Raw genomic sequence first — 144179 nt, forward strand, 5'->3', positions numbered from 1 at the left:
AGAGATGTGGCAGGCAGCTCTCTAAAGGTGAGGTGGTCTGAAGGGTCTTGCTGGTGGGCCTTCATGCACAAGAGACTGCTCTGGAGGAGGGTGCCTCTTGGCTCTTTCTGAAGTGGGAAGGGCTCTGGGTAGAGGTGTGGGCAATGAAGTTGTAAAGACAAGCAAGATTTCCTATTCTGTCACCTGATTCTTATTCCAGAAGCTGACCATGGGCTCAGAAGTGTTTCAGACCTAAGGCCTCGGTGGTAAGGCCAAGGAGCCACTCTTCCTCCCTGCCCATCCCAAGCTCAGACCATTACTTGCAGCTCATGTTTAAACCTAGCCTTACTTTTAGCTTCCAGCTAGCTTTCCAGCTTTGCCAACATCCCCTTCATGAAGAAGAGACACATTTCTCTTTGTGGTGGGGATGCACCTGCAAGCAAGAGGCAGCATGTCAACAGGAAGAAGCATTAGAGAGATGAGGGCGAGATTGAAGCCATTGCCAAGTCCTCAAACTCAACGCCATGTTCAGTCAAGAATATCTCACTAGGTGATGGTAGCACACACGCCTTTAATACCAGAACTAGGGAGGGTAGAGGCAGGCGGATCTCTGAGTTTGAGGCCAGCCTAGTCTACAGAGTGAGTTCCAGGACAGCCAGGGATACACACACACACACACACACACACACACAGAGAGAGAGAGAGAGAGAGAGAGAGAGAGAGAGAGAGAGAGAGAGAGAGAGAGAGAATTCCTATATTGAACAAACACTAACAAAAAAATCTCACCTCTCCCAATTAGGGTTCCAATTAAGCAGTCATATCACCCATCCTAAGATCTGACATGAGGAGAACAGCCACAAAACTCTTCAAATGTGCAGGTGCTCCTCCTTCCATTTTGTGTCTTATTAGTGAAGGGCATGTCTTCTGGGCATGCCCATTATGAAGGATTAGGTTTTATACAGTGAATCCACTCCAGCATTGCAATTTCCCTTTGTCAGCACTAAGCCAAGGGAAATCTGGCATCTCCAGCTCCTTCTCAGTAGAGCATCTTTTGACAAATTTGTCATCCAACCAATCAAATGCTTGGCACCATTTTAACTATACGAGCTTTAATATCAAACCTGGAATCTCTGCTCAATGGGCCGTATCAACAAGTTTAGACTGATTTAGTTTTATGTTCCTTCCAAAATTATCCCACACCCTTAAAATCCATTCCCACACAAATTCCTTAGACGTATGCTTGAATGAGTCAAAAATTAGAAAAAAAGTGTAGGTACGTAGCATGCCTTAGAGTTTTGTGTCTTAACCTGGTGACACAGATCTGGCCTAGTCCCTGCCCATACTTTGGTTCTGTGCTGCTATGGGCCTGGTAGTCTTTAGAACACCTAAGGGCATCCAGCCTTACGGTCCACACCCCTCCCAACTAGCAGGCACTGCTTCACTCCAGTTGTAGACTTACTAGATATTCAGACACTGTAAAGTACAGACACTTGATTTTGTGCATCTAAACAGCAGCAAATATTTAGTATGCCTTAAAATTTAAAATATCAGCTGGTGACCCTCTCTGTGGGGGCTACTTTCCTCTGCTTTGTCTGGCAAGAGATTTAAAAACCTTAAGAAATATTCATGTTTGATATTCAATAATGGAAGATTATGCCTAAAGTTCCAATTTCTAAGTCCATTTGGAGAAAAATAAAGAGTACCTGGCTACCCTGAGCCAGTCAGTGGGTGTTGAGTGGTGGCAGATTTCTTTTGTTTAGATGGGCTTTCTAACCTTCCAAGCCCCACCCTTCTCAGTTTCACATAGACTTTATCACCTGCTCTGTGACAACAGTAGAGTCCAGTAACACCCACTCTTACATCTGATCTTCATCCCTTGGGTGGTAGCAGTATTACTAGGAAGCGTGGAACCTTTAGGAGTAGAACATACTTTGGTTATTTGGGGTGAGGGCTATGACTTTGTTCATGAAGTAAACAGCCAATGTTAGCTGGTATGCCCACCAGTCTCAAAGCAATGGGTCCATCTGATCGTGGATTGGGACCCTTCTAAACCGTGAACCAAAGTGAACCTTTTTTTCTCTTTATAAGTTGATTATCACAGGTATTTCATTATACTAATGGAAAACTAACTGACACAATCTCTGAAAGTTCCCATCACCTATGCCCCTCCTCAAAGACTCTTCTTTCAGTTTAGGAGATATAGCTCAAGCTGATCTCATCCCTTCTAGGCCTCTGTCTCTAGGTCTGGCTTTTGAGGTCTTGAAAAGGCATGAGGAGCTCAGGGTCCTTCCTCCTCCCTCCATGCTGGTATCTCCCCCTGGATCCTAGGGGTGCTTTTCTACCTGTTTATTAGGTGTCTGCATCATGTCAGAGTTGGACACAGAATCCCTTACAACCTTCTGGCCACACACACTAGAAATGCTTCAGTTTCCATTCGCTAATACCTAAGGCCCAATCTTGCTTTAGAAAGATTATATGATATCATGATCTGGCACATACCAGGAGCCAGTCAAGGAGAGGAGAAAAAGCAGCAGAGAGCAGTGGGTGGGTGGATGAATGGATGGACGGATGGATGGATGGATGGAAGGAAAAGAAGACATGTTGATTGATGTTTGTTACTCTGTAGAATACCTTCAAAGCCTCTTTCTTTAGACCCCTTGTCTCCTTGCTCCAGGATCTTTTCTGATTCCCTGACCCTAGCGACTTCTTTTTTTTTTTTTTTTTATAAACATTTTTTTTTATTATTCGATATAATTTATTTACATTTCAAATGATTTCCCCTCTTCTAGCCCCCCCACTCCCCGAAAGTCCCGCAAGCCCCCTTCTCCCTAGCGACTTCTTATTCCTGTACAGTGCACAGGCTAGTGCAGATCAATAAATGTAGTTAAGATAATAAGGAGGGTATCCCTTAAAAGTATCTCACTGAGTACACCCACAGACCCTGTTAGTCCTATGAGAACAGTGATGTATCTGATCACCCATTCCTGTAGGTCTCTACCACCACAGCTCCATCATTCCTGACTGGGTCAATCCACACAAGCATTGCTCCGCTCTCAAAAACAATGTTGTTTATGGTCTTAAAAATATTTTTTTAAAAAAGGAGGAGCCTTCCCTGAGGTGTTTATTATGGTTCTGGATCCTTTTCTCTTATATCATGTTTAGGGAGGCCAGATTCCTCCAACAAACTGGTTCTCAGTTTTAGCAGTAGCTCTTTTATAGGTTAAAATGTGTTACCCGAAAGCATCTGTTGAGGCCCTGGCTTTCAGGACATCCAAGTGTGACTTACTTGGTCACAGAAGATGTAATTCCTTAAGATGAGGTCGCACTGGGGTAGGTGGGCCCTTAATCTAACATGATTGGTGTTATTAGATGAGAAGAGGCCTAGATATGTGGACATGAGGGGAGCGGGCTCTCGGACAGAAGCAGCAGTGGACAGCTGTAGTTGCAGGTCCAGGAACCACAAAGGTTGGCAGCCACCACCAGAAGTTAGCAAGAGGCAAGGAGATACTCACCGGAGTTTCAAGAAGAGAGTGGCTCGGCTGATACCTTGACTTGAGGCTTCTGACCTCCAGAAATGGGAGAGAAGGCTTCTGTTGTTTTCAGGCATTGTGTTTGTCACAGCCGCCTGATTCAGCTTTGTCTTTGGATCTGCAGGGGGGATAAAAGTCTTTCAAATGGCACCAAATAAACCAAATAATTGATTTCAACTGGGCAAGTTTGAGGAGAGCCTTAGAAGCAAATGCGTACTCTTGGAAGAGTAGAGAAAAGGCCTGATTTCTTCTAAGTTATCTTTTTCTTATCTAAATCTAAACCAGTACTACTGAGGTCTAAGGGTGAAGGGGAGGGAGGGAGAAATGGTATGGGCTGTGGGCAGACACGTCATGCGCCCCGGGCCCAGCGCATGATCAGCCCTACAGTCTCTCACAAGACTCCAGAGGAAGAGGACCCTCAGCAGATGGTTCACAGAGAGAAAACACATCAGGGGTGCAGTGGGGTGAGGGACGAACCAAGGAAGAGAAGTTGGCCTTTGAGTCTGTGAGACACTGTTCCACTGAGGGACACAGAGAGGGGCAGACACTGGACCCCAACCAGGCAGGAGGGAGGAAAATCTTCAACCTCTTGTCTTCTTGTGCCAGGGCCTCCCATTGGCTGAACTGGCAGGGAGCCCAGAGGACACAGTAGCCTGCAACAAAGAGAGGGCGAAGGGCAGGGAGGGGATCCAGGGAAGCAAATGGAGAATTTCCAGGGCAGCCAGGAATTCTTTCTGAGCTTAGCACTCTCATCCCCACTCTGCCAAAATTGGCAACCTGAAAGAGGACAGGGGGGAAGGAGGGACACTCGGTTGGTAAGGAGTCGTCAGACCCAGAGGTAACTCCTTACAAATACCGAGCAAATCGACAGCGGACGACTGAACCAGCTCTCAGAAGGCGTGCACGTTATTTTGTTTTCTCCCATGATAGGCTTGGATGAATCATGCTTCAGCTCCATGTCATAAAAGGCACGAAGGGAATTGCACAGCATATTAGAAATAATTAACTTCAAGCCAAATCAGGGCTGCCAGAATTCAGGAAGGATTCGAGTCAATCTTATCCTAAATGGGCACTGAGGCCCACGTACAGGAAAGAAAATAGAAGGCAGTTGATTCAACACATTCAGTACCTCACAGCCGCAGGAGGTTTGGATGCAGGCATTAGTGCCTGTGACTAAAATAGCAGGTTCATCTGGCAGCATGTGACAGGAGGAGGAGAATTTCCTTGGCCACTGTGCAGTGGCCCAAAGTGGTGTCCGTTATCTCGGGATGGTTAAAGTGGAGGCAGGAGGATGGAGCTTCCTTAGCGCAAGGTTCTGAAGGGGAGATGACACTTTCAACATCTCTGGGGAGCTATGTCTCAGCTCTCCTCTATCCACAAGGACGGAGCGATGGCACGTCTGCCACGATGGGCTGGCTGGGTCAGAGGCCACTGTGCTCTGCTGCATTGGATTCTCGGCAAGCAGCAGAGGCAGGAGAGGAAACAGTACTCAGGAGCTTTGTCTGTGTGCTGCCATAACTAGGAGCCAGAGAGGAATTCAGACTTAGATTGTTCACAGCGCCCCACCATATGACTCAAGCACATCAGCCAGGCTCCTGGGGCATGGTCTCGATGAGCCTTAGAGAAACGGTGTTGCTGTACTATCGACAAAGATGAGGATCTCCTGTGGGTGCTCGGGGCTGGGCTGCTGAGGTGAGGGATGCTGGAGAAACCCACGCCTTCAGAAAAGGCACCAGAGCCGCCGTTCTGTTACTTTCACACGGGTCTCTGTGTCCATGGGTACCACCAAGGGGCGTCGTGCTGCTGGAATCTAAAGGGCAGTGGCACAGAGGACCCCTGAACCTTGATGGCAGACCTGAGCAGGGTTGTGTCCTCCCACTGCCCACCTTCTCAGAGCAGCGCTTCCAGCCAGTAAGATGAAAGATGCCTTCTTAAGGAAGCCATCTCAAGCTTGGCGTTTCTGCATCTTTCAGTGTGTGTGTGTGTGTGTGTGTGTGTGTGTGTGTGTGTGTGTGTGCTGTGGGGATGGGGAGATGTTCTAGCTGTGTGACACTGTTTCTACGCGTGACTCCCACTGCTCCTATGGCATCTGTCAGGTCCTGGTCAAAAATTACTCCTCCCTGTTAACCGTGTACCCCATGTCTCACTCTATCACACTCTGTCTGCTTTCTGCAGAGGCCCTGGGTCTCATCAGTGTCTCTTCTTTGGAAAGAGCAACCCCTCCCCTTAATGGGCCTGGGGTCAGGGGTCTGTCTGTCTTCTCTCCACAACTCTGGGACTTAGCACAGTACCTAGCATATAGTAGGTACTAAATAAGTCATTTCAGAGCCATAGGCTGACAGCTGGGGTTCTAACCCAAGCTAGATGCCTTTCAGATCTCTTTCCCTGCCTCTTGGGAGTCAGGTTCCTTGGCTCTCCAGCAGCAGTCTGTTTCTGTAGCTCATGGATGCAACTTCCCTGGCACGGGCCGCCAACCATAAGCACACTTTCTCTGCACAGGAACTCCTAAGAAATAGACAAGCAGCACTTCCACCTGGGCCGCAGCTCATTTCTTGGCTTAGGTTTGGAGACTGCATTCTCTAGGCCAAGATCTTGGACACTGACCTGGAAGAGCCTTATCATCTTCATTGCCACCTCCCCTCCCCCCACCAATGCCTCCACCCGATCTGATCCTAGGGGAGTAAGCTGGGGTAGCAATGACATCATGGAGCCCAAGAAATATCCAGAAAATGGAAACCGAGGCTCAGATGGAAAAGTGAGCTTGCTGTAAGCAGTAAGTGGATGATGGAAGAGAAACTGAGTTAGTTTCCTTTTTATCCATATTCCAAGCTCTTTCCAGTAACCTGTGCGGTGGGGACAGAGAAGACTTCACCAGTTTTCATTATCTCTAGGGTGACCCAGAGTCCATCAGGATAATTCTGCTGTTTCAGCTTTGCCATCAGCAGATTGGAATGCTCAGCCAGTTTGTGTGTGTGTGTGTGTGTGTGTGTGTGTGTGTGTGTGTGTGTATGCGTGCACGCGGGAGCGTGCGTGCATGCATGTGTATACAGGTTCACACTCCTTAGAAGGCTGTGTGGAGGTCGACATGAGGGTAATAAAAGCACCAAAGTAGCTTTCCCTTGACATCTAGGTTCAAAGGTCAAACTGGGAGTTTTGAGATTTGATCACTATAAATACACAGACGTGTCCATCACCTGCTGCCTGGTGTGAAGCACCCACTGTCTGTTGGCTTCTCTACTTGGTCATCTATCTGTCCCCAGCTCCAGGACATCTGGTGCCTGTGGATGATCCATTAGCAGTCTTGCCTGCCCCAGAGCAGAGCAATCCAGGACACCATGAAATATTTAAGCAGTCTTGACAGCAGATAGCTTCCTTTAACTGGATTCTGTTAGGATCATGGGTTGGGTTACAGATGAGGCCTGACCAACTAAGACTGAGAAGCTGAAGGCCTAGTGCAGGATTAACCACACCCAGCAAATGGACAAAGAAATGAACAACAGCTTATGGTTCCCTTTTGAAAGATACATGGAGCTGGAGAGCACAAATGTTGGTCTTGCAGACCCCTAATGAAGGGACCAAGGACTTACAAATCCATCCCAGAGTCTGGAAAAATCGCAGTCCTGAGTCAAATCTGGGTTCCAACCCAGCCTGGCTATTTCTAGCTCCTGTGGTGCATTACTACTGTATGCCAAGACTCAGTTTCTTAGTGTGTGAGTTGGTGGGGTGGGAGAACCCAGCTTACCTTCCAGGAATGCCATGACATTTAACTGCTTCAAGGTGTTTGGAGGTGTGTGGCAGTCACTCATGTTATGTCATGCTATGTTATGTCATGTTATGTGTTCTCTCCGTCAATGTATTCAGTGGCTTCTTACCTGGTTCTGTATTAGAAGGTACAGCTAGGCAGTGGAATATGATTGTGGAATATGATTGTGTTCAAGGTGACTGCATTGGAACTTAATCCACTGGGCATCAGAGCATAGTACTAAGTGGATTTTATGAACAACAAGTCTGAGGAACAGTTAATGTTCAGAGATGTGGATTGGGTACTGTGTTAAGTTCTTTGTCCACCATGCTAAAGGATAAAACATCATACAGCACACTGGCAAAAGCCTGTTCGCTAAGCACTGATGGCCCTCACTGGCTTTATAGGCAGACCAACCCTGACTTCAAGTTCATGGCTATAAAATAAATTGTTTCAATGGGACCGAGGAAAGCTGGTTGGGGAATATATGAGAATGCTTTAGAGTCACAATAACGAAAATGATTTTTCCTGTAGAAATGCCAACACTGAAAGTGTTTTTATAGCCGCATGCTCATAGCCATAAAATCCAAATTCTCCCGGCTCCCCTAATGTTACATCATGTTGGGCCTTCCCTTTCACCGCCAGCTCCGGCACTGCGAAGCCTGCTAGACACCTTCTTATCCTCCTTGCCATCTTTCCCAGCATGCGATGACGAAGCCTCTCCAACAAGGCATGTGTATGTTCACAGCTGCAGTCTTTCAATTTGTTGCTCTTGTGGTTTGGTGAGAGGAAGAGGGACCCTATAAAGCCAATTGTGTGTTATTTTTAAGACAGACACTCAGTGCTGAAGAGAAGCTTATAGTTAAGTGGCCATGGTCTCTCTGAGCAACCCGGCAGCCACAACCCTAAAGGAAACTTAAGTCGGAGCAGTCACTTCTGCTGAGAGAAGCAGATCCTCACTGGTCCCGTTTGTGCAAAGCAGGGTGCAGTCTAACAACACTTTTGACTTGGTGGTAACGCCCATGGCTGCACATGGGGTCTGTCAGCCTCTGGAGGCCCCTCCACACAAGGGTGCCAGATCCAACTAGATGCAAGGACTTTATTTCATGGAATCTGGATGACTCCCGTCTCCACTTCACAGCCCAGAAGGAGGTGAGAGCCTTCCCAAGCTCACATGGCAGGAAGCAGTGGGGTTGAGATCTCCTCCAGAGAATTACGTCATCTTCATTCAGGGCAGGATTCGACCCCAGCTCACACCCATCTCTACCACACAACCTGCTTGCTCCCACCACACGCCAGGGATGATTGGAGATATTAGAATATGGCGGTGAGCATGAGGGGCAGACCTGTGCCCCCAAGGGGTTCCCTTTGAGAGAAAGAGCAAGCAAGCAGGTTCTGCTTAAGATGAGTCTTGAAGTAAAAATATTCAGGTCTACAACAGGCAGAAAAGATAAAAGCACAAAGTCACGGTAGTAAGGGAAAGTTCCTGAGAAGGTGCTATTTATGACCCGGAAGCTGTGTGGCGAGTAGGAGGAGTCAGTCATGGCAAGAACAGCAAGGGTAAAGGTCCAAAGGTTGGAATTAACTCACCCTGGGACAGATATGGAAGCAGGCAGCACAGCCAGAAGTGATGAATGAACTCCAGAAGGGCGTAGGATGATGGTGGACAGAGGCTGACCACAGGTCCTGGGGACAGAGTAGTGAGACAGAACATTAAGTTGAGTTCAGCACAGTCCTGTAAGGTCCTGGGGGGAGGGGGTCAAATCAACCTTGTATTTAGAAGATCCTTTTGGTGTTGGTGTGTCTTTGTCTGCATGCACATGCAAATGTGTGTGGATGTGCATGCTTACGTGTGCTGAGGTGGACCACGTGGGGAGACTGCATAGAGATCAGGGAAGCAAAGCGACACTGTTCTAAGCCAAGGCCAGCGGGAGTGAGCTCTGTGGTCCCGAGATGGGGGAAGATATGGGATCCATTTGAAAACAAAGCCATCTGGACTTGGAAGGCTTGGATATGAGCGGCAAGCGGGGAGAGGGCACTGAGCAACGACTCCGGTCTTGTGCCTTGAGCACAGCAGGTTAGGTACAGGGCTGTCTGTCTGGGGCTGGTGTAGCACAGTGTGGGAGCACCGAAGAGCCTGTTTTGAGACAGGCATGCCCATGCCCCGCCTCTGCCCACATAGCAGGCAAGACACACTCAAGATAACACCCCTCTCTGCCCAGCGTCTTCCCGGAACACCAGCCAGCCAGGCCCTGCGGCAGCCAGGGTGCTGCACTCTGTAGATTGGGTTCCTGGAAAAACTGTTCCATTATTGATAAGGAGCCCTCCTGACATCACGGCAAGATGAAGAGGCGTTTCCTTGCTGCCCTGCAGATCTGGGTTCTCTGGCTCAGCAGCAGGAATGTGGGGGAGGCTGGGGAAGGGACGGTGCAACCATGGAACACAGCCCTCTGAAAATGCCAGAGAAACACGGCATTGTAATAACTCATATTTGCTGGACACTTGCGCTGCATCAGCCATCTCCTTCCAAAGAATCATGGTCCTAAGAACTCTAAGACAAAGGTCCAAGTCCTCCCCACCTCACGGACTAGAAAACTGAGGCAAGAGGAAGTCAGGCAAGTTGCTTCAGGTTACCCAGCCTGCAATGGAAAGGGCCAGGATTAAGCTCTGTCCATCTGCTCCAGTTCGCAGCACCCCACTCTGCTGAATAGTCCCAGGTGCTCCACAGCCTGTGTGGGAGGTAGGTCAGAAGCAGAAGGTGCTCTCTGCCTTTCCTAACTTAACAGGAGTGAGTTAGAGCTGCAGTGTTGTTCAGTGGAGGAGCATTAACCTAGTGTGTGCACAGCCCAGGGCTCCATTCCAACACCACATAAGCATGAATGGGCGAGATGAGACACCATGGGGGACACTGAGAGAAGGCCATCAGCATCAGTATTAAGTGCTCGCCTGCCTGTTTCACTCCCCAGAGTAAGGAATCAGGCCCCAAACCTGGGCAGCTAGGACTCAGACGTGCTGGGATCAGAACAGGAGTAATATAACCCGAGGGCAGAGACTCCCCAACTCCACTGTACACATTCATGTGTGCACACTGTCTACAAACATCCAAGTTCACTGCACAGAATATTAGTGTCTCAGCGAAGAGTACACACTGCTTCTGCCCCCTCACAAAGCCCAGTGGGAGAGTCACTCTGGGGTAAGGATCCGGCTGCCCAGCTACTCCTTAAGTGTCTCATCCTCTGACATGGAGTGAGTGACTTTCTTCTTGTAACCTCAGAAGAGAGCCTGCATCCCTTCCTCTAACCTGCCGGTGTGCCAGTGTGCTGCTTGGGACTGCTTGCTTATTTCTTTCTGGTTTGCTGGATCCCACACTTTTCCTCTCTGCTTCCTCTCATCCCCTCCCCCTCCTGCCTACTGACTTTGGCTGGGCACAGGCAGACTAGTGTGAGGCTGGAGAGAGATCAAAAGAAGGAGAAGCAGGCTGATTCGCAAGGCCAGTCCCTCCCTTTGCTACCACTTTGGCCTGTTCTTTGACCCCTCTCCTCTACCTACCTTGTACACCATCTAAACTATCCCAAAAGCAAGGCAGGCACAGCTCTGGCATACATGATATGCTGTGTCACAGCTCTGACATACATGATATGCTGTGTCACAGCTCTGACATACATGATGCGCTGTGTCACAGCTCTGACATACATGATGCGCTGTCTCCTACTCCCATGTTCTAGCTCAGTAAATGTGTGGTGGACTGAGAGTTTGGGCCTGGAAGGGGACAAAGAGGGACTAGATGCAGACCTGCTTTGAACTAGCTTCCTGCTTAGAAAGGAAGATAGGGAGAGGCCTGAGTCAAGGGTGGCCCCAAAGGGGTGGAGAAGGAGCCCTAAGTCGTGCAAAGCCTTAGGTTTTAGAAGGCAGCCTGGGAAGAAGTCTCTCCTTGCCTGCCTCCCTCTCCCAACCCCACACCACCTACCAAGGTCAGGAAAATGTTTTTCTACATCAGATCCAAATCTTCTTTGAATCCTTAGTAAAATAAAGCAGAAAATGATGAGCCTAGGTCTGGTCCCACCTAAGGACAAGAGCCAGAGGCAGATATGCCCTGTGGACAACTTCCTCATCACCACAAAGCCTCTGTTCCATTGTCTCCAAAAGACAACTAACATATACGGGGCATGGGCATATATGGGCTCTCAAAGTCTGCCACACGTCTACTGAGCTTGCTGCCCATCATGTACGTTAGAGCTGTGTGTGCTTCCTTTTTGTCAGTGCAGATGGAGAACACAGTAGGTGAGAGGAGAGAGGTGAATGAGGATTGTGATCAACAGGGAACAGCTTTCAGTATCCTTTCTTCATAGTTTTAAACTTGTTTATTAGTGGTGGGAGGCAACGCAGGCGTGTGGATCACTGCTCCTCTATGGAGGTCAAAAGACAAAGGTCAATTGTTGGCTTCCACTAGGGAGCCAACTCAGGTCCTCAGGCTTACACACTTAACCCACTGCTCAGACATCTTACCTGGCCCCATTCTCTCTGTCTCTGTCTGTCTCTGTCTGTCTGTCTGTCTGTGGTGTGTGATTCTTCTAAGACAGGTAGATGTCACTGGCAAACATTTTGGCAGCTCCATTTCAGATCGCCAAGAGGGGATGCACTTGACAATTTCATTTCAATCATTCCTCAGAAGGAACTGCCAGCAATGTGTGTGTTCTGAATTAATGGAGAAAACTAAGTGTGACCGTGCCAGGCTCCCTGCCTCTAATGTAGAACCAAGGTCAGCGCCAGCATCCAGCTTCCTGCATCATCACAAGCTCGTGTGCACAATGGGTTCTAGTTAGGCGGACACTATGAATGCTCTTGTTGGCAGTGTGCGCAGAGGAGATGAGCAGTTTGGGCATCAAAGGCATTTAGACAGAAGGAATAAGTGCTTGTGTTCCCAAGCACAGGGGAGGACTGCACCTCACAACGATTCATTGTCTAGTTTATGAATAAGTAGTGGAGAGCAGCTCAAAGGCCCCAAACAAAATAATGAGAGAAAGGGAAATAGAAACTCCTCGGTCAGTTCACATGGTGTACATGTAACGCCACAGCCCATAATCATGTACAACTATGTTAACTGAAATTATTTTAACTGACTCTTAAAAAATAGGACTATGACTGCCAGCAGGCTAGCACACTCAGTGGTAGGCTCAGAGACACACAAAGCACACTCCAGACTGGGGGCGGGGGGACTCATTCATGCCGTCAGCCCATGCATATGCATGAAGTTTGTTCAGTGACCAATCCAGAGACTGCTTCTGAGCAGAAGAAGATGGAACATTCAATCAGGAAGGCAACCAGAAACCTTATTAAAACCCACATTCTGTCTCTTTCAAGTTTTTCTGAGCCTTGGTTCCCGTGTTTATAAAAGTGAGGGTAAGATAACGGGAGTGGTTATGAATATTAAATTAGAAATCTGAGGTGAGAATGGCCAGAGACAGCTCTTGAACAGTAGTGAGAGCTTAATAAATGCCACTCAATGGGAATCCAGGGCCACAGAGATAGACACATGGAGCAAATGCCTGTTGGTCTTCTATGACATGTCAGCCTTGTGCCAGGTTCTGGGCATATGGAAACAAATAAAACATGCCATTGTGTTGCAGAGGCAGCCCATATTTTAACTGGATACACTCAAACCTTTCTACCTATGGCTCCTGCGTCCATGGATTCAACCCAATGTTAAGAATAAATGAAGAACAGCAATATTATTGCCAAACACATATAGACTCTTTCCCATTTTTACTTCCTAAATAATACAGTACAATCACCATGTATGTAGTGTTTACATTACATGAGGTGCTTAGATAATCTAGACATGTACATGGGAAGATATATGTGGTTATATGTAGGTACTGCATTATTTTATGTAAGAGACTGGAGCATGTACAGATCTTGGTATTGGGGGGTGGGGCTCTCCTAAAGATACTGAGGAATATCACATGCTTTATTTGTGCATATGAAATGAACACAAACAAACCAGTGAGGACAAGCTGGTTTGAGGGACGTGAAGGACTGGCAATCCTCTTAGGCTATCTCTTGCATTCAAGAGCATGGCCATCTTCAGACCCAATTCACTTTGATTCGTTTAAGAGATTCTCATATCACATGTAAGGGACAGAAGGCAATGCCAGGCATCAGTTGGTCAATACACACACACACACACATATATATGCATATATATATATATATATATGCATCCTTGGTTACTTTTCTTTACAAGAATCAGACTATTATATCTGGGATCCCAAACTTATGCTTTGCCTGGAAATTTTCAGTTTCAAAGTAACAATAGCTTTCCTGGGTACCAATATTCCTGAGACTTCCTCTTGCTTGTGCAGACCCTTGCAGCCTGCACTCTCTGTCTTCCTGTGCCCTGGGAGGCTGTAGGCCCTGGTGAGGAAACAGGATTGGGGAGTCTGATGAAATGAGGTCGGCGGGGATATTTACACCCCATCTTCTCACTTACAAGGCCACAATGTGTTGTGTGAGTCCCTCTGCCAAAAGCCCTACTTCCTGCCAGGTGTCTGCCTCCAGGGTGTCTTCTATCCCTGTACTCAAAGGCCCAGGGGAGGTGACAACTCAGGGCTATGACCAGCCCCAGGGAATTGTACCCTGTCTCATGGGTCCCCCTCACCTTTGCAAATATCTTCTTTATTAAACTCTTCTCACATATTGCTTAATTTGAATGGTGCCATCTGTCTCCTCCAGGCCACTGACTGACACCTCTAGGTCCCCAGCCTGGAGGCTGCTCTGTTTTGTGCATATAGTTTTGCTGGACCAGTGGAAAATAAGGCCGAAATTTGGCCATACCAATGTTGTCCTTTCAAAGCTTCACATGTCCTGTGTGCTGGTCAGCTGGGGCTGACAATTAGAGTTGGTTTTCTTCCCAACTCTTAGGAAAAGCTCTCAGGTCTGTTCTCAGACCAAGAACTTCAGAGGCGTGTGGGGATGGAGTTCACACAGACCACGGGAACTGTGCACCTGTCACACATGTGGGCGGGGTCAGAGTTCACACGAACCATGGCCTGTCACTTATGGCGTTTTTCAGGACTCCATAGTATCATTCCTGCTAAGCTCCCAGTGGAACACCCAGCACTCAGTAAGGAGTTTGGACCCTTTCTGCTTTAGTTGTCTGGCTTTATTTCCCAAGGACTCCATGGATACTGCTCTAAATAGCTGTTCTGCTCTGTAGCCTCCTTTTCGTTTATACTTCAGCAATGTGTAGAAATGTCATTCACATTTTTTAAATCTCCTACTAGTTCCAAGCACCTCAAACCATAGAGAAGACAGTGGCTACTGGCCTGGTAAGGAGTCTAATTATCCACTTACTAATTTTGAGTTGAGCCAGCTTCTTAACCTACCTGTTAATGCCTCCATTTCCTTGTGTGTAAAATGCATATATTACCGTATATCCTTAGACTTGTCAAGATGAACCAATGTGTAAGGTTGGCAAGGCCCCTATGCACATGTGTGATTACACCCAATGTCCTAGTTCATCCCTATGACAGTCCTGGAAACATGAGACTGTCACAGCTTCGCAACTTGCTGAATCCGAAGCTTGGTTTCTACAGACTGTTAACTGAGGATATGTTGTGTGACAAAATTCAAGCACCAGAATGTAAAATATATATTAGCAATGGCTGCTAGACATTAGGTCCATGTACCAGGAGCCATGATAAGCACTTCATATGCAGTATCCTGATTTCAGGTCAACATGATTCCACAGAGAGCCTGGGAACCCAAGGGTTAAGTTGCGTGCATAGAAAGGGCCTGCAGTGGGACTGAAGTCCTCTTGACTCAGGCTCGCATGCTCTTAACTACCAGGAAAAGACAGAGCCCACCAGGTCCCTCTGCTTCAGGGATCCTTGGAAGTCATCTCTGTAGTATAAACTACAGAAACCAGGCTGGCTTTCTGCTGCGACAGTGAGAAGCACAGCCTAGTGCTGAGGCTGGCAAACGCAGCATCTGATGTAATCTGCTCTGGGATGGAATGTGCAATGGCTCACATTCAAACAAAAGATGGAGAAATAGCAGGAACGCAGGGATGTCTAGAGTTTGACCAGCTGAAAAGTGGCAGTTGTCACCAGCAAAGCTGATCACAGCAGCCATCAAATGGAGGCGCGACAGAGCCCTAACTATCCAGGCCATCGTTCCCAGCCTGCAGAACAAGGAAGGAGAGTGCTCTGACAAGGGCCAAGGCTCCCATGGCTAGGCCCGGCTGCACAAAGCCGCATCCCTGCCTCAGAGGAGCCCATCCAGGGAACCGCAGTTGTAATATGGTCACCCTTTCGGTGTTCTGTTATTCCTGGCTCTGTCCGAGCTTGTAGCAGGCAGCAGAACAGGGGGAGAGTCCCCATTTCCCCTTTAAGAAGGTTCAGTCACTATCCTAGCTTTCTTCCTGTTGCTGTGACAAGCCACAGTGATGAAAAGCAACTCAGCAGGAAGAAGGATTTATTTGGCTTCCATTTCTAGGTCACAGTCCATCACTGCAGGCAGACAGGGCAGGGACCTGAGGCAGAAACTATGGAAGAATATTGCTTGCTGGCTCATTCATCAGTTCATGCTTAGCTAGACTTCTAAGACAGCTCAGGATCACTCTCCTGGGGGGATTGGCATCTTACACACTGACCTGGGTCGGCTTACAACCATTACCTATTAAAACAATCTTTCGCAGACAAACCCAAAGAGCGACTAGATCAAGAAAACTGCTTGCCTGAAAGTCCTCTCTCAGGTGATTCTAGGCTGTCAAGTTGACACTGAGTGCTAACCAGGACACTCGGATGGAGAGGGCGAAAAGTGTTCAGGAAAGATGTGACTTAATCAGTTATAACATGGCTGACTATGGAACGACTGTGGGTCAAACTTAATACGAAAGAGAGGGAGATGAAGATAAAAACATAGGGGACCCGGGACAGAACACCGACAGGACCTTGAAGAAAGCAGTTACCATGATGGCAGGCCTGAAGCTTTGTGAAAACTAGCTCAACTGTGTAGCCTTTTGGTCCAAGGGACTTCCAGGAGAGGCTGCACTCCTCACCTGGCTCCTCCCCAGGAACTGGCCTCTAGCCAGGGTCATGTGACCCTTCCCCTGGGAATGACAGTTGGATTAGGACTAGAGATCAGCTGACCACTCATAATCTCACTGGAGGTGATACCTCTCACAGAACTGGGACTTCTCTTCTTCCTCTTTCTTCCCCTTTAAAATTTACACTAGTATAGCCCACGTGCCCCAAATAAAGCTTAACACTAGCTGGTACTCTTTCCGTATGTTTTGGGCCAAAGTTTGGCCAATTAGTCTCCCTAAAGAGAGAGCTGATGTTCCTTTAACCCAGGAGTCCATGGAAGCCCATGCTGTGTAAAATGGATAGAAACTGTCTGAGGGACGAGAAGAAGGAGAAGGAGGAGAGAGATGGAGGTCACGACAGGCTTCCAAAACACCTTTCAATATTCTTGTCTCCTTAAACTAGCTTGCAGGGACCTTGATATTTAAAACCACATCACTGCAATCACAATAGCAATGCCTCCCTGAACACCTTTCTTCAAAGGAACCGAAGAGAATCCTGTGAGCTCTAAGTATTTTTAGCTGAGTGCACTTGGAGGCCCTAGGGACAACTTCAGTGTTTCCCCAGATACCTTGTCTGACCTGCCTCCCGAGACAGGCACAGGAAGGTAGCAGGACCCAACAGCCTGCTTCCAGTCCTGGTTCACCTCAGACACCCTGAAGCTAGAGACAGCTAATGAAACTGTGTTGAGTTTCAAAACCTTCCTAACAAATGGAGGAGGGTGGAGCTGCACCCCCTCTGTGAGTGATCTTAGAAAAAGAGAAACCCCGTGGACCGCTGGTACCGAATAATGTAATAACTACGAAGACACCGAACAAGCAGGGCTTCTCTCTCCCAGCTTCCTTTGAAGGTGCTCACAGAGAATCATGAGTCTCTTGCTCCTCAATGATTTTACAGACAGAGCCATGCACTCTCTGATCTCTGCTTGGTAATGACAATAATAAGAGGCCCGTGGCCTCTCTAAGTCAGAGACGCTGCCTCAGTTCATTGTGTAATTCCTCCTTCTCCTTCTTCCTGCTTGGGCTGCTGCCAGCGAGAACCTGCGGAGCTGGCATTTCTGCTCTTCCGCCAGCTTGGGGACTTCGCTTCTGATCCCTCCAGGAATCATGTGGGGGTAAGGAAGGAAGTAAAGGGGGTGGGAGAAGTCTTAATTGGTTGGTACTGTCAAAGGTTGGCTTTGTCCTCTCAGAGGCTGGCAGGTGCTTCGGCTGACACTCTCCATCCTGGATGAGCTGTACAGTTTCTGGAGGCAGCCTTCCCTGGGCACCTGTGATGCCAGCTCTGTTTTTGTGGGCTGGTGTCTCATTTGGCTAGTCCTTCTCATTTCCCAAGATGGCCTCTCCATTCAGGTACTTCCTCCCAGACAAGGTGACTTCCACCTAGATCCAAGGCTGGCATTGCTACTGCCGCTCTAAATATGACATTCCTTCTTCCCCTGCCCCCTCCTTTACTTCCTGTAGACTACACGATGGGTCACGCCCCTACTCCTTCCACTGCAGCTTCCACAAGCAGGGACAAAACTCAACCCCATCTCAAACTCCAGCTGCAAGCCACAGAGCTCTCCAAGGCCCTCTCTGGAGCTGAACAAAAGAACATATCGCTTCAGTAGAAGTCTTCACAGAGTCGTCCCTTGTCACCAACACTCCAAGACGAGCTTTGAGACATGACTCACTATACTACACTTTTACACTATACTTTTAAAACTTCTGTACTTGCTTGGCATTCCTCAGCTAGCTGTAAGGTGTAGCTGCCATGTGTCCCTAGGCCTCCAATGGGCCCAGGGGTGCTACTGATTCTGAGGCTATCCCAAGAGGCCTGCCTGAAGAGGCAACAGCAAGTGAGACGCAGAGGAGAACTTCCCTGAAGTGTGTGAAGTCAGCTTGATCAGAGAACGGGCCAAGAAAGGCCTTTCTTCCGTTTTCACACATTCCCTTCTCAGCCACCCACAATGGTGGACTCCCAGACCAGAGCTGCAAAGTCTCAGTAATGAAACCGACCTGGGAAAGAACAAGAGCTTTGCCACACCCCCTTTTCTGAACTCCAACCCAACTAAACACAGAATATTTATAGGCAATACTCATATACTTTTAGCATTTTCATAGAGAAGGTTGAGATTACTTGTACCACATTTTGAGGGCAGAAGGTGTGTACAAGGATACTTGATAGCTTATGAGCACTTCCTTCATGGGTAAAAAGATGCAGCTTCTTCCTCCTCCCTGGCATGTTTTCAGTGCCTGCTAGCATCCATCTCTGATGGTACTATGAGATATAGTACCATGACATAATCAACTCCCTTCCCACTTTCTAGCAAGACAAGCTAACATAGAAATCCAAGACAGCAGAGTAAGGATTGGTATGGTCTACAGCCACATGGTGACATCACAGTCATCCAAGGAAGCACATACTTAACCATGATCCCACAAGGATAATAGAGCACTTGAAAAAAATCCTTGTTGGTTCAAATGTAGTATACCTACTGTGCGTCTGTAATGCTGTAGGCATAACACCAGTGGGTAGTGCATTTGGTTATAAACAGTACATAATTCTTGATCGCATACCACCACTGGTCATATATTTATTATTCATTGTCATTATTTTAGAGTCTGCTCTGGTACTTATAAAATAAAAATTTATCCTAAATGTGTGCTGTTACCTCAGTAGCAACCATACACTTCATATTTGTCTCACTGCATCAAAAAGATCACACCAAGAACTTGCCCTGAACCTACAGGTCCATTTCCCAGATATCCTGCATCCCTGCTGTGGGCACACAGAGTGAGGAGGGATCCGGTGAGCTCTGAGGTGATCTTCCAGTGTTTCATGACTGGTACTGATTGACCAGGCTGAAGACTGCCTGCCCATCAGAATGGATTGCAGCTCATTGCTGACAGAAGCAATTTCACAGAGGACTGAAGCTCATGCCCAGTCATGACTGTGCGCTCCCTCTGCAGACCTACTTTGAATAGGATCTGCGCTTGCTAGAGAACCTGCAAAGGCAGAGGACACTAGGCCTGTTAGGGGAATGCTCGGGACCTCTTCCTTGTTGATCCAGTACGGTTGAATGCAGCCAGGAGATGTCAGTTGAACTTACAGAAGAATGACAAGTGAATGAAAGAAGAGGAGAGATTGTCCTAGAGAGCCCCAGTGCAGGAGGCTGAAGAGCAGCAGTAAAAAGGCAACAATGCAGCTTCGGTTCACAGGGTGTGTGCTGTGTCCCACGCTGGATGATTCCATCGTGCCACGGCAAGAACAGTGGCCAGGATCACAGGTGTGAGGCCATTTTGGATGCCTACACTAGTCCCTCCCATATACATATATCCTTACATAGGGATTTGCCTTATGCAGAGAGATTATCACTTTGTGCAGACAGGCCTATGTGACCCAAATCTCTCCTCTTAGCCCATATTCACAGAGTGTAGTAGGGCAACTCAGCTTAGGTGAATTGGGCACAGAAAAAAATGAAGTATTTTAGTTTGTGTGTATGATTTGCATACAGCATCCAAGATGCAAATCCCCTACGTTACTTGGGTTTCAAAGAAACTACAATGAATTTGAGCCAGCTGTGGGAACCAAAGGAGCTTTCCTATGCCATGCACACCAACCTAATATGAAAGAGAGGATCCTTTGAGAGGTGATTTTGGTAATATGCAAGGCAGTCGAAGCTGTCTTTAGAAGATAACAGACTCAGTAATTGCAACTGTGTTGTCTGTAGCCTCCTAGTTGAGGGGTGGCCAGTTGGTCTGTGGGTCAAAGGATCTTGGCAGCAATCTTGATGTGTTGGTGCCCTGTGATCTTCTGATTCTCAGTGGCCAAAACATCCAACTTTTATCTAAAATCTAGTATTTTTTTTCTAGCTCTGAGAACATAATCACATTTAATAAATGGCTCCCTGGTTTCGATGCTATTCCCAGGCTCTCCACAATTCTGGCATTTCTGTAATTAGCCTTCAGATCCCAGAAAAGGCTCTGTAACAGTCCAGGAGCTTGGAGCGTGGGACCTTCACCCTGACAACCTGTGCATCCCAGCTCAGCCACAGAGAACAGCCACTGCTGGGTGCATCTCTCTGAAGCACACCAGCCCCACAAGGCACCAAAATTTTACCTTGTACAGTTAACAGAAGAGGAAAGCAAACCAAGCTGATAGCTATTCCACGTGTTTCTCTTGAACACAACTGATTAATATTTTCCTTCAAATGATGGATGCGTTGACGTGTAGAAAAGCAGATTTGTGTGCATTCATTACCTTTAAAGCATAGTCTGGTACTAATTATTTTTAACTAACTAATCAGCACATTTCATTCATAAATCAGGATTTATCAGTACAGTTCATGAAAGGAGAGAACACATTATTATTATTTTAATTAGGTTAATATGCAGAAGTGCACTGTAAATGGAATGACCTGCTTTTGCTAAGTAGCAGCAGCTGGAACCAACAGTGGCTGTGACTGAGCACACTGGCCTCCAGTCCCAGAGGCTCAGAGCTGGACACACAGTTTGCAACCGGACCTTTTGATGTACACGCACTTCCCCCAAAGCTTCAGTCTCCGGTTACTTCTGCATCTAAAACCGCTTTGGTGGTGGGAAGTGTGCGGAGTGGTGGCAGTGAGAGAAGGTCTCCCTCCCCCACCTGCTTGCTCATTTCCCTCCCTTCTTTCTCTCTCCCTCTCCTTCCCATCTCTTGCCTCCAGATACTGACAAGAAGAAGGCCCAAGGGGACGTAGCTCGATGGCAGAGCACATATTTATCATGCATGCTATTCCTTGCACCAAAAATTAGAAAGGGAGTGGGGGAGGGGCTGGAGAGCTGACTTAAAAGCACAGTTTACTCTTGCAGAGGACACTAGTTGCGTTCCCAGCACCCACATCTGGTGGCCACTGTCATGTGAGACCCCAGGTACAGGGGTATATGAAACCTCTCTGCCTTTGTGGGCACTACATGGAGGGGGGAGGGGAAGGGAAGGGAAGGGAAGGGAAGGGAAGGGAAGGGAAGGGAAGGGAAGGGAAGGGAAGAGAAGAGAAGAGAAGAGAAGAGAAGAGAAGAGAAGAGAAGAGAAGAGAAGAGAAAATAAATTTTGAACTAGGCTTGAGCCTTTAATCGCAGCACTTGGGAGGCAGAGGCAGGCAGATCTGATTTTGAGGTCAGCCTGGTCTACAGAACAAGTTCCAAGACAGTTGTGGCTACTCGGAGAAACCCTGTAACAACAACAACAAATGACCTTAAAATAAATAAAGATATTTTTAGGAATTAATGAGTACAGCTCACTTACATACTAAGGGCTTCTACACTATCTACTCACTCTCCCCACGCTGTGCCTGGTCATCACAGCCCACCTGCACTGCAGCAAAGTCCCCTGTCCTTGTGTCCTCCCATGGCATTTCCTTCATGGGTGCCTCCACTCATAGCCTCATTTGAAGACCAATCCGACCCCAGGGTTACGCAGCCTGTAAGGAGTCTGGGTTACCTCCCCAGGCTGTTTACCTCAGAACTGGAGTCTGTGTGGCTTCCTCACCAAGACAAGAGAACTGCGTTGGCCTCACCTAGCAAAGAAGAGTGGCAGCTAGCAGGGATCACGATGGCCTTTCTGTGACACACTGAAGCTAGGTCCAGTCACGTTCTTTCTACCCAGCCCTGGAACCAGAATCCTGAGGTCTCCAGCCTGGGGACATCCTGATGAGGCACATTCTTGAGCTAGGCCTTGTTTTTGTGTTTTTGAAAGAGGACAACTCCTCTTCTTTTTTCTGGGTGGTTTAAAACTCTTCACTAAGAAGCTCTTTTTTAAATTGTGGAATGAATGTTCACTGAAGAAGATTCAGAAGGACAGAAACCTATCCTCTTAAAGTCTGAAAAAAAGATAAGGCTGAAAATGGTGGTGTATACCTTTAACCCTTGCTCTGAGGAGGCAGAGGCAGACAGATCCTTCTGAGTCCAAGGCTAGCCTGGTCTGTAGAGTTTCAGGACAGCAATATGTAAAGAGACCCTGTCTTAAAAATAGATGGATAGATGGATAGATAGATAGATAGATAGATAGATAGATAGATAGATAGATAGAAGATAGATAGATAGATAGATAGATAGATAGATAGATAGATAGATACATTAGTCTGTAATCCCACTACCAGGAACTAGTCGGCATGAACATCCACCTTCAGAGTAGCTGCTTCCTGCCCACAGTGCAGTGGCAGAACTCAGCAGGAGGAGAAGGCTGGACTTCTCCCATCTCTGAAGCTAAGAGGGTTTTGGTGTGTATGTACTATAATAAGAGTCTCATGAAAACCTGCATGATTATGCGTGGGATTATGTGTGATAGAATTCAGAATATCATTCTGCACTGTACAGCTGCACATAAGAAGCCATGTCAAAGTCTAAATAAAGACTGAGTCTGATCAAATGGCTCTTCTGGTGTCTATCGTCCCTGTATCTGTACTGCCATGTTTATCTCATATCTGAGAGCACACTATCTTCATATTTTATATTGTTTTAATGTTATTTCGTGAACCAATACACAAGTCAGTAAAGATTCTTCTACAGCAAGGGTTTAACATTTATCCAGCATTCTACCATATAAACTTACCATTAAAACTCTCGCCCATTATTAGACAACTTAGATAAATCTGTTCCCTTGGTCATTGTAAATAATAACCACATTGAACATCTTCCTGTGAAAATCACTATTAATAAATAGGACTATCTTGTTTGGACAGATTCCTAAAAGGAAAATTACTGGGCCATGGAGTGAAAATGTTTTCTGAATGTCATATTTCATGTTGTTCAATTTGTTTCCAAAGAGATGGTTACCATGGAAATTGGGGCATTTTCATTATTTTCACTAGTCTTTAGTTACACAAGTGATTCATACAATACAATCTCCTTGCAAAAAATATTTTTAAAGAGTCATGTCTCTCTCAGTGGCCTCTTCCAATGTCTTAAGCTTTTGGGACTTACCAGTTTTCAGTTACAAAAGACCTCTAGCGATGTACTGGCTTCATTATCTGAGTCTCCTACAAACTGTGCCTGTGAACTAACTGAGCATCTACCCCTATAACTACATATATGCAGCATTTCCATACAGGGACAGCCTCTCCAAGGGCAGCCTTCACATGGGTGACCTCCACGAGGGTGGCATGTGTCTGGGGTCATGCTTCCAGTGTGGGCCTTGGAGGTTTCTGCAGCAATATGGCTATGTCCATACTTTTCCATGGAGCAGACATCAATCTCCTTAGTCATTCCCTACACAAAGAGATTTGGAGCATCCTAATCTAGTTTTCCCAAATGCTGCTGCCAATACTACTCTTTTACAGGAACTGTTCTGTTGTTATTTGCTTTCTCTGCTTAAAACTAAGCAGTAGAATTTCCTAGTCACTCATGGGATATTCACACTTTCAGTTTTAATAGATTCTGTCAAATTGTACAGGGCATTTAGAACTACTTGTATCTACAACTTATCAAGGTTGTAACTGAAGTGTTCTGTTACATAGGTTGCAACTTAAAGGTCTTGTCACATTTTATCCATCAGCTCTTCAGGCCACTGTGATCCCTGAGCTGTGGTCCCTGAGCTGTGGATAAATGTGGGTTAGGTGCTCTCCATCCTCTCAGGGCCCCACTGGACACCTGAATCCTTTCAGCATCTGCCAAGCCCCGGCTCATCTCTCCAGACAGCGCTCAAGTGTCCATTCTTGGAAGCGTTCCTTGGAGATGAGGCAGAGCGAGGCGGGCAAGCTCCCCTGTCCCCATGGCACCCTTATGCACGGGCTCCTCTCGCTTACTTCACCTGGTGCTCAACTCTAGACAGAGTTGTCTGGATATTCCGTCCTTTAACGGTGCATCACTGTTGGGGGTCACCTTAACCATGTTTGTGGATCACTGAGAAGGGTGTGTTGAAAGGAACCAACCAAGCACACGCAGCCATCTTCATAGACAACACAAAGAGAATATAAAAATTAAATAGGCAATAGTTGACTCTCGATGGCGCTCACAAGTTCAATAAAAACATGACAAGAAATTGGACAGTAAGGCCAGGCAGGATCTCCTGAGTGCATGTAAAAACTGAGCCACATCTCTCTGAAAAGTATTTATAACACTCTTAATTCACCAGATCTTCATGAAATCTAGAAGATTTTCACCTGGTTTAACTTTAGAATACATGGAGAATGAGAGAGACCTTTGTAAGTAGCTGGGATATGAAGAGCTCACTGTCCTAATGTTCCAGTGAAGGTGTCAGCTCTGAAGAGAAGTGGATGAGGAAAGGGGGCTGGGGGCAAACAGAACAACTGTCCAAGGGGCTGCTACTGGGGAGCTGGGCGGCGGGGCAGCCGCTTGTGTTTGCATTTCTGGGCATCCAGCTAATTTTGCCATGTGCTTACTTTTAAACCAGAGAAACAGAAATGACCAAAACACTTAAAAAAAAAAGACATTAATCCAGTTTCTCAGAAGAAAAAGTCAGATACAGTTACATGTATATGTGTGTAACAGGAGAAAACAATTCCAGCAGAACTCACTCCCCAACTCCCTCTCTCGGATTAGATAGTCATTTACTGAGTATGGGGCAGAGAGGATGGCAGCAAACCAGTCAGGTACAGTTCCTCCTCTCACAAAGCCTCCAGTCTAGTGAGAGCCAGCAGCTCAAATACTGGACAGGGTGGAGAGCAAGGGGAAGGGGGGCCCCGGCCAACAGGCATCGCAGTGCTAACATCTCAACACTTGGGAAGAGAAGTTAATGGAAGCTTGTCTCTCACTTGTTTAAACATAGCTACCCCAATATGCAAAAATACTACTTCCAAGAACCCTCCAAATATTAAAATCCATGGGTGTTCAAGCTCTTTATGTAAAATGACATGGTATTTGCATGTAACCTACACAATCCTTTATGACGTGTTCCATCACTTCTCAAGTACTAACACAATACATTTTGTGTAAAAAAGTCTGACAAAAACACAGTCTAAAGGATAATGCACGAAAATCTCTTTATTCAGTAAAGATACAGCTTTTCCCAAATAGTTTTGACTAGTACTAACTGAACCCACAGATAAGAAAGGCAGCCAGCTTTTGTGTGACATCTAGGAGATCTCGGCAGAAGGAAGTTAAGAATTGTATTTATACGCTGCTTGACTACTGACTAGTGCTGACAATGATATTCTTCAGTCCTTTAATATCATGTGGGTCTGCGGATGGCAGCAGGGCTCCATGTCTGAACTCATGCTCAAACCTCACGCATCCTTTGCTCCCCAGGAGGAATCATGTATTTGGAATCTGATGTGTCCTCTAGCTAGCAAAGAGGCCTGGTGTATGAATCTGCACGTTTTCCTCACTGATGAGGACGTGGACCATGTTTTCCTCTGGCCTGCCGCCGTAACCTAGGTGCATGGATCTCATTGCATCACACATACACTGCGGACATTATCTCTGGCATGCAGCTGTCACTTCAAAAATTATCAGCATGTCTCCAGGACCTACAGAAGAGCCTGTCAGATGTAGACACCTGGTAGATTTTGTTTGTTCCGAGGCATGTTCATTGGTGTTTGGCACTCTCAAATGACACATATGTCTCCAGCCAAAAAGTTAACAGTAACCACAACTGGTACCCGGCTAGAGCCTACAAGCTACCCTAAGAGCGAGGCATGTCTCATTTCATTTAACCCTCTAGAAAACTGCCTGGACATCTCTGTCATTGTTTTCCAGGCAGAGAAACTGAGAGTCAGAGAGACAAAAAGCCACAGAAGCCACCCAGCTGGTGACAGAGAAGGGACTTGAACCATTACCTAATTAAACATCTGTTTTTTTACCCAGTGACCTAGTGTTTCTTGAAATGCCCCGTCAGACAGTACACAGAGCAAGTCTCTTCGATTACAACATTTGTTGGAATCAGTGTGCATTTATTTCAGCATGTATTAGAAAATGGTTAATGATGGCACAATATACACACCATGCCACACTGATCAGTTACACACGTGTTCTTTTAGCTTATTTACTCAAGTTCTAAAAATTATGTCCAATAACAGGCAGGAGAACAGTGAATACAAATTATGGATCTGTGTATCTTAAAGGAGATCTGGAAATAAACTGCCTCAAAACGACCATATGTGGATTTAAAAGAAACACACATACACATGCATCCAAACACACACACACACACACACACACACACACACACACACACCAGAAAACAAAATTGTAAATCCTCACCATGCACTTATAGGGTTATATAATGCTGCTTATGATTTAAACTGTATCTCAGATGTCAAGTGACACTCCACATGCTCCCTAAATTTCTGCATTTGAAGCATAGTTATTTCTTTTTTCTTTTTCTTTTTGGAGCTTAAAGAGCTGAATAGATTAAAAATTGCCTTTAAATAAAAAATGAGCTAGGGGCCCTGAGCACTCTCCTCTGCCTCGTTTCAACTCTGAGCAAACGTGAATTACGGCACCTCGGGATGTGGTGGTTTCTAACTACCAAGCTGTCAGCAGCGCATAGTGTGGTCATAATGCTACCTATTTTCCTTGCTAAAATATTTATGCATTTATTAGACTTTACACAGGCTGCTGGGTGTGAAGGTGCTCCAGTTGGGGTTGAGTTGTTTCAAGAAGCCCATTACTGAGCCTCACCTCAACTACATTAGAGACTGGAGCATCCACTTATCTGTGATATTGCTCATTAATATTAGACAGTTTCTGTCTCTGCACTTGTTCTGAGGTGCTGATAGCATTATGGATAAGCATGCATGTGTGTAGACACGCATTGGCTGATGGCTTCTGAGCAAGCCACTTCATTAAGAAGCAGTTTAACTTGGAGGGTGTATCAATACAGACCAGCTTAATGCAACTGCAGCAGCACTGTACCTAAGATAATTCAGCCAAGGGAAGCAAGTATTACGTATAAAGTGTTTTACACAAGGTTGAAATGGCTTACTATTTATAAAAGAACTCTCCGGGACTTATAATGACTGACTTGCTGTGATATCCACGGTATATTCTATGTCAATAGGAATGTCACATATGCTGGTAGGACTCTGCTGGAGCCCCTCTCCTGGCAAAACAAACAAACAAACAAACAAACAAAATGACTGAAAAATAAAACGAGGAGTGCTGTTTGTAAAATGATCAAAGTTTTTTTTTTTTTAACCTAATGTGTATTACTTTGGATTTACTTGTGTTTTGTATAGAAGTAAAAGAAAAACGTAATTTCAAAAATGCTCGCTAAAGGCCCCACAGGTTGGTACAAAACAGGAGGGAAGAGCCCTGAGCCTGAAGGCTGGCCAGTCAGCGGAAGTCAGCTGAGAATGCAATGGAGACTACATGATGAATGTGGATGCCCGCCTTGGAAAAGAGGCCACCTCTGCTGGTGGCCAGAGAAGGGACTCTGGACAAACAAAGCAGGCGCTCTTGGCAAATGGGCACGAATGGGCACAAATGGGCACAAACACGAAGCTGTGCAGTGGTGGTGGCCAGTGTGGGCACGCCTGCGCTCTCGGGACCTCCCCTCTTCTTGTCTAGAGGCACTGACTGTTTTAGCTTGACACTGGGTCCTCTAGCTTAAGAGGAAGTAGGTCCAGCTGCCACCCAAAAGTCCTAACAGTGGGTTGTATGGGTGTGGCAGGCCTCTGGAAAAGATCCTCAGGCGCAGGAAGGAATTAGGCTCTGCGACCCTATTCCTTATTTCTGAAAGGCACTATATAACAACTGGGCTTGGGGACTGGGATTGACATTTTATGATCTCAAAGAAAGCCAAGAACCCTGACATCACTAGCCGGCCAGCAGCAGCAAACACACACAGTCTTTTTTAGGTGTGACAGAAATCTCTTCAATTGGCATTGAGCGCTGTGGCTCATGTGTTTTGTTGCTTATAGCAGAGAGCACTCATGGCTCAAAGTTCAGTTCATGGAGACAAGTCTTGCTGGGCAGTGTCTCAGGACAGCAGCAAGAGAGGTTTTGAGAAAAGTCTTGTAGGGCAGTGTCCCAGGACAGCAGTAAGAGAGATTCTGAGACAAGTCTTGCAGGGTGCTGGCAATGACCCAGGAGAGGGCAAGAGAGGTCAGGTGGCAAGTACCAGGTGATGAGCCCTTTCACCACATTCTAAGAGTTGGGCATTGGCTTTCAAACAATGAAAGACTTTCTACAGGGTAAATGAGGTGACTGTGGTGCACAGACAAAGGACATTGAATCACGCAATGAGAAACTTCACTATTCCTTTCCAGCACGTCTTCCCATTACAGAAAGAGGATTCCTCACAGTTTAGACCAGGACCTCTTTCAAACCCTCTCCCACCTTATTACTCTTTGCTTCAAAACAGAAGATCTTAAAGCCAGGGCCTTTGACATGCGCACAGAGTCTAGGCAAAAGTCAACACCATCCTTTGTTCCCATTGGCATGATTCTGAGATTCACGTTTTGGTGATATTAAGTGATACTAGGCTTTTAAATCTTTATGTTTCCTTGAACATATATTTACATTTTTAAAAAAATAAGCTAAGTAACAGAAAAATATCAAGTAAGACAAATGGTGATTTCAGAATGAAAACCATCAAGGTTTGATCGGAGTTGAGTACACATGACAGACACTGAAAACATTTCAATCATACAGTAATATAATTAGAATCCTCCCCCATTAAGATTGTGTGAGCAAAACCAGGCATTAAGTCTGAAGATCACATTGGCAGAAGAACGAACAAACGAGAGAAAGAAACAAAGACACAAGGAGAGACACGATCAGACTTGAACCAAAGGAAGAGAGAAGAAAATAAATGGTAAGGAAAGGGAAAACACACCCCCAAACCTCAAGGGCGGATCAGGAGAAGGTTGGGATGACATCTAAGGTTGGTTTAGGTGACTAAAGGGTGAGCCATACCACTAAGTGAGCTAGAGAGAACGGGAGGGGCTGGGAGTGAAGGAGGGCGATGCAGACGGTGGGCCGCATGAACCCATTGCCCCGCAAAACCCAGATGAGAGCCGAACCCTACAGTCCAGTTCTCAAAGTGTTTTCACCAAATCAGCAATGTCAGCATCACCTGGACACCCGAGGGTCACAGGGCCAGGCAGGGAGCACCTAGCAAAGATTCCTGTGCAAAACCAACTGTAGGATTCCACATAAGGCCTCCTGTCGGGCCTCAGTTTCCTCAACTTCATAGTGAGGAAATGGCTCATGAACAGCTGCTAGGCCAAGAGCAAGTCACTAAACCTTGCTGCTCCTGAGAGCCCAACCCTCAAACACCCATCACCTTGCTTTAATGACAGAGCCCGACCTCCCTCCCTCCTCACACACACTGCATTCTTTATTGATACCTGATTCTATAGACACAAGGGAACACAATGGCTAGACTCAGGCCCATCTACTATGCAGTTCCCAGAGGCTTTTAGAGAGGGCAGAGACTACTGGAGTCCTTAACATGCAGGATGCCGATCAGAGGCTGGGAGCCCTGAAGACCAGGGCCTCCCAGTCAGGAGGTCTACAGATTGGCCTTGGAGGTGGTCTGTCCACAACCTCATTCATCTGTAAGTGGAGGGAAGAGGATGAGATGCTCAAGGCCAGGCTAAGCTACAATGCATCATTAGGGGGGAAAAGGGATTAAAAAAGCCCCATCCCTTTGTTCTTCATTGTTTTCTTCTGGTAGAGCCCGACATTCAACAGAGAACTGGGGAAGACCTACATGAACATTGTGTTTTGACGACTCCTTTCATGGAGTTGTGGTCATGTGGTCTGTTGTGGCCAATGGGAGAATGGAAGCGATGCCTACACCGTCTGAAAAGCCTCCTCACAGAGAAGACACATGTCACTCTTCGTCTCCCCTTCTGTCCTCCTGTCTGGAACACAGACAGCATGTCTTGGCTGGGAAGGGGAAGGCACTTTGAGAAGAGTCATCGAAGGGGGAAGTCTGGAGCTCATGAGTCCTGAAAACCACTCACTGCATCAACTCTCTTTTAGTCCCCAAAACTACTCTACATACAAAGGGACATAATTATTTTACCAATTCTTAATTTGGCTTCTCTGTGTTCTTACGTTATCAGGAAGAAGCCTGTTCTACGTTGTAAAGTTAGAAGAAGATGCTGTGAGAAAAAAGCAAAGATGAAGCCAGCCTTTAATCCCATCGCTCAGGAGGCACAGTTAGGAAGGTCTCTGTGAGTCTGAGGCCAGCTTGGTCTACTTCCAGAGTTCCAGGACAGCTGGGGCTACACAGAGAGACCCTGACTCAACAAACAAAAAGTTCTGTAACTTGGGGCCCAGCCTGGGACTCTGCATTTGATGAGTTCCCATGGGCTAATGTTTGCTAGAAACATATGTTCACAGGAGAGCAGAGGAAGAAATTTGGACACAAAAGAAAAGAGTTATTTTCAGTCACCCTCTCCCATAGATAGATTGCACTTTTTTATTATATAGAAAACAAAATTCAGAACTGACATTCTCTTTGCTATATGAATTCCAGACACAACCAAATCATAAGACCAGCTAGACCAGTATTTGTGAGTTTATGACTATATTGGGATGAGTTGTGATGCCTGACTCACAATTCTCTGTTCTCTGGACCTTATCAGCATGGCAACATGATCATGATTTTGATGCAAGACAAGGCGAATCTACTCAAAGCAGCAAGAAGTGATACAGATGAGCATACTGCCCACAGAGGGGGCAGGAGTCCCGAGAGAGTCCAAGTTATTCTGTGTGACACCCCGCACAGTTTGCAAGGGGCAACTCTGCTCTTGCTCAGCTGTGTCTTTGCAGGATGAGGTACTTCACGGGAAACGCGTCTACAGGCCGGGCCTCACCTTTTCAGACCAGTTGTTTGGTAAGGATGCACTGAAGGAGATGGCTGTTCCTGCCCAAACAGCTTGCTAATTAGCGCCCTGTGCTAGCACTCTGTGGGAAGGTGGGCGGGAAACTCAGGGGCTTGCACGCATTGCAGAACATCGAGCAAGAAAAGAAGAAAAACAACTGAGCAATTAGTCATTAAAAATGGTGTGTTCTAAGTAAATATGTACCATTTTCCAACACTAGGTCTCAGTGAAGAGCAGAAGTGGAATTTGAGAAAAGAACCATTCTCGGGGTTGGTTCCACTTCTGTCTAGCTCACTTTATGATAGCAAGTTGCAGGCACTCCTGGAAATGAGTTGATTTGGATGTGTACCATCCTTTCTTTGCCTTTACAGGAGTTGCCTTTAGCCCTTGAGAGTTTTATATTCATTAAAATGTGTGTTGTGGCATTTTTATTAGGAAGCTCACTAATGTTGCTAACCAAGTAGTTATTGAGTATTAATTTCCTGTGCAGTCAGACTTTATACCTGTCAGGACTTACCTTTTTACCAAATCCAATGCTAAAGATACTAAGTTCTTTAATTCAGTTAAAAAGCTCCTGGGTTGCTGACTCTAAAAAGATAAATTGCTTTAAATATTTCTGCATTGCATACATATGAGCTTATATCATTTGTGTTAGTGTCTGGTAGCTTCTTCTGGAGGGGGGCCATATTTTATAATGTGTCCCTGGGTTTTATAGAAAGGAAAGGTACCAGCGCCCATGTTCTGTATCACTCCTGTGGTTCTCATTCACATACTAGTCTATGGTACCTTATGGAACTGCACTGTACACTATATAAGCAGCCTGGGGTGGAGGCTATGACTGCTGAAGTCATTAGAGAGGCTTCTAGGTAGCTTGGGTGTGGGCTATTTGGAAATGGCTGGCAATATCTGCTTCAAAAGCAGCAGTGAGAACATTAGAGCTCTAGGGGGTCAGAGTTCACCCTGTGTGATTATGGGATGAGAATTATGTCATCTGCCAAACCTTAGAAGAAGAGGCTGGTGAAGACATTAACATTACTTCCTGAAAGGCTCTGAGTTTGAGGTATGGTTGGCTTCAAGACCTAGAGGGAGGCTGGGCAGCACCTAACAGGGTATAGATATTCCCTAGTCTATAGCTTCTCTAAGGGTCTGAAGGGTCTGTATACTAGACAGGAAGGGACCGGAATGGCTCGGCAAAGGATGCTTTCCCTGCAGCCTGCCAGCTTCCTGTTGAGCATACTTCATGGATTGGACTCCTGCTGCCAGCAGAGTGCTCCATCCAGCTCTTATCTGCAACAGCAGATCCCTTGAAAGATCCCAAAGAGAGTTGCTGAACTGTTGTCATGGTTACCACCGGAAGAGTTGCTGACACCACAATGGTTTCAAGAAGGGTAGTCTTGGGTTGACTAGCCTGAGTAGGCAGCAGACTTACGGGAATGGCTCCTCCCGCCCTCCTCTCCTCCTCCCAGTGCCTAGCCATGAGCCTGACCCTTGATGGCTCAGATGTCCAAGTGAGCATCCTAGTCTCAGCCCAGACCAAACCTTAAGCAAGCGGACTGATCTAGGGAGGAAGCACTGGCTGATCCTGGCAGGTCTTCTCCCACTAGCCAAGAGAGGTTCCTGAACATTGGTCCATGCAACTGCTTCTAGGCAGGCGATGCAGCTGAGGCAACTCTCTGGACTCAGTGCGTTAATAAGGAACACATACCCTGAGCCCTGCATATGGGCACTGCACTTACACAGACCTCATGTAATGCACGATCCTAGGAAGGGGCCTGCGGGGTACCGTCCACATGGATCTATGAGGAAGAAAGGAATTGGAGTGGTGATGCCGAAGGCTGCACTCAAAGGAAGCAGCAGAGCTGGGTTCAACATCAGGGCTGTTTGGGTCTCAGGACAGACCAGTTTCCTCTAAGCCACAGTTGCCATTTCAGATACTGAAAAGAACTGATAGCTCCCAGAGACCCCTAACCATCTACTAGACACAGAACACCCATCCTAGTCATTAAGTAAACATGTACTGACTCTGTTCTGAGCCAGATCCTCTACTGGTCACTGGCGACATAAAGACAAATCACACCTGGTCTTTGCCCTTAAGAAACTAACCTACTGACACCCAGTAGTAATTTAAAAAAGAGGAATCTACAAGACTCTAGTAAGGGGAAGTTAGGGAAATCATTCTGGAAGAAATAGTACCTGGCTGAGCCAGCTCAGTCTCAAGGTGTGCATGTGTGTGTTGGGAGGAGCAGCAGAAAAGGGGAACGGCGGGGTAACCCAGCCTTACCTATGCTCAGAGAACTCACACAACTGCAGAGATCATTACAACACATACACAGGAAAGGAGAATAACATCTCCAAATAAGATCTGCAGAGGCAAGCCATATAGAAGTATTGGAGAATTGAGACACCTGATACAGAAGGAAGGGTCAGGTGACGGTGATGATGAGCCTTTGAGAAAGGTTATAGCCCTGGCTAGCATGGAACTTACTCAATGTGTAGCCCAGATGACTTGGAACTCAGGGATTAAAGGTATGTGTCACCATACTGGTTTTATATATATATATATATCACATACACACACATACATACATATATTAGAATTACTTCAGGCTCTATCCTAGTTTTATTTCTCTTCTGTTTCCATTTACCAATGAAAGGAAACATTTATTCAACACACAACTAAAGCTTATGCTGAGGGCAACATATTACTTCAGGCCCCAGTGGAGCGAACGATAATAGGCCTATACCAAGGTAAAGACATGGAGTCCTTGAGGAGACAGCAAACAACCAAAATGTAAGCTCCAAACCAAATGACACAAGGAACTAAATGATTAATTCAGATCTGACAGACCTTTCAGAAAATATTTCATTTATTGCTACTCTTTCCACGTATGTCTCCATTCAAAATTCACTCCCCGGTGCTTCCCATCATCGTCAGTGTCAATTCTTTAGAGCAGTGGCTCTCAACCTTCCTAACACTGCGACCCTTTCATATAGTTCTTCGTGTTGTAGTGACCCTCCCCACCATAAAATTATTTTTGTTACTACTTCATAATTGCAATTTTGCTACTGTTATGAATTGTAATGTAAATATCTGTGTTTTCTGAGGGTCTTAGGCAACCCCTGTGAAGGGGTCGTTGGATCCCTCCCTGAAGGCATCAAGACCCTCTAGTTGAGAACTACTGTTTTAGATCATGCAGTGGTTTAGAGACAGAAGCCACCAATGTAATATAATGCCATATACAAGCATGAGCCCTATCCAGGGTCACGTATGCCTGTAAAAAGAGAATTCAGAAGGCAGAGTAGGTAGTTTGGAGACTTGCTCCTCAAACCAAATACGAGTTTGTCAAGAGGAGACGAGACGACAAAGGCATGGAAAAAGGCACAGACAGTACTGCCTACAGGACAATAAGGCTTGAACTATGGAGTTTGGTCTTTATTCTCCAGGTAACGGACTGCCATTTTAAAAAAAGGTATGAGCACAATAGGACCATGACTGGATTTTCGTTTTTAGAAGCATCCTTCCGTTCTGCTTGGAAGGTGGAGTAGAAAGCAATAGTTGCTGCCTCAGCCGTGGACGCCTACAGCATCTGCATTTCAAAGGGAGGATGGGAGAGTAGGCGGTTCGGGTGGAGGAATGGTGACCGAAGGGAATCCCTCCGGAGCTGTGCATTCTGGATTAGGACTATGCAGTTCTAGGCACTGCACAGACGCCGGGAAAACCCGCCTCCCCTTCCAACCCTCGGGGGCGGAGCTCGGGCCAGAGCACGTGATGCCCAGGGCACCCACCTTTACTCAGGGCAGGCCTCTCGTTTATTCTCCGTTTCATGGGTTGCCACTTTTACCCCCAACACTTTAGCTCAGCATTTGAATGTGCAAGATGCCCATTCTCTTCCGAACGTCTTTCTACCGGGTTCCTAAGAAGCCTGCTTTGGGAACATAAATCGCGAAGGAATCTTTGCCCACAAAAAAGATGGCGGTGCACCGCTTGCACTGGGTACGCGGACCCAACGCCGGCCCTGCAGGGCGAGGCGCAGGCGGAAGAGGCGGCTCTGAGATGACCGGAGACCTTCCTGGGAGGGGCTCTGAGGCTGGGAGGCGTGGCCTAGCCAGAATTGTAGTGTCGGATTGGTCTTCCGGCTGCTAGGCGTGGCCTGCGCAGCACCCCGCCCCTCCCTCATCGAACCGGAAGTGTCTCTCGGTCTTTCCAGCTGGTTGTCATTTCACTCGGCTCGGTCCTGAGGAGAAGGACTCAGCCGCGGCTGCGGGACCTGGGCACCAGAGGCAGTGGCGGTGGCGGCGGAGGCGGCGGCGGCAGCGGCGACAGCAGAGGAAGAGGAGGAGGAAGAAGGAAGAAAAAGAAGAGCCAGGCGGAGTCCGCAACGACGACAGCTGGGACTGCGGGACCGGGGAAGAGCGGCGGCGGCGGCGGCCCAGCAACCGTGAGGAGAAACAAAAGCCTTCTAAATTATAGTTTCCAATCAGTCTAGGGGAAAAGAGAGCGCGAGCCCAGGGGGGAGCCTTTTCTCCTTTAGAGTAACTACGGTAGCGGGGTTTTCCTTTTTGTCCATCCCCCTTCCCCCTCCCCCCGGCGGAGAATCGAACTGAGAGAACTGAACAAACCGCCCCTGGGTCCCATGAGGGAAAAAAATCCCGGAGCCGCAGAGAGGGGAAGAGGCAGAAACCGCAGGACCTTCCAGGTCGCCCCCTTGCTCCCCGCACCCCCGGGCCGCCAGCTCGCCCTTGTCCAGTCTCGCTAATCCCTCCTGATCGCGACACCCCCCAGAGGGAGAAACGGGTGTTTCCAACCCCTTTCATGGGGGAAAGGAGGCCGAGGGGAGCCCAAGAACAGCAAACGCAGCAAGATCTGCACCCGGAGCCCCAGGAACAGCCCCAGAGGCCCACACTGTACCCTACAAAAGAACAGAAACAGGACCAGGAACAGCAGAAATCTCCCTGCAATCATCTTTCCTTTAGTCAAGGCTGATTTCCTCTTTGGCAACCAGAAATTCACCTCCCGCCCCAGATAACCTAATATAATCTATCTATATATAAATATATAATATATAATGTTCTTAAATTATTCCTGATTTTTTTAACCAAGCTGCCAAGAAAAGAACGTATTCTCCCCTTAATCCTATTCTAATTTTTATGTGAATCTAAACTGCTGAGGAAGACCATATGTGATTGTTAAATTTTATATATATATATTTTTACTCCGCACAATGCTTATTCTTCTATATCCATAGATGCTTGAGAAGCTGTGTTTTTGTCATTCATGAACATTTTCCTTTGGAAAAAGAAAGCGCCTATTTTACTAACCAAAGACTTGATTTTTACCTTTTTCCTTTTTTATTCCCTCCTAGAAATAAGCCCAATTGGATTCATATCAATATTTTAAGAGTTTTTTTTTTTTTAGGTTCTTTTCAATTCAGAGAGACCAGAATTCCAAATCAGAGATACGTAGAGTGATAAGCTGTGATCTTTGAGTTAGCTATAAATAAGATACTTCAAGCAAACAAATTTGAGATACAGGGGAGGAAAGACGTGAGACATTAGATTGTCTTTTTTTATTGTGAGATTCTGATCCTAAAAATAATAAATGGGGGATTACGGGTTTGGAGTGCTAGTGCAAAGCAATACTGGGAATAAATCTGCTTTTCCAGTCCGATTCCATCCGCATCTGCAGCCTCCACACCATCACCAAAATGCCACCCCCAACCCAGCTGCTTTTATAAATAATAACACAGCTGCCAATGGCAGCAGCGCTGGGTCAGCTTGGCTCTTTCCTGCCCCGGCTACCCATAACATTCAGGATGAGATCTTAGGGTCAGAAAAAGCAAAAAGCCAACAGCAAGAACAACAAGACCCTTTAGAAAAGCAGCAGCTCTCCCCCAGTCCAGGTCAGGAAGCTGGAATACTGCCTGAAACTGAAAAGGCAAAAACTGAAGAAAATCCAGGGGACAGTTCTTCAGAAAACAGCAACGGAAAAGAAAAACTACGCATTGAATCACCAGTGTTGACAGGGTTTGATTACCAAGAAGCCACAGGCCTTGGGACTTCTACCCAACCCTTGACATCCAGTGCATCTTCCCTTACTGGTTTCAGTAACTGGTCAGCAGCGATAGCACCTTCTTCCTCCACGATAATCAATGAAGATGCAAGTTTCTTTCACCAGGGAGGAGTCCCTGGCGCTTCAGCTAATAATGGTGCTCTCTTATTTCAAAATTTTCCCCATCATGTCAGCCCTGGCTTTGGTGGTAGCTTCTCCCCTCAGATCGGGCCTCTCTCCCAGCACCATCCTCATCACCCCCATTTCCAGCACCATCACAGCCAGCATCAGCAGCAGAGGAGGTCTCCTGCCAGTCCCCACCCCCCACCTTTCACACATAGAAATGCTGCTTTTAACCAGCTGCCTCATTTGGCGAATAATCTTAACAAACCTCCTTCTCCATGGAGCAGCTACCAGAGTCCCTCTCCAACCCCCTCTTCTTCCTGGAGCCCAGGAGGTGGCGGCTATGGTGGCTGGGGAGCTTCTCAAGGCCGGGATCACCGTAGAGGGCTGAACGGTGGAATAACACCCCTGAACTCCATCTCACCTTTGAAGAAAAATTTCGCAAGCAGTCATATTCAGCTCCAGAAGTATGCTCGCCCTAGCTCAGCCTTTGCTCCAAAATCCTGGATGGAAGATAGCTTGAACAGGGCTGACAACATTTTTCCTTTTCCGGTAAGATGTTGTTCCATTAATAGATTAAGATGAATAAGGAAGTAGTGTGGTGGAGTATCTGTGGAATGAAAGAATCAGAATTGTCTGTGCTCACATTAGAGATCTTAAGAAATGAATCAGTTACCAGCCTTTATTTTAGCTAACAAGTGTAATTGGAAGAAAATAGTTAACTGTTTCTTGGGCCCTAAATTTTCCATTTATAATTACAGAGACTGGATAGTGATGTCCTAATTAATTATAATACCTTTTTTTGCTTAATGAGAATTTTCTTCACTTGCTTGAGGAAGCATGGTAAAACAGTAATGTGTAGCAGAAATGTATGTATTTTATTATGGAAACTAATGAATGTTTTCTACCTATCTGAAGGAACTAAAAATGACCTTTTTTGACATTGTAAGGTATGGAGTCCCTGAAAGCAACTCAGAGTTCCAGATTTCCTCCTGGTTATATTTAGACATGGACCTTGCAGTCTGAGCAGTCGGAACTGATCAATTCAGCAGTTCCTCTTAGACCTCTCTGCAAATTCTGACCTTTCTTGTGTCAGTAAGGACTACTAGTTAGGGAGAGATGGTACAGATGGTTTCTTCGTCATGCTTAAAATTTATTTATCTATCTATCTATCTATCTATCTATCTGTCTATCTATCTTGCAGTGCTGGGTATACCTATGTCTTTTTGAATACCATGAATATGTTGATCTCAGAATGCCTGTTTTGTTTTGGGGAATTATTGTTTATTTTGTTTTTTGGTACTGTGATGCCTTTCACCTACTTGTTTATTTTCCAGTGTTAACACTAGAAGTGTAGATAATTAAAGCATTCCTAAAAATAGGTCCAGGCAAAGATCACTTGTCTCTGTTGTAGTAGTATATCCCTTTTCTGATAGGAATCACATTGTTTGGTTTTGAACTAATGAGCAGCCAGTTTATCTTGCATAAACAAAGTACAGGGAATTTAGTGTCTTAGCTCAACATCACTTGCCACACTCAATTTATATACTGTAGAGTGATTGTTTCTATGTCCTTAGAAAATGTATAGAAAGTAGTAAGGTCCATTGAGTCTGACCTCGTATCAACTGTGAAAGGTAAGTTCTACCATTATCCCACTTACAGATGAGGGAAGTAAACATGGGCTTAAAGCCATGTATACATGAATGTGTCATGCACATGTGTTAGAGCAAAAGGGTTTTCTTAGTTACACTTCTGCAGGGACTGAAGCATATTACAAGACAATCATAATGTTCCTATTTAAAGGAAGTAAAAGTTTGCTAGAGAGAGCCTCATGTCAGTCCAAGGAGTTAAATAAATATCTCTTCATTCCTTAAGGTTACAGGTGTAAGACGTCAAAATATTTGCTCAAATTTGGTTTTAAATTTTCTTAAAAAGACTTATTTTTGTCTATCAGAAGTTGTTGGCATTTTGCTTTTAGAAAACATTATTTTTTGCTCACTCAAGTGCAGTTATCATGTAGTGACAGATAAATAACTGTTCAGAATATGACAATGGCCTTAAAAAGTTGTTATTAATATTCCTTATAACATAAATATTAAATACAAAGGTGACTTATGAACTATTATCTATTGCTAATTATAAAAAACATACCTTTTAACTAGATTATGATTAGAGTGGGAATTGTATACTCTTTTCTTTCTTGCTGTTTCTTATGCTATCAGTAAATTTATGTGATGTTACGATCATTTTCTCATTCTAAGATAGATTTGTTTGGGGCAAATGAGAAGTGCAAGAAATATCTATATATGTGTGTCATGTTTTCTCCCTGTGGATAAACATACTGATAGTGTGTGGGGGACATGTGGAATCCTCTTGATCCAAAAGATCAAGAAAGTTTTGCTGGTGATTAAACTGATTTATTAAATAACAGACTAAGATTGATACTAAAAGCAGTTGTTAGAAACTAGCTCTTTCAGAGAGTTGGGGATGTCACTCAGGAATAATAGAGCATTTGTCTAGCTTGTAGAAGGCTTTGAATTTGATATCCAGCACTGAAAAACAATTACTTTCCTCTTGTCTTTTCTTATCTCTTAAGCTGAGAATGGAAAAAGGGTGGTCAGTAAACCCAGTTCAAATACAGAAAAGCTGGGTATGATAGTGCATGCCTTTAATCCTAGCACTTGGGAGGCAGCTGGATCTCTGTGAGTTCAAGGCCGGCCTGGTCTACATAGCAAGTGTTAGGCTAGTCAGGCTACATAGGGATACCCTGTCTAAATATATATATATATATATATATATTATTCTTCAAATATAAAAAGATTAGAAAGTAGATTTTTTCTTCTCCCCATTTTTATCATTTTTGTTAATGGGTTTAGTATGAGGTTATAATATTCATATATACTCGGGATAGTTTGAAATTGTTGTTTACTAAAAATCTAATATTGGGCAACAGTTACTTAGTTTGAAATGAACCAGAATGCTTTTTACATTCAATTATTATAGGTATGTTTATGTTCTGACTATATGTAGGGTTTTAAAATTAATATTTAAAAATTAAAATTATTTTATTTATGTTTGTGTGTGTGCACATGTGTACATGTGTGAGTCAAAAGATAATTACAGAGGCCAGTTTTGTTCCATCACCAAGTTGATCCAGGAATCAAACTCAGATGGTGCTTTTACCCAATGTGCCATTTTGCTTGACCCCACCCTCTCATCCCCCACTTTTTTTTTTGTTCATTTTCAGCTTTCTGTTTTGTCCACATTTATGAAACCTAATTAGACATTCCAGGAGCCTCCTAACTGATTCACCAAGGTGGTATATTTTGAGAAAAAAATTTTGATTAAAAGTTGATTTTGATGTTTTACTTAGCCTAAAGCTTCAAGGTATGAATTCAGAAGGCAAGACTTAAATCCTGTTTTCAGATAAAGTTAATAGGCATTTAATAATATATAAGATGCTTTTATATTCTAAATGTTTTATATGTGTTAATTTACTCAATCCTGTGAGGTGGAAATTATTATTTACATGCAAGATTTGGCACTTAACCATTAGTTACACTGTGGTGCTCTTCACAAAATCATAATCTAGATGTGGGTGAGAGGAACTTCTCCCAGAGCAAGTAAGAGGAAAGGAAAACAGTTCATCTATGTATGACCATAAGCTGAGTGTAAGTCACATGCAGTTTCTGCTGCCCTGGAGGCTGGGGCAGGTTGGAGAATCTAGAAGTTGTGGGCACCCTCAGTAACATAGTAAGACTTTCCTTTAATCAACAAAAGTTGGTTCATGGAGTTTTAAAAAAAAAAATAGACCATATTTGTTTATCAATTCTAAATCTTAAACTTCATAAAGTTAAGGTTAATACTTAAAATTTTCATTACATTTATTTATTTATTACATATATTTAGATATATAGTATTACAATAATACTTAAATTTATTCCTTTTATTTATTTGTATTTATGTATGCATGCCAGTGCCACAGCGTATGCATGGAGGTCAGAGGACAGCTTGCAGAAGTTGGTTCTCTTCTTCCATCATATAGATCCCAGGGATTGAACTCAGGTCATCTAGGTTAGCAGCAAGATTTACCTAATCTCACTGACCCAAAATCCTTTTGCTTTTAATTCTGAGTAGTTACATCAGTCAGGAATGGATGAGGTGCCTTCAGATAGACTCTATCACTTCCTCAACCCCATAATATTTGTTGTATTGTTCTATCTTTAAAATAAAGAAGCACGGCCTACATTCATGTAACTAAGTAAGGGTATGGTATGACCCTTATGTTAAAAAAAAACAAAATGTCCTATCTGTCCTGCCAAACACATCCTGAAGCTTCAATTTCCAAATCAAATAATAGATTGGGATGCCTGCCAGTAATTTTATTTGAATATAGCATCTTTTTGGAATGATGCCTAGATCTGTCTTTCCAGAAAAAGTAAAGCAGAAACCCTCAGTCTATCTACTGTTATCTAAAGCTCCATTTATGTTCCCATCTGCATTAGCTAAAAACCAGGAAAGTGGCCACAAAGATTGTCCTCCATCTTGATTGGCAGAGAGAGAATTCAGTTCTTTACTTACCTTACCTTACTTACTTTGCTCTTTTGCTTTTACTTACTTACTTTGCTCTTACCTTAGACACATTGTCTCGTTAAGTTTTCTAAATTACACAAGTAATTCTTGTCACTATAGTAACTTACCTGGTGTTGTCAGCTTAGTATTCTTAAAATTATATCTTACACTGTGTGCTTAGAAACAAAGTCACTGCAGTGCTTCAGATTGACAAGTCTTGGTGAATTATTGAAAAATTATAACATATAACCTCATTCCATTTTTATGTTTTTCTTAATGTGATTCAAAGAGAGGTTTATTTTTTGCCTAGGAAATCTCGTTTGACCAATTTTGTAATTGTGAAATATGTGCTGGCTCGTTCTAGCTATGGCAGAATTGAAATACTGGAAAACATTCTGGGAAAATCCTATGAGGTACAACATATTCCTCTTTGTAGAGAGCTTCTAACTAGGTCCATTATTTCTCAATGGAGTAGAAAGTAACTGGTTTTTGTTTTGTTTTTTTAACCCTTTCCCTTCTATGTTTTCCTCATTTTTAAAAAAAAATTTATTAGTTTTTATTTTTTGTGGTCTGGGTGATTTGCCTGTATATATGTCTATGTATCTCATGAGGCCCAGTGCCTGCAAACCTGAAGAGGGCATTAGACCCCAAGAACTGGAGTTATAGATGGTTGTGAGCTGCCATGTAGGTGCTGGGAACTGAGTCTAAGTCCTCTGCGAGAACTCTTAACTACCAAGTTTTCTCTCTAGCCACCAGGGTAGAATTATTAGCTGTATTTTATGTGTGCCTGTATGTTCAAGGAAGCCATGAAATATGATCAAAAAATTGTTCTAAAATCTATCAGGAAAAGTTTACTTATTGCAAGCCTAGTGAATGTAGTTGTTGCTAATTAAAACTAGGAAGGTAATATTTAGTTCCCCAGGGTAAGCTTGTGAGAATAATCCTTGGTGGTTCTCCTGAGAAAGAAACAGTTGTAAGTACTCTTAAAATTAACTTAGGCTTATGTTTGAATTTTACAATCTAAATTCATTTTTCCTTTAACTTTTCTATCCTAGTAGAGTGAACATAATCTTGAAAGCTCATGCTGTCACTTTGTTCCCAACAATGTGGGATATGTACCTGGGCTTTTGTTCTTGTCACAGATAAGATAGTGTGAACTACAGTCTTCGCTTTAAGGTCACAAGCCCACACCCAAGATGACTATTCTTCTCTTTTAGCTTTTTGTGACAAATATTCATTTTATTTCATTTGAACTATTCAAAGATGTGTTGTAGAAAGAAAGTTTTGGCCTGATGTATTTAGGGCAGGATTCATATTTTACAGTTTAATTTTAGTGTACTTTCATCACATTTTATTTTATTGAAAAGAGTTTGAGGCACATTTTCTAATTTTAGAATATAACTGGTAGATAGATGAGATTGTATATATTATTATTAAGTCAGCTTTTGAATGTGAAATATGAATAACTACTGAGGAAGGCTTTTAATGTGAGGCTGAACTATAGTTGGGCTGAGACATACTTAAGTTTGATTTTGAACCCAAACTGAATGGCTTGGAGTGAGTCCTTAAATTGATACCTTATTAAGGTAATAATGGTGAAGGATTATTGTAAGGTACCTTAAATATGTGGTCATTCTAAAATTGAAAATGTGTCTCTCAAATGTTGAGTAAAATTGTGAAGTGAAGATAATTACAAACGTAGCTAGGGTTTCTCTCAGCAAGTCTGAGCTCTCTCAGTATTGTGTAGCTTATTGTTCGCGCTTTGTTTCTCAGAATCAGCCATAGATGCAACCTGAGAGAGAGAAATCATTTAACATAATTACATTTTTTAAAGATTTTCATATATATATATATATATATATATATGGTTTTATATATATATGGTTATATATGTATATGGTTTTATATATATATATGGTTTTATCTAAGGTTTGAGTTTAGGTTTGCCTTTAGTGATCCCATTTGGTCACAGAGTATAAATAAGTAATATTTATAGGCATACAAAGTCACGTATTTAAGAATTTATTCCCAAATTTCCAAATATTTTTGGAAATTTTGGAAATTTCTATTTTAGTAATAGTAGCATTTACATGTCACTTCTGTTATTCCTAAACTTGAATCTTTTAGTTTGCCTTAACATTTAATCAATTAGCTCCTGGATTAAAATGAAATTAAACTACTAGGTTAGTTTATGATTTCCTTATAATGTTAAAAAATGCATGCTGAATAGTACTCTAACATTAGAAAATGTTAGATTATAAATATATTATCAATTCATTTTTGTGAGAGTTCTGTACCTAATTCATAACAGTTTCTCAATAAATTTATGCTAAAAGTTAAAGTATAAAATAAGATAAAGTTATAATAAAATAATATAAACATGTAATATTTTAATTTTATACATAAATATGATATTAAAAAGTCACACAATATCCAGTTTACATCTATGATACTATTTTGAACTTCTTATGAAAAGTCACACATTTTCTATTAAATATATTTTTTAGATATAAATTTAATGTATTTATCCTTTACTATATACATTGTAGTATTTAAAGCAACACATAATAAAGTTCATTTTCATATTTTAGACAGGATATCACTGTATAGTCCAGAAAGACCTGGCACTTGTTATGTAGCCCAGGCTGGCCTTAAATCTGTGATCACCTGTATCTGCCTCCCAATTTCTTAGATTACAAGCATTTACCACCATACCTGGTGCCTTAAACTTTTAATAAATCCAACTCCATGCAAACCTTTGAAAACAGAATTCTTCTGGTCCTGTTTCATGTCAAAGAAAACCCGATCAACTATTTAAACTTTGGTGAACATTAATCAGCCTGTATCATTCAGTATTTTGAAAGATTTTTGCATAGAACTGTTTTATTAAAGATTTTAGGTACCAGGTATGGTGATAAATGCCTGTCTCGTGTTTATGGTCCTAATTATTAAACTCTAAAGCTATATATAAGCTATGTAAGTACTTCCCATATTGTACTGTACTAAGACTGGACAAATTTGAATTTGCTGAGTATTTTTTTATATACCCAATCATCTTATATACCTACAGTAAGGTATAGTTAATCTTTTGGTATTATGTATTTCAAAGCCATATTTGTCTTTAAAATGTCATGTAATATTTTAAATAATAGTTCTTTTAGGAATCCTAGAAGGGTGTTATCTACTTTTTAGGTTCATGGTGCTAGCTAGGGAAACATATGCTATCATTTTGTTGTCTATGACCTCAAGAACATTTCTACCCCTAAAATAATCTTAATTATAATAAGTCAGATCTGGCTTTACTACTTAGCTGGTCATACAATCTAGCTACTTTCCTGATTTTTCCTTTGTTCATTTCTTTTCTCTGGCCCTTTTGAGAATAAAATGAGATTATGTCTAATATTTATCTTCCAGAAGATTCTATTATTAAAAAAAAAAAAAGAAAACCAAGATTTTCAGTTGTAGTCAGGGCCAGCAAGTTGGCTCAGCAGGCAAGAGGACCTATAACCAAGACTGATGATGAGAGTTAGATTCCTGAAATCTGTGAGGTAGAAGGAGTTAGCCAACTCCTAAAAGTTGTCCTCTGATCTTCACACATGCACCCTACCAGACAGCATCTGTGCATGCATGCACAGCACACACACACACACACACACACACACATAGTAAATCTTTTAAAAATGTACTCATATAAAGTTTTGTGAATAGCAGTTTCTTTAGATGTCAAAAAACAGCTGGTGAGGTGGCTTAGTGGGTACATGCACCAGCCACCAAACCTGGTGACCTGTGTTTGATCCAGAGAACCTTCATGGGAGAAGTAGAAAACTGACTCCTTTAATTTTATCTTCTGATCTCTATGAGGGGTCCATGGTACACACAAGTACCTGTATGCATATGTGTGCACACCCACACACACACTAAATAAATAAATATCATTTAAATGTGAAAATTATTGTGTTACTGGTACATGATGATTAAACTTAAAGAAAGTTTTTATAAATGAAGTATAATTTTAAACAAAATTGTTGCACATAAATAATAGTGGAACACAGGCTGCATAATAATCATTATTTTTCTGAACTCAAATAAATACGGTGTCTAACTGGTAACTTTATCCCCCTTTTTTGGTAAGGTTTTTCTCCCCCATGTGATTTTTTAATATTATGGAAAATTTTAAACATAGACAAAATAGTGTTCAGAACTCCCATGTATGCATATTACATGGCTTCAGCTGTCACTAGCTTCTGGAAAATCCTTTCACCTACACTCAAAACTCTTCTCTGCCATATATCTTAAAGCAGTTTCTAGACATGGTAGAATTTCATTGTGAAAGAACACACTTCTTAAAGATACAAAGTCTTTAGAGGATATGTACAGAGTATCTTCCAAGGGTCTTTTAAAGATACTGATGGCTCACATATCTGTCATGCCTGCTCAGCCTATTTTTCTTACTTAGCCTAGTGTTACTCCCACAAACACCAGTGGCCTCATCTCTTTCTGAGACATCAAAAAAAGTAAATAAAATAACCTCAGCTAATGCAACAAATCAGCTACTGGTGACTATAAAATCTAAATTGAATGTAATATTCTTTTAATTTTGGCCTTCTAATTCTAGGCTTCTGTGGAATTGTAGGTATGATATCTGAGACAAATTCAAAAGAACAGGACAGGGCTGTGCTTTGGGGATTATTTTTCTGCTTGTTTATAAAAGGAATTCAGGGATTTGAAGTCTTTTGGAGGCCTGTGGAGTTCTTCAAACCACCTCTCCTTCAATATACAGGTAATCAGTTTTAATGGGTTGTAGTAGAAATATTTGTCTTTGCTCAAAGAAGGCCTTCTCATGAAGAGTACAGTCTTGGAACTTCCTATTTTGTCCTTGTGAGTTGAGTGTGTTCTACCTAGGAGACTATGAGTATGGGGTGGCTTTTAGAAGCTGAGCATTGGGTGCCTTTTGTCATCATTGACAAGGGTCACAAAAAAGAAGAGATGCCAAGGGTTGCAAAATGTAAGTCTCAAATTAGGCATAAAGACCATACATTTTGATTTATAAGCCCTCTGCTAACTGGGCCCTGAGCTGGCCAGACAAGCTGGAGAAGAGGAACTCTCACAGATATTTAGGGTCTTTTATGTGTCTTTATGACCCGACTTAGTCTCTCAGCATTTTAGTTTTGTTTACTTTCAATAAAGCAATGGCCTCTTGTGGTGAGTAGCTTGGAGAACATTGCCTGTGATATTTTTGGATGCAGAAGTTTAGGATTATATGATAATCTGTATGAAACTGGCCATAGTAAAGCAAGGAACAACTGGATTATTCAGATATGCCAGAAGCCTGTTTTCAAAATGTGACTTGTGCACTCTTTTCTTATCTACCACAGAGAGAAGGCATGCAGGGATGTATACTGAGTGTGTCTGCTAGCTGGCGGCCATCGGGCTCACTTTCACATGCTATGTCTCTCTTATTTCTCACCAGTTTCCTATTTGTGTGCGTGCATGCATATGAGTGTGCAGGTGCAGATGCCCGTGTGCACACATGTGTAGACCAGAGGAGTATATTGGGGAGAAAAGACCTCTCACTGTACAAGAAGCCTCACCATTTTGACCAGGCAGGCTGGTCAAACTTCTGGGATCTGACTACCTCACAGTGCTGAAGTTACAGGCACATGAAATTGTGCCTAGGTTTTTTTTTTTTTAATTGTATTTATAGATCCTGGGTTTTTTTTTCATTTTTTTTATTGAAAAAATATCCTTTTCTAATACAATATGTCCTGATATAGTTTTCTCTCCCAGTTCTTCCTTCCTTCTGAATCTACTCCTTTTTTTTTCCTTTTTTCCTTTTTTTTTTTTTTTTTTTTTTGTCTCTCATTAGAAAAGAACAGGTAACCTCTAGACATAACAAAATAAGATATAAGAAGATAAAGGAAAAAATCATATCAAAATTGAGCAAGGCAACCCAACAGATGGAAAAGAGACATAAAAGCAGTGCGCCTAGCTTTGCATGTGGGTGCTTTGGGCTCAGATCCCCTGCCTGCAGAGCATGGCTTCCCCAGCCATCCTTTTAGCCCCTCATCACAGTTTTACAGAGATTGTGTGTGTGAAAAAGGTCAAGATACCTTACCCAGTAAGTAGAGATTTAAAATCAAGTCTTATAATGGACTATTTGTTTTTCTCCCAAGCAAGGTTAGAATGACTGAATAGCCAATAAGAAGTAAGTCCATTGAACTAATGGAATCTAAATTACTAGTTTTGTTTTTTAATTCAAATACATGGCAACAATTTTTTAAAAAATCACTTTAAGGATTTTTATAATATTCAAAAATATATAAATATATGTTGCATTTAGTGAAGGGAAAATAAAAGACAGTTTCCTCAAAGGTTTTCTGAAGAGATCTTCTGATTTATCAGTTCATGTGGGAACCAAGTAGTTTTTGAGCAGAGCAGACTGATTCAGCTATAGTTTAGAATTCTGGGAGGGAATATTTAATAACCTAAGCAAGCTTCTTTACCTTTGTTGAAGGTGTTAAGATGAGAACATACAGACTCAGAAGAGAAGTGGTAGAGAAATATGAGGTCTTTACTTTGCTCCTCTTCACATTACATAATTACCTCTTTTATGTCAATTCCTGACACCTGCATCCAGACCATGCTGACCCAACAAAGAATCATGTACCCTGTGGATGTCAGTAATGGGCTTTCTAGGCCATGGCATGACTTATTTAAATAGATTATTTTTTAACCTAAGTCTTTTGAAGCTAGACTTCATACCACTTACAGTGTGACTTTACTTAATGTTCCTAACATGGGATAACAACAGCTAGTGACTCCACACGGTACTTGTAAGAAACTAATGCAGATAAATGATACATAGTTTGTGAGAGAAATGCAGCTCAGAGCCAGGGGGAACAAGGCAGCCTCTTGCTTTATTGATGGTAGTAGATGTTTAGCAAACTGTACCTGTGCTGTGGGAAGATTGTAGTCCTACCCAGGGAGATAAGCAGGAGCCTGTCTGGCAGATGCAGCCTGACAGTGTTGAGGGAGTCTAGGAAAAGAAGTGTACTCTGTGTTGGGGTGAGAGGCCTTTTGGAAACAGAGTCCTGAAGGCTAACTGTACAGTCACCTCTTTGTGATTTGTGGACATAAATAGCATTTCATCCAAGACGAATATTTATATTTTGGAAAATCTTGGATTAAAACTCCCATAGTTAGCTTTGATTAACTATGAGCTCTCCCAGGGCTTTTCAAGCTTCCTATTTGTTTTGGCAGCTGACACACTGGCATAGACTTTCCTTTTGAACCAAAATATTTTCCTTTCCCTTCTTCACCAGGGAAAATTTAAGCCAGAAAGAGAAACTTCCACAGCCTGATATGGATTAAGAGCAGGCTGAAAGTGATCATAGGAAAGGAAGAAAGTAGGGAGTTGAATTTTGGTTTGGACCTTACTAATCTGGTTACATTCAAGTAATTATATTTTGTGTATCATATCAGTCTGGTAGCACCCAAATACAGGGATGCTGGTTTATAAAAAGAGCCAAATAAAGAGTTTATGGTAGGGCTTAGAATGGGATGTATTTAAATGAGATTTAGTCTGAAAACAGAATCTCTGAACACAAAACAACATCCAGTACAAACTGTATAATATGATGGTCTGTTGTTCTTACCTAGTGAACATGGATAGCCTCTTAAATAAGAGTGAAACATGAGAAAAATATGCCTTGAGTGTCTTTAATCCTAGGAAATTGACAGAGGTAATAATTTTCCTCTATAACTGATTTTCAAGGAAATCCATAATGTTCAACAAATGGTAGATACTGATGATATTTTACACAAAGATTCATACTTGGTGTATAACGAGATCACATTTGGTAAACAGTGCTACACAGCTCCTTAATGGTAGGCCGTGAATTTTAAAGAGGAATTTAATGAAAAGGAATCTGAGAATCTTAACTAAAAGGGGTGAGCATGTGCGTCACCTGCCTTTTTAAATGGAGATGGCTCATAGGGCATTTGATCAATAGTTTTGAGAGGAGACACATTAATTAATGTCTGAAGGCAGGTATGCTATGTTGTTAAGTGAAAACAGAATGATATGCCTAAAATAACAGATTATAGATGCCAAAGTTAATAGTGACAGTCTAGGTGTCAGATTTGTATTTTGTTTGCTGTTAATGATGAACTACCTGCTTACTTCAAGAACAGCTCCACATTTGTTGAAATTGAACTTGATTTGTATCTCTGGAGGTATGTGCTATAGAGTTTGGGATTTTTCAGTTTGGAGAACAAAGCCCTTCTCTTTGTAAGGAAACTTAAAATGTATCTTGTAGCTTATTTAAGATGGACTATATACAGTTAATCAGGATAATAAGATGCAAGCCACATCCCCAAATAGCTAAAGAAAATAATCTGTTGATAGGATTGTTTAATTAGTAGTTTTTAATGTTTTGTCCCTAGTCTCATATGGAGACTTGTCAGAAGTGTGATTCTTAGGCTCTAGTTGGGGTGACTCAGGAGTCTGTTCTTAAACAAGACTCCCAGATGATGCTGAGGCATGGTGGTGTGCACTGTTAATCCTAGCACTCAGGGCAGAGACAGAGGGAGCTCTATGAGTTCAAAGCCAGCCTTCTCTACATAGAGAGTGCTAGGCAAGAAGGTTGCATAATGAGACCAGTTACTTGCATGCAACTTAATGTTAAGTGTAACAAAGTGTAACAAGTGAGGTCTAGTGGTACTGTGCCTGAAATCCCAGCACTTGATAAGCTGAGGCAGGAGGGTTAAGAGTTGGAGGCCATCATGGTCAGACAAACCATTCAGTAGGCAATGGCACCTCTGCCAAGCCTGATGAATTACCTGAGTGGAAGGAGAGAACTGACTCCTGCAAGTTATCTCTGATCTCAACATGTGCATCATGGCACACGTTCACCCTATTCCAACATGCACACAAAGGAAATAAACGAAAATATAATCCAAAAAGGAAAGCAAGAGGTCAGCCAGCGCTACACAAGAAGAGTCTACCTTTAAAATAAACCTATCAGACTACAAAATAAAATGAAGTTAGAACATTGCAATAAAGGTGTTTGTGGAACCTTGATATTATTGGTGTTCTTTCATATTTATGGATATTTATTAAGTTCATAGGTTTTAGAGCTACAGGCCTGGACTCAAATTCTGTTGCAACTACATACTTGACATGATAAAGTCATTCTGTCACTGTAAGGTTGTTTTGTCATCTGTTAAAGGAGATAATTGAACATACTGGATTATGTAAAGCTTTTGTGAGGGATAAGTGAGAGTATGCATCTAATAATTTAAATTAGCTGCCAGCATTATTACTATTAGAACCAGTTCTGCTAATTTGGTTTGCAGTTGATAACCTGCCAGTGTGTTTGTCATGGTAGTAATGTGTACTCCTTGCCTAACTGTCACCCTAGTGGGGAGACAGGACAGGGCTTTGTGTTCTCATGTGCTTCTCAGATTTCTGTTGCATTCCTGTCACCATTAAACATTTGTTCTTTTTGTTGTTGCTGTTGAGCACTATCTAAGTACTTACTGTTTTCCAGACATTTACCATATGGGTACCCTCAGAGTCCTTTAAACAGGCCCCTGCCACACTCTGTAAATAAGTTTTTGTGGTCCTGTGATGTCCAAGGTAGTGTCACTGGCTTTGGAATGAGGCTTGAATCATAGCTGTGCTGCTGAACTCATCAGGAACTTGCCTATTCAGTACATTGTATACATTTTCCTTAGTCTTAGCTTTTATTATTAAATGGGAATAACAGATTCTAACTTAAGAAGTCTGAGGCTTATAATTAAGTCATTGCTGATGCAGTGCACAAACTGACTGTGGGCACTTACTTGGTGCTCAGTTCAGAGAAGTTCAACTCTTCTCCCAAGGGATCCTGGAGGAGGTAGTGTGAGACAAATATATTTGTTGGTTGTGGGGAGGGTGTTGTTTAATTTTTACAATATATTTTATCTTCTCCTCAACAAATCGAATAAGCAAAATTTTTTTTAAAAAGCTTGTTATTTTGCTTTATGTTTGCATAATGGGTTGCTTATCCTTGTTAAAGAGGGCTGGGGCAATAGTTCTGTGGTAATTTTTTTTTCGTTTTCTTTTTAACCCCACAGAAGGCCTCAGGTTCAATCTCTAGTATCTAAGAAAGAAAACAATTTCTTACTTTCAATGACCTCTACCTTTTGTAGACTAAAAGTGAACTTTGAGTAATAAACTTTGGTTTTTGACATAGATGTCAAAATTGAGAAAATATGCATCCTTCAAGAGCTCAGACAGTTACAATATTGGCAAACCAAAAGAAGTAAATTGGCTGAAGATATAGCTCCTTACCAGAACTCCTGCCTAGCATATGGAAATCCCTGAATTCTATTGCCAGATCTGCAAATAAAAACAATTGAAAAGCATTTTGTACTAGAAAAAGATAGTAGACATTTCATGAAATTCTTTCCTTTTCTGGACCAGGAAAGTCTTCCGCAGGACAGCAGCATCCTGCAAAACTTGAGGCTTCCTAGTATCTAATACACTGATTTAGTATTCATGTTTCAGTCATTGGCTCAAGGACAATTAAGAACTCTCACTTGATAAATTTTCTATTTTACAGACACTTTCTGGGAAATAGATCCTAGAAACAAATCGGCAATTATATGTGGTCCATTTTTATAGTTAAAAGAGGCAAAAGGGAAAAAAATTGGAAATCAAACCCTCCTTGATAAACTCAACTTTGAATAGTAAAACTGGCATTGTTTGTTCTGTTCCTATGTGCTGGCCTAGTAATGTATCTCTACCATTTTTAGCTACTTCCTGTTAGCATAAGATAGAACTGTTAAAAAGTTAAATATTAAAAATAGAAAAAATCACCAAAGGAGAAAATTAAGAATGATAAACTTTGAATCCCCATTAATAAAAAGCTAACTTGACAAAATATATGCCTTTTGTCCCCTTGAATTACCAGAGCACTGACAAAACAAATGTTCTATAAATGTAGCTTACAGTAAATCTAATTGCTAATATTAACAATTGTGGGCAAAAATACCCATTTCAGGTGAGGCTGGAGACATGGTGGTGTGCCACTGAGCTCGTAGACTGCAATTGGTTATCAGCGATCTCTTGAGGCTCTTTCCTCCTAAAAGTATAGAATCTGGGAATCTGCCTAAGTCCTGCACCTAAGTGTCAGGACTAATTGATCCAGGTTTATGTATTGGCATTTACTTGTGAGACTATAATTAAATCACAATGAATTGAAAGAAAAATAGTGTGGATATAAAAAGAATTGAGGTAGGATTTTAATTCAAAAATTACTGAAATTTACATTTTTCATTTACGATTCTAGTTTGACATTCTTTTTCAGTTAAAGTGAGTGGTTATTAAATTTAGTAGAAGGCAGTATACATGGGGCCCAGGTAGCCATAGAGTTGTTTACTAAGTTTTTTGGTTAGTAAAGTTTTTAGTAAGTTTACTAAGTCATTTACTAGTGTCCCATTAACAAACAGAAGCTTTCTTGACTTACTAGAAGTAACTTTTATAAAAGAAGCCACACAAAACCACCGTTATATTTTGTATCTGCTGCTTCTCTTCATTTTTTGATTGGCAAAATGCAAATTCTGGAAATTCACAAGGCTAGTACTACTGCTTTAGTTCCATGGAAAAGAGTAATTGAGTAAGTTGTTTGCCCTGTTGTTCATTTTGCATATGGAAATGCACACCTGTAATGGGCAATGTATAAACAAACCTTAAGACAGGGAAATAGAGAATAAATATTTTACATGCTTAAAGCTCCCTTGAAGGCATTCATCCACATGTGGTTTTAGCAATTTTTTTGAGCTCCTGCATCCAGTAGATGTGCTTAACACGTAGTGATACAGAAGGACTGTCAGTGCTTTTTAACCTAGTTCACAGCATGGATACAAAGAAAATATTTCAACAAAGACATCACCATCGAGTTTCTGCCATCTCAGGCTCTTCTGGGTAGTCCTTATGGCAAAGTGGTAGGACTGACTTGGCTCACCATCACCCATTTGAGGTCAGTGCTGTTGTGGGACATATGATGTAGATGTCCTACTGGAAGCATTTGATGTAAAACAGATCCTGCCTGTAGGACCTTGACAGAGGATATAGCAGGTGAATGCTTTGTACTGACTGTGGTTTTGGTAGATGACCCAGGTATAGGCATAGTTCACAGTCTGCTGGAAAGAAGAAAAATCCAGCTACTACGGATTGAGGTAGTGTGAGTTGGTGTTGACTTCCAAACCTTGCCTTATGCCTCAGATCCATTTCACTTCCAAAAGAAGTTGCGGTAAGGGGTTTGGTGTTGTGTTGCACTTAAAGCCTTAAAAATAGAGCAGTCTCCCTTTTTACACATTATATACCCTAGAAAGTCTAATTCTGGCTGTATGTCGTACTTTTGTGGAATCTAATTGATAAAGAAAGCTAAGGAATGAAAAATCAGAAAGAAAAAAGGTAGACAAATCAGTTCTGGAGTGAGTGGCACTCCTAGAGCAAAATCAAATATTAAAGCAACCCACCCCAACTCTTATTCCCACTCTCATCCCAGTCTCCCTAGAGGCAACCCTGCAACATCCTCTCTTCTAATTTGGATTAGTTCCAGATGTAACTGTACTCCCTACACTGCAGAGTGTCAGAAACCCATTTATTCAGTGAACATTGCTGAGTATCTATATCTGGTGGGGACAAGATAGGAGGATTGTTTCTGTTTCCCCGGAAGTTAGTACAAAGTGTCACAGGAGAAGAGGGAAGAAATACCAGGTTAATCGGAAAATCATCTTGAGTGGAAGATATGTTCTGTTAGCCTAGAAGTTAGATATCAAAGTAAAAAAAAAAAAAAGATTTAGGGAGGGGGGTATGTTGGTTGATTTTGTTTTGTTTTGTTTTGTTTTTTTTAAACAAGCTGAAACTCTGAGTTAATAAGTAACTCAGAGCTATGTGGATTCTTAGCATTCATAAGGCCTGAGTTTACCACCAAGAAGAAGATGCAGAGACTAAGTGAAACGTCTGAGTAACTGCAGAGAGGTTCAGAGCTTGTTAGGCTCTGGGAGAAGTCCTCCCAAGACTCAGTGGTCTTTGCCTCAGGGTGAAGGCTCAGATGTCTGCATTATCACCTCCTCTCTGAGTTAAAACCTTTCTACACACTTTAACTTCTCAAGCTGAGCTTCACTTTTAGACATTGCTACATAATTCTCTTCATCTGAGGAATACTAGCACAGTAAAGTGCTTGTAACTTTTCTTGTTTCCTACTCCAGAAGTAGACTTGATTAAGGTGGGGCAAGCTCCACAGTCTTTCTATTTAACTTCAGTGGCAGCAAAGTCTAGCCCAGCTTGGCAGGTAAATAGGCACTGAGGGGGATTTGGGGTTTCTCATGCAGGTATCCAGTCTGATCATTGTCCTTTGTCCTCCATCTGAAATAACGCTAGGTTTTTAAAGAGTGGATGCCTTTTTATGTTGGAGAGAATAAGTGGGCAAACTTCATTCTTAAAGCAAGCTCTGCCAAAGTGAGGAAAGCAGTGTCTAGTGTCATTTTCTATCATAGTTCATGGAGAACAGAGATCCTATCAAAATCACTATTTATTATATGTACATGTATTTGTGATGTAATACATGCTCTGGTTATGGTAGAAGTGTGTGTATATATCTGTGTGTCTCCATCAGGTGTCTTCCCCATCTCTCTCCTGGTTTGTTTTTTAGACAAGGTCTCTCACTGAATATGAGAGTCACTTGACTGACTGAATCTGAGACTTATTCAGTTGGTTGTGCATTGTGTTTCAGGGATCTGTCAAATTGATAGAGAGCTACTGGAACTGTTTGGAAAAGTTTACCCTATTAATATAGGCTTAAGTGGTGGAGAAGATTAGCTTTCTTTTACATTTATTACTTTTCTTAAGGCAAAGGCTCATTTTAATGATTTAGGCTTTATTAATAAAAGTGATGCTTTTGTTGAATTCTTGTCAGAAATACAATCAGTCCCTAAAGAGCTCTGTGCATTTTTATGGGCCTTGATGTTTTGGAAGTGCTAGAATATGTCTTGCTAAATGCAACTTATTTTCCTCCTATGTAGGTAAATGTAGGGGAGGGGATTACTTGGAACTGAACCTCAACACATACTAGTGCTCTACTACTGTGCTATCTCCAAAGCTTAAAATAATATTTTAAAGTGGTCTGTGACTGTTTGTGTTCACAGGATCGCCCCAGGACATTTGACATGCACTCACTGGAGAGCTCACTCATTGATATAATGAGAGCTGAAAATGATTCCATTAAAGGTAAGTTAAGAAATAGAACTACTCTATTTTAGTAATAGTTAAAAGTATATTATCTACTTATTCTGGTAAGCAATATTATTACTATGAAGTCATTGTATCTGGTAAGTTGTATCAATTCTACACATAAACTTTTCATTAAAAAGTCAGTTTATTTGATGAACATCTGCAGTAAAACCCATTATGATACTAAGAGTACAGAATGAGTCCTTATTGCTAAGAGTGGGCAGTTAACTCAGACCATACACATCACTGGTGTGTGACAGACAAAAACCTCCTCAGAACCCTAGAGGTTCTAAAATGTGACAGGTAACTACATAACCAGGGAGAATTCACATGTTAGTGACTTTGGGCTTAGTTTTACAACTTAAAAAATGTCCTACAATTTCAGAATTAAAACTTTTATAGTTATTTTTTTCTATATATGATAATTTTAAAATACTATTCCTGCTAGTCTCAAGTTAGTGACTAGCTATGTTACAGATTTTAACAAGTCTCACTAGGCCTTTTTTCTTCTTGCTAAGAGACTCACAGTCACTCTGAGCCTTAAAAGCAAAATACACAAGCATTGACCCCCCACCTCATACATGGAATATGGATTTATCATGTTCTCTTTTACTGTCTCAGATCATGCTACCATGTAGCCAGCTTGATAATTGTCAGAGCAGGCGTTCTCTAGACTCCTTATGAAAACTACACAAAAGGAAACCTTTTTCCTGTAAGAATCTCAGTTTACTAGGAAGTGCTGGAAGTAGAACTTTGCATGGAGGCAGGGTAGCCCGTTGCAGTGCTGACTAACCCAGCCCATTTCCCCAGAGGTTAGTTAGCATGTCATATCACTAATACAGTAAAATGTTTAAGAATAAGCTTATTTTTCTTTGAGAACTATTTGGGGTTTTAATTTTTTTAAAAATTTTGAAATATGGTCATACCACTACTACCCCCACATACACACATACAAATTTACCTTTTCTTTTTTTTTAAAAAAAAAAGATTTATTTATTCTTATATGTAAGTACACTGTAGCTGTCTTTAGACACACTAGAAGAGGGCTTCAGATTTCATTACCGGTGGTTATGAGCCACCATGTGGTTGCTGGGAATTGAACTCACAACTTCAGGAGAGCAGTCGGTGCTCTTAACCACTGAGCCATCTCACCAGCCCCAAATTTGCCTTTTCAACTGCTTCCATATCCCCCATAAGGAATTTCTTTGTTTTCTGAAGATATGAGAAGTAATGTGTATATTCATCCATCTCATGAGGTCACTTAGAAATAAGGACATTTAGAAGTTGTTTAGGAATAGTTTTGAAGGTCCTTACTAAATGCCTTTTGGGATTCTGGGTGCATGTTCCAATGTGAAGAGAGATGCTCTTTCAGAGTTTGCTGGGTTTAGTATGACTGTCACTTAGCCTTTTCCACTTTCTCTTTTATCATTAAAATGAGAGTCTAAGGCCATTATTAACACCAGAAAATTGTATTTTTTCAAAGTAGCTCAAAGAGAAACACGCTGATTTCCTGCTTTTGTGCTCTATAAGAGATTACCAGTTTAGGGACATAGAATAAAGGGTATATGAGGGTTTCTCTGTAGTACCTTTTGTTACTTGTGAGTCTATAATTAATGTAAAAATTATTTACAGGAAATGTTTATAAAGGACATTTTTTAAAATTGCTTACTAGAGTCTCACAGCAGGTTCTTGAGAATCTCCCTTGTACTAGATGCTGGGGAGAGTAGGTAGGTCAGCAATAGGCATAGTTTGTTACATTCTGGGACGCAAGTCTCTAACTAGGACTTAAATATAAAGACATTTGTACCATTGTATAATTAACTGAGAGATTTCTTTGGTTTATCAGTTTTACCCAGGATTTCTAAGGTTAATTTTTCCTTTTTAGTTTGATAAATTAGTATTGTGTAAGCTTCACTTTAATATTGTATTCTATATAAAATTTATCCTCACTAATATTTAGGTCTCTCCAGCTGATTCTGTATGAGAAATCAAAAGTTAAATGACAGAAAACAATCTGTGTAGATGGTCTACTGTGGGAGCGAGTGGAAGGAGGCTGTGGAGCTCAGAGTTTGGAGGCAAGGCAGAGTGTAAGAGCAGTGCCAGGCTTACCTGTCCTTCCAGCCGAGCTGATGCTTCTGTGCTGTACGTGGCAGCCTGTGTCTGTCCGAGCCAACATATGACTGGCTCTGGAAGACACTCTCGAGTTAATGTGGGCCTTACTGTTATCTATTGAGTCTCTCATCTGCTCCTCACATGAGGAAACCAGGTTCAGTATTAAATGAAGTAGCCTTTTTGCTACTTTGTAGGTTCTTCTTTCTTCCACCCTTCTCCACTTTTTTCTCCCACTCCTTCAACCCTATAACACTAGATTAGAGAAAAAAGAGTTCCTGGAATAAAGTCAGGGTGTGGAAAGGGGGTGATATTTATCGTTAGAGTACTTCCTGCTGATCAGGGATGTGAGTTCCTTGGGGCAAGTTTGATCTTTGCTGTGAGGATATCTCATTTCTTGTTTGCTTTTTTGCACACAACAATCAACAACACCCCTACACCCTTGGAGCCCTAGCTTTTATATACCCTCTGAAAAGTCCCCAAAATTCCAAATGTCACACAGTCACAGAAACTATCTGCAGATGGCAAAGCCACCCCAAAGAGTACAAGCCAAATTCTAGAGCACAGGCTGCAGACAGCTGCTGGGGACAGTGTGAAGCAGCACCATACCCACACCTGGGATTAAAGGAAAACATATTCTTATAATAGTTCTGTTTTTTTAAAGAAACAAAACTCCAAAATTGTAACTACAAAACTTCACATTTTTTTCTTTAAAAAAACAAGGAAGAATTTATAGATGGAGGCATAAGCCTAAAACACAAGTTTATAATTCTGCTTGGCTGTAAAAAGTCCTAACCCTTGTGTCAATGCATTCTTCACTAGCAAATGAGGGTCCGTTCAGGGCACTGCTTCATCTCCTGTAGACTCACTCCTCTTTGAGCTAGTGCCTTTCACGCTGTGATACTTGATTCTAATAGTGATTCTATCTTAAGCTTTTGTTTAAAAGTGATCATTACCTTTGTCTTAAAAACAATCCATTGTTTTCTAGGTCAGGCACTAAATCCTGCCAGCCCATCTAGACAATAAATCATCCTCCTAGTGCTCCTCCCTCAGAAACAGGGCAGAAAATCACCATTCATTCTGTGAGGTCATCATACCTCTTTGAAAAATGTAAATTTTAACTTAACAATAGTGCTAAAGATTTAATCATAGAAAGACATTTTGCATTTGGGCTAATTTTACATTAAAATAATTCCATAGAACATGAATGGTCTCATTAATTTATCTCTTATCTGTAGTTCCTCCTAGATATCTGTGTTTAAATCATAATGCCTAAAATTAATGCAGGCACTATAATGAGAGTCATTGTTGCTACATATATTAGTTTAAATAAGGAAAAAAGTTACAAAAGAGAAATTGCCTTTTCTGTTTAGGAAAATATTTCCTTGGTAAGGGGGGTAATTTTTTTTCCATCAACAAATAAAATACTTGATATGTCTAGGGGCTTCAAAGGTTGTGTTTGAATTTTCTTATGAATGTGTTGTTGATTCCAACTGGTTTCTTTAAAACTTTTAACAGATGTTCAAAAGGACTTAGCTTTCATTTGATCATGAATATCAGAATTTTTTTGTGGTTTTAAAATAATGTTTAAAATACTGTGGGGGTTTTGAGGGATTGTTTGTTTGTTTGTTTGTTTTTAGAGCTTTTAAATTCCTGTCATTTGCTCCAAGGCAGGGGCTCAGCTGTTTGGGGAGAAAAAGGGCCCTTTGTAGGCTTTATCTTTGTGTCCTTGCAGAGGTCAGTTGGCAAGTCCTTATGTTATTTTTATCCTAGAAAGTGGATTGCCTTCTCTATAACCAGTGGCAGTGACAATCCACAGAAGCTTGTCCCCACAGACCGATTTTGTTTTTTCTGCTTCACACCCAGCCTCACATGCCCAGAGCCTGTGAGTCTGTGGGTTCTGATTTCCCCACATAGTGCCTTAAGCACGTCTGTGATACTATTAGAGTATCAGGACAAGCTATGCTCTCCTACTTAGATTATCCAGGAGATTGTCTGGGGAATACTAATACTGTACTTTTTTCTTGCCTATGACATTGGTACTTTTTAGAAAGGGAGTATCAGATCAGAACCAAACCTGAACAGAGCTGTTTCCAGCCTTCTGAAGCATAGGTTGGGCACATGAAGTAGTCATAAGATGTGTTTCTCTTATGTGTATATTGTAAGAAAGACCTCTAACAATCACGGAGCTTTCTACCTCGGCATGAGCAAGGAATAAGGGGAAGTAGAAATAAAGTAGGAAGTAGTTTATGGAATCAGATGCATTGGATAAAGAGACAAAATTAGTACTTAGAATATGTCAGTAATTCCATTTCATAATAATGATTGAATATTTTCAGTCTGATAAAGGCAATTTAATATCCAATTTGCTTCATTTCACTAGAAAGCAAATTAAACAGCAAGATTACTGCAAGAACAAATGCAGTCCATAAGTCTTACAACACTGCAGTTGTTCTTCAGTTATTAACCAAATTATGAGTCAATATCATATTTTTCCTTTGAATGTAATGAAAATGGAGTCTTTTGTATTGTTTTAGAATAAATTTTGCTTTCAGTTTTTGGGAGGAATGAGACTCAACATACTTATTAGCAATGATTTTGTGTGTGTGTGTGTGTGTGTGGCCTATCAAATGCTAAATCTGTATGTAAGCAATAATGGTTGTTTGTAGTGCCTGTTGTTTATGAAACCTTCCCTGCCTAAGGACCCTCTTAGAAATGTATGTGATGCATGTTTCTGCCTCACCTACTTCATAATTCATAAGGATTTAAGAACTGTGGACTTAACACAAGAATGTTTCCCATTTTAATTTCCGATTGCCAAAGGTGTTGTGACCTTCCACTTTAAACACTTTGGATCATTTTCTACTTCTTTTTATATTAAATTTCAGGGTCTTTCCCCTACTATTTTAATTACCGCACATTTTTCTCCTTAAACAAAAGATCAGCTACATGGGCAAGTGGTGATTCCATCTGTGCCTCTTTTCTTTGTTGCCGAGCAAAAGAATTTATAATAATCTCTTTAGAAGAAAATCATAAAATTCAGTTGAAGTTCAGTGCATAATGCTTGTTTCATTAATTTCATATGAGTGGTAGTTAGGATAATTATGCAAATTCTTTATCTTTGTCATTCAGAGAAAATGAATTTAGTGCTGCTTTTTGGGAGAGATTAAATAATGGCTGGCAAACCTTTCTTATATACAGTTCTCTTATTTTTATGTTCCAAATTGTAGTCACTTAGTTCTCAATTTTAGAGAACAGATGGTGTGTATACTAGTATACTGAGGCCTTCGACTTGATTTCATGTAGGTTCTGATTCTGAGAGAACTCTAGACTGAAAGCTATTGAAGGAGGACTATAGTTGATCATTTATTTGTGTCATGTCTTATGAACCTGAAATAATTTGGCCATAGGCAACTTTCAAAAATGAAAGGAGTTCCCATGAAAACAGGCTAGACTTTAACATAATGTTTAATTTCCAGTCAGAAGTGCATATGATGTGGAGTGTGTGTGTGTGTGTGTGTGTGTGTAGTAGTAGTAGTAGTAGTAGTAGTAGTAGTAGTAGCCCCTTTTCTATTTAAATGGTGGCCTCTGTTTATATGAAGGCAGATCACTGCACCCTCGCTCTATCAACCATTTAAAGGGTTAGACACTTTCCTTCAAGGCGAGCATAGCAGACAGCGTACAAACTGCCATGAAGAAGAACCAAAAAGAACAGGGCAAAATACAACCAGGTTATCTTGGATTCACAGCCAAATTTCCCTTCTCAACTAAATTACTATTTATGTTATCAAATGTATTCTGGAAAATTAGGGGAATCTTAAACATTACATGTATTTGGAGTTCAGACTCAGCCAAGCAGCCTCTGCTTCTGGGTCCCAGCCTTCTGAGAACATTGGTTTCTTCTTGTCCCCTTTGGATGGATGATACCAAGTAACTCAAAGCAGCTGAGCAGGGAGGGGTCAAGGTTTCCAAAGTAGAAAATTGCCTTACTTCTAAGTCTCCTGGGGAATGGAGTGAGAGACATAGCAAAGAGTATAATTTCAACTGGACTACAATTAACTTTGTGTATGGTGGTTTGAAATGAAGGGTGTTTCCTCCCCTGCACTTTCCCTTTCCTGCCTGGGGACGTGGAACATCCTGAATAGCCTTTTCTTGAGCTGGCAGTGCCTAGGACTGGACCTTGGCTCTGTGTGGAGGCAACGGCACGCACTGTGAGGAAGAGGAGGTTCCTTGAGTCGCTGCTGGGGTCGGTCCTGCTGAACTCTGAGCAGCTGCTAGTTTTCAGGGTTACTTCTGACCAGGATTTATTGGATACTTCAGTCACTGGGTAAGCAGAGGTAGACTGTGAACAATGCTGGTTCACTCTTTCCGATTTGGGAGTTTCTATCTTTAAAAAGCAGGGGAGGAGAGAATAGGGTATGGCCTAGGTGAGAGGGAATGCAATGTTGAACATTGATTTGCTAGTAGAATTGAATTAACATTGTCCCCACTGTGCTTCTGAACTGAACCAGTTACACAGAACATACACATCCTGTTTACCTTCAGGTTCATTGGGTCCTGCTTTCATACACAGGTTGAGAGTAGTGATCTTATCTCCTCTGCCATCTGTGATAGAATATTTGATGCTTATTTTTATTCTAAAAATTATATAATCAGTTGTCACACATTAGGTCATGTCATGCATGATGTGAGGTCCAAGTTGCCTAAGCAGTCCCCTATTTTCTTTTTAAACATTGAGCACAAATAATCCTATTTTGAGTCTGCAAAAATTGGGTGGTCATAGTCACCTTAGAATAGTGCCACAATTCTGACTTTGTCTGGATGGCAGGTAAGGATAAGGAGGGCCAGGTCGGAGGAGTAATACTAAATTGTTTGTTATTAGAAGGTTAATGATCATAAGCATTTTCAAAAGTTACTTCAGAACATTATTATTTTCAGCCTGACTAAGGCTTCCACATCCTATGACTGCTGAGACTTAATTTTGTGGGGCAGTTGGGGCTAGGGGTGGAGGCTGATAAAGGTACAAACCAAGGTACTGTCCCATATGCATGTACCCATTTAGTAAACACTGTTGTCTCCAACGAGTGATCCTCAGGCCTCCCTTGGTCATGGTGTGTAGTCCCACCTATGGTATTGGGGGATTTTGGCAAAGGGAACCCAGTTGCCTGGTTCATACTGGTTATAAAAACATTCAAGATTCCTTTTGCAATTAACTTAGCTACAGCAAGGAAAGAACAGTCCAGAGTGTGAAGAAATTACTTCTTGGAAAGTGAGAAATGGCTCAGTGGGTGTCTTAGTCAGGGTTTCTATTCCTGCACAAACATCATGACCAAGAAGCAAGTTGGGGAGGAAAGGGTTACACTTCCACATTGCAGTTCATCACTAAAGGATGTCAGGACTGGAAGTCAAGCAGGTCAGGAAGCAGGAGCTGATGCAGAGGCCATGGAGGGATGTTTCTTACTGACTTGCTTTCCCTGGCTTGCTCAGCCTGCTCTCTTATAGAACCCAAGAACACCAGCCCAAAGGTGGTACCACCCACAAGGTGCCCTCCCCACTTGATCACTAATTGAGAAAATGCCCCACAACTGGATCTCATAGAGGCACTTCCCCAACTGAAACTCCTTTCTCTGTGATAACTCCAGCCTGTGTCAAGTTGACACACGAAACTAGCCAGTACAGTGGGTAAGAGCCCTTGTCATGCACACATGAGGACCTGAGTTCAGATCTGAACCCCTGTAAAAAGCCAGGATTAGCCATGTGCTCACTCATTAACCATGGCAGTTTAGCTCCAGGTTCAACAAGAGATCTGTCTCTGAGGAGTAAGGCAGGAGAACAATGGACCAGGACACCTGACGTCCTCCTCTGGCCTCTGTTTAAGCACCACCTGCACACACACTACACTAATGTACACACTGTGCACTCATACACAAACATGAAATTTTAAAGAATGTTCCTGATCTACTTGGACCTTAACTAAATAATATTTATCAGCTGTTTGCGCCTGACTTAACATTTCTTTTTTATTTCATGGTGCCCATGTTCTCAGTACCAAAACTTATAAGGAAAACAGACAACAACAACAACAACAAAAAAAAAAACCAGCAAATTGTTCCTGTTCAGCAGTACAATTTGAATAAACTTAACTAGTTTCAAATAGTTACTACTCTGAAAATACATGAGGATGGCAGTGCTGCCCCCTGAGTTTCATTATTCTAATTGGCCAGTTCTGGATCCAGTCCCACACAACTCTAAAAGCTGGGGTTTGTTTTATTCTGTGTTGTCTGGAAAGCAGCCCAGTTGGACTCTGAAGGGAAGGTCATTCTAGAATCTTTCTGGAGCCCCATGGGTACATGTCAGTGTTATACATCAGAAAAGAGGAGTCAACTAATTAGAAGTCCTCCTTTTAGTGCCCGAGAAATTAGCAATAGAGTGCAAATCTTTGTTCTGAAGAATAGTCCTGACTAATAGGAGCTATAAATAACTTGAAAAAAATCTAAAAATGTCTCCTAGCTATAAAATTATGAATAATAAATGTCTGGCATGATTGAGTAAATAGACATGTTTAAGTCAGCCGCTCTCAGCCCGGTGACCACAAGCTGTTCCCTCAGTGGCTCTCACCCTTCCTAAGGCAGTGACCCCTCAGTACAGTTCCTCATGGGGTGCTAACCTCATAACTATAGTTTTCCTACTGGTATAAATCCTAATGTGAATATCTGATATGCAGAAAGGGATTGTGACCCATAGAGGATCACTGGTCTAGAGGCAGAATCTTCATATAACTAACTGATTTAACCCTGACAAGTTTCGGATTATATTCTTTCTTCAAGCTACTCAGCACTAAACACTGTCAAATCTTCCACCCTTTCATTTATTTATTTATTTATTTATTTATTTATTTTTTGGAGACAGGGTTTCTCTGTGTAGCCCTGGCTGTCCTGAAACTCGGTCTGTAGACTAGGCTGGCCTCAAACTCAGAAATCCCCCTGCCTCTGCCTCCCAAGTGCTGGGATTAAAGGCGTGCGCCACCACCGCCCGGCCACTCTTTCATTTATAAGTGAGGAAAATAAGGTCTAGAGGAAAGCCATCAGCACAAGATCACATCACTGGTAATCAGAGAGCCAGGTCTGAACACAATGCTAAATGTGTTTCTTATTATTTCTTAATATTTCAGGAAGTTAATTATAGGCTAACACAGGGGTTCTTGATCTGTGGGCTGCAACCATTGCTAACACAATTCTAATGGTCTTGGGAACTAAAATACTGCTCAGTAGCAAAATTACAGTCATGAAGTAGCAATGAAAATAAGTTTATGGTTGGGGGCACCACAACTTGAGGAATTGTATTAAAGGGCCACAGCATTAAGACCCAATGTTCTAGAGGAAGTGTTAATTTGGGCTTTGCCTCCAGAGCATTAGAGTCCATAATGGTGGCAGGAGCAGCTAAGAGCTCATATCTCAAACAACAAGCAGGAGGTAGAAAGTACACTGGGAATGGCACAAGGCTATTAAACCCCGAAGCCCAGTCCCAGTGACATACCTCCTCTCACATGTCCACCTCTTCTCAGCCTCCCTAAGCAGCTCTACCAACTGGAGACCAAACATTGAAGTGTGTGAGCCTATGGTGAACATTTTCATGTAAACCACCACACTTTGCATATGTATGATTGTTTTCCAAAAGTGTGTGGATGCTGATATAATGCAGTTAAAATGCATTTAAAGGTGTTACTGAGTTCTTACTGATACTTACTAAGGTTTTAGTTGTTTTATTTTTATGTTCTGGATGATGTAGAGCTAGGAGTGTTTATTATGTAGTGAAGCCACTATGAAACATTTTCCTTGTAATAGGTCTTAATATTTGTTAAAGATCATGAGATAGTTCTAGAGAATTTCTCTAATTGTTCTGCTTTATGCTTCTGCTATTCGGATGTTCCCTAGAACCCCAAAGAACATAGTACTATAAAAGAAGAAATAGAGGACGAGGAAAGGAGAATGGACATATATAGGTCACTTACCTTATATTGTCATCTCCAGCAAATAGCATTTTGGAGCATCATTTCTATATTTGAAGTGACGTTTGTCGTTTGAGTCAGTTCTAGAAGAATGGGGACAGACCTGATATGATGAGACATAGCCATGTAGCTTAGAGGTCTCCTGCATTTGCCTCCTGCCTCTGTTCCTGCTCCCAGTGGTTGGACATGGTCATGTTCTATGAGATCCCTTCCACTGCGTGTGTCTGCTTTGAAGTAACCTGTCACTGTCTGTGGACAGCAGTATTGCTGTACATGTATGTCAGAGTGGAAGGGCTCTGCTGGCACCATCTCTTTTTAATTCTCTGCTCTGAAGAATTATCTCCAACCTAAATCCTTACAGAAACTTTTTCTATGAATTTTGTGATCTCTAGCTTATAATTGAAAACAGGTAAAACCCACAAAGGTAAAACAACTTTACAAAGGTAGAGTTACTCAGTTCCCAGTGAGGGAGAGAGGGTCACTGAAAGCCTCAAGCCTCATATTCAGTGGCTCAAGCATTTGTAGAGTAGCCGGAAAGAAGGAAGCAAACATAAGATATAAGCAGTGTGGCTTTGCATGCTTCCAAGTAGTAGGCACTAATGTTTCTTAGCTTCAGTTTAGGAATACAATTTAAAATATGTAGTATCATGATCTATGGTAATCTTCTATAGAAGGTGTGGTCCTCACACTGTCTGGCTCCCAGTTATAGAAAGGAGACTGGTATTGTAGCCACTGATTCTGATGCCCCAGGCTGCCCTGGGGGCCTATGTGACCTGTTCCCTAGGAGACTCAGACCCACTGCTTTTCCTTTCTGTGCTTGATGTTCTGTTTTTCTACTTTTCTTTCCATTAGATTACACCTTCCCAAAAAATTAAATAAATAAATAAATAAATAAATAAATAAAAAAGATTACACCTTCCCCTCCTTTTTTTACCAGCTATGGCTGCTTTAACTGGGGGGAAAAATGCCTGTTTTTGTTTTTTTTTTTTTTTAACTTAAACTTTTGTCATTAATCACTGGTATCATAACATCCTCTTAAGGCAAGTTACCCCGTGGCTGTGTCCTCTCACTGCAGCATCCAGTCAAGGCTTCTGGCTAGGATAAAAATAGCCTTCCTGCTTGCTGGTTTGTTGTTAGCTTTCCTGGCAGTCGGAAATCTTTTGAATTCCTTAATTAGGTCAGCTCCTTGGTAGCTTCTCTGCAGACATTCCCTTCTGCTTGGAACTTATTTGCTTTTAGATCTTGCAACTTTTACAGCTGCCTTGAATTAGTCAGGTAGTCTTTCATTCTGTAAAAATGTATTACATTGGCTTTTACAATCTTGTTTTCCACTGTCCTATTACAATTTAAAATTGGAATTTGAGGTTTTGGTAACAAAAAGAAGGTAACCCTTGTTTACATTAATACTCGTAACTTAGGTTAGTTTTGAGGTTTCCCTTTCCTGAAATCTTTCTGCTATGTGCTTGTTATGGTAAAAGTCAGGTGCTTGAGCTTTGTCTTCTCTTTTTTTTCTCAGAAAATATGTACATTCCTGTTTGCAACCAAATATCCTAGCAAATGTGTAATTCCTGGAAGCCAAACGAGTCCCTGGGCTATTACTACCTTCTCCAAAAGTCCAGTTCAGTACTTAATAGACAGAGGAAACTGCCTGGCACCCTTTCTCACAAAGGTGGAAAATCATTACTTATCTTTGGCTCTTGTTGGAGACTGGAAAGGAATTGCTGTTAATTGCTGAACTACTACTACACACTAGGGGTAGAGGGGTCTTATCACTCTACAGAGCTTATTTTAGGACTCTCTCAAAATGAATGCCTAGAAATGGAAATAGGGAGCTCTGGGTCCCTAGTATTCAGCAATATGAAGTAAATTACAAGACTGTGATTTTATCCTTTTTCTGTATCTTCTAAGGCAGAGACAGCACCACCTTCTGCGCCCCCTACCCCCCCACCCCCCATTTATCCAGCAGCTGATTACTGAGCTGATTACTTTTCTGTGCCTGGGTTCTGAAATCCAAGACTATAAGTCGGTTTTCAAAGAGTTTGCTGCCATAGAGGAAGAGATAGCAAATGTGATGGTTAGTTGTGATTGACAGTCTGACACAACCAGAATCACTGTGAAGGGAGGGCCAATGAGCAGTTATACAGTTTGGCCTGTGAGGGATTGTTACTTGAGTTAACTGAAGTAGGAAGACCTATATCCTGAATGAATGATACCTTTTTAATGGGCTGGGCCTTGGACCAAGTGAATAGGAGAGAGTTAACATGCATGCTTTCATTTTCTGGCTGCTCTTGACTATGGATGTACTTCAGGTTCTTGCTGCCTTGATTTCACCACAACGATGGGCTGGAATTTAGAAATATGAGCAAAATAAAACCTTTCTTCCCTAAGTTCCTGCCTGTGGTATTTTATCAAAGCAACAGGAAATGAAACTAAGACAATCACTAACCTTGTATGAGAGGTGCTACCATACAGAGTGAACCAGAGTGTGGGTGCCATGAAATTGGGAAGACTTCCCTAGGAAATAAAGCCAACAGAGAGCTGTCTGTAGCAGCAGGGCAAGGGAAGGTAAAGAGAATGGAGGTGGAGCTTGAGTGGTGACACACTAGGGATCAGAAAGAGGAGGGCATTCCGCAGAGGAGGTGACCAGAAATAGAGGTGATGAGTTAGCAGATCTGGATGCCTGGTGGATTTTATAAGGGTAAGGAAATGGCTCTGTGTACAGATAGGAAAGAGCACAAGTGAAAGGATTTTTACAGGCTCTCACACTAATAGCCACATCCATCTCATAGAAGGCTCTTTTGTTTAGCCTTAACTCTATGTATGAAATGTATTTAAAATGGGTCTTTAGAAAGAGCAAGAATCTGTAGCTGGCATCTATGCCAGTTCTTCCTTTGTGATTTTACATAGAAATGCTATAAACAGTTGGTTACAGGATAGATAGATCACGAGACCAAGTAAGGTTATGGACTTTGATTGTTAAGCAGTCTTCTTATCATAAGGCACAGAGCATAGAGAGTACATAGCCTAGGTCATACTGACATTAGTTCAGCATTTGTATAAATACAAAGTTGGTATCATAGCCAGTGAATTTATAATGGGCCTTTAACCTTCGCTATATGTTGTCCAGGTATCCATAGCATCATCTCGCTACAAGTATCAGGCAGTATTGATTAAAAACAAAAGTATGTAATAGCCATTTGTTACCTTTAATCAGAATTTGTGACAGTATAGCTAAATAAGATTATGACTCTCAGAGTTTTTTCTTAACTACTATAATGTATGTCCATATACAAACATATATGCATATGTGTATATGTATGGAAGTTAGGAAATTTTAATGTGAGTCACTGAATACCCCTCTCCTTTTCTTTTGGACTATCTAGGTTGTTCTAGCTTGAGCCAATTAAAAAATTAACTTAGAATTTTATGCTACTTGTGATTGTGTAGGACTACATTGGCTATGTTCTAGACAGCAAAGCTGTTATTTCTATAGAACTTGACTTGTACCATGTCACAAATTGACTATGAAGAATAGAAGGTCATAGCGTGATATTCAGCAGCACTGTAGAACATCTTGATAGTTTCCATTGTGTTTAAAGTATATGCTTTCATTATATCATTTTCTGATGAATCATCGGCAGCAATAAAATCTGGATTTCTCCTTGGAAAATAAGTTCTATTTATGAAAGTAACCTTTATTACTAATAAAATAGAGCATTGCCTTTTATCTCCTTATGAGCTTGCTTAGTCCTAAAAGAATGTGATAGTGCATAGAGCTGTACTCGTCTGCTAAATAACTCTTCAGTCCATCCAATTGCTAAACAGTGGTTCTTTCCAACTAACGGATGCCCAGCATGGAGCTGTCAAGTTGGTGCACAGACCTTTTCTAGCTGTAGAATTTGGTAATGTTGTTTCCCAGAGTCACACTGTATCAGTTGCCTATATTTGGCTAGGTTGAATAGTGTCTACAAATATAGCCTCTGGCTTCTGTATGAGATGTGCTAGGCTCTGGCTGCAAATGCCATAGCTGTCTCCAGAGACACATTGCATTCCTGGTGATAGTGTCCTTTAAGAGGACGAGTGTGCTGATCAGGTAGTGTGTGTGTGTGTGTGTGTGTGTGTGTGTGTGTGTGTGTGTGTGTGATTTTTTTTTTTTAACGTCTACAAGACAGTCAATAGCAAAAGCTTTCAGGGATTGAATTTTAGCCATCAAATACATTCATTTGCTTAAAATCCTAATGTCATCCTTTTTCCTTTAGGAACTAAATTTTAAACGTACAAAAATATATTTATAGATAGAAAGTTATCAAAAAATGAACCCAGCAAGATCATAGGCACTGGATTCTATTTATGTTTACCTATCTCAATTATTTTTTATTTTATCCTTTATTCATTGTGAAATACTTATGTTTTAAGTTCAGTAGAATGAACTCATTGTTTTCTGGTGCCCAAACAGGAAATGTAGGAGTTTGTTTGTTTTTATAAATGTTTTAGTTCCAAAGAGCATTATATAAAAGAGATAAGAGAATTTATCCACTAGCTGAAATGGTTACATAAGACTGGTTATTGCTGTGGCTAGGATTTAGAGAGCCAATATAAAAAGAGGTTTCCATTTTGGGAAAAGTGTCTTGAAAAAAAAGATGATCCTGAAAATGTTTGGAAAAGCTCCTCAAAAAAGCTTGTCTCCTTAACAAAAACCAGCACAGCGATGTCGCTAACAGGTTAGCTGATCGCTGCCATACTCAGAAGTCTTCAAATAACCATTAGTAGCTCCATACAAACTGTAATATTATTTGATACTAAAAGAGATGAGCTGTCAAACTGTAGAAAAGACAAAGAAGAACTATAAATTCCCAGTAAATGAAAGTTTGGCCAAATGATATCCTAGTAAAGGAAAAGCTATAAAATTAGCAAAAATATCTGAGGTTTGAGTGATACAACAGAATGAATAGGCAGAACAGAGAAATGCTAGGATAGTGAAACTGCTGTGATTCTGTATCGATAGGTGTATGTGGTGCATGTTGTTATACATTTCTCTGAACAGAAAGAATGAAAGTAATATGACCTGTGATGTTTTTGGTGTTAATGAAATGATTATTTAGATTCATCATTTAAAAAAAATGTACCACTCTGGAGCTAATTTTTGCTGTGAATTTAAAAAAAAGAACTCTTTAGATAGGCAGATAGGTACCGAGACACATTAACACGGTATCCAGTCTTTGGCTGGGAGCATGCAAGGAGTCCCACTGTGGATCTATGTGATGGGAGTGTCAGGATCTGAGTCATTGAATAGGAAAGGGATTATACTGAGCAGTATCGGCCTCCAAAGAGCAAAGAAGACAGAAGGCACAGAGGGGTACTGGGGATAGCTTGTAGAAGTTTCAGGTCCTCAATATTATGATGGACACTTTGGGAGAATTTCCAGAGAAGGAGAGATAGTACCCATAATTATGAATGACATTTTAGATTTGTTAGTTATAGGACGAATTTATAGAATTGGGAAATATTGTGAAACTTAAAAAGAAAAAAGTCTCTTAATGTCACTGCTGATTCTTTAAAAGTAGGGGAAGAATTCTTGACTCTTTTAGGAGGATATTACATGCAGATTATTATAAGAGCCTCTCAGGATCAAAGCTGGTGCTCTCCCAGCAGGAAACCTTGTCAGAAGGCAAGTTAAAGCTGTTAAAAGCTCACAGTCAGTGTTCTGGCTGGGATGATACTGACAGAGGCTCCCAGTGTCATGCTGTATCTTGGGTGCAGGGTAGAAAGCTAAGGAGCAGACCAGCTGTGAAATGTCACTCACCTAAAAGTAGGCACACACCTGAGCTGAGCCAAACTTTTGTGTCTGTTAACTCAAATATTGCTCTGTCCTCCAAGAACACTCCGGTTTCTGGTAAATTTGAACTTTGTTCAACTGGGCCAGCCAGTATAGTAATCTGTCACTTGGATCCCCATTGTTGTTTGTAGCCTTTCTTAGCCCCAAATAAGAGACATTATGACTCATGTGGAACAGCCCCAGCTTCGATCACAGTGCCAGCACCAAAGAAATTAGAGCATGTCCTCAGAAACATAGAGACAGCCCTTCACAGCCTGTAATTTTAATCAATATGAATGCTTTTATTTATGTATTCTTAGTTCATCTTTTTAAAAAAAAGTTTGATGAAAGAAAGTGGTTTTAATAGCTCCTGTTAACTCATTTGCTTAGAGGATTACATAGTAACAAAATTTAGACATGTTTCATTAAAGAAAACAGGTGAGGTTTAATGGTTCATGTCATGTTCCTGTTTCACACATCTCAGGTCCATTTTTTTTTTTTAACTATGCTGTGACAGAAGTAGAATCCAGCTGTAGTAAATCAGCCCCAGTGGCATTCACCAGAGTTGAGTACTTGACCTGCACAGCAACAGTAAAGAAACAAAACAATATTTAGGCAGAAACTGAAGTATCAAAATCAGGTTTCACTTTTTCCCTAACTCCATTTCTTCACTCACTCCTTAAATAGCAATAAGCTGAAATCTTAATGAGAGCAGTTAATTTTATCTTAGAAAGCCCCTTTATTTTATTTTAAATTGGTTGTGAAGTTTAACCAGTTGTGGTGTGGGATGTAGGTTAGTTACAGAGTCTGGGAGCAAAGAAAGTTCTTCTCTTTTTGTGACAAGGGGCATTTCTGTGAGTTCCTTTCAAAAGCAAGAGTCTCACATTGAAATTTCCTTCTGAAAACTTGTTTGTACGTGGTGTTGGAGGGGTGGGACCACATTAGCTCTGGTTCCCAGAGTACTCTCTGAACTGAGTAGAGACTTGCTGGCATTTGGAGAAGGCCTGTGCCAGCCTGAAGGCTTGGCAGAATCTCTGCATCTTCTCTGCTTTTCCACAGCCCATAAGCCTCGCTGCTTTGTGAGGCCAGAGCTCAATGTTCTTTCGTAAAGAGGCCTTTATACCTCAGAGTCAGTTAGATATTGACAACTATTCCTGACCATAGTAGAGAATAGTAGCCACCAGGTTTTTCAGCCTTTGCTGAACCTGCTGAGGGATCTCCACCATTTTTTTGAAGATTGGTAAAAATGGGTATATGGGATTTGAAGGCTTAAAAATGTTGCCACAATGATATTTATTTTGTATCTTACTGTGTACACAATATGTATTCAATGAAGATTTGTGGTCTAGATAGCTCACTTTACATGTAGAGGTCCTTCAAAAAACAGAAATACAATTTCTTAAAGGCAGAGAAATTCCATTGCCTTCCCTTGCCAGTTTGAGCGATAGTTTATCTGACACTTTTGAGTACTTTCACAAGTTCTTTTTTGGGAATAACTTGAATAGTGATTTTAGCTTCAAAATAAGAACCATTTCAAACTTGGAAGCTAAGTGACCAGGGCATTTATTGAGTGTTCACTTTGCAGGGCCCAAAACCCAAATTCAAAGCTGCCTGCATGCCATTACCTGTGAAAGCCTTTTCCCTAAGGAAAAGGCCACATTAAGAAAATATTGTGGTAATTGCATCCCTTTTAAAAAAAGTAACAACCAACACAAATGGAAAATATTTCATACTTACAGGGCATAAATTTCAATATTGCTTTAATAGATTCATATCAGAACACAGTGGTATAGAGGAGCAAATTTTGGATGGTGATTTGGAAACAATGGCCTTACTAGTTAGGTAGTTCATATGTTATAAGTAGTTAAATATGAGAGACACTTTATCACCTTCAGACTTCCCCTTTGGTGCATCAATGCTCGACACATCCTCTGATTAGCTATGTTTGTTAGAACAACAAACTCTTGTCCCATAATGAGATTTGTAAATATTTTGCATATTAAAAGCCACCAACTCCGCTCTGTTATTGAATAAGTTTAAATTATGAAAAAAAAATTAGTAACAAACGGCCTTCTTTTACCTTCAGGTCGTCTAAACTATTCATACCCAGGATCCGATAGTTCTCTGCTTATTAATGGTAAGTGATAATTGATTTACCCTAGTGAAGTGCACAAACCTGAAGTTAGTATTAGGTTAAGAAAATATAGTATTTGTGCTTCAACAAGTGTAAAAGTGGCACTCATTTGCTCTGCAGTGACATTTATTAATTGCTGTTAATCACCTATTTTAACAATAATTTTTGTCCCTCAAAACTGTGGTAGAAACTTTTCTCTAAAAATACTGTGAGCCACTTGATTCTCCAATCTGAAGTTAATGAAAAGAGTGAGTATGAATCCCATAATGATAACCCACCATCCTCAAGTACTAGTTAGCTTCTGTAGAGCAAATGAAAGGAGAAGGTAGCCAGAAACTTAGACCCTGAAAGAGGCAGCCCAAGAAACACAGTGCTTTCTGTTCCAAAGAGAAGGTTGTGCATTATTTACCATCAAGGGGAGCATGAAGAAAGATGTAGTTCCTTTGTAGTTCCTCTGTAGTCTCCTTCCCTCACCTAAACACTAGCAATGCCCCCACAAATCCTGCTTTTACGTGTGCATGCCAGAAGAAAGCTAAAGGTCACAGGGAAGGCAACTACTCACAGAATTAAAGAACTTTAAAGTGCTTAGATATTTTTGGTATCACAGCTTAGAATAGGCAGAATATAGAAATCTTTTTTCTTTTTATTCCCTAATGTGTGTATATATTTAAGATTTATTATGTGTGTTTGTTTGTATGAATATATGTCCCATGTGTATGGGTTCCTGTGGAAGCCAGAAAAGGCATTGGATTCTTTGGAGCTGAAATTACAAGCTGTTCTGAGCAGCTATGTAGGTGCTGGGAACTGAATTCAGGTCCTCTGAAAGAGCAGGAATCACCCTTAACCAGTGAGCCATAGTTCCAGTTCTTGAGTTCCCCCCCCCCCCCGATTTCTGTTAATTCAAATCTCTATAAATATCTCTGTCCAAGAATTAACTTTGCTGTATTCGCATCATTCATCAAGCAAACAGAAACAAACAAAAAACTACCTTGTCTGATCCACATGGTAAACGAGGGGTTGAAAAATATTATAATTAGGGTTTGTTTTTTTTTTTTTGTTTTTTTTTTTTTTTGGTTACTACTTGAAAATGGTGACCTATGTAGAATATAGGTTTCATAGCCACCCCAAAAAATCAACAAGAGCGCAGATGAATGAGAGATGCTGGGCCCCACAGCTCTTCTGGAAGATGTATAGTACATTAAAACCTCACTCTCAATAAATAAAAATCTTTAAAAAAAAAAAAAACCCTCACTCTGATCAAAGTTAGGTCTCCTTATGCTCAGTGCCAGAAACCTTCTTCTTCTTCATCATCATCTATAAAATAATGCTACTGTACTATTCTAGCAGAGACCATCATTATATGCTCATAATATATAATACCACAAAAGTATCTAAGCTAAAACCTACCAACCTACCACCCAGTAGTGATGGCATAAGGAAGACATCCCAACCACAGACAGAGCAAGGTTTACCTTTTCCTGTAAACTAGATCCAGACTCAGGCCCAAGTACTGGAAATTATGGTGAGCTGAGATTTGGGATATGACTGAGTGGTCCCAGGCAATGGTTGGCTTTTATTTGTGTTACTTACCTCATGAAGTTGTTTAGTTGGGCCAGTTGCCTCTGGGACTCATCTTTGTGAAGTGTGAAAAACTCTCTAGTAGCTTTTCTTTGAAGATCAACACATTTAAACTTTTAAAATTCTTTTGTTATGCCTTTCTTTTTTCCATTAATATTCATTTTTTATGACTAGTTAATTTTCAGTGACTTATTTGGCAAAAGGGAAAATAATAAAGATAGCCTTTTCACCTAAGTATTTATGTTGTAAAATTGTATTGGTTATTGGCAATAGAAGAAGACCAGATACTTCATTTTCATTGCTTCTAATACAGAGCTTTTATTTATTATAAAAGTACTGACTGGGGTTAATATCATTAATATCATCTCAAACTGAAAGACAAAGATGAAGAAAACTAAAAAGATATAAAAATAAAAAACTGGCTCCTTAAGCCAAACCCAAGCATGTGAGGTCATGATTGCATGGTTTCTGATATAGTATCCTGCTTCAGAGAGCCCAACAAACTAGGTTTTGTCAAATGTGACCTAGTGTTAGTTTTTAGTAGGAAACCAGTAGGACCAGATGCTGATTTCCTCATTTGCAGTGAAGAATGAAACTTGTGGTTAGACTAGTTAGTGCAACTGCAAGTCTCATTCAGTCTCCAGTATTAAAGTCAAATATGCTAGAAGATTAAGTGGGGGCAGGAGAGATGGCTTAGTGGTTAAGAATACACACTGACGCCGGGCAGTGGTGGCACACGCCTGTAATCCCAGCACTCTGGGAGGCAGAGGCAGGCAGATTTCTGAGTTCAAGGCCAGCCTGGTCTACAGAGTGAGTTCCAGGACAGCCAGGGCTATACAGAGAAACCATGTCTCCAAAAAACCAAATCCAAAAAACCAAAAACCAAACCAAAACAAAACAAAACAAAAAACAACAACAACAACAACAAAGAAAACCACTGCCCTTGTGGAGGACCCAAGGCTCAAAACTGCTCCTTACTTCAGCTCCAGGGAGGTCCGACACCTCCGCATCCTCAGGTGCCTGTACTCATGTGCATAAAATAATACATATACCTAAGATATAAAGTAAAATATTTTTAAAATATTACTTAAATCAGAGGCTTTTAGAAAAGGACAGTGAGACTTAAGGGATTTAAATGGGTCTGTAAAATCTGCCTGGAGTAAGCATGTTTTTTTTTTTTCTTTGTTATCGTGATAAATAACACAAGCCACTACTTTTAAATGTAACTCCCTCAACTTTCTGCTGTCTTTTTAAAGGGATGATAAAAGCCTGATATTACTTTATTACCAAGACTAGACAGGGCTGCAGGGAGTCATCATACTTTATTCTGACTTTTAAAACCATGGGAAATGATTCTGTCTATGAAACACTGTTTCTACATCTTCCCAAGCATTATCTCATGAGTGTCAGCAGTCAGGGCCTTTCCCTTTTGTTTGGATTAGAAATAAGAGCTACTTTCCTCCTCCTTTTGCACATTTCAATGCAAACATTCTAATTTTGACTGATTTTTATTGTGTTACTTGTTTGAAAATTTCAAGCAATCTCAGAACTTTAGGTGAGGAAATGGGTTTAAGTCCTAACTAAATAAAAAGAACAGGGGCGGAATCCTTTCCCCTTTTGGGGTAGTTTAGGTTGGAATAACATTGGAATTTGTGTGCACAATGCTAAAAGGGTTCACTCATCCATAGATCCCATGACTCGTTTTGCCTTGCTTTAAACCCATTTTCATACTATCCAGTGACATTCATGGACTAGTGACTTTTCAAAGATGATCTAGTATAATTCAACCAATAATAATTAAAACATCAGTAATACTATTACAGAATATTATTACACACCTTGCTTCTGTGTTAATTATAGAAAGTTTGTTTTTATTTTTTTCCTGGAGGGATTTCATGGGTTTAAATGTATTTAAAAACCCAAGCTTTCTAACTACTTTTTGAATACCATGTTAGTGTATTAGTTTGCTGAGGGTCAGTAATAATCACACATACTCTATGACTTAAATAAGTTATTCCCCATACTTGTGGAGGCTAAAAGTCACTTTGTGGGGGTTTTATAGGCTAGAAGTCTGAGATCAAGGAATGTTCAGTAGTTATTTCTCTTGAGACATATTCTTTGTATTCAGATGACTTCTCCTTACACAGTCTACCTTTTTATATATCTGCATCCTGCCTTCTTCTTAGAAGGACAGAGATCGTGTAGGATGAGGTCACCAAATACCCTCACTTAACTTTACCTCTTTAAAGACCATGTCTCAAAAATCCATCATATTCTGAAGTCCTTAAAGGTAAGACTTCAACGTAGAAATGTGGGTGTGGGAAAACTTCAACCAATAATAAATGTCTTTTACTAGTAAATTTTATGTAATAAGTACATACATTTTATGATTTAGAAACACAAGCTTGAAAGTTAGTTTCTCAGTTAAGTAAACATGAGCCAGGCTTACCTCTAAGCTTTCATCTGTGACTTAGCTAAGCACTAAGTTAAATGTTGACTGAAAGATTAATTGTATTCATCCCTATGCTGAAGATTAATTTTAATCAAAGAAAACCAGTAGTCACTACCATTGCTAAAAAAGAGAAGTCTGTCCTTTTGTTCCATCATTTTTCCTTTAATTCTTCTTTTCAATCCTCTATTCTCTATTTTAGCCCTTATCAACTGTTTGAAAGATAAACTTTGGGCACAAGAAAATCCAGACCAACAGCAGAATGTTAGGGTTTGAAACTCATCTGTATAGTTATTTCCTCTGATGATGTCTGTTCATTTAGAACCATCAAGTCTTTGCTTGTTCCAGAGAAGGAGTGTTGAGACCCATCTTTTAAAGGCTATCAATGTCTCTTAATGATAGGTCTTTAGAATGAAGCAGGAAGATTATTTGCCTGGAGTGTGGGCAGAAATCTATCAAAAAAGGAGGCTGAAGTTTTGAATGCTACTGTACCAATGTACTATGTACTATGTGACATAGGAAATTTTAATACCAGCTTTGTGTGCAAACTAATTTTGATAGTGAATTTATTAAATTAGAGGCTAATTATAAAATCACTTAAAGTATTATTTTTGCATCTTTGTTGGACTGGATGAAGACATATTGTCAATAGATTAATAACTGTATGCTTTAGATCTTTGAATCTTATCTTTGTGTGTGTGTATGCATGTGAGTGTACATGTGTGTGTGCTGGTACATATACACAGTAACACTTGCATATGTTAAAAAGGGTCACAAAATAGATGTTTTCTTATCATAAATATATTCTAGTATGAATGCTTTCAAGTGAGGAAAAAAAGGTACTTATTAAGAAACAAATAGTAATTCACCTTTATAATGAAAGGCATGCAGAGAGAGAAACCAATTATTCTATACCTTCTTTGCAATTCTATCCCACAGACTAATGGAATATTTTACTAGAGGGAATTTGACTGAATATAAGTCTTATATGAAAACCATTTGTAAGCAGTCCTATAGACGTGCTTTAGAAATGGAGCACTAATCAATAGATTAATAATATGGATCCAGAAGTTATAGGCATTTATGACCACAATTTTTTAAGCATGCTTTACTCTTGTTAATTCTGAACATTAAATCAGTAACAATTCTATAATCCCAAATCCCAATAAAAATAGAAGTAGAGACACACAAATAGTATTAATTTTTACCCTAATGGAGACTGGAAAGACTTTTACTTAGCAATACTAGTATGTGTCTAAAACAATCATACCAGTCAGCCCCTTAGTAATTTTAGAAAAAGAAAATTCTTAGCAGAGTGTACTTAAGCTGACTTAACCAGAACTTTCCCAAAATGTGTTTGTCATTGTGAATGTTCCCCCTTGTCACTACCTCGGTGTTTGCAAAACATTAAATGATCTGTTAGATTTTGTATCATGAGGTTAGACGGCTATGTGATATTTTCCTCAGGAAAAGTCTGTGTTACAAGTATTTCATCATAATATGTGTTCCAAACATAATTTGGAGTCAGGGAGGAAGAAGCATTAGAATATTTATATATATAAGGAGGCAACATTTAGCATCCAATTACTATATGGGTCTGGTTTTGTGGATATGTTTGTTCATCAAGTACGGTTTGTTTACTTTTCCATATATGTCACATGTCAAGATTCACATGCACACATGTACAAAATATAAGTCAAAATAAAAAAGTACATTCTCATTTTTAAGTTCCAAACATAATTATTTTTCAGTACTAGTTTACACTCATTTTTGTCTGATTTTTTTTCATTTTTGTAGTTGTAAATATTGTATACCTACAGCCTATTTTTCCCTTAATATGAGAAAAAGTGTCTGATTAGTTTCCAAACATTAATCCCAGTATTTGACCATAAATATCTGTACATTAACCACTTAATTTTATGGTATATAAATAAAAAATTTACACATGAAGTTTTTGTGGATACTTTATTTTAATTATTTATCTGTAGCTCTTACTATTCTTGAAGGTTTTGGTTTTTATTAATTTATTTTTAAAATGGGAGCCATGTGAGTTTTCATGTTGTCTTTGTAACTTTTAAAAGCTATTCTTTTAAATAAATAATCTGTTTTCCCAGGAATTGAAGTAGCATCAATCTACTTTTAAAGATAGAATTCAGATTCCCAGGTCATTCTTTTCTCGAACTGCTTTGTCTTTGAAGTGGTTATCTAAATAGAATGTTCTCAGGCAGACTCCCACTTTTGTGATGTCACTTGTCTTTATAACCTCTGTCTGGTAAGTTGGAGAGTAGCTCATTACCTGCTAGCCTTGAAATTGCTGAGATGGGCACCTATCAGGCTTTCCTGGAGGAAAGGCTCAGCGCTATTGTAGGCCACTCACCCCAGCAGTTCAGTGGACTCCAGTGCTATGTAGCAATGGTATGAAAACTTATTTTGCAAAATACTTGCTTGGTAGTTCTGAGTTAAACTGATTTGTATTGAATCTAGAAGACTAAAAGTGAAAGTCCTGGCAGTTTTTAGAGTGACATCTAACTGAAGTGTCTGTCACAGTGTTCTATTTAAACCCAGTCCCCAGCCAAATCTCACTTCTGCTACAGTCTTTGCCTGAACACAGCAGCACCCTTGCTTGTGGCATGGCCATCCTGATACTCCTCCAGGTTTTCTTTACGATCCCACCTAGATTCCATCCCTGCCACCTCCTTTACTTCAAGGTATTCTTCCTCTTCTGTCCCTGTTGCACATGCTACATAACTAGTAGAGCTGTGTTCCCAGAGACATCCAAGGTATATGGTTGTGTTATATACTGTGTTTTCTCATATATATATATATATGTGTGTGTGTGTATGTGTGTACATACATACATACATACATACATACATACGTATGTAATAAAGTTTAATTATAGATGAGGTATGTAAGAGACTAACAACAATAATGAAAAATAATTGAAATGAGCTGTAATAAAGGTTATATAAATATAGTCTTTCTCAAAATATCTCAGAAGTGACATGCAGGCAAGTAGCATGGAGCAGAAACATTGGATAAAGAGATGATTCATACCAGCTTGCATAATGCTACTCAGAACGTATCAATTATATTTCTGGATTTTTTTTCCATTTGATATTTTCAAATTGAAATGTACCATTGGCAACTGAAACCATGGAAAATGAAAGTGAGTAAAGTGAGGTGTGTAGCCATAGGCATGGCTCATTATCATTACAAGTTCTGTGTGACCCTGTGGTATAGTATATATGATCACTAGTTGCTTGAGGTCAAAGCCTCAGGTTGGTTAATCCACTATGCTTAGCAAGACCACAGGATCAGGAATTATTGAATTGTGCCAAGGATAAGCCTCAGTGCCAGTTTATTTCAGGGAGAGAGCATTTCCTCAGATATTCTTGGTCTAAGCTGATGCTGTTTCTTGTGGATTCAATTAATTACCTTTTTTCTTCCTTTGAACTCCAACTGACTTGATGACAGAATTTCAAACCTTCAGTTTTGAACATTTGGGACTGGTTAGAAGGTTTCTTTTTGTTGGTGGTGGGTCATTTGTTTTGTTTGACTAAGGCCAATATATAAATTGCCTAAAATTTTCATTAGTTGTGATTTTCTTCTATTTAGAATGAACATAAAAATACTATAAATATGTATTCTGTAATGGTGAAAAGTCATGAATTCAATATTGATATGTTTACTAAATTGGTAGCATGGAAATCTGAGAGGAAGAGGAGATATAGTGAACATACTGGCACTTCGTGTAGATCATGTCTCATACAGCCTTAGCTTCATAATATCTTGGCTCTTGGATGCTGACTATAGCCAAAGATTTTCTTTAAAACAAGTGAGGTTTAGTAAAGATTTATAGTGTCTTTGAAGTTCTTTTTTAAAATGCATGAAACTGACCACCACTGCCTAATTTCTTAGTTTTTGATACAAAGACCAAGAAATATAAAGAATATGGCCATCTTTCCATTTCAAAAACTCATAGATGAAATCTCAGTGGATTCTTTGACAATGTTTGAAAGGTTGTTTTTGTTTGTTTGTTTTGTTTTTTCTTCTCATTTGACATGCAGCAAGGACTTATGGGCGAAGGAGAGGTAACATCAATGTTTCTCACTTTTGAATGTATCAGTTCTATATGGAGAGAATTGGGCTTACCCAGATTATAATCTCTGTGGGGAAGGAGTGAAGGGAAGTGGCTGGGTTTGACCTATATAAGAATCTCTGTGTTGTAGTTGGAGCTGTAGACATTCTAATTAAGGAGACTTCAAAAGCTTGATAATTTGTATTTAAATTCTCTGTATTAGATATTTAGCTTACTTATAGCTAAAGATTTGCCTTTTTAACTCCTTAGAAGAATTTAAGAATTTTTTTTTAAAGATTTGAGTATTTAAAGGCTAGACTTGTCTAAAAATTATCTCATTAATTGGAGAGTCATTTATACTTAAGTAATTTACATGAGCTTGTTTTACTAATAAATATGATACATGTATTTAGTTTAAAATATGATGGCATGGATAAATGAGTAATTCTACAAATGATTTAGAAAAAAATGGGATTTTAGAGATTCATTTCTTAGACGTTGTTGGCTAAATTTAATTTTCTTTTCTGTAATACTTTCCTATTTTATAAGACTGTTAAGTCACTTAGACTTAAAATGTGATTTAAAAAAAAGATCATTCAGAAAGTAATCTCCAATTGTAGAGCCATTTTGAATCATAATTTACTAATAGCATATAGGATGCATTTGCAAAAACACTGTTGTTGTCTGTGCTTGGGAATGGGACAACTGTGGCAACCAAAGGGCTTGTGAGTGTTCCAGTGAAGGAAGAGACTTGAGGTCATTTCTAGAGGACCATTAACCGTTCCTCAGAGAACACCTGCAAGTAAATAGCAGCTGAGCAGGGCTGAGGCTGAGGGTGCAGCTGTCTTCGCCTCTGTGCTTTGTGTAGATCCAGACATTCCGATTTTCCTGTCAGGTGAGTGTAGGGAGACTTAGAGACATTGGTGTTTCTAGTCTTTCTACTTTCTTATGTATTCCAGATGATTGGAATTTCAGTTTTTAGAGTAGTTTTCCAAAACAGATGATATCCTTGGTAAGCTGATAATCACTCAGCTTTAGCATGCCTTCAGATCTTAACTGCTATAAGACTAGAAGCTGAATTGAGTACCAACGTTAAGTGGGCTTTGATTATATCCTGTTAGGTACAGTAAACTAAACTGAGTGCTCATTCAAGTTGACTTGCTCATTTTAAGTACATTCTTCGGAAAGTGTGCAGAGACTACATAGGTTGGTCCATTAAAGAAATGTATGTGTGACCAGCATTTTATAGCTAAATTTAATATTCCGTGTCCTTGTGTAGGTTGCCCTGGGGCACTTGCCAAGGCAGTGCAGTCTGCTGCCAATTGGTTTCAAAAGAGTACTCTCTCTTCTAACTGGGCTTCCATTTCACAGTCTGAAACTTCTGCATTCCTGAGATATTTCAGTAGCCCTCTGTTTAACCATATATAGTCTCTCAGATGCAGTAGACCTTAAGGTGATAACAATTCCAGAGCATAAGTGATCCTGTAGTGAACAAATAAAAGCAGCAGTTCTATCAACTCACATCCTCTTTGGTGTGTGTAATTGTGGCAAGGAGCTTTTTCTATTAGCTTTCTGTTCTGCTTTCTGTTCCAGGTCAGTCTTCATTGTTTCCTATGGAGGATGGATTCCTGGATGATGGTCGTGGGGATCAACCTCTTCATAGTGGTCTAGGTTCACCTCACTGCTTCACTCACCAGAATGGGGAGAGAGTGGAACGATATTCTCGCAAGGTGTTTGTGGGTGGATTGCCTCCTGACATTGATGAAGGTATGTTCAGGAAGGACTGCGTAGAAACACATGCCACTCTGGCCCATGGGGAAGTTGTATCTAGGGTTTGCTGTTGTTACAGCCCCTGTCTTACTTGGCTCTGACACTCACCTGGTTCTCTTGTCCTGTCATCCTGTGGTAATAAGCCATAATACTGTCTTTGGTAAGAAGATCAGTTGGCAGAAGGAATAGGGGCAGGACTGTGAGCATGAGCTGAGGGCCAGATTCAGTGGGAAGGAGGGAAGATTTCCCAAGGAGTCTATGGTAGAACAACATGGCCTTAACTGTCATAGTTTGTTTTCTCCGGTTTTCTTTTGTTGTTTTTTATTTCTTTTCTACCTTTCATTGTTTCAAAATTTTAAATTTTAGATAAAGTGTAAACTTTTAAAAAATGTAGTCTGTTGTATTATGAGAAAGAGACTCTTAAAAGTGATTAAACTATATATATATACATATATATACATATGTATATTCATTTAGCAAACATTTATATGTTCTTTAAACAGTGGCACTGTTTTTCGGCTTATTTATAGAAGTAAATAGGATAAAGGAGCCCCATTTATAGACTCTGCATTCTAATGGGAAAGGTGCGCCAGAAGTGTGTAAACAAGAGAAGGTATCAGAGAACAGTATTGGAAAGCAAACAGTTTTATGGGATCTAACATGCAAGGAGTCTTCTTAGATTGGATGGCTAAGGAAATTCACTTTAAGAAAGCAGTATTTGAGCTGAGACTTGAGTCAGTAGCCAGTTATACAAGGACTTGGAGGGATTAGTAATCCAGTAATAGTGAGTTTGTTTCTGGGTTTCACTAACTGTAATAAAAATCACAGAGGCAGACCATCCAGAAATTATATAGCGTTGGGTACTTTGTTTATCTTGGTTTCCTGAATGGAAATGGAAATAGACTAATTCATGTTCTATAACATAGAATCAACTTCTGTAAAAGTCTGTAATATCTAAAAATATTTAGTCATTTGTTACTTAGATTGAGATCAAGTTTATCAAACTTCTAGAAGGTTGATGGTTATAACAAACACACTTGTTAAATATCTTGATAAAATCACTCTAATTTCAATTTCATTCACTCCCATTCACCATACCACCCTCAGAATGCAGAGCTTGAAAATGCTGTAGTCTACACAATTGTGCAGTACAAAATTACAGAATTTCTATGGGATGTAGGATGAGAAGCAGATCATTTAAAGTTGAAACAGGAACAAAACCAGAATTAGTACTTGAACAATCTAAGCAAGTCAGGTAGCACACTGTGATAGTGATCCTAAAGCAAGAACATTGAAATGCTGCTCTGCTTGTCATCTTAGAAACATGGTGAACCCCTGAGAGGGGGCCAGGAGCCCTCAAGACTGGTTCCTCTTCTCTGGCAAGAGCCTTGCTTGTTGCATTTGGATTTAATCTTCTTAAAGTGGAGCTGAGAGGGTTCCAGTTTCTCAGCACACAAGCAGAGGCTCTTCCTCTCCTGGTGCGGGTTATAGTTACTTCTCCTGTCACCATCTAACTCAACTTGATCAGGAAAAGTGACATAGGAACCATACAACTCCCAAGTTAGCCTAGCAGCAATCTGCTGCAAGCCAGTCTCATTTGAGCTAAATTGTACTGCAGAAACAGGGAGAGCATAGTGTACTGCAATGTTTTTCAGTTGGAGGGAGATTAAAACAAGGGAAGGAAGGAATAAGATTAAGAAAACTATGAGATATTGGAGTTGCATTGGAAATATAAAAATATGTTGCTTTTATAATACATAGATATAAAAATTGCTATAAGCACATATGTTTGCATGTATATTCATTTATTTCCTAGCTTTGTCTACTGAAGAAGACTTGGAAATATGAATACCCTCTAGTTATGAGCATATGGGATTTCCTTTTTGCCGTTAAAAGGAACCCAGACTACATTTTTAAAAAAGCATTCTAAAGGTTGACATGATTATAGAGGTGAGGTAAGGAAACAAGATCTGGAATATCTTCCTGGGCCACAAAGTATGGAAGTGCAAATGACAGGGAAAGGTCAGAAGGTCCTGGGAGCATCCACTGGCCCACTCAGGAAAGGAGGAAGGAGACAGAGGGAGGAGTGGTTAGCTGAGTGGAAGATAGATAGATAGATAGATAGATAGATAGATAGATAGATAGATAGAACAAACTTGAAAATAATTAAAAAGGGAATTGGGACATTTTAACCTATTCAGTAAAGTAGGTATGTACAGATATAATAAACAACTAGAAAAGAAAGAGAGCTCTTCCATACTGTGCAATACTGATGAGCAAATGTAGAAGGAACAGTGATGACAGATCATTAACATTTGGCATCCATAAGGGTGGTTACTGATCTGTCAGTGGGTGCTTCTAAGAGATGGCATGACTAATGCAGCAGGATGTTGGTAGGTAACACAGTATTCCTTGCAAAGTGAAAGTCAGATGCAGAGAGGAAAATGGTTTCTTGGTTGAGAAACCAGGCAGAAGACAGTGACCAAGATCATTGTGTCCAATTAATGATGGAGTGACACAGCATTGTTTGTGTTTGGGACACATAGCATGACAGGGCCATAAAGAAGGAGATACAAATCCAAATGAAGGCACTGCTAAATGGAAATGCCATAGACCAGATTGCTTATCAACACCAGGGACTTTTCATAGTTCTCGAGGTTGGGAAGCTCAAGGTCAAAGCATTAGGCAGCTCCTTGCCTGATCAAGTTTTTGATAATAGCCATCATTGTAAGTCCATATGAGAAGTGGCAAAGGAGTTCTCTGGGGCCTCTTATATGGATAAATATGCTGAACTGATACCCTTAATGGGGCTTCTGCTCCATAACCCAGTCCACTACCTAAGGCTCCTCCTCTAAATTCTCTCACATTGGGGATCTGATTAGCATAAAGATGTAAAGATTAAGTGTACATTTAGTCTACAGCAGTATACCATAGAACAATGGTCTCAACTTTCCTAATGCTGTGATTCCTTAATACATTTCTTCATGTTGTGGTATCATAAAATTATCTTCATTGCTGCTTCATAACTGTAAATTTGCTACTGTTATGTAATATAAATATCTAATATGCAGATGGTCTTAGGTGACTCCTGTGAAAGGACTGTTTCACCCTCAGAGGGGCCGAGGCCCCAGGTTGAGAATCACTGCTGTCTAGAATGACTGTGTAGAGCTAAGAAGGGCTAGCACTTCAGGGAAGTGGCACTCATCCTTTATCGAGCTGAGCCTCAGCACTGGAGAATAATTGAATCAATATTGATTTCTTGAGTATGGAAGCTACATATAGAGTTATAAAAAAAGCAACCTTGCTCTGAGCTGATAGCAATGGTAGCATTTGGAAATTATAAAGCATAATGTCAGTAAAAGATTGTGGATGGATAAATTGATTCATATATGTATCTAACTAGAGGGAGAAAGAGAAAGAGGAAGGTGTTGAAGGCAGATGTGCCAAGTCCTGAGTGTGAGGGGTACATGAAGTAATGCCGGAGCTCTTCGTGCTATTGTTGGAGGTAGATTTTTATCAAAAGGGAGAACATGAAAGGGTAGGAATGAGGTGCAGAGGAAGGAGGAGCATGAGTCATGACAAGAGATAGAAAGTTAATTGTGTTCTGGTTTTATCTGTCATTGTTCTCTTTTTTGTGCTGAATAAGTATATAAATTGAGATTGACAGTGAGAACGTGAGGCTCCAAGTGCAGCCCTGCAGCCCAGCATGTGTGTTCTGACAGCTTAGGCACTCACTGAAACACTCAGTGGACTCTGGGACTGACTGGGCACATACTTCTTTGATTGTTCACATTATTCTAGCTGCAGGATATTTTTATTTATGACTACATTACAGTAAAGTCATTTTATATTATAAAAAACATCTAAAACTAATACTACTTTTTGTGTTGTTTTTCATTAGATGAGATCACAGCTAGTTTCCGTCGCTTTGGCCCTTTGATTGTAGATTGGCCTCATAAAGCAGAAAGCAAATCTTATTTTCCACCAAAAGGTAATTCTTGAGATTCCAATATTAAAGTACATTTTATTCTCAGATTGTCTAATTTGGAGCATTTTCATAAATGTTTACTTTTACTTTAAAAGTTTTTGTTGTTAAATTTATATTTTTCTAAGTGTGTTTTTAAATTTTTTATCTAATATACCTTTAATTCAATTTAATTACACGTTACAAGATGTTTCCAGTTACTACCAAGTAGAGCAGGTAAGAAGGATCAGTACTTTTGCCATACCTGACAACCAGAGTTCTGTCCTCATGGACACACATGGTGAATAAGGAGAACCAGCTCCTGAAAGTTAGCCCTTGGCCTTCATGCCTCTCTCTTCCCCTCTCCCCGCCCCCCCCCTCACTCCCTCACACACACACACACACACACACACACACACACACACACACATACAGAGAGAGAGAGAGTTTCTGTGACCTCCCAAGATTCTACTAAAAATTATATTCTACTAAAGATTACTCAAATGAGGTACTGATGTGTTCAGACTTTTAGTAGGAATGTTGTCTTCATTTTTTCATATTTTCATTCTTTTTTTCTTCCTTAATTTTAGTCTAAGCATTTTATCCTACATATGACAAAGTCAGGAAAGCATTTAAGTCTTGTATTATGTTTCTTCCTTCCCAGGCTATGCATTCCTGCTGTTTCAAGATGAAAGTTCTGTCCAGGCTCTCATTGATGCATGTATTGAAGAAGATGGAAAACTCTACCTGTGTGTATCAAGTCCAACCATCAAGGATAAACCAGTGAGTATAGTTCAGCATAAAATTGTCCTTTGTGTATGCCTCCACTCACCTGCTTTGTGTGAAAACTTCTTATGATTTCTACTTCAACTTGTATGCTTGAAATTTGACTACAGCAGGTTTTATGTATTCTTTGGTAGTTTCATACATGAATACAAAGTATACCAACACTGCCTCCAGCTTTTAGAAAACATCCTTCTACGACATCTTTACCCCAACTACATTATCTCTTCCTCTTTCTCCCCCTCTTCATCCTCCTCTTCTTCTCCTCCTTCTAGTAACTTACTGAGTCTAACTAGTGCTGTCTGTGTATGTGTGCATGGGTGCAGAGCCATCCTCTAGAGCATGGCCAACCAACAATGAGCCATGCTACTGAAAAACTGACTGTCCCTCCCCAAGTAGCCAACACCTACCAAAAGCATTAGGGATGGGGCTCTGTGAGCATCTCTTTACCTATATTGCAGCGGTGGCTGGCTTGATCTTGTGCAGGCAACCACAGCCTCTATGAATGGGTGAAGACACTATTTTTCAGCATCCTCTTCAAACTCAGCTCTTTCAGTCTTTCCACTCCCGCTTCCTGAACCTTTTGGGGTAAGGACGTGTGAGACAGATGTCCCATTACCTGAACACTTCACAGTCACATACTCACGGCACTTTGAACAATTGTGAGTCTCTGTATTAAGCCACCATCTACTGCATAAAGATGCTGCTCTAATGAGCAGTGAGATATGCTTCATCTACGGGTGTAAGGATAGATATTTAGAAGGGAGGTTAATACTATATACCTTGAGCAAAATAATAGTAGGTTGTCTCTTATAGCCAATGGCCTAACCAGATTGGCCCAGGTAATGGGACCAGACATAAAATGGGCCATAAGTCCAATAGAAAGCCGTAATACTTATGCCACTATTGTACCAATGGGCAAATCTGCCAGGCTAGCTGTTATTGTAGCTCACAGGGTCACAGCTAGGTAAGACTGTTGACACTTTCTTCCCCAGCAGCCTACAGAGTACCTTCTAGGCTCTAAGTGGGAAGGTATAACTGCAGAAGAAGGTGGGCAGAGAAGAGGGGCTGGAATTGGCTAACACTGAAGGTGTTTGAAAAACCATTTAGAAGCGTATGGAAATAAATCTTTAAATACATTTTTAAAATTAAAATGAATTTACTAAATTATTTTTAAGACATAAAATAAATTAAAACATTTAAGTGAAACTTTAAAAAAATTTTTGCAAATATTAGCAATATTTTTACTTTGAAATCGTTTTTAAACTATTCTATAGACATATATATGTGACAGACATAGTGAGAAGGAGGGAGTTAGAGCTACAGTACACAGAGGGACAGTGCTCCTACCTGAAGCCATAGGTTATCTGACAAAAGCCCAATGCCAGGTATGGGATAATCTCCTACCCACCCATTTGAGTTGTTAGTTGGGGCCTCAGAGACCTCTAAACTAATACAGGCTATTGTCATTTGTTGTTGGCTACCCACAGAAACTTGATGGTAAGATAACCACACACTTACAATACCTGAAGAAGTCAAACTGGTCCAGAGAATGTGTAAGCTGGCACCACCAGGCCTGGTTTATTATTCTTGATTAGGCTAATGGACACTAATGGGTTTATCAGCATAATACTGCTCAGTGCTTAAGAGCACTTGCTGCCCTTGCAAAGGACCTGGATTCAGTTTCCAGCACCCAAATAAATAAAAATAAATGAATCTTTTAAAATTCTTTGCAAATATTAGCAATATTTTACTTAGAAATAGTTTTGAAACAATGTAATAAATTCATTATAAGTATGAATTGCCTAGAAATATGCTGCGTCCTATTTTATTTAAATTTAAATTATATAGATCCTGTAAGGCTAGGTAACCTGAAAAACAGATAATTAACTTGTAGGTAATTAAGGATGTTTGATGTGTTAAGGATTTGGCTTATAGTAAGTAAAGACTTCATGGGATATTCTTACTATGAGATGAAAGGCAGGGAAAGCTATTTCTAAGCCTTTAGGTCTTAAAGCTCTATTGATCTATGATATGATAGGGATATTGTAAAATGCTCTGTAACAATTTTGAGCTTTTCTTGATGTGAGCATTTTGGTTTTTCACACTCTGTAGGTGCAGATCCGGCCCTGGAATCTCAGTGACAGTGACTTTGTGATGGATGGCTCACAGCCACTTGACCCGCGGAAAACAATATTTGTTGGTGGCGTTCCTCGACCATTAAGAGCTGGTAGAGTTAAACCGACACAGTCCCTGTATCTTTAGCATATGAGCTGTAAAGACCCTCAGCAGGAAAATGCCATGAGCTCTGAGTTAATGTGAGAGAGGGGGGGGGAGAGAGTGCCAGAGAGAGAGAGAGAGAGAGAGAGAGAGAGAGAAAGAGAGGGAGAGAGGGAGAGAGAGGGAGGGAGAGAGAAGGAGGGAAGGAGGAAGGGAGGGAGGGAGGGAGAGAGGGAGGGAGGGAGGAAAGGAAGGAGGGAGGGAGAGGGAGCGCAAGAGCACTCTGGTGTCTGAGTGTCTGGGTTAGAATGAGTGTGCTGTTTTCTAGCAATAGCTGAGTAGCCTTGGACAAATGATACAAACTTCCTAATCCTCAGTTTTCTCACCTGTTAAATGGAATCAAAAGTGCATAACTCTATAGAGTTGTAGATGAAATGAAATGACTGATGCAGAGTGCCTATGTGAAGGACTGCAACCCTGATCATGTTACTGTTACAGGAAATCCAAAGCCCTTTGTGTGCTGAGATGTGCAGGGACTCTTCCCCGTGTCCTTAATTTCTCAACCGCTGTTTACTGAGTTCCTAATAGAACTGCAGTCCCACATGGTTTTAGAATAATAACTACAAAGGAATTACATCCCAACTGACTCAAATAACTTGAGGTTTAAGAGTATAAATTAAAATAAAGTTTTATGTTTTAACATTTCATGGAGAAGATACATTCACTATTTCAAGTTTTTAAAATAGTGTCTTATTTATTTTCTACAATTTCACAAATGTAAACAATGGCTCTTAATCAAACCCACCCAGCTTCCCCCAGGCACCGCCACCACATCCCCCTCCTCACTTTCTGCCCGTTCTTTTCCTTTTTCTTTTTTTTTCTTTTTTTCATTTTTTGTCACCCATGGAGTCTGCTTGGTGCTGCTGATAGAATCTGCTGGTCTTGTGGGCTCAATTATATGCAGGTGACCACAGCTGCAGGGAGTTCACGAGTGAGCTCATGGGCCATGTCATGCCCAGGAGACGGTATTGCCCGTGCCCTTCCCCATATGCTCTTAGATTCTTTCTGTCCCCTCCTCAGGATGTTCCCTGAGACTTGTGGGGACAGATTATTAGGTGTCCCATTTAGGACTAAGCACTCAATAGTCACTTGTTCTTCCTTCTGTAACTAGTTAGAGGTCTCTGCCTTGACTAATACCCACCTCAGAGCCAAGTGTCTCTGGCTAGGTTGAGGGCAACACTAGTCAAGTAAAGAAATAAACTTAGAACCGGGCAGTGGTGGCACACGCCTCTGATCCCAGCACTTGGGAGGCAGAGACAGGCGGATTTCTAAGTTCAAGGCCAGCCTGGTCTACAGAGTGAGTTCCAGGACAGCCAGGGCTACACAAAGAGACCCTGTCTCAAAAAACCAAAACAAAACAAAGCAAAAAAAAAAAAAAAAAAAAAAAAAAAAAGGAAATAAACTTAGGCTTTTGCCCAGGCTTACAGTACCAAGGGAATTCCTTCCTATGAAAAAGGCATCAAAATCCAATCCAAAAGCAGTTGTTTACCCCATACCCGGGTGCTACTACTGAGCACCAGTGAGCACATGCTATCTGATAAGTTAGTACAGTAGCATCCAAGGTTCACTACTATGTGATACCATTGATGGCTTTTTTCCCCATAAGCCTTCATAGCATCTTCTAGTACTATGAGAACTAGCCAGTATGTTGTCTCTTCAGCAATAAAGTTTACTCTGTAATTATGGTGGCCAACTCAAGAGCAGTGATGATGGTCTGTATTGTTTAATGGACCTCTAGGGTATCACTCATACCCTATCAGTAACTCATAGGTTTACCAAGCCTGACACTGAGATTTTCATTTATTACTCATTATCTTCTGGCAGAAGTGTTATCCACCCATGCAAGATACTATGCTGAAATTTCTTTTTTCAAGATTTTGTTAATTTTTATCTCATGCATACGAATGTTTTGCTTACATGTATGTCTGTGCATCATGTGTGTGCAGTGTGTATATAGCAGCCCTAGAGGCCAGAAGAGGGCTTTGGGTCCCCTTAGACTGGACAGTTGTGAGTTGCCATGTGGGTACTGGGAACCAAACACAGATCCTCTGAAAGAGCAGCCAATGCAAGATGTGCTAGTGAATAGCTATATGTAAACAAAGGGTGCAGGCTTTGATGGTGAGGAAGGGCAGAGGGCTTCCAGAGAATCTACCAGTTAACTTTATAATATTCAAATTATAGGAGTCAATACCCTGCTAACAAGTACAGCTGTGACAGCAGTGAGGCCAAAGAAGACAAACCTAGGTTCCAGGCCTGTCCCTGCCACTTGAATAGACCATTCATCTTGGAGCCTCAGTTTTCTCAGAAAATTACTACCTATTTCATGGGTTGTGAAAATTAAAGCATACTCTAAACCAGCCAGCTCACAGTTAAACAGTCACCTAGCAGAAAAGTTATTATAATAGTTATTATAATAATGATTTGGATTTTAATAATGACTATAATGATACAATACTCAGAGGTCACATAAACTTTTTTGGTGAAACATTAGGTGGGCCAGATGAGTTTTCCTGATTGTAAGTGTCTCGCTCCTTTCTTTTTTAGTGGAGCTTGCGATGATAATGGATCGGCTGTACGGAGGTGTCTGCTATGCTGGAATCGATACTGACCCAGAGCTCAAATACCCAAAAGGAGCTGGACGAGTCGCATTTTCTAATCAACAGAGTTACATAGCTGCTATCAGTGCCCGCTTTGTTCAGCTGCAGCATGGAGAGATAGATAAACGGGTATGTGTTCGGAGAGGTCTAGAAATGGTGTACCATCTAATGTAAGACCTGTGTTTCATGTACACTGGCACTTCCCTTGGGACTGGGACTGCAGCCAGCAGTGCACTATACTCCGCAGTCGTCTTTAATTTGTTTTTATTGTGCTGTTCTCAGTCTGAGCTAGAAACATATTCAGTGGTGTTTTATAGTCACTGTTTCAGGTCCTGTGTACTCAGTATCTGGTCATTCTCATGTTATAACTACAAGTGACATGGGCAGGATTGCACAGTCACATGCCTGCCTGCTCTTCATTCACACATCCCTGTCAATGCACATTTCGGAGCCGGGGGACATCATTAGAAATGCTTACTTTTGGTTCTCCACAGTGAAATATCCCTGGGTCAGTGTTCAGCCTCTCTACAGATCCTCTGCGGTGTGGTACTTAAAGTCCTAGGAGGTTTCTTCCAGGAGTCTCCCAAGACCCAGCATCGCCAATCTTTTGTAGTTGGTGAAGTAGTGACCAGGTCATTTTAATGCATGAAAGGCTCAGATGGCCGCTGGCCTGTTGAGCACTGGTACAGGCCCAGTTCTGTAAGGTCACCTCTCACTTTTAGATTCACGTAAACTGCTCTGACAAAGAACAAAGTGAGCCCCATCATGCTGTACCCGACTCCAGCTTCGTGCTTGCAACCCCAGATAGAGGCACTTAAGCCACCAGCCAGGCTCAGCAGCCACTCAGAAGGCTGCGAGGCAGAAAGCGGGCATCTTCTTGCCCACTGAACCTTGCAGCACACATTGTGTGAGAGGTGAAAGTGCTTAGATGGTTTTGTTTACATTATAATTTCAGTAATGATAGTTTTTGATAAAATTCTTCTTTTGTTTTTTTTGTTTGTTTGTTTGAAGCTTTAACATGATAAGCAGTATAGATATCTGATGAAAAGCTATTTAAAATGGGCGCTCTTCATTGCAGTAAGTGCATCACTGCTCCTTCCTGTGGCCCTCGGCACTGGGAGGCAGAAGCACAGCACAGAGTGTACTTGAGCATGGTTGCGGATGCCGACTCCCTGTTTCTCTCTCCGTGCAGGTGGAGGTTAAGCCATATGTCTTGGATGACCAGCTGTGTGATGAATGTCAAGGGGCCCGTTGTGGGGGGAAATTTGCTCCATTTTTCTGTGCTAATGTTACCTGTCTGCAGTATTACTGTGAATATTGCTGGGCTGCTATTCACTCTCGTGCTGGCAGAGAGTTCCACAAGCCCCTGGTGAAGGAAGGTGGCGACCGCCCTCGGCATATTTCATTCCGCTGGAACTGAAGAGTGAACGACTCCAGAGCTCATTTGCAGGCCTCAGAAGAAGTGTCCTCTTCTGTTAATTCCGACTCTTCCTCAGCCTCTTCACGCTGGCATGCCCTGCACAGCAGTGTGTAACTAACAGTCATAGAATGAAAAGAACAACCTACAACATAGGTATTTTGTAGACTCTGGTGTCACTGCAAACAGTGTGTTCAGCTCCATTTCACATTGCCATTATGTTGCATGCAAGTTTTAATTCTCTTGTCTTGCTGGAGGCCAAGAGGATCCAAACTTGCTGTAGCATTTTCTTAGAGGAGAGAAATATTAACAGAGAAATGAGACAATATTTTGGGGTTTTAGTTGCTGGTAATGATATAACATATAAGAAAACTTTATTGAGATAATCACCAACAGTAACACTATTGTCTGTTCTGACACAGTCTCCCCAGGAAGTGCTCTTGCCATGTCTTGTCTTTTCTTTCATTCCTTATCTCTCTCTTTTCTATCACCTTTTATTCTTTAACAGCAATGGAGGAAGTTAACAGTTATTAACAGGACAGAGTATATCAGAGCAAGCAAATGCACGAGCAAGATTGAGCAGCGGAGCCATGAGACCTTTGAGGCTGAGTGCGGCTTGGTCGCGCCTCAGATGCCTTCATACATCAGAAAATAAAGTAGGCGGAGCTGAGTTGGTTTTCTTTAAAGTAATTCTTAAAATTCCGAATGTAAGAATTGGGTGACCTTACTACTGAGGGGAGTGCGCTTATTTATTTAACTGACTTCCTAATCACAGCCCCAGGAAACCTACCAAAGCTAGAATTAATGATGTCTGGTGGGAAAACAGAAGAACAAATACATAAATTTTATTTTTGTTGTTATATATAAACTCTATATCCTAATTTACTAACAGTCATCAGGTGTCAGCCTTTGCTCTCCATTTTGACATTAAAAACAACATATCTAGACATACCTCAAGAATATCGTTTTTGACTTTGTGTTACACTACACTTGTAGCCAAAACTGGAAGATTAAAAACATGCGATTGGCTGCCCATTGGCCTTGTTTTCCATTTGAAGTTACTTTGGAATCCTGTAATTTAGTTGTAACATAGAAAACGTTGGGGGGGGGAAGGTTAAAAAAAAAGTCAAGTAGTTGCAAAGTGTTTTGCACTGTTGAACTAAGTAATTGTGTAAATCTGTGCAAAAGTCCGTATGTTTATCTTACTCTTCCTATAAGGTACAATAACATACACTTTCCGAACTTAGCATGGGACATAGTGTTTGAAGTGCCAACTTCATCAAGTAATGCATGCTTTATTATAAATACAACCCTAGCTTTGAAAGATGTTCTTATGTTTTGAACAGTCTGCTTCGGGGGTAAATTTGAAATAGTCTCTTGAAGCCCTGGTCATGGAAGTAACTTTTGGTTTGATTGACATTCTCTTATTAAATGCCTACCGTAGTTCAGAGGATTACTATCAGTGTGCAAAGCATCAACAGCAACAGGCTAAGTGCAGTCTTGCTGGCTGTGCTGCCTAACAGTACCATCCTGGATCCTTCAGAACCAAAGACTTGCCTGCAGTGCTGTCACCGCCTGCCTGGTGACCCCTCTGCTGTCTGTAGGGAAAGCAGCCCTTTATTTTTAACACAGGCTTTAATGAACTACACCTGTTAAGTTCCAAAGGTCAAAATGGAGGCACTTGCTGTCTGAACGTCCAACAGGAAGAGGGAGCCACTGTCAGAGAATCCCCTGCTAACAGCACAGTGGAGCAGCTGTGTGGGGGAGGGTGCTGTCTCGCATGTAGCTGGTCAGGGACGGTTTTTCTTTTCTCCTGAACTACATGATTCTAATTGGAATGTCCATTTGCCTCTTTTTCTTCCTTTAATGCTTGTAGGTGGCTTGGGGTGGCTCTCGTGCTGGTCCTACTCAGTAAACAGGTGTGATGAGTTAACCAGAAATAACACTGCTTGAGAACTAGCTTTGAGTAATACTTTTCCCTTTGTCCACGGCCTGCTGAATTCCGGTACAGTGTCTGTAGCTGACTTCTGTTGTCACGCACATGATGGACATTTGTTATGCACTACTTTTGTAGACCTTGTTTTTCCAACAGTGAACATTTTTAGGCACACTTTTCACTGACGGGATATCTCTTTATGCAATACCTCAATTTTTCATATTGCAAAGAGTAGCTTTTTGTACTTTTATTACTGAGAGATCTTCATATACTTCATTTTTTAATATAAATAATTTTAATAAATTTTATTTTCTTATATTCTGCTTTTTATACATTTCAGTGCTCTGCATACATTTTCAATTATGAATGTCGTGCACTGGCAATGCTATTTTAGAGTCTGCAGAGAAGAGAAAGCATGTCGCTTAACCATCCCTCCCCAGCACCAGCTACTGGTGCTCCTAGAATTTAAGAAATAGTCTATGTAAAGTCACAAATTAATGAAAACAATTCGCATGAAAATGACAAGATAACACTGTAGTTCCTAAAAAAATAAAATTAAATTAAATGCATAACCATAGGGTAGAAATTTAAAATAACAAAATTGTCTACAGCTTCTTACTAAGTTTTTTAAATTATTCATAAAATGCAGACATTTTGGGTGAATGTTTAATCATTTTTAATCTTAATTAATTGATGTTACATGTTTGATTCAGAGATGTCTGCTCTTTTAAATTCTATATAATAAAACAAAATCGCCTGCCACAGGACAGGTTCGTAATGTTAGTATGCATGACTAATGTAAGAAATTGTTATTCTGCTAATATTTACTTGTGATTGTGTGACAAGCGTGTTTACAGATGATTTGGTTCCACTTCTTTACAGGGCATAAACAATGATTATCCATCACTCTGAACTTTATGATTACATGTCCTTCAGATTACATGGGATTGTAGTTGGGAGTTACCATGTAACTCAAACATTATTAACATGTAATTAGTTTACAGGTTTTAGGGTATCACTTCAATTTACCAAGCATGTAGTTCTAGCGCACTAGCATGGCACCAGCCATGTATTTACAATGTAGTTACAGAGTAATTACATGGTTATTTTTGCAATGTAAAATAAAGTGTTTCTGATTATTTTCTATGTAAAGGACCCTCCCACCCCCACCCTGTCCCCGTCCCCGACCCCTGGCTTTGGTATAATATATTTACTTCTCCATACACAGACCTCTGCAGAATGCAAAATAAAACTTGCAGTGAATGAACTTAGCATTTTATGAGAGTGCTGTTGGAAAGACTTGATAATTCACCCCTTTTGTTTTGAAGAGTTGAATCTTCTGTTAAAAGGTGATTTAAAACTTGAATGTGATGAATTGTGGCAAGCTCACTCCAGTTATGTGCAATACTTATCTCACACTTTGGAAGATCTTTGCAGTGTAATTCTTTGTTTTTAATTGCAGACATTAAAAAATGTCATTTTCTACTGTTAAGAGTAATCCTCTTTCTTGCTGGTGTTTCTAAAGAAAAGAATCAGAAATCAATCTTTCTACTAATGTAAATTTGAGATTATTTTTAAAAATGGAATAAAAGAGGTTTTGGTCATTTGCTTTATTTTATTATCTTATTTTAAAGCTACTGTGATTGATAGCATTGTAAGAATTGGGACAATATTGTATTCAACTGTTTTATTTTTTATATTTTTAAAATTTAAAGTATAATTAGTTTTTATAATTTCATCAGATTTTTGTTATATTTTTTTGGAAGTGAAACTTTTAGCAAGTGGGTGTCTAGTTTTTACTAATCCCTAATTTTTCCAGTGTATTGCTCATATTATCTATCAGAAGGGAACGTTATTTAAGTGCGTCAGTTAATTGTACTACTTGGCTGAATTTCCATATAGTTTTTACTGTGTATGGGGAGGTTGTAGTATTTATTCTAGCATTTTAAATAAGGGTAATTCATTTTTTTATTAAAGTCATTTTCACGTTAAGTTCCTATTTTTGTATGTTCTACTCTTAAGTTATATAACACAGTTCCTTTTTTAAAAGAGTTCATTTGTTGAAGTGCTAGTGGAAAATTAATGTTATTAAATAGTTTGCAAATGACTATTTATACCAGTATGCATATAATTTTTAAATATTTGTAATGTGAGATGTTGAATGAATAAAACTTTTAACTCAGATTTCTTTCACTATACTTATTTCTTTTTAGCATAAGTAGACTCCCTCGTTGAGAATATAACATTTTTAAAACACTAGGAATGTCCTGTCCTGTTGGGCCCTGGCTGAACAAATCAGTATGAAAGAGTCTTTAGTCATGTGAGTGCTTGTGGCAGGCATTCCTGGCTTCCGGAAGTTGTAAGAGCTGTCAGCTATAGTGTCTTTGGCCTTGCTGTTAGTTCACATGCTGTAGTATGGTGTGTGGTGTCTGGGGGTGGGGCATGTCAGCCTGCAACCTACTCGTTCTTTCTCCCTCCTGGAGATTGAACCCGGCACCTCCCATGTGATAAGCACGTGCTCTACCACTGACCCTCATCTCCGATTTCAAAACAAGTCTCCTTTGCCTTTGGACTCTCAGTTCTTTCAGGGACTGATGTCACAGGTTGTGGTCTCTGGGGTTACAATCCCATAGCTCAGGAACTGCATGTGTTGTCTTTTATTTGGTCCATGTCTCATACAGACTACCTAGTATTGTAATGTGTTAATATTTACATTTTAAGATACATTTAAGTTTTCAATGATAAATAACAACAAAGCATACCCTGCATATATCCTGTTTGGGAAATAAGGTATCTGCACTTTGTTCCCATGATAGAGTATTGCCAAGAACAGGAAGGCAGGGGACAAATGGACTGGGAGATGGTTTGCTTCTCAATTGTTTTCCCAGCATGGAAACCAGCCACTGGGAATTGCAGGGAAACTGCCCTTGGGAGCCCATGCTCCTAGTAGTCATGCTGTGACAGAGCTGTTTCCATTGTCCGCCCATATGTGACAGGTTCCAGGTTTGCTTCTAAACCTGTCATGCTCAGTCAGTTTCCTAAATCCCACCCCTAATCCCTACTTAGAGGACTAGAAATGAGAACCTACTCTGTAGCTATTTGAATTAGCTTCCACTTGGGTCAGCATCTACAACTGCCACAGACACAAGCATACCTCCACATAAGCCACCAGCTTTGAGTGCCATCCTGGGCATGCTGTCTGCCTTACAGATCATATTGCCTCCTTAAAAGTTATCCTCTGAGAAATCTCTCATATTCCCCCTTCCCTCATATTCTGAGAATGGGAACTGCTAGATTTGAAAAAACAAGAATTCGGGATTTATCTCACCATTCCAGATCTCTTATTAGAAAATATTCTGTTTTGATATGCCATGAATCTTCTCTAAATAAGTCCAAATCTTTCTCTAGTCCAATTGGCCGTTACCACTGACTGTCAGGGAACTTGTCTTACTGTCATTGCGTGTGGTGACAAATTACAAAAGGACAACTTGTTAAAAATGAGCATCAGCATCAAGTCCAGGATGCAGCGAAACAACCACGCTTTGTGCTGCAGTCTCTGATTGGGCATCACTGAGAGATGATGTAGGCAGATGGAGCCTGGGGCGGTGAACTGGGGACGCAGATGCTGGCATCTAAGCTTGAGCCTGCTTTATCCTCTGCCTTCTATTTCAGGAACTAGAGCTCTGATGCCATACAAATATCTGTGTGATCAACCAAATGTCACCATTTTAAAGAGATTATTTTCATCTCTTCTCCCACACCTCTGTGACATCAAACACAGAAGAAAAAAGAACCAGCAAGACCTAGAAATGATTCCCTAGAATCCGCCAAAGGCAACAAGGCATCTGAGAGTTACCCGTAAAAGCTAAGAAGGGGATGGGGAGGGATCAGTCACTTAAGTGTGAGGTGGCACACATGATTTTAGGTAGCATCTAGCAAAGACCTGACACCTTCATCTTTGGGGGAATGGAGGCATACTTCATATGAGAGGACCACCTGAAGCTACATCTCATGTTGAAAGTGACATGTGATGACAGTGACATGGGGCAGGATGGGGAAAGTGGAACAGCCTTAATTATCACCTGTCTCTCAGCAGCCCTGACTCCACAGTGCCCAAAAGATTTGGCTCCAGAAAAGAAATCAGTCGTGGCCAAGCACCTGTACCTGTCAGTAAGACTATACCCTCAGAAGGTATTGGACAGGATATTTAAGTATCCTGTGGGAAGGCAGACAGTGTAGCAGTTGTACACCACAGCTATGGAACAGTAAAGCCCACATTTCCATTCTCATCTGTCAGGCACCCATTGTTTTCCCGGGGTCCTCAGAATCATCACTGCCACTGGATGAAGGTTAAAAAATAAAATTGGGCTGAGCAGTGGTAGCACGTGCCTTTAATCCCAGCATCTAGGAGGCAGAGGCAGGTCAATCTCTTGAGTTTGAGGCCAGCCTGGTCTACAGAGAGAGTTCCAGGACAGGCAGGGCTACACAGAGAAACCCTGTCTCAACAATAAAACAAACAAACAAACAAATATTAAAAATTAAGTTGGATTTTGTTTTGTTCTTCATGAAAGATTTGGAATTCTTTAAAAGTGCCAAGTTCCTCAAATTCAGTAAAAATATTTTTATTAAAAAATTAACAGGCCTCATGAGTGATAGTAGTATTCAAGAGCATAAATTATTTTGGGAAGCTTTTATGGGGTTTAAGAGTACGGGAAGGTTGGTTACTAAGGGTATTGAGGGTGATTTTCCTGTGTTGATTACTGCATTTGGTCATAGGATTTTTCCTGTTTTTTTCATGCACCTCTCTACAATGCATCTGTTGGTTTTTCTTTTTATATTTATCCTCCTGACAGCCATTTTCCCCTCCCTCACTTTCTCCCAGTGACTCCCCTTTTCCCCAGATCCCCTCCTCCTCCCATTTCCCTTCAGAAAAGGGCAGGCCTCCCAGGGCTATCAACCAAACACAGCATAACAAGCAAGGCAAGGCTGGGCACACTCCCTCATATCAAGGCTAGTTGACACGATCCAGTAAGAGCAAAGGGTCCCAAAAGCAGGCAAAAGAGACAGCCCCTGCTCCTACAGAAGGGAGTCCCCAGGACCACCAGGCCACACAAGCACAGCGTGTCTGCAGAAGACCTAGGTCAGGCCTAGACAGGTTCTCTGATCTTCAGTCTCTGAGTCCCTGTGAGCCCTGCTTAGTTGATTCTGTGGGCTGTGTCTTGTGGTGTCTTTGACCCCTTTGGCTCCTCCAATTCTCCTCCGCCCCTCTTCCACAGGATTCCTTAAGCGCCATCTATGTTTGGCTGTGGGTCTCTAATGCATCTGATCTTAATCATCTGTATCTTCAATTATTCATTAAGCATATGATAATGATCAATAGAATTTTCCCCTAAAAATGTACTCAAGGAATGCAATTTGTCCTAATCGCGTGTACACTCGAAACTAGTTTATGCCAGATCAGCCCTCCTACACGGACATAACTAGAGTACAATTGAATAGAAACCGATGGTTGTAGGGAGAGGAATGGACACCCCTGTTCAAGGTGGGAGGTATACAGCTCAATCCAGGTCCTGGCTTGTGAACAGGTTGCTAGGTTTATTGTTTGGAGAGGGGTGTGTGCATAGTCTATGCAGGCGAGGGTCCCAGGCTGCCAACTGCATTATTAAAAGGGGTGTATGCATAGCTCGCACCAAGCGGAGTCCCTTGTTGCTGAACTATTCCCTATGTTTGCCTGCGTCCGTCTGAACCCGCGAGTGGAGCTCGCCTGCTGGTGTTTAGGCAACGCTTCCCAGGCACCAGGCCCCTTGCTGGAGCTCGCTCCTTTCCACCTTCCCGGCCTCTAAGAAGCTATGTTCTATAGTTACCCTCAATTTAGGGTGAACAAGGTCCAGATTGGTCAGGCAGTCTGCAAAGCGGGCTTTCGACTAGACACACATTGCAGGTCCCATCTCACCTTTTTGTAAATTTCTTTTTTCTTTTCTTTTTTTTACATTTTTCATTAGTTATTTTATTTATTGACATTCCAAATGTTATTCCCTTCGCAGGTTCCCCCCCCACAAACCTCTTCTCCCCTACCCCACCCCCTGCCTCTATGAGGGTGCTCTCTCACCTGCCCACCCAATCCAGCCTCAGCGCCCTAGCATTCCCCTACCCTGAGTCATCAAGCCTTCACAGGACCAAGGGCTTCTCTCCCAGTGATGTCTGACAAGGCCATCCTCTGACACATACTCAGCTGGAGCCACAGCTCGCCCCCTGTGTACTCTTTGGTTGGTGGTTTAGTCCCTGGGAGTTTTGGGGGTCTGGTTGGTTGATATTGTTGTTCTTCCTAAGGGATTCCTTCAGCTCCTTCAGTCCTTGCTGTAACTTCTCCTTTTTGTAAATTTCTAACCTATGAAGCAGTTGCCAAGGAGTTATGCTGAGATGATGCATATCATCTCCTGAAACTCTGGTTTGGCAAGAGTGCCTTTAACAGTAGCAGGACAGGAACTCCAGGGAGTCAGGTCCCCCTAGATGCTTCAGACATGTTTCAATTTACCAACATTGCATAGGTGCCAAGAAAGGATACCTACCTAAGTGCATCTCTGGATGCTGGTGCCTTGGTGACAGGGAGAGAGGAGAGAGAGGGGAGAATAGACCATATTAAGTCATGGACACTTTTTAGTTCAAACAAAATCCCGCTGAGGAGAAAGGCTTTGACTTTTTTTCTGTCAAACTTCATAACCAAGCATCTTACACATGTTATATATTGATTTTTCTAGATAGTTTCTGTGATATCACAAAACTAATTCTGAAACCCACGTACACTTGTGTACTCTGTCCTTGTGAATTTTTCAAGTCGGTTTTTGCTTCTGCCCTGGAGTGTCAGCAGGGTCCAAATAGATTCCTTTTGGAAATTTCTAATCTTGGTTTTGTATATATTTGCCATTTGGGGAGTAATGGGGCTTTGGAGCCGGCGCAGGCTTTTGATTTGTGCCACGGCCTGAACAGCTGCTGCTGAACAGATGTGCCGCAGTGGAGCCTGAAAGAACAATTAGAGCATTTGACTCTGGATTACAGCAAGACACCTTCAGGGGCGGCTGGTCACGCCCCGTGCCCCAGGAGCAAGTCCCTCAAAGTTCCAGTCTGAGTAGGATAAAGCCTGGAGCTCTAAACATGCAAAGGATGTGCGTAGGCTTTGACGTAGTCCCATAAGGGACCTTAGTCTGTCAGAATCAGAGCCTTCCCTAAGTAAAGGTGGTAAGGGGTGTGAAGGAAAAGACGCTGGCTGGGGTGGAGAACAGAGAGAATGAGGACAGTGGGAAGAGGAGGAAAGTGGAACACGCATGCGCATGCAGCGAATGCGGTATAGACCACCTCCACACTCCATCACACTCTCGGCTTGCCCAGGGTAGTGCAATTCCACAGAGATGCAGTCTCTATGCAAAAAGGGAAAGTGGAATCCTCCTTGGCTTTCCTCATACCCATACTGCGTTTCAGTATCCTTTCCTCTGAGCTCCATTTAGAGAATGTAGTTTCCTGATCGGAGGATGTCTGAGTCTGTCATCCCTGCGGAAGCAGCACTGACAGCCACACCTTGCTACAGGCCGCACATCCGGCCTGTCAACCTTTGTTACACCAGTAAGGAGCACTTCCGTTGTTCCTGTGGTGATCCTTCCTCTCACAGTCCCTGCCCCTGTGCTGGGGGAGGGCATGGGGCGCCCAGAGCCACTGCTGCAGGCAGGAGCACTCAGATGCCCCTTACCCAGGTTGATTTTTTCCCTGTGTATCCTCTGGCCCCCATCCCTGGCAGACCATGGCAGTTGCCATGGTAACAGAGAGCAATGAGACCCCAGGCTGCCAAGTTTTGCAATGCAGAGCCAGCTACTCAAGTCTCTCTCCCTCTCCCTCTCTCCTTTCTCCCTCCCTCCCTTCCCTTCCCATTTCCCTCCCTCTTTCCCTTCTCTTATCTCCTGTCTCTCCTCTCTCCTTCCCCCCATCTCTCCACACATACACCCATTTCCAGGAACAGGAGTATTTCTTCTGCTGCTTGGGGCTATGCAGGGCAGCACAGGGTGTGAGTCTGTGCTGACAAACTGGACACAAAGCCCAGAAGGGCTGTGTTCTGAGGCTTTAGTGTCCTGAGTGTTTTTGGATGAGCCCAAAATGGCTTTGGAGGAAAATGTAGGAAATAAGTAGAAGCTGTCAGAACGTGGACTTGTGCCCCTTGGGTAGCCTATCAATACTGCCTTTAAGGAAATAACAAATTCTTATTCTTCCCTCTTTGCTCCGTGAGTGTAAGAGTTACACGAAGATTAACCAAGGATGGAACAGTAGGACGGGAGTATCCAGTTGGATTTGGGATTCAGACAAACTTGGGCAAAACCCCAAAGCCTGGCATCACTGAGGATATGACTCTGGGTGAGGCCGGGTTTCTGTCCCTGAGCTGCCTGCCTATGACTGACCAAGTGACATGACCAACCTGCTTTGGCATCACTGGGTTGAGGTGACAACGAATTGAAGGGTTTACAAAAGCACCTTAGCCAGGAACTTGGAGGACCCCATTTTCACTAGCATTTATTAACAGCAACTGTCTGGAAAAGGCAAGTCCCTTCCCATCTCTGAGGGCATCGGCCGCACCACCAGCTTCCTGCAGCTAGGGCAGACCAGGCAGACCACAGCTCAGGTTTGCCTTTGCACAGCAGGGAAGCTGTCCCACTGTTGTAAGAGGAAACCTCCTTCAGTGCCCTTCTTGCCTCTCAAGGGCTAGCCCCGGTCTCCTCTCTTATTTCTTCTTGATCACAACTCCAGCTACTCTGCATGGGCCTCTCTCCGTGGGCCTCTCTCCATGGGCCTCTCCATTCCTCTAGGCAATGTCCCCATGGTGGTACAGGGCCTTTCCCCGGCCCATCTCCATTTTACCCATTCCTGACTTCAACGCCACACGAAGCTGGCTGTACAGCCTTCAGGTCTGAGCTAAGATATCGCTCATCCCCACACCACCGTCTGAAGCCCCCTAAGGCCATGTTCTGCTGTACCACAAAGTACCACAGACTAGATAAATTATAAACAACAATTTCATTTGGCTTGCTGTCTGAAATTCTAAGAACACTCACAATGTCTACATTCGATAAATCTGCCAGGGGCCTGAGCACTGTATCGTACCATGATGAGAAGACAAGAATGTTCTCTTAGTTTCCATATCATGAAATACCATGGTATGATTAAATACCATGACCACAGTGACTTGGGGAGGAAAAGGTTGATTTAATCTTATAATATGCAGTCCATCATCCAGGGAATTTGAGGCAGGAATCCACAGCGCAAACCTGGAAGTAGGAACTGATACAGAAGGCATGGAGGGATGCTGCTCTCTGGTTCTCTCCTGGTGATTTGATTTGCTCAGCCTGCTCCCTGACAGGACCCGGATCCACCAGCCCAAGGGCATATTTGGTGGGAACATTTTCTCAGTTGAGGCTCTAATCTCTCTTCTAACATGACTCTAGCTTGTGTCGAGGTGACATAAAACAAGCTAAGACAGGTACATAGAGGATGGGGTAGAGGACACTGTGTAGGTCAGAGGAGAGCTTTGGGGAGTTGGGTCACTTATCTCCTGTCACCTTTACATGGGTTCCAGGGAGCAAATGCAAGTCAACAGGTTTGCCCAGTCAACTGCCTTTACCTGCTGAGCCATCTTGCCTGGCCACATTCCGCCTCTTAACATCAATGACAAATTAAACTAGAGTTTTGAAGAAGACATTCAAACCAAGGGAACCCCCTTACCATCTTCCCCTTTCATCTGTTCTACGCCCCCCTCAGAAGGGCAGCCGCTCCTAGCCCTAGTTACACTGCATCACTGATGTTGGTTTACTCTAGGGGAGAGGAGAAGACATGTCACGTTGTGCGTGCGCTCATGGTCTCTCGTGTGTCTTGCATATGGTGAAGGGTTGATAGATGATGTGTACTGTTAGTGACAGACACAGGCCTAGAGTTTAGTTCCCTTTCCTGAATTTACTAGCACAACTTCCAGGGAGAGATTTCTGCACTGAGGGGAGAGTCCAAGGCTCCAACATTCTGCCAGGCCCTTGGTGGAGGTGTGTGACTGAGACTGATGTGCAGAAAGTGCCCCTGAGGATGGCACCCAAACACGGGCTCTACACCTGAGACTGCATTTCTTACCAGGTATTATGGTTTATATATGCTCAGCCTAGGGAGTGGCACTATTAGAAGGTGTGGCCCTGTTGGAGTAGGTTTGTCACTGTGGGTGTGGGCTTTAAGACCCTCATCCTAGCTGCCTGGAAGCCAGTATTCTGCCAGCAGCCTTCAGATGAAGATGTAGAACACTCAGCTCCTCCTGCACCATGCCTGCCTAGATGCTGCCATGTTCCTGCCTTGCTGATAATGGACTGAGACTCTGAGCCTGTAAGCCAGTCCCAGTTAAATATTGTCCTTATAAGAGTTGCCCTGGTCATGGTATCTGTTCACAGCAACAAAACGCTAACTAAGGCAGTAGCAGAACTGTGTTCTGCCCCATCTCTCAGAGACAAGTGGGCAACCACTTGAGAACTCCTTGACTTTTCTGAGCTTAGAGATGAAGCTGGGAACCCAGGGATCTAGAGACACCGGGGTGGACTATGGTGGGCTTCCTGAGCTGAAAACTGCTCCTGACACTGGCTTTGGGATTGGAAGGACACATGCATGGGAAGAGCTGGTTCCTTCCATGAGCAGACCAGCCAAGAACTTTAATTTGAAGTTGGCCTTAGTCCACAAAAGGGAGTTTGTTCAACCTCACTCCCCTCCCCCGAAAAAAATTTTGCCCGTAACTAGTAGCTGAAGATACTGCAAGGGAATATATAGACAAAGAAAGCTCCTGTCCTTGTGGCTTCTCTACTCTTGAGATGAGGCTTGGGTTTGAACTCGCGACTCTGTATGCTCACGTGTGCCTGTCTCTACACGAGTGCCTATGGTTTTGTGGCTGTGTGTGTGAGTTGCCATTGGGTGGTGTGACTGAGCACACTCAGTGTGAACAGTTGCTGGAAGGATGCACACCCAACAGTGTGCATGCCGTGTAAGGAGGTGTGCCTGGGTGGCGACAGGTGGGGTGGGGTGGGGGCGGGGGTGCCGACCAGGTGAAGGCCTGCACAAGCTCACTACAGACAAGGGTGTTTTCTGAGTATTCCTGATGCAAAGTTGGCTGAGTCCGTACTTAAATAGATGTGCAAAAGTGGAACCCAGAACTGCGACACATCCTCAATACCCAGACTGGCCTGTCTAAGGCCTGCACTTGGTGACTATTAGCTAAAGCTGTCAGTCTGCAAAAGAGAGTGTCACCCAGCAAAGTCCCCACCATCTTGGGATTCACATTCTGAGAGGAGAAACCTGGTGTAGCGAGGGCGCACAAGCACAAACTAGAAACTAGAAAGCATGCAGAGCAGCTGGGAGACGTGGGGTTGGAGACAGGAGCCAAGGTCACTTTTCTTGTCTTTGGTATGAGATGACTATCGGGAAATCTAATTTTTAGCTTCATTCTCTTTAGAGTTCACATTACCTAAATTGTTTCCTATCCTAGCATTGTGAAATCCTAGCAGAAGTCCAATGCTCCCTTGTTCTAATGGAGGCTCCTTACAGTGCTATTTCAATTACTTCATTCCTTTCTGACCTATACATTAGGGTTGGGGAGGGCTGCCCAGTTTCCGGTGTTAGATGCCTCTTTGCAACAAGCAGGTGAGTACAATCCCCCACAGGGTGCAGAGGATGCCACACACTGTATGACATCATCAAGGGCGGCCACAGAACTGCGGATGTCAACTCCATGCTCCTTCCTGCAAAGGCACGCCTCCCTCCCACTCTCCAGGTTGTCCCAACCACCAAGCAGTAGTTTGCCCTCTCCGAAGCATTTTTTGCTGCCTGTGGCCTTTGCTTGGCAGCTGCTGTTCTTGTTTTGGTCCCTCCCTGTGTTGTTAGGGAGTCTTCAGGGATTTCTTAATCAGCCTGGGAAAGCCAGAAACCCAGCCCCAGGGACCCCTGCAGCGTCTCCTGGGAGGGGGAGGGGATTCTGTTACCCAACATGGGCTAAAGGTCCTGGGTGCACCCCCAGTTTGTCAGGAAAAGGATTGGGGTTGCAGATCAAGAGACCACTCAACTACTCAAATTAAATCCTGACTAGGCAATCTTACTCCCATTCAGAAGGGTGTGTAGCCATCCCAACATAGAGCAAGCTACCCAGTTGAAACAGTGCCCGTTTCAAACACGGAAAGCAAAAGAGCCCGGCTGCTCATTGATTGAGCTTTAAGCCTTAGCATCTATACTCAGGGAGGCCTTGAATGTCTGCTGTCTAGACAGTGAGATGGCTCAGCACAAGCACAGGGTATATGAGAAAGAGAAGAAACTTAGGGGTTAGCAGGTGTGTGTGTGTGTGTGTGTGTGTGTGTGTGTGTGTGTGTGTGTGTGAGTAAACAAGCACACCTGCCTGTGAGATTCTTTGACTGGGAACAGCAGGGCTACTGATGGGTGGAAGGTTACCTACAGGAGCAGGGGCAGCCAAAAAGTAACCATCACTGAAACTGCATCCCAGCATGGGCCCGCACTCTCTGGATAGCTGCAGACAGCTGGACCGGTCCCAGCATTTCCTCTCTGCAGTTCTGCTGGGCAGGGTCCTCTGCAAATGCTGCCTTCTCCTCCCTCCCCAGCAGCTGTTTGCTGCTCCTGAAACTGGGGAGGGGTTTTGTGAGTTCTGCTTGTCTGAATCTGGAACTGGTGAGGTTGCTAGCTTCCTGGTCACAAGAGCCTCCCTCCTCTGGCTAGGACAGAGGGTTTCCGCCAGGAAGGCATTGCCACTTGAATGCCCATGGAGAGCAGCCATTCTATCTAGTGTGACATCTTATTGTGCTGTGGCTTGATCTTTTGCTTCCCTGGTGACGTCTGCCTGTCTTCCTTTGAAGGTTGCATATTTAGATCTTTTGTGCCCATTTTAAATTGTATTGCTTTCTTGCTCGTGGGTTGTTTTAGCTCCTTATATCCTCTAGATAACAATTTTATCAGATTTATGTTATTGCAAAGGTTCTCCCATCCTGCAGGTAGTTTTGCTTTAGTGTTTCCTTTGCAAAAGCTTCCATTTTAATTTTTTTCTATTTATCTGGTTTTTTTGTTGTTTGCTTGCTTGCTTGCTTGCTTTGGGAGTTTCTGGAATCTCTCTGTTTACTCCTTGCTTCCCTGAAACTCACTATGTAGGCCAGGCTGGCCTCAAACTCATACAGAACTCTCCTGTCTCTGCCACCCAGTGCTGAGGTTAAAGGTCACACCACCATGTTCCACCTCTTGTCTGCTTTTACTTCTGAGATCTTGATCAAAACTTCCTTACCTGGTCCAAGCTGTTCATGAAGTGTCAGTTTCCTTCCAGTAATTTTGTAGTTTGGGGCCTTACATTTAAGTTCTCAAAGTACTTTGAGGATATATGTATGGAGAACCACTAAAGGTGGGACAGGGCTGGCAGTTATGAGACACTGTGTTTCCGGTGTGGGGTATTTAGACCATGTGGGAGGGAAGGGCAGTGGTTTGGGTGAGTGATACTGGTGTACGTTAGTGGATGGTGGTGACTTGAGCAGGAAACTGCAGGACAGTTGGAGGAGGTGTGGGTGTTGGGGACGACATATTTGAACCTGTTGGTTGTTGACAAAATCCTGCATTCTCTTTTGAATTCTTTTTTACAATGAGTTTCTAATCCCTTTTCCTTAGGACCCATCAGCAAAGGCAAAATATCTCAGAGGCAATCAGAACCTGCCCTAATTATGCCCGAACTAAGAGGACCCACCCAAGAAGGTGTTGCTTGCAATGGGTGGGTGGTAAGTACCTTGTAACATTTGTCTGACTATGGCTGGTATTTGACAGGTCTCTGTGGGTTGAAGGGGGAGCCTGTCTGGTGTGGATGAGGCTGTAGTTCTTCCCTTCCCTGAGCTCTGACATCACATCCAAATTCTTCTTCGCTTGTTTGACCAGACACAAGATTCTGCTTTGCCTGGCAGTGGCAGTGTATGGTACTTAGATGCCCTGAAAATATTCTAATTCTAATGAAGCATGATTCTAATGCAGAGGAGGGTGTGTGAGAAAAAATGAGGTCAAAGTCGCACAGGAAATTGTGCAACTGCAAGACTGAGCGTAAAAACCAAGAACCAAAGTGTGTGTTGGTGGTTCAGTGCTAGTGAGGCAGTTTTTCAGCTGCCGGGTCTAAGGGAATTGCCTGCCACTCCCCAGAGCACTGTTCTGTTTTGAAAGTGGAGCCTCCTGCTGGGAACTTGAGTGAGAGAGCACCTTCTCATTCCCCTTCTTAGTCCCTGGGGTTAAAAAGAGTCCGTTTACCCTTAACCTAAGACAGCCTTAGCTGGAAGAGCCACTCACTGACCTGAGAATACACTTGAGCCGATCCGATCGGGCACCTTTAAATCAGGAGCTTCTGTCTGTCACACAGAGGAAATCCTTTCTCAAGAAAAGCACAGTTATTTCACAGTGCAATGTAAGAGGTGACATCATTTGCTTAAAGTAAGCATTGTAAGTCTGTCACGGTTTCTTCAAACCAACAGGTAAACCAGACCTTCCCTCCTACCCTCCTATGGAGTCGGACCTCTTGCCAAAGGAAGTGTGGGGGAGGGGCTGGCTTTTGGAAGGTTGTGGTGACTGGCAGACCCAGCAACTGCCTCCCCTCCCCACCCCCATCTGATCAGACAATGTCCACCCGCAGGAACGGGATGGTCAGCGACCTCTGAAATTGGTGGCAGATCCAGGGGAGGCAGAAAGGGACAGATTATTAAGAAGGCCTTTTCTGACAGTCCTCATGATGTCTTCTGGGGGCAGCATATGTTCCCATACCCACGGCTGGCATATGGAATGCACGGCGAGGACTCTGTCTCTTTAACATTTTTTGTTTTATTAGAATATATTAATTACACATGATAACGGAGTTCATACATGCACATACAACACGCATGCTTCCCGCCGTGTGTCATCCACATCCCACTCCGGTGAATCATCTTCCTCCTCCCAAGTAGCCCCGCCCCTCTTTAACTTTCGTGGTTTGTGTGTGGCGGGGTGAGGGGTCAGTAGGTTTCTTTAGGGTTATGAGTGGGAGTTTGCTTATAGGAGCATGTGCATCTTACTGGTAGCTACAACACTGAAAGAGGAAAAAAAAACTCTCTCCGCATCTCTTCCCTGTGTTACCTACAGTCATGTGAAGGGGCCCCACCAAGATTCATGAATAGGAATCTCGGTTTTCCTCTTGGCTTTACAGCTGTTTGGTGAGAATGGCGGGGAAGATCACACCCTCTGTGGACCACCATCACATCCCCCCTCACTCACCGTGGCTTCTGTGCTGTGCACTGCTGCAGCCCCCTCTCTGCCTGCACTGGACGACCCAGTCCTCCAGGACCGGGAAGGAGCCTGAATATCTGTCCCGCACCGAATGTGTGTGCAAAGTACCCCTCTCTCCACGCACCGCTTCAGAAAGCTTGGTTGTGAGATTTTGCTTCTGTTTCTAATTCTGACCGCTTATTTATTTTTAAATAGTGATAAAAATCGATAAAAATCGAGTCATTGCCTCGAAGAGAGGTGGGTTAAGAGAGAGGCGATTTTATCTGGAGGCCGTGACTGCCACCTGGTGGATGATATTAGTTGAGCAGAAAGGGCTTTGCTTTCAGGGTAGACTTGGCATTATTTCTCTCCTTGGAAGAGCAGATGGTTTGAAGGGAAGACACAGACAATTACAAGCCCGTGTGCGACTTTCGAGCACGTATTCGAGCACGCTTTCTCCACACCCTGTTCAGAAACGGTCTGAGATAGGATGGAAGAGTGTGGGTGCTAGAACCTCACTATCTGCGTTTGAATCCTCCAGTTCTAGAACGTTCTGTGGCTCGGGCTGAGCTATGTAAGCACTTCTCTGCTGCTTCTCTCTTATCTGTAAGACAGGGGCAGTTTTAGTGACCCGTGGTCGGCCTTGGAGACCACGAAGTGACGAATCCCAGGAGTAAAGCCACATTTAAATCACGAACCATCCTAGGTCGCATGACCTCACTGAGGACGGGAACCTTTTGGCCATCTCATATGGGCACGTATGCTGCCTGCCGATTTAGACATTTCACAGCTTTAGCATGGCGGGGCTTATTATAAATAATAATAACGGTGGCAGGAGAGAGTGGCTCAGTGGTTAAGAACCATCTTGACCACTTAACTCTTCCAAGGGTCCTGAGTTCAGTTCCCAGCAACCACATGGTGTCTGAAGACAGTGATAGTGTACTCACTCACATACATTAAAAATAAATAAATCTAAGTAAATAAAATAAATAGATAATAATAACTTAACAGTGGCCCCAAAGTTCAAGAGCGGCGATGTTGGTAGCTCAGGCATGACAAAGCGGAGCCGTGCAGTGCTTCAAGTAAAAAATAAAATTGATTATATGTGTACAGAAAGGAGAGAAGAAGTTGTGTGGGGGTCGGTCGTCTCTGGGTTCTCAGACATCCAATGGGTATCTTAAAAGGTATAACTTGTAGAGAGGAGGAGCCCGTGTCTATCACAGGGGAGTTGTGGGAACTAAGTGGCTTGCTCTGGGGACACGCCTAACACTGTATGCTTACAAACCTGTTCAGCCAGTGTTCCTTGGTGGTGGCTCAAGGTCCTTCCCACTGCCTGCTGGGGGGGGGGGGAGGAGATTGCACCATAAAAGAGGTCCAGAGACCCCCGTAAGTGACACCCCACCAATACCTCCTCCTCTCCTTCAGCAACTCCCAGCTCAGCTCCCTCAAGCTCCCCCATCCCCGCCCCTACCCCCTACCCCCCATTTAGACCCCAAGCCTCTTCCACCAGCTTCTATCAGCTTGGGACTCTAAAACACTGCTCACTGACTGCTGGGATCCTTAGGAGTGAGCCCTTGCTTCCTTCCCGAAGTCCTGCTCTCAGCCTAACAGAGCCCCTCCAGGAGCCTCTTAAGGCCTGGAGAGACCAAGGCTCCCATGCCTCAGCCCCCTGGGCCCTCTCTGCTTAGGAATCCCCGGTGCCTCATTCACCCGTCTGGGACCACATGCCCCTTCACCTCCTCCACCCCCCTCCCCGCCTTGGACAACCTAAAGCCACTTCAACCTTTCTCTACAGGACCTCCAGACACTGCACAAGACTGAGTAGATTCAGTCTATGTCTGGGCCAAAATATGATATTAAAATGTAATTAGCAACCTAGCTCCAGATCCCTCAGAATGCAAGCAATATGAAAAAAACAGGACGTGCTTTGCAACCCAAGGATCAGTAGTCCCATAGGAGGGCAACTGAGGCAAGGTACAGGGCACAGGTCCCAAAGAACATCTGTAAACATGTTCAACGAATTCAAAGAAAACACACATAAAGCCCTGAATGAACGTAAAGAGAGTGCAGATGAGCTGACTGACCCCCCCCCAAAAAAAAAACTGCACAAACAGCTGAATGAAATGAAGATATGAGAGAGAATTTAGGGTAACGCTCTCCAGACTGGGCTATTATGGTTCTATGCAGTCAATAAGAGACAAAAATACCGAAAGGGGGTTGGGGGGAGAAATGAAACCGGGAATGAAAATTTCAAATGAAAGCTTCAGCAGGAAGCCTTGCCTAAAGGGTGGGTGGCGTAGCCCACAGAAGAGCAAGGCTTGAAGACACAAAAATAATCAAAATGTAAAAAGCACGGGGAAGAAATATGCAGAATTGTTGCGGCGGCTCAAAAAGTCTGAATCTATAAATCAAGGGCACGGGGAGAGAATGGCAGTTCAGAGAGGGAGATTTCTCATCCTTAGGGAGCTGATGTCTGTAAGAGGCACATAGGACATTAAACAGAAAATAAATTTCCACATGCCGTATTATGGTCAGAATACAAAATACATGGAGCCAAGCAAGGGTTGGAAGCTGTGAGGGAGGGGCCTGCCGCACATAAGGACACGGTCAGCAGAATAACAGATGATTCCTCAGTGGACACTTTAAAAGCCAGAAGAGCGTGAAGCCATGTGATTTAAGCCTTGAAAAACCGCAGATGCCAACCCAGACTACTTACCCAGCAAAACTGTGGTAACTGAAGGAGAAAGAAAAACTGCTCATGATACAAACAGGCTAAAAAAAAAAAAAAGTGTGATCACTAAGCCGTCCCTGCAGAGGAGGCAGGAAGGAATGTCCCAGAATGTCATGTCGGGACGCACACATGAGAGACACTTCAATGAAAAGACGTAATGCTAGGGAAGCTGGGGTACAGGCTGAGATCAACAAAACAAGCACCATAAAAGCAACAAAATAACAGGAATCAATACACACTTTGTAATAAATCTGAATACTAATGGCCTCAACTCTAATTAAAAAGCACAGGCTAGACAATTGGATTAAAAAACAGGACACATCGTTGCACGGTATTTGATCACACTGTGAATCCTAAAATTGTGTTGTTTGCTGGAAAAACCTGTTTTTAGTTATGGGGTGACTCGACCACAGCACACACCTCTAATCCCAGAGCTTTTTGTTTATTGTAAACAGGATTAAATAAAGTCACCCATAGGTCAAGAGGTGGAGCAAGCAACTAGTTGACAGGGAGTGAACATAGGAAAAAACCATAGAGACTAAGAGGAAGTCAGGGGATGGATAGAGAGGCACAGGAAGTAGAAGGGAGGGACATTCAGTTTGAGGATTTTTGAGACAATATAGAGGAGAGCTTCCTTTCCTTTTAGGATGTTCGCTGTGGAGGAAGGTTAGCTGGGTGCTTTCTCTGCCTCTCTTTCACCCCAGCATCTGGCTCCTGAGTCTTCACTAGTAAAACCGAATGATTGAGATTTTGTTTAAAAACCATATTTTGTGCCCACCTCCAGTTAGGGTGAAAGGCTGGAGAAAAGTATTCCAAGCAGTTGGACCAGGACCCCAGCAAGCTCTGCTGCTGTGATGCCTGACAAAGAGTAGACTCCGCGACAAGACTAATCAGAGACAAGAAAAGTTCTTCCTGATCAAATGAACAACTCATCAAGAGATGTTACCATCTTAAACACCCCAAATTCACGTGCACCCTGTTTCATAAAATCTAGCACCACTATACACTGAAGCCACAGATTAATGCCAACACAGAAGTAGGGACTTCAGTGCCCCAATCACACCAAAGGACAGGCCATATAGATAATATAAACAAACAAACAAACAAGCAGAGAAACAGAAGCACTAAGGAATACCATAAAGAAAACGCTCTTAACAGACATCAACAGAACGTGCTACCCAAGCACTAAAGACTACAGACTCTTCTTGGCCATCTATGAAACTCAGTAGGTCATTTATGAGGGTGCGAGGGAAGTCTAACAAGTACAGAAAGTTGAGGTAACTTCTGACATTCTTTCTAACCACAATGGAAAAATAAAAATCGGTTGCTGGAAATCAATCGTAAGAGACACTACAGAAAACCGGAAACACATGGGGAACACAGGAGCAACGAGTGGGTCACTGAATAAATCAAGAAGGGAATTTAAGAATTCCTAGAATGAAAATAAAATCATAGAGACTGTACACCAAACCCTATGGGGCACAGTTAAGGAGGTGCTAAGAGGGAGATTATTGTTCTAAGTTCTTTAGATTATAAAATTAGAGACACCTCCTACTTGGTTGCTCCTCCAGCCTTAATCTGAGGGTTGGGGTCTAGTCTTACTACAGCTTGATGTGCTATGTTTGGCTGATATCCGAGGGGAAGCCTGCCCTTTCCTGAACAGAAACAGGGTTGGGAGGGGGAAGGGGAAGGGGGAGGGACTGGGAGGAGAGGAGGGAGGGGAAACTTTGGTTGGGGTTGTTAAAAGAAAAGAAGAGAAGAGAAGAGAAAAAAAAGAAAAAAAACTATCAAATCAGAAAAAAAAGTATGACTGTCTTGATAAATTTGCCTTAAGTGGAGGAAAGCTCAGAGCCTGCCCGCACTAACCTGAAGACAAGGCGTCTACTCTTCTTATTCCCATTTGACAGAATACTTGACGTTTTAGCTACAACAATAAGACGAGGTGAAGAAATGAAAGGAGTGTAAGTAGAAAGAGGAGCCACGTATCTCTATTTGCAGGCGACATGATTCTAAAAATCAGGAACAGGAGTGGAATGTCCATTCTCATTAGATGTCATTACATGCCTGAAAGCAACTGGACAAGACAAGGAAGTGAAGTGTGTGCAGACGGGGAACTCCCGCTCAAGGGGTCCTCTGGCTTCCTCGGGCACCTGCTCGCAAGAGGTGTTCATTCACAGAACTGCGTGCATACACGCGTGTAAGTAAGACAATGAAAATCAATCTTTTTTTAGAAAGGAAGAAAAAAGGAGGAAGGGAGGGAGGGAGGAAGGAAAGGAGGGAGGGAGAGAGGGAGGGAAGGAGGGAGAGAGGGAGGGAAGGAGGGAGAGAGGGAGGGAAGGAGGGAGGGAGGGAAGAAGGTACGCATGGCACTGTAAGCAGCAGGACCATGGAACCATTCCTATGACTCTGAGAAACCCATGGAGGTTCTGCAGGGACACTTGGGGGTGGAGGATGGGTCTGCAGAACTCGCAGTATCTCCAGAACAACTAAAAAAAAAAAAAGGACATGTTCTATGGGAAGATGCTTTTAAAAAGTGGTCTCATGACCACTTTTGGAAAGAAAGTGGAAATAAAATGGCGGCAGAGCCAGGTGTTGATGAGAGGGGCGAAACTAGAGATCGGCAGGGGATGTGGCCAGCAGGGGACAAAGGAGCTTGTCCTTGCTGCGCAGGGAAGTCCTCTGCTGGCTAGAAGGCTGGAGCACGGTGGGGAGGAGAGCCTGTGGGCTACAGGCAGAAGCCTGATGGCCATGCTGGTGGGGTGGCACCGAGGGCCCAAGGTGTGCCACGGCCTGGCACTTGTATAGATCTTGTACCCCAACCCCCACCCTCCGCTGCTCAGCCACGAGATGACCCTGACTCTGGGCAGCAACAGGATATCCAAGATGAGTTTCAGCAATAATATATATAGTAGTATTTATGGTGCTTTAGAAACCAGAAACCTTGAACAACACCAATGACTCTTTGCAATAAGTATTTGCATGTAAAGCTATTTGGGATAGATAGATAGATAGATAGATAGATAGATAGATAGATAGATAGATAGATAGATAGATAGAGGGAAAGGAAGCCCAGAGCTTGTGCAGACTCTCGACCCCAAACCAGTCCCTGGCCCCATGATCACACGGGCTCTGGACAGCAGCAAGGTCTTCCAGATGAAAACCAGTTCATTTTCTGAATTAAGCCTCCTTGAAAGACCTCTGTGGTTTGTGCCGTCATCAGAGGCCATGTTGATGCCTGTGGTCCATGCCGCCACCATAGCCACGTTGATGTTTGTGATCAGAGCCACAGGAGACTATATTAAGGCCTGTGATCCGTGCTGCCACCGGATGCCAAGTTGAAGTCCATGCTCCATGCCGCCTCAGAGGACCGCACTGACGGCTTGTTCTGGTTCCTATGCGGCTGCTGCTGGAGGCCGTGTGGATGTCTGTGGTTGGTGCTGCCAGAGGGAAACCGTGTGGAAGTCCACGATCCATGATGCCGGGATGGGTGCTATAAGCAGGGAAGCTCCTTTAGCATGCATGAGTGGCGGTATCATGATTGAGAATGAGAGACGTTGAAGACTTCTGTGACAACCTCCCCTACCGAAAGAAAAGAAAGTCCACACAGGAAGCTGTTGCAGAGTCCTTGAAACCTATGATGAAAACCTTGAAGGGTGGATCTTCACGGGTGATGGCTTCTGTCAGGGGTGCAGGTGGAGAAGGACTCAGCTGTCTTTAAGAGGCTGGCCACTGAGAGTTTGACCATGCTCCAGTGAGTGTATAGGCAACACAAATTAGACTTGGTATAATTTTTTTTCTTTTTTTGGCAGGGGGGGAGGGTACAAGGGTGGGAGAGACACAGAGTGAGAGTCATTGGAGTGCATCATATGAAAAAAACCCAAGTAATCAATAAAAATATAACGATAGAAAAAATAGGAAAGAAAAATATAGGAAAGAAAAGAAAGTCTTTTCATGGTGCATATCACATGATCTATACACAAGAGACCATAAAGTCCCTCCCAGAAATCATACTTGGAACTGATAACTACTTTTAGCAAAGTACCAAAATATAAAACTAACATACAAAAAAATCAATAGTCTTATATACCAATAAAAACATGCTAAGAAATAAATCAGGGGTCGGGGATTGTCTCAGAAAAATATATTGGGATAAAACAAAGTGACAAAGTTAAAGAGCTATCCAGTGAAATCTGTAAAATACTGGGAAAACGAAGACGGCCCTCACTAAAAGAAGGAAAGGCTGTGCGTGCTTATGAGTTGGAAAACTTGCATTGAGAAAATCTCTACCTTACTAAAAGCAAACTGCAGATTCAGTGCAACCCTTAGCCCATCAAAATCCCAACACCATTCCTCACAGACTATTTTTTAAAAAGCAATCTTAAAATTCATTCAACACCAAAAGATTTGAGATAACCAACAAAATCAAGAGGAGTATTTAATGTAATGATGATGATGATAATCAAGAGGTGTCACAATAGCTATTTCCAGTTATACTATGGAACCACAGTAACAAAAACAGCCACAACACTGGAACAAAACCAGACATGTAGATCCTTGGAATAAAAGACCAAAATATAGACCCACACAAGTCTACAGTCAGCTGATTTTTTGACAAAGATGATAAAAACAGCATTGAAGAAAAGACAGCCTTGCCTGCAAATGGTGCTGGGGAAATGGGGTGCCTACATGCAGAAGAATGGAGACTAGATTCCCATCTCTTACCCTGCACAAAAATCAACTCCAAATCAGAAACAAAAATCCTAAGATCCCAACCTTGGAGACTGGGAAAAAGCAAAGACACCAAGCATGGAGAAATCAAACTAACCAATAAATAAATGAACAGACAGTTCTCAAGAGATGAAAAGCAAATGGCCAATAAGCATATAAAATTGCTCAGCCTCACTGGCCATCACAGAAATGCCAGTCAAAGCTTTTATCTTACCCCAGTCAAAATGGCGGTCATTAAAAAACAAATGCTGGAAAGGACGCAGATGACGGGGAATCCATGTACACCGCTGGCAGGAATGTAAACTGTTCCAACCTCTTGGAAATAACTATGGACGTTCTTCAAAACATTAAAAACAGATCTAGTGTATAGCCCAGTTATACCGCTCCAAGTCAACATATTGCGTACATACTGGCATATTGATGCTCACTGTAGCACCATTCACAACATCAGAGCTATGGAGGAACCTCGGTGCCAAGCAGCTGAGGAATGGACAAAGAAATGTGATATGCATATACAACGAAAAAATGTCTAACGAAATATAGAAATGAAGGAAACAAAAAGCAAGATTATGCCATTTGCAAGAAAATGAAGACAATCACACTAAGTGAATTAAATCAGTCTCGAAATGACAAGAGGATGCTTCTCATGCATTTCACAGGTCATTCGTGACTCCTGGACTTTTATATAGCTACCTCAGAGCATGCCTTCATGTGGAAGGAGAGGCAAAAATATGGGTGGGGGGACCACCTGGAGGGGAAAGGGAAAGAGTCTGTGAAGGGAAGGAGTGAGGAGAGGATGAGTTAGAAAAGGTACAAAGAGGGGCTGTGTATGAACAAGGCACACATGAGAACTATTACAGAATATAGCTTAGGCACAGAAGGAAAAAAATCCAGATGTAAAACCCCATTCATGTGGTATAAGAGGTAAGGGGGAAAAACAAATAAAATTACACAAAAACACAAAATTTGTAGTGGTTTGAATAAGTATGGCCCCCATACATTCATGTGTTTGAATGCTTGGCTCATGGGGCGTAGCACTATTAGGAGGCGTGGCACTATTAGAAGGCGTGGCCTTGTTGGAGTACGTGTGGCCTTGTGGGAAGAAGTGTGTCATTGTAGGGGAGGGCTTTGAGCTCTCCCATGCTCAAGCTCCACCCATTGTGGAAGAGTCCCCTCCTGGCTGCATCCACATCAAGATGTAGACCTCTTGGCTCCTCCAGCGACACATCTGCCTGCACGCTGCCGTGCTTCCTGCCATGATGATAATGAACGGAACCTCTGAAACTGTAAACCAGCCCTGATGAAATGTTTGTCCCATATAAGAGTTGCTGTGCTCATGGTGTCTCTTCACTCTAAGACAAGGTCATGTCACCAGTTGATATTTCTTCTTTGTTGAGAAGAAATGTCCCCTCTGTTGTCTTTGTCAGCTGACTTTGCAGCCAGGAGGACAGCGGCAGCCACAGTGTGAACAACCACAGGTTAGTCCAGACAGCCTTCTCCACTGGGGTCCTGTGAGAATCAGCCCTCTGTAGAATTCCAGCTCCTCACTGGGGGTTGCTGCATTTCATGCCTTCCTCCCCACCCAAGCCCCACCCCACCCCACCTTCCACCCCCAGCTGCGGGCTTCTCTCTGGCATTCAGAGCTCTCCAGTCTTCCAGGTAGCAAGTGTTGTCATGCTTGGCAACAGGCAGTAGAGCAGTGCTTTAAATAAATTACTAAATAAAGCAATAGAGCTAAGAATCCGTCTTTTTTACTTTATTCTACTTCAGCGATTCAACAACATTTTACCACTGAGCTATTGTCTCTGCACTATTTTTTACTTTTTGAGACTCAGTAGTCTGCCTCTTTTGAGTTTTGAATTACAGTCTGTTTAGTGATGTTTTCAGGACTCTTCGGTCAGCAATATTGAGGGGTTTTTGACAATTTCATGCATGTATATATTTAGGTGATAATTCGCTCTCCATCTCCTTCTCTTCTCCTATCTCCCTTCTGCTGAACTCTTTCTTCTTTCCAACTCTCTACCCCCTGCTATTTTCATGGTTGTTGTTGTTGTTGTTACTAACTTGTGATCCACTAAGTTTAATTAGGGTTGCTCATGCATGTAACTGGCGGGGCTGTACATCACAGCCCTTGGAGCAGAGCCGTCCCTTCCTAAGACCAGCTGTGTCTGCAGAAGATCGTGATGGCTGGGCTTTACTGACTGTTGGCATTCCCTCATAGAAGGAGGAGGCCAGCATGTGAATATCCTCAGGTGTGTACAATTCCTCCTTGATGTTACTTGGCCTTTAGATCTAGGGTGGGGCTAGAGTATATAGGCTGAGGAAGACTGGGGACATGGGTGCAGCCATCTATGCAGCCATGGGAAGGCTATCTTCCATGTAGGCTGCAGCCCTTCCACTATAGCAGTTATAGGATCCTTTATACCTGACCCATGATCTGTAAGCAATACTCATTGGTTTGCCATGGTGAACTTTGGTGGAATCCAGCTTTGGCTTGTCATTGAGACTTTAGGGGGAGTGACCTAGTCACCTCCTCTATTCCCACTCCCTTCCCAGAGAGAAAATTCTTGCCACAGGGAGTTATTTATCAAAGCATAGATGCCTTCCTCTCCTTTCCTTTCTCCATTAACTGCCAATAGCTCTTCAGAGAGGGGTGAAGCCTCAGAAGTCCCTAGTATATCCATGACAGAATGAGCCCAACCTGGTGCAGATAGTCACAAACATTGTGAGTTATATCACAATGTCATGTCACATCTCAAAGGCAGCTTTCCCATCCTACCCTTGTCCCCTGCACTATCCAATGGCACAGATCTAAAACCAGATCTTAGTCTGAGCAAGGATCTGCATCTTCAATATTGCTGGGACAAAGATACTGTAACTAAGGCAACTTATAAATTATGTAATCAGGGCCTTGCTTACAGCTTTGGAGGGAGAGTGCATGACCATTATGGTGAAGGACATGGCTAACTAAGCTAGCAAGCCAGCACAGTATTGGAGAGGTGGCTGAGAGCTTACACCTCATCCACAGACCAGGCAGTGGGAGGAGCCCAACTGGAATGGCAAGGACTTTTGAAACCTCAAAGCCCACCCCTCGTGGCACTCCTCTTCCAGCAAGGCCACACCTCCCAATCCTTCCCAAACAGCTGGGAACCACACATTCTAATATGAGCTTATGGGGGCCATTCTCACTCAAACCACCACAATCAGATAAAACAAAAGATAACAAAGAAAAATCCAAAGTCAACATCACTTAACAGTGAAAGACTGAGGTTTTCCTTTGAGATGAGAAGAGTGTTTTCTGTCATTTGTGATTAACATCATAATTAATAGACTATTCATATGAAAAATTAATCTTGATCTGTGTATACTATTAATCCCAGATATACTGATGATTTAAATGTGAAGATAAAAAATAAAGCTTCTAGAAGATAACAGAATTTCTTCGAATGAGTCAGTATTCATGAAATCAAGCTCAGACTGTATAATTCTATAGAAAAGATAAATGTGAGCTATCTTAAATTAAAACTTTATCATTTCCATAAAAAGATTTAAAAGTTGAGCTATGGATACTATACTGGATTTATTAATAATTCCACAATAAATTCTTAATATAAACAAGATCCATCAGTGGCACATCCAACAGACAGGAGGTTTAAATGCAAGGAATGCTATCCAAATGCTTGATGAGCTCAACTGTATTGTAGAGGAAATGCAAATTACAACAGTGCAAAACCACACTGTAATAGTATTATAGGATATCTAAACTAGGCCTCAGTGTGACTGGGCAAGTGGTGGTGCCTGCCTTTAATCCCAGCACTTGGGAGGCAGAGGCAGGCAGATCTCTATGAGTTCAATGCCAGCCATTTATATATACATATACACATACATATACATATACATATACACATACACATACACATACACATGTACATGCACATGCACATGCACATGCACATACACATACATATACATATAATCACAATGATCACAAATGACACATATATGCCTCAATGTACAGGTTTTATTAAATATTCTTATACATATATACTAGATATTCTTTAGAGTATGTCAAGTTTTTTATGAGATATTTAACCTGATTGATTAGGTAAAGCATATTACTTTCTTTAATAAGGTCAGGCTGCATCCGTCAGTTGACCATCTTACTAATAAGGGGAAGGGGGAGAGAAATTCCCCTTTAAATAGGAACTTGAGCATTAACCTTTTCTGAATGTCTACTTTGCTACTGTACAGTCTCTTTCCCTCTGTTTCTACACCTCTCTCTCTCTCTCTCTCTCTCTCTCTCTCTCTCTCTCTCTCTCTCTCACACACACACACACACACACACACACACACGTCTGTGTCTCTGGGTAAATCCAATATGAACATCTGTCAGACGATGACATTTCCCTGTCGTAGGAACCTAAGAAGCAAAGGTGATTCTTGTAATTTGTAGGTTGGAGAGCTGCCTGGTACAACCACTCTTAGATACCTGTTCATTAGCAGCTACTAAAGCTGAAGATATGACTATCCTAAGTATTTCTACACAGTAGTCCTAAGTCAGAAACAATGTCCATCACTGGTGGAATGGATGAATGATGCTGACATGCTAAATCATGCGATGGCTGTCTCACAGACACAATCGGAAAGAAACACTCAAACATAAAGGACAACTGTCGCGCCCCACCTCCACCTGCAAGGAAAGATGCGACACGACCAGGTTCTTCTCTGCAATGCTTTATTCAGGTCCCCTTGCTTCTACTTCTACCCGGGGGCCCCGAGTCCCTATCCTGCCACCCTTATATAGCCCTTCAGCCCTCGCTTACGTGCCTGTCACTTTCTGATTGGAGCATACTGGTACACTTCATTAGCATGGCCATGCTGAGTCATGTATGGTGGTACTGCGTATGCGGTGAAGTTGTTTGTCACGGTAGGGCAGCATCCTGCCGGCGCCATCTTGTAATGGCGTCGGAGTCAGGTGTACCGGCCCACCACATCTCTCCCTTCTTTGTTTTATTGAAATCGTCCCTTACTAGGGCTAAGTAGGTTGCCTGTAATGCGATTCCAATGACCCCTGTCTTAGGTCATCTCAGCCACGACTTGGCCTTACCCATCAAAGGGTTACCCTATCGCCCACTGGGCCCCATGTCTTAGGTTGGTCCAAGCATTGAGAAGTTGCCCATCTTTGTGTATCGTTGGTATGCTATTTGGCACACCCTGGGGCGAAGGTTATCAATTTTTTAGGGTGGCAAGCCAAATGGATGTATCTTCATTGGAATCCATGGCTACAAGCACTTGGTAGACTATGGCCTTATGCGCAGTATGTTCTCGTCTCAGGCGGCAGAAGCACCATAAGCAGATGAAGGCTGCTAGGCACATAAGGGTGGCCATAGCTAACATCCCCGCCCATTCCTTGACCCAGGAAAAGGCGGTGGTCAGCCAAGAGGTAAGGTCACCCATCTTAATGGGATTCAATCTTGTAACGTTGAGAGAGGCAATCTGTAACAATAACTGTTTGGTTAACTTCTCTCCTTCCAAAGACCAATTACCCTTCAGAAAATTACTAATATCATTTTGATGCTTTTTAGAGATGTCATATTGACCTGAAGGGGGGTGATACACAATCCTGGGGTGTGTTTTACACAGGATACTTGTACCATAAGGACAAGTGCATCTATCTCTTCTTGTAAGATATCCACTCTTTGGTTTAATAGGCGTATCCCTGATTCTAGATGAGTGTTATATTGAGCCTGTGTCTGTAGGGTCTGTGCTGACTGTTCTACTCTATTATTGATCACATCTGCAGCCTGGACCTGCGAAGCCATGGCAACCGCACCATATCAGCTGCCGCAGATATGGTAATGGCTGTGATTATAGCAGCTGTGATACCAAAAATCCCTTTTTTCTCTGAACAATTGCCCTACAGGGAACGTGTCGGGATCCTTAACAACGGGTATGGGCACAAACATAGGAACGTGGAGTACCAAGGCAGTGTCATTAGTTCCGTCCCAACATTCAGACAAATAGCTAGCATTGAATGTTGCTTGCATTACAAGCCAGTTGATCAGTGGTCAGGTTTGAGTTGAGTAGAAAGAAAAAGGGTAGTCTAAGGCAGACAGGGGTGGAAGGGTAGGTCACATTGTGCAATTCTGTGTTAATATTTAGTGAGCCTAATTCTTCCTGATTTTTTTCGTCCTTTCTGCAATAACATTGTATAGAGAGAAGTTTTCCCCCTTGAGACGAGCAAGAGGGGCTAAGGATGTGTAGGTGGATTGGTAGTTGGACAGGATCCAGTCATACCATGGCCATGTATTATCTACTCCTGTAGCAGCCCCATTAAATTTATAGCGGCCTAGGGGTGGAGTAAAACTAAAGCCAGGGGTTATGGGAGAATTTCGATTTGCAGCGGACTGGCATTGTGTAAGCTGTGGAGGGAACGTGACAAAAGGTGGACAATTGGGCAGCAATCTCCTGGGCTGGGAAGATTGCTGAGTGGAGTTTACTCCTGGACCCCTGGGCCTAAGGCTGGTGTGTGTGAATAATAGGGTGATGACATTCAAATCGGTCTGATTCCCATGAGATACAATACTTTCCATAGCTCCTCTGGTTACTTGAGCAAGTACGTCTGCCAATATGCCTGAGGATAGTCGGGACTCCTGTAAGGGATCAATCCAATACCCCAGGGTGCCGTTACCTAGCCAAATACATGGCAAAGAACTATTAGTCAGGGTAAAACATAGCGTCCCGGCCAGGGAATAATTGGAGGCAGAGTACTGAGTCGTTGGGTCTCCCAGGGGCTTAATACATAAGAGCCCATTCTCACAGAAGGTGGAGAAAAATGTGGGCAAAAGGGTAGAATTATTGTGGACAGGGAGTGGTATGGGCCAGGCCTTCGCTATGGCCCATAACGTCTTCTCCTCCGCTGCTACCCAGGTGGTGATGGACAGCAGGATCAGAATCCTCAGGAGCCGGAACACAGTCATCGTCTCTAGGCTCCTGAGCAGGTACTTTCCTTGTTAGCTGTTCCAGGATCCAGATGCGGTATTGGCGGTCCTGTGAAAAGACACAAACAGCTCCCCTTGATCTCATTATAATGGGATCTGGGCCAAGTCATTGGTTGGACAGAACATCTTTCCATCTAACAACCTCAGATGACTGAGAGCAGCTGCAAGCGTGGCAGTCGGCCGCAGATCGATTTTGAGGATCTAAATTCAAAAAATTTAAGGTAAAGAGGGCAATGGCCAATCGGTCCTTGGGAGTACAACCGTGGCCTATTCTCCCTTTTTGTTTTCCTAAACAGTCTTTGGGAGTGCGATGTGCACGTTCTACAATTCCTTGGCCTTGAGGGTTGTAGGGTAGTCCGTGGGACAACTGGACTTGCATTTGAGTGCAGAAGGATGCAAAAGAGGCCGCCGTATAGGCGGGGCCATTATCAGTTTTCAATGCGGTAGGTTTACCCCAAGCCGCCCAGGCTTCCAAGCAATGAGTAATGAAATTAGTGGTTTTTTTCACCGCACAGTGGGGTGGCATGAATAATGCCAGAGCATGTGTCTACCAAAACATGAATATACTTAAGCTTTCCAAATTCTGAGTAATGGGTTACATCCATCTGCCATAGACGCAGAGGGCATAAACCACGAGGGTTGATTCCAGTTCCAGATGTAGGGTAGAACACTACGCATTGAGGACAGGATAGCACAACCTGTCGTGCGTCAGCTCGGGAGAGGCCGAATTTTTGTTGTAATACATGAGCTGGCACGTGGTACAGTGAGTGAAACTTGGCAGCCTGTTCCAGCAAGGCTGCTAGAAACACACATGGCATGCGTGTGCATCGATCAACCACATCGTTTCCGGCGGCAATGGGACCTGGAAGATTTGTATGAGCTCGAATATGGAGGATGTGGAAAGGTGCAGAGCGGCTCCAGATAAGTTGTTGAAGTTTCTGAAGAGGTGACAGACTGTACTAGATAGTGCGAAGGCACTGGCGATTTCTAGAACTCGCATGGCGTTCACCACATAAGACGAATTTGATATTAGATTAAAAGGGAAGTGACATGTCTTAAATACTTCGACGACTATTGAAAGTTCCACCACTTGTGGGGATCCCGGGGTACATTGGACCAAGCAAGGTTCTTTTCCTTCTATCATATAAGCCCCCATTCCGGTCTTGGAACCATCAGTGTAAATGTTGGTAGCACCTGGGATAGGCGTGGCTACAGTAACTTTGGGAAAAATAACAGGGTGTTATTTATAAAACCTTATCAGAGGATGTCTCGGGAAATGATTGTCTATATTGCCAGAGAAGGAACAGCGGAGGATGGCCCATTTATCCCTCGTGGCACATAGAACAGATATCTGTTGGCTAGTATAAGGGACAACAAGGATCTCGGATTGTTTTGCCAAAATGTTGAGTGGACTGTTTAATTCCCAGAGAGGCCAAAACAGCAACAGCCGTTGGATAATGCTCAATAGATTGAGCAGGAGAACAGTGGGGATGGACCCAGAGTAATGGCCCGTCTTGCCAAAGAACAGCTGTAGGCTGAGTCAAAGTAGGGAGTACACAGAGGTTTAAATCTTTGTCCTCCTGCCACCTAGTCAATGCAGCCTTTTGTAGGGCTTCCTCAACCTTCCCCAAGGCTTTCCTGGCTTGTGGAGTGAGGGAATGTGGAGAAGAAAGTCCAGAGTCTCCCTTCAGAACATCATATAATGGTCTAAGTACATGATTAGGTAGTTTGAGGTAGGGTCTAATCCAGTTAATATCCCCTAGGAGTTTTTGAAAATCATTGAGTGTCTTTAGTTTCTCTAATTGAAGCGTGATTTTCTGTGGTTTTACTTCTTTTGTAGTAATAATCGTGCCTAAATACTGCACTATTGTGGAATGTTGTACCTTTTCTGGGACTATATATAAGCACCATAGTTCTAAGGATTTGGAAAGGTCTAAAAAGGCAGAACTTAACATCTTCTGATTACTTCCTGATAAGAGGATATCATCCATGTAATGTATGCACCATACCTTGGGTTATTTTTCTCTGAAGGACTCTAATGCCCTGGCAACAAATATTTGACACATGGTGGGGTTATTAGCCATCCCCTGTGGAAGCACAACCCACTCATATTATTTGTCCGGTTCCTCATGATTACATGAGGGAAGAGTAAAAGCAAATATAACAGTGTCTGCTGGGTTAAGCGGGATAGAGAAAAGGTAGTCTTTTATGTCAATAACAATGACTTCCCACCCAGTGGGCAGGGTGGACAATAACGGAAGGCCTCGCTGGACTGGCCCCATAGACTGCATCTGTTGATGGATGGCCCTTAAGTCTTGTAGTAGTCTCCATCTTCCTGATTTTTTCTTAATTACAAAAATGGGTGTGTTCCAGGGGGATGTAGAGGGCTTAATGTGTCCCAACTGTAACTTCCTCTACCAAAGCTTTTGCTGCTGCTAATTTTTCAGAGGGTAATGGCCACTGAGGAGCCCATACCGGCTCCTCTGTCTGCCATGTAATGGGGATGACCTCCTTAGTGGCCCCTAGGAAAAACCCAGCCCATGTCTGTTAAGTTTTGGCTCTAGGTCGATGTGCTTTACACGACCCTGTAGGTTTTTTCCCAGCCCCTTCCCTGGTTGGTATCCCATTCTAGTCATGATATCCATAGAGGTCTCTGAATGCTCATTAGTCAGCCAAATGTCCATGTTGGTGAGAACATCCCGCCCCCATAGGGTTAAGGGAAGGTCAAGGACAAAGGGTTGGAAGAATCCCTCATGACCTTCTTCGTCCTTCCATTTTAGTGGTTTGGCAGTAATATTGGGAGATTTAGCATAACCAAGTCCTTGTAAATTTTGCCCTGATTGTTGGATTGGCCAATTATTGGGCCAATCTGCGGTGGAAATGATACTTTCATCAGCTCCTGTATCCAGCAGCCCCATGATTTGTCTACCTTCAATTGTTAAAGTTGCCATGGGCCTGCTATTTAGGTCCATGGCGATGTATGCAGCAGTCGGTCCTGTTGAACCGGAAGCTCCACACCCTCTATTTCTGTTTTGGGATGCAACTGATCTATGCACGCTGGGCAGTAAGAGAATTTGGGCTATTTTATCTCCTGGAGAAATGGCGGCAATGCCTCGTGGGGATTCCACCATTACTTTTACTGTGCCTTTGAAGTCCGGATCCACCACCCCAGGGTGGATCCGGACACCTTTTAGGCTCAGTGAGGCCCGTCCTATAAGTAAGCCTATGGTGTTTCTTGGCAGGGGGCCTTTAAAATCTGTCTCTATAAGCTGCACTCCCATGTGTGACGTTAGTATGAGTCTGGTGGAGGAACGCACGTCCAGCCCCACCGAGCCTGTAGTGGCTCTCCTCGGCGTTGGTATTGAGGGCCCATGTCTATCTGGCTCAGGGTCTCTGTCGATTGGCTCGAGATGGCCCCATATATTCGTGGGCCCTGGGGTTGGGGGGCCCCGTATTCCGTTTTTTGGACGGGCTCCCCCATGTCCTGCTGTTAGGGGGCGCCCCTGTATGTCTTTTACTGACCTGCACTCATTCGCCCAATGGTTTCCTTTCTTACATCTAAGGCATAGCCCAGGGTGCGTTGGACGGCTTCCTTGATTCTTCTTTGGTCATTCTCTTCTAAAGTGCCCTACTTGTCCACACTCGTAACACCCGTTGTTATTGCCTCCCTTTTGTTTAGTGAGATGCATGACCACGGCTGCTAGACCTGAGTTGCTAAGAGGTCCTCCAATTTCTCTACATACTTTCATCCACACCTCTAGTGGTTTGGCCTTGTATGGGGTGATGGCTGCCCTGCACTCGCAGGTGCACTGCTCATACACAAGCTGCTTGATTAGGGGCATAGCTGTATCTGGGTCTCCGAATATCATCCCGGCTGCTTCTATCACTCTAGGCACAAAATCTGAAAACGGTTCTGCACCCCCTTGTAGGATTTTAGTTAGGTTCCCAGATACCTCTCCTCTATTTGATTTGATTGATCTGATCATACACATCTAAGGGGAATCCGGTTTGCTTGTTAGCAAACCTTCCTTACCCTAGGAGCATGTCTCTGTCCCAAGCTGGCTGCCCATTTTGTTGGTTAATCATTGCCTGTTCTGATGTGAATTCCACCTGAAAAGATCTGAAGTCTAAATATTGTCCTGGGTTTAAACAAGCCTTAGCTAGCTGCTGCCAATCATCAGGCGTGAGAGCGGTACGCACCAGGCTCTCTAGTTGGGTAACTGTGTAGGCTGCTGTTATGCCGTAAGTACGTGTGGATTCAGCCATTTCCTTAATCGTTTTGAACTCAAGAACCTGGTGGTGGCACGTCCCATCCTCGCGCTCCATGACCGGGAGGGCTAGATTTAACTCCCTGCATGCGGTCTTCCATATATCAGGACAGAACGAACGTCTGACAGAAAGCTTCTCCTCTTTGTACGGAGGCAGGGTGGAGGGTATTGGTTTGCTGACGCCCTTCCTTTTTTGTGTAACTAGATTAACTTGCGGGCTGCGATGCCTGTCGTATTCAAAAGCCTCCTCCAATTCCTGTTCTTCCTCTTCATCTAGACTGTCTTGTTCTGATCTATCATCAGAGCTAAAAATTTCCAGGGAGGGATATAAGCGAAACCAGGAGGTTTCCCTCCCCTTGTGCTTCCCTTTTCTTTTAGATCTGTTTGTTTCACTTTCCTTTTCTGACTGGCTTTCCCGATGTTCCTGCAAGGCCTTATTCCCTAGTTTCTCTGCCTCCTTGCAGTTTTTGTCCTCTAGACACGCTCTAACCAGCCTCCAAATGGGCTGCATGCCTGGTTTAAGGTTCTTTTTCTCCCATGCCCTGTCAAGATCTTTACCAAGTTTATCCTATGATGCAACAGATAGGTTACCAGAAACAGCGAACCATGGGGCCGCCGCTTCGCAGGATTCTATGAAACACTGCAGATTCTTTTGGCTAAGCTTAATCCCTCTAGTGTTTAACAACTCTTTTAGCGCCACAAATATCGGGTGGCTGGTAGAATTTCCCATCCTGTGGCCGTGTTTACCTACACCCCCGTTAGCACAGGTGTCTCACGCAGCTCCTTATATGGCCACGCGTCCTTCGGGGGTCTTGTGACACCCACAGAGCAGGAACAAAACAAGTGCCGCAACTCCCACAGTGGGTGCCAGTACTGCGAGCAGCAGATAATCTTCCATGCGCTCTAGCTCATCGCCAGACCGGCAAACTTTATTGTTCCCCTTCCAGAAACCTTATCGTCCTCACTTACCCAAGGAACTTACCGGTACTCTCCCGACGCTGAGAGTTCTGAATCGTCCCCGTACGGCCACCAATTGTTGTGCCTGGCCTCGACCTGCAAGGAAAGACACAACACGACCAGCTTCTTCTCTGCAATGCTTTATTCAGGTCCTCTTGCTTCTACTTCTACCCGGGGCCCTGAGCCCCTATCCTGCCGCCCTTATAAAGCCCTTCAGCCTTCGTTTAGGTGCGTGTTGCTTTCTGATTGGAGCATACTGGTGCACTTCATTAGCATGGCCGTAATGAGTCATGTACGGTGGTACTGCGCATTCGGTGAAGTTGTTTGTCACGGTAGGGTGGCATCCTGCCGGTACCGGCCCACCACAGACAACCATAACCCATGACACTTGAAGTTGGGAGAAGACAGGGAGAAGAAACGGGGGGGGGGGGGGACATGACGTGCTTTCTCATTGCTCCATTGATTAGTCTGAATGGATAGTAATTACAAGGCTCTGCCCAGTGTTTGCAAACCCATCCAGCTTTCTACCGGTGTCTCATACACCAGTATTTACATATACCTCATGCATATTTACATACACTGCATATATTTAGAATACAGCAACACAGGGTGATTGGAAAGTATACTGATATTATTTTGGGGATTCCCCTTCATAGTTTGCAATCCTAGCTCCCTTGCCATAAAGTAGCAAAGGAAAGCTATCTGTAAGTTTTAAGGGTAAATAAATTACAGTATGCAGCTCATGGGACATATGCTCAATAATGGAAAACAGCGTTCCAACCTGTGGGAATAGCCTCTTATGTGTTATGTACTCCGTATGTCCTATTGTGAGTTAGTCTTGCATCCAAGGAAAAGGTGAATGTTATATAACTTTTACTAGGAGTTATAAAGAAACATTGCTTCATTCCAGATAGGCACCTATACAGGGGGGAAAAGATTCAATTCTAGCTTAATGAGCCAAAGGACTTATTGTGCTTGCTTAGAGAGGTATGGAGGAAAAGTTACTTACGTGAATATCAATGGCTCCGAAACAGATGAATGATAGAGAAGTACACCCCTGAATAAGCATGGACTCGAGAAAGCATCATCTTTCAAACTCCCCGCCCACCTTGTTGGCCAGCTGGCTGGTGGATAGCGATTGCTACCTGCTTATGTAACATTGGGGAATGCTTTAGGAATCTTGGACTTTCAGGAGCATCTGCTTTTTTTACTTCTAGAGACTTGTAGGTTTCTTTTACTCTCTGAGCTGTACAGAGTCTACCATGTGAAGGAAAGGTTCAGTTTGTAGGAAATAGCTGCATGGCAGAAGCTCAGGGAATGAAAATGGTTTGCTGGAGAAAGCCTAGCTGTCCAGCAGCTAGAGCAGGCCCTTCAGCTGTAAGGTCTATGTTCTCTTCGTAGGGTCTATCTCAGGACTAGGGCCATTACCTTTGGTAGCAAGGGTTCTTGTCTTCTTCCCCAAGCCTTCCAACTTTATCTGATTAACAAACTGTTCCAGGGTCAGGCCCTCACTCTGACATTCTCCGCACAACCATGAAGCTGACCTGGTTCCGTTCTTTCATCTTCTTCTTGATTTAGCTCATTTCCTCAGAGGCAGTTGCCCCTTCATTGTTTGCTCCTTGTTAGAGATATGTTTAAGGTAGCAAGAAAGAGAGAACCACTCCAACTGAAGTGTCTGGACAAGGCAAACTTCACAATCAAGAAGGCACACTAGCAAACATGCTGAGGTAGGAGGTAGATTTGGGTTTTGTTCTAAGTCAAATGGTGGCTCTGTCTTTTCCCCATTGACTGGTGTGCTGGCTGGTTCTGTGTGTCAACTCGACACAAGCTGAAGTCATCAAAGAGAAAGGAGCATCAGTTGAGAAATGCCTCCATGAGATCCAGCTGTCTGGCCTTTTCTCAATTAGTGGTCAATGGGAGAAGGCCCAGCCCATTGTGGGTGGTACCATCCCTTGGGTGGTAGTCCTGGATTCTATAAGCAGACAGGCTGAGCAAGCTAGGGGAAAACAAGCCAGTAAACAGCACCCTCTGTGGCCTCTGTATCAGCTCCTGCCTCCAGGGTCCAACTCTCCTTGAGTTTCTGTCCTGATTTCTTCCAATGATAGATTGTGATCTGGAAATAAAAACCTAAGATACCTGGGATCTGACATCGTACTCTTATTCAATTGGTTAATCTGAAAAGATCTGGTTTATAAGCCAGCACTCAGAAGGCAGAGGCAGGTGGATCTCTAAGTTCGGGGCCAGCCTGGTCTACAGAGTGAGTTCCAGGGCTATACAGTGAAGTGGAAACTTACGAGTTCTTTGGAGGGCTGGAGAGATGGCTCAACAAGATGGCTGCTCTTCCAGAGGACCTGAGTTCAATTCCCAGCAACCACATGGTGGCTCACAACATCTGTAATGGGATCCGATGCCCTCTTCTGGTGTGTCGCATACATGAAATATTTTTTTTTAAAAATTAAAAAAAAATTCTTTGGAAAATCAGTTGTGTTGGATGGTGTTTTACTGACACACCTTAAAGCTTAATGACACACCTTAATGACACACCTGAAAGCCCTAGAACAAAAAGAAGCTATTTCGCCCAAGAGGAGTAGAAGGCAGGAAATCATCAAACTCAGGGCCGAAATCAATCAAGTAGAAACAAAGAGAACCATACAAAAAATCAACAAAACCAGGAGCTGGTTCTTTGAGAAAATCAACAAGATAGATAAACCCTTAGCCAGACTGACCAAAGGGCACAGAGAAAGTATCCAAATTAACAAACTTAGAAATGAAAAGGGAGATATAACAACGGAAACTGAGGAAATCCAAAAAATCATCAGATCCTACTACAAGAGCCTGTACTCAACACAACTGGAGAATCTGGAGGAAATGGACAATTTCCTTGACAGATACCAAATACCAAAATTAAATCAGGACCAACTAGACCATCTAAACAGTCCCATAATGCCTAAAGAAATAGGAGTCATAGAAAGTCTTCCAACCAAAAAAAGCACAGGACCAGATGGCTTCAGTGCAGAATTCTACCAGACCTTCAAAGAAGAGTTAACACCAATACTCTTCAAACTATTCCACAAAATAGAAACAGAAGGAACACTACCCAATTCCTTCTACGAAGCCACAATTACGCTGATACCAAAGCCACCAAAAGATCCAACAAAGAAAGAGAACTTCAGACCAATTTCCCTTATGAACATCGATGCAAAAATACTCAATAAAATTCTTGCCAACCGAATCCAAGAACACATCAAAACGATCATCCACCATGATCAAGTAGGCTTTATCCCGGGAATGCAGGGTTGGTTCAATATACGGAAATCCATCAATACAATCCACTACATAAACAAACTCAAAGAACAAAACCACATGGTCATTTCATTGGATGCTGAAAAAGCATTTGACAAAATTCAGCATCCCTTCATGCTTAAAGCCTTGGAGAGAACAGGAATTCAAGGCCCATACCTAAACATAGTAAAAGCAATATACAGCAAACCGGTAGCCAGCATCAAACTAAATGGAGAGAAACTTGAAGCAATCCCACTGAAATCAGGGACCAGACAAGGCTGCCCCCTTTCTCCTTATCTTTTCAATATTGTACTTGAGGTACTAGCTCGGGCAATTCGACAACATAAGGAGGTCAAAGGGATACAAATTGGAAAGGAAGAAGTCAAACTATCATTATTTGCAGACGACATGATCGTCTACCTAAGTGACCCAAAGAACTCCACTAGAGAGCTCCTACAGCTGATAAACAACTTCAGCAAAGTGGCAGGTTATAAAATCAACTCAAGCAAATCAGTGGCCTTCCTATACTCAAAGGATAAGCAGGCTGAGAAAGAAATTAGGGAAATGACCCCCTTCACAATAGCCACAAACAGTATAAAGTATCTTGGGGTGACTCTTACCAAACATGTGAAAGATCTGTATGACAAGAACTTCAAGACTCTGAAGAAGGAAATGGAAGAAGACCTCAAAAAATGGGAAAACCTCCCATGCTCATGGATCGGTAGAATCAATATAGTTAAAATGGCCATTTTGCCTAAAGCACTATACAGATTCAATGCAATACCCATCAAAATCCCAACTCAATTCTTCACAGAGTTAGAAAGAGCAATTATCAAATTCATCTGGAACAACAAAAAACCCAGGATAGCTAAAACTATTCTCAGCAACAAAAGAAAATCTGGGGGAATGAGTATCCCTGACCTCAAGCAATACTACAGAGCAATAGTGTTAAAAACTGCATGGTATTGGTACAATGACAGACAGGAGGATCAATGGAACAGGATTGAAGATCCAGAAATGAACCCACACACCTATGGCCACTTGATCCTCGACAAAGAGGCTGAAAACATCCAATGGAAAAAAGATAGCCTTTTCAACAAATGGTGCTGGTTCAACTGGAGGTCAGCATGCAGAAGAATGCGAATTGATCCATCCTTGTCTCCTTGTACTAAGCTCAAATCCAAATGGATCAAGGACCTCCACATAAAGCCAGACACTCTGAAGCTAATAGAAAAGAAACTGGGGAAGACCCTTGAGGACATCGGTACAGGGAGAAAGTTTCTGAACAGAACACCAATAGCGTATGCTCTAAGAGCAAGAATTAACAAATGGGACCTCATAAAATTACAAAGTTTCTGTAAGGCAAAGGACACCATCAAGAGGACAAATCGGCTACCAACAAATTGGGAAAAGATCTTCACCAATCCTACATCAGATAGAGGGCTAATATCCAATATATATAAAGAACTCAAGAAGTTAGACTCCAGAAAACCAAACAACCCTATTAAAAAATGGGGTACAGAGTTAAACAAAGAATTCTCACCTGAAGAACTTCGGATGGCGGAGAAGCATCTTAAAAAATGCTCAACTTCATTAGTCATTAGGGAAATGCAAATCAAAACAACCCTAAGATTTCATCTTACACCAGTCAGAATGGCTAAGATTAAAAATTCAGGAGACAGCAGGTGTTGGAGAGGGTGTGGAGAAAGAGGAACACTCCTCCATTGCTGGTGGGGTTGCAAATTGGTACAACCACTCTGGAAATCAGTCTGGCGGTTCCTCCGAAAACTGGGCACCTCACTTCCAGAAGATCCTGCTATACCACTCCTGGGCATATACCCAGAAGACTCCCCACCATGTAATAAGGATACATGTTCTACTATGTTCATAGCAGCCCTATTTATAATTGCCAGATGCTGGAAAGAACCCAGGTATCCCTCAACAGAAGAGTGGATGCAAAAAATGTGGTATATCTACACAATGGAGTACTATTCAGCCATTAGAAACAATGAATTCATGAAATTCTTAGGCAAATGGATGGAGCTAGAGAATATCATACTCATTGAGGTAACCCAGACTCAAAAGGTGAATCATGGTATGCACTCACTAATAAGTGGATATTAACCTAGAAAACTGGAATACCCAAAACATAATCCACACATCAAATGAGGTACAAGAAGAAAGGAGGAGTGGCCCCTGGTTCTGGAAAGACTCAGTGAAACAGTATTCAGCAAAACCAGAACGGGGAAGTGGGAAGGGGTGGATGGGAGGACAGGGGAAGAGAAGGGGGCTTACGGGACTTTCGGGGAGTGGGGGGGCTAGAAAAGGGGAAATCATTTGAAATGTAAATAAATTATATCGAATAAAAAAAATTAAAAAAAATTAAAAAAAAAATTCTTTGGAAAATCAGTTGTGTTGGATGGTGTTTTACTGGGACAAACACATGAAGGAATGTTTCATTTAAACAAGTTAAAGACCAAAGCAGACTGGTAAAGGAACATTCCATTGAAGCAGACACAGGAGTAAGGATGTTCTGCTAAAGCAAGCACGTGAAAGGACATGTGATGAAGGATTCTTTGCCAACAACATGCCTGTATTTGTCTGCCTTACATTGGGTAGTTGAGCTGCATTTGTCAGGACTCCACAGATAGAAACACCAAAAAAGCTTTGGGTGGTGTGCTGAGGCTTCTTGCTGCTTCCTTCCTCAGATCTGGCTGATTGGTGGAGTGATGTTAGCAAGACCTGTGGAGGACACTAGGTGTTTGAAGGGTTGTGAAAAAGACTCAACAGATCCTCCTAATGACTGGAGCCTAGGCTGAGGCCTGGCTGTCTCTTCTAGACAGTGCCACCGCTGCTGCTAACCCAACTCTACCAAACTTGACTGCTGGTGTATCCAGAAAGTGTTTGGGAGTGGATTGAGCCGCCGCTGATGACCTGTGAACTGAACTGCTGATTTCCTGACAACTCAGGATCTTCTCCAAAGAACGACGTCTAAACAGGTCCACTTCCCGGTATCCTTTCTTTTTTACAACCTGGTGGGTGGTGGGTCAGAAGGGAGGTTAAAGCATTTAAGAATCATCATTAAAAATAAGGTTTTAAAAAGTTTCAACATAGAGAAACGATGTCTCACGAAAAACAGAGACATCTCAAAAAAATTACAAACAGAGAAGGGGGAAGGGGGTCACTGCTCCAAAGACAAGAAGATCACTGCCCCAGGTCATCACACAGAGCAGGGGGCCTTTACAGAAACCAAAGTTTTACTGGATGGAGCCGGTTAAAACATTTCCCATAAAAGTCTTACAAGGTGGAGGAGAGGAGATAAAGATATTTTAATTCCTTGTCCTAAATACACATTTTATAGTATTTGATAGGAAAGAACTATGTTTGATATTTCTTACATCCCAGTCCCAAAGGATGTGGCCTGACATTCAACCCCTTTCTAGACGAACCATAGTCCTTCTTATTTCCCTTTCTTTAGGGCTTTCCTTGCCTGCGGGACCTCTGACAGAGCTCCCCACGAGGTTCCTGTCTTCTGCTAGCTGCCTGGCCTCTTGTGTCCTTCATCCCTTCCTTCCCTCAACCCCAGCTACTCAGTGATCCACACCTCAACTTCCTACCCAGTACCCAGGCTCCTGGTGTTCTGGACTCCAGCTCGCCCACCCCAGCGCTAACATCTGTCTTCACCCAAATTGGAGCCTCTAGGACAGCCCCATGCACCCACGCCATACATAGATCTGGCCCCCAACGGCCCTCCCCTCCCCCAGCCCGCATGCGCAGTACCCCTCCCCCCCCCCCACATATACACACACACCCTGGTCAGGCTCCGAGGTCCCGCAGACCGCCTGACAGGAGGCCAGGATGGTGCCCGGCCGCAGCAGGCCAAGACCAGACGGGCCTCGCCTGATCTACGTGACCCGCTTCGCCTCGCACCGCCATGGCGTGTGGCAGTTGAGGGGCCTCCGAGGTTTCGGTCGTCGAGGCCCAGGGCTCGGGGCCCGCTGTGCCCTCGAGCAAGCAGCGGCGGAGCCCGGGACCCCGGACGGAGAGCGGCCCCCCGGCTCACAGGCCGGGGTCACCGACACCCCGGATCCCGCCGCTCTGCAGCGGAGGTCGAGAGCTCTGCCCAGGGCCCGGGAGCAAGCAGCAGCGCGAGCAGGTGGCGCGGCCGCGGGAGGGACCGTGTCGGCGGCCTGCGGCTGACTGGGCAGCTCCCGGCGCCATCTTGTGCGCGCGGCTTCCGTCAGCCAGGCCTCGTGTCAGTCAGCCTTTGTGTCTGTCTTCGTGTCAACCTTCCTGTTGGTCTTTGTCTCAACCTTTGCGTCTGCCAGTCTTTCTGTCAGCCGCCCATGCTTTTAATCCCAATACTAAGGAGGCAGAGTCAGGCAGATCCATGAGTTTGAGGCCAGCCTGGTCTACAGCGCAAGTTCCAGGAAAGCCAGGACTACACAGAGAAACGACATCTTAAACGAACAAAACTATTCACCATAGATTTTGCATAAATCTAGGTAACTTTATTCCCTGATATTTACTCTTTTTTATTGTAAGTGGGGTTCCTTACTACATAATGCCCTAGTAATAATATGTGCTGCCTATCACTTAAAATCTTAGCAAGGATGAGTTTATGTGTGTTTTGAAGAGGTTTGCAAAAAAATCACATACTTCATCCTTCACAGCCAAGGTTAGATATTGCAGTCATCTCAAAATGCTCATCTTTGAGGGCCCAGACTTCTACCTATTGTTTTCAAAGCAACTTTACTGAGATTTCATTAACAGTGCATCCAATTCACCCAGTTATGGTACACAAGTTAATGGTTCTTAAGTCTCCTCAGAGCTGTGGAACCATCCTTACCATCATTTTAGCATAACAGTAATATCACAGAGCAATGCTGTACCCCTTGGCAGGCATCATGGCCCCTCACCATCACCTCTTCGGCCCACCCACTAATCTTAGCCCTATGCAAGAACTAGTCTGCATTGTCTCCATAGATCTGTTCTGGACATACCTAGATGGAATCTATACGTGGGTGTCTTCCTCGGGCCCATCCCTTTTTCATGTTAATTTTGGATCCTATTAAGTCACTGACCAAGTCACTAACTGACTAATGTAGTTAGCTCCATCTCTGATTCTCATAATTCTCATATATTTTCCAGGTGTATGTTGTTTGTGGGTTTTTTGTTTTTAAGACGGGATCTGTGTATCTTCAGCTGGCCTGGAACTCAGTGTGTAGCCAAGGCTGACCTGGAACTCAGAGATCATCTACCTGTCTCTGCCTCCCAAGTGCTGAGATTAAAGATTTGTACCACCAACCCCAGCTGGCATATACCATTTGCAAACAGGGATAATCTTATTTCCCTTTCATTCATTCTATATCTGCCATAATCCTTTTGTCTAATTATACTGGCTAATACCTCTAGTGCAAGGTGGATGGTGTAGAGATAACAGGCACCTTACCTTGTTCTTATTCTTAGGAGATACGCCTCTGGTGTTTCACCATTAGTTTTAGGACTAGGACTATATATTTAGAATATTAAAAAATGTCTCTTTTTATTTTCTTCAGTATTTTTTATTATGAGCAGGCTTTACATTTGGCAAAGGCTTGCTATGATCTATGAAGATGTTTTTCTTGGAATTAGTAATGTATAGTCTGATATAAATAGGTTTCTTGTAATCAACATTGCAGTGTTGAAATGATTTTCTCTTGCTTGTGTTGTATTGTTTTTTAATAGAATGGCAGCTTTCATAATGAGTTGCTTAGAATTTTTTATTGATGTTCATGAGATATAGTGACTTGTACTTTCTTTTTCTTTGTGTTTCTTTACTTGATTTAGATTTTTGTAGTTACACTTATTTCATAAAAGTAATTGAGAATTTCCCCTTCCTTCTCTGTGCTCAAGAATAACTTATGGAACATTGATGCTACGCAGCCTAGAAGGTTTTGTAAAACTCTCCTGCAGACCATCCAGACCTCAGGTCTGTGGAGTAATTTCTTAATAACACTCTCTGTTCTGTAGAGACTAGTCTGTTTACACCTTCTGAGAGGTCAGTTTGGGCAGCGTGCACTTCCTTAGCAATTACAACTTCATCTTAAGCTTTTTTTCTAGTTTCTTCCCCATTAATTCCAATTTCTTAGCCATATTCTTTCCTCTGCTTTCTTTTAATGTACTTTTTCTTTTCATGCTAAAAATTTGGCATTTATTTCTTAATAATTTTATGTAATAGCAATGGGATTTTAACTGGAATTTCTCCATGACTGGTGAGTTAAGCAGCTTTTCATAGTTACTGGTGATTTCTATTTCCTCCTTCCTGAATTCTCTATTCCTTTCATCAGTTCTTTTTTGAGGAGGGGGGGGGTTCTGGTCAGTTTTTCTTAGTTCTTATTCATCTCTCAGATGTGTAGCTCTGATTTCCTCTATTCTGTGGGCTTTCTCTTTACCCAACTGTTCCCTTTGTTACACAGAAGATTTTTTTTATTTCACAAGATCCCATTTGTCAATTGTTGGCCTTATTTCCTTGGAAACTGGGGTCCTCTCAGGACTTGCCAATACCTATATCTTGAAAGTATTTTCTCTACTTTTTCCAATTTCAGATCTTACATTAAGGTCTTCCTTTCCCCACCACCAATTTTGAGTTGATTTTCGTTCGGGGTGAGAAATGGAGAGTATTTTCTTTCTTGTACACGTAATTATCCAGCTTCCCCAGAACCATTTGTAGATGAGGGATTCATTTCTCCAATAATGTTTTTTCTATCTTTGTCAAAACTTAGTGGCTACCTGTGTTGGTTTCTATCTAGACTTCCTATTCTGTTCCATGGTTTGACATGTCTTCAGTCTGTGCTGCTTCTGTTACTGTGGCCATCATGTGACTTTGACCTAATGTTGGACATATTGATCCTATCAGCATTATTCTTTTGTTCAGGATTGCTTTGATTCTTCTGACTACTTTGTGCTTTCAAATGAGTTTTAATATTATTTTCTACTTCTGTGAAGAATATCATTGGAATTTTTAACAGGGTTGTGTTGAATATGTAGATTAGAAATCAGGCATTTCATTTACTTTTTAAAATCAGGAAGTATTTAGTATGATGAATTTTTAAAACACATTTAGAACCTCCCACACATCTCAATATGTAATACTCCACTGTCAATTGTATTTATTCATATCACACCGACACTGCTTAACATTTTAGAGGTTCTAAATCCTGGGATCTTCATATTCTTTAGTTTTATTATCCTTTCTAGTTTTATTGCATTGCAGTCAGAAAATTATATTCCTATGTCTCTGTCTTACATGTTATTAGGGCTTCCTTTGTAACTCATTTCATGACCTTTCCCCACTCCCTTGTTTCAGAAACCATGCAGAAAGACTTTTCCTCCAGAAGTCTGATCCTCTTTTATCTGAGTCTGTTTGATTCCAACTGCTTGCTTGGTACACTGCGTGGGATTTGGTTCTTTAAATTACATACTCAAAACGTCCCTGCACTTCATGTTCTAATCTGCCTTCTTATTTATTTATTTAGTATTTTCAGATACAGGATGGATCTAATTTAGCTTTGTAGCTGATAAGAGGCTGGAAACCAGCTTCAAGGCAGTAGCCATAGTCCTGTAGAAATGGAAAGGCCAGAATTAAAGCAGTGGAGGCAAATGGGCAGAGCTGATAACTGACTGGAGGAGAGAAGGAAGAGCTGAGGCTAAGTCTGCCGTATCTATACTGGGCACTGTGTGAACAGCAAAGCTGTTAACTCCCATGACCTCCTTGCAGAGCTTGTAAGACCAGAAATGCAGTCAAGGGTAGGCTGCCCTGAGACACACAGACAGACATGCACCTAATCTAAGCCAAAGAGGCTATATTTGATATTAAATAGATATTTATTAAATCTATGGTGAATTAAAATGACTCAGTCATCCATTTAACAGCATTTACCATCTACCATGGTATAAACCTTAGATCAAATGCTAATGGCAAGATGTCTCAGGTGACTGACTATTCTGTACTCAAAGGACTTCCATGTGAGTAATGGGCATGCCAGTCAGCAGCCGTGAGTGCTATAGAGACCTGAGAACAACTGATAACAAGCCCAGGGACAGGAGGAGGCAGGACAGGAAAGCAAAAGAACAAAGATAGAGAAATGTCTGCTGGGATGGGAGAGATTATCAGGACCTCTGGCTTGGAAGTCAGAAAGACAACCAGGGCTCTGTTAATTACCAGAAATATACTGTTGCCCATTTTAGTTATCCAGTCTGATTCTTAGCTTTATCACCTCTCAAGGGGGTGTGTGATGGTTTCTGCCTCCGGGGGTGGGGGTGGGGTGCTGTGAAGAATAAATGAAGTAGCAACTGCGGAGCACCTAACGTGGTGTTGGCATGGCACTCAGTAAATGTTGGCACGTGAAGCCCAGATGGCTTAAAGGAACAAGAATGGCTAGCAAGGTGTACTAACACTTACTGAATGAATGCAAAACACGTTTTTGATTAAATCATAGTGTTATTTTCTCGATTACCAGGTAGAAACATGACTTTTAATGCTTAATTAGTTGGCCAATTAGATTTACGTATATTATAATCACAATTCCAAGATGCCAATACAGTAAAAGCCTTATCCCAATATTTTTAACCTTAGGAAACACACAGGAAAACTCCATAAGCCATGATTCATCTCCTCCTGCCAGGACCCCTTCTGTGCCTGTGCCCTTCCTCTGCAACTCCTAGCTCTGCCCCCTGTTTTTGTCCAATCACAGATCCTCTCTGCCCTGATGTATTGTTACAGGAAATTTCCTGAAACATCTATAACCCTAAAGGTGTTTTAATTGGTGGGATGATGTTACCAGAGACAGATGCCTTGTGAAAGTTAGGTTG

At 42.4% G+C, this 144179-nt stretch overlaps 2 protein-coding genes across 5 annotated transcripts in view; both read left to right on the forward strand.

The window, feature by feature from the left end:
• Window positions 1–36230: 36230 nt before the first annotated feature.
• Window positions 36231–101580, forward strand: Cpeb4 (cytoplasmic polyadenylation element binding protein 4). 4 transcript variants are annotated; one of them, XM_052197001.1, is made up of 9 exons: window positions 36231–37819; window positions 56039–56120; window positions 74142–74192; window positions 83891–84064; window positions 87969–88058; window positions 88696–88814; window positions 90930–91044; window positions 93639–93820; window positions 100717–101580. In XM_052197001.1, exons 1-9 carry the CDS (start codon window positions 36695–36697, stop codon window positions 100729–100731), a joined length of 1953 nt encoding a protein of 650 aa, XP_052052961.1. In that variant the 5' UTR covers window positions 36231–36694; the 3' UTR covers window positions 100732–101580. The 4 variants fall into 4 exon arrangements, with proteins under 4 accessions (XP_052052961.1, XP_052052958.1, XP_052052960.1 ...); XM_052196998.1 differs by lacking the exon at window positions 100717–101580 and adding an exon at window positions 94884–99228; XM_052197000.1 differs by lacking the exons at window positions 87969–88058; window positions 100717–101580 and adding an exon at window positions 94884–99228.
• Window positions 101581–139184: 37604 nt separating this feature from the next.
• The window catches only part of C10H5orf47 (chromosome 10 C5orf47 homolog), a 10342-nt gene continuing 5347 nt past the window's right edge, over window positions 139185–144179 (forward strand). The window contains exon 1 of the mRNA XM_052197894.1: window positions 139185–139482. Coding sequence (XP_052053854.1) covers window positions 139185–139482 — 298 coding nt within the window. The remainder of the gene's footprint in view (window positions 139483–144179) is intronic.

The sequence above is a fragment of the Apodemus sylvaticus genome, chromosome 10, assembly GCF_947179515.1.
Source record: "Apodemus sylvaticus chromosome 10, mApoSyl1.1, whole genome shotgun sequence".
Taxonomy (NCBI): Eukaryota; Metazoa; Chordata; class Mammalia; order Rodentia; family Muridae; genus Apodemus; species Apodemus sylvaticus.

Bases quoted from the DNA above. Each gene is read 5' to 3' on its own strand.
- Cpeb4 (XM_052196998.1), top strand. From the start codon at position 36,695: ATGGGGGATTACGGGTTTGGAGTGCTAGTGCAAAGCAATACTGGGAAT. The intron at 37,820-56,038 runs GTAAGATGTTGT...TTGTGTTCACAG, and splicing joins ACAACATTTTTCCTTTTCCG to GATCGCCCCAGGACATTTGA. The intron at 91,045-93,638 runs GTAGAGTTAAAC...TTTCTTTTTTAG, and splicing joins TCCTCGACCATTAAGAGCTG to TGGAGCTTGCGATGATAATG.